The sequence below is a fragment of the Uloborus diversus genome, chromosome 8, assembly GCF_026930045.1.
Source record: "Uloborus diversus isolate 005 chromosome 8, Udiv.v.3.1, whole genome shotgun sequence".
NCBI lineage: Eukaryota > Metazoa > Arthropoda > Arachnida > Araneae > Uloboridae > Uloborus > Uloborus diversus.
The window spans coordinates 106,967,263-107,111,441 of NC_072738.1; the positions used below are offsets into that span (position 1 = coordinate 106,967,263).

The 144,179-nt window shown below is 33.2% G+C and overlaps 2 protein-coding genes and 1 long non-coding RNA gene across 3 annotated transcripts; 2 read left to right on the forward strand and 1 right to left on the reverse strand.

Moving 5' to 3' along the window:
- Window positions 1-5,236: 5,236 nt before the first annotated feature.
- LOC129228138 (uncharacterized) lies at window positions 5,237-13,615 on the forward strand. The gene is made up of 3 exons (XR_008580892.1): window positions 5,237-5,315; window positions 9,248-9,300; window positions 13,516-13,615. It is a non-coding gene; the product is annotated as an uncharacterized LOC129228138 (long non-coding RNA).
- Window positions 13,616-24,758: 11,143 nt separating this feature from the next.
- On the forward strand, window positions 24,759-66,378 carry LOC129228529 (smoothened homolog). Its single transcript, XM_054863209.1, has 13 exons — window positions 24,759-24,872; window positions 26,889-27,119; window positions 29,296-29,505; window positions 34,107-34,279; window positions 34,893-35,106; window positions 43,159-43,282; window positions 44,582-44,662; window positions 45,356-45,464; window positions 49,272-49,466; window positions 53,617-53,756; window positions 60,969-61,109; window positions 63,136-63,353; window positions 63,387-66,378. Exons 1-13 carry the CDS (start codon window positions 24,759-24,761, stop codon window positions 64,560-64,562), a joined length of 3,126 nt encoding a protein of 1,041 aa, XP_054719184.1. The 3' UTR covers window positions 64,563-66,378.
- A 5,492-nt stretch (window positions 66,379-71,870) lies between these two features.
- On the reverse strand, window positions 71,871-78,377 carry LOC129227746 (m7GpppX diphosphatase-like). Its single transcript, XM_054862351.1, has 4 exons — window positions 78,004-78,377; window positions 76,286-76,431; window positions 74,413-74,637; window positions 71,871-73,389 (listed from the first exon to the last, which is right to left on the reverse strand). Exons 1-4 carry the CDS (start codon window positions 78,356-78,358, stop codon window positions 73,117-73,119), a joined length of 999 nt encoding a protein of 332 aa, XP_054718326.1. The 5' UTR covers window positions 78,359-78,377; the 3' UTR covers window positions 71,871-73,116.
- Between the last annotated feature and the right edge of the window lie 65,802 nt (window positions 78,378-144,179).

Here is a 144,179-nt window from a genome sequence, read left to right on the forward strand (position 1 = left end):
TCAGAGGGTGACCCCCACCCTCCCTCGTCGTTTCAAGCATTTCTTGAATATTTAGCGATTATTTATTTTGGTCAAGAAATGTCATTTTGCGTATTTCTCATACTTGTTTCACCTATATTTCGTTATGCGCCATCTTTTTGCATGAACAATAGCGATCATTTTTTCCTGTTGTAAGTAACTACATTTATGTATTTATATAAAATCAATGAATAAGTTATTTTCGTTTTTTATAGAAAAGTTTCAAGGATTTTCTATTATACAATTTTTTTAAATTTCAGAAACTTATTGTTGAATTGAAAATTTTAACTTGAACTTGTCTGTAAAGCTTCATAAAAGATTATACAATCAAATTGTTAAATATTATGTGTGCAAACATCAGATCAAGTAGTATATGTATTCAATTATTAACTTGGTGTATATATTGAGTTTGTTTATTGAAGCTGCGTTTTAAGAACCTCGCTCTTTTCATGGCTATTTCTTTTTTCAGCAAAATTTATGTCACTGTTATAGCTTTTATGAAAAATACAAACTTTTCTATTCATAAATTTTAAATAAGTATAAAAATATTCCTATTATGATTTAATATTGTAATTTATCTGTTACTTTTTTTGTTTAATTTGAAGTCTGAAAAATGTCTACGTGCAATTTTTCCACTTTAATTGCGTAATTTGTTGACGGTTTCATAGTTTTATTCTTATTATTTTTTTTTTTTTGAATGATTAAACAACATAATTTAATGTTTTTTAACTATGTTTAGTGTACCTAAATCCATACATTATTACAATATTACTGAAATCTTAGTTATATGTTCAATTAAAAAAAAATCAATTGGTTACTAAACAGTCTCTTTGTTTTTCTTCCTTTTTTCTTTTTCTTTCTTTCTTTTCTTTTTCTTTCTTTCTTTTCTTTTTTTTTTTTTTTTTTGCTGTTGTTCTTTCTCTTTTATCATACAGCAGCCAAAATAGGAGATGCATAACTACACCCTTACAGATTGTACGTAGTACGATCCAAAAGTTCGGAGACAAGCTGTATAAAACCTTACTCAGAACAGTTCACACTACCGAAGCACATCCACCTTCAAAAGGTCACCTTGAGGGACTATGTACTTCTGCCAGTGTTCATATAACTTTTGGAAACACTCCTGGAAGCCATTTTCGCTACCTTCTATGATGCAGCTTTATCTTCTCCTGACGGAAGAAAGCGGCGCACATGCAAATGTTTTTTTGCTGGGAACAGGTAAAAGTCACACGGAGCTAAGTCCGGCGAAACGTTATGTCATTTGTTTGTCATATCAGAGTATTGACCAATCGAACCGTGCATCCTCAACATGAAAGTCGCCTTCTTCCCCACGATGAAGTTAAAGCAGCAGCGCAAGAGGCCTTACAGGAGGTTGCGAAAAATGTCTTCCAGGAGTGCTTCTAAAAGCTATACGAACGTTGGCAGAAGTGCCTAGTCGTTCAAGGTGACTATTTTGTAGATAGAAGTGCTTCGGTAATGTGAACTATTCAGGGTAAGGTTTTATACAACTTGCCCTCGAACTTTTAAATCACACTACGTACGTCTGAGTTTTCAACTTACTGTTTCATAACGTTTTTGAGTGACGCAAGTTTACGCGCATGAAGACATCACAAAAGAATTTGCGATAATTAACTGAGGAGGCGTTCAAAATGGATATTTCGGTCATCTATATGTTCTTAGGTACATATGCATGTACAGATGTGCCGAAAAAAATTGTGAAGTTTAAATTGGGTGATCGTAAAATAGAAATTTAGGTCAAAATCTGATTTTTTTTTTGTGATCACTGTTCCTTATTCGTAGAAAGGAAGAAAAGTGAAATGAATCAATGATCCTTTAAAATCCCTGACAATCTTATCAATTTATTTCTGTTTTATTTATTTATTTATTTATTTATTTTTTTTGCCATCGGCCAACGGCATCAGCCATCGGCCATCGGCAATCGGCCGTTTGGAGGAAAACAATCGGCCATCGGCCATCTTTGAACAATCGGCCAACAATCGGCATCGGCCCATCGGCCAAAAAATGCCATCGGTCGAGCCCTACATTTTATAATAAATTAAACAGAAATCAAATCGACTGATCCTGCAACGGACACTGACTCCATCCCGTCTTTGATGATCCCTTTATTGAAAACTAGTGATACCCCCACGGCTTCGCCCGCAATAGAAAAATCAAAAGGTCTTTTGGTTCGCCTGTATATTTACAAATAATGTATAGTGAATTTTCTCGCCAGTTGGCTTGTACCGACATTACGGTTCTACGTTATGATAATTTCGTATCTCGCCAATTGGCTTGTGCCCATGTTACGGTTCCACGTTACGATAATTTCGTAATTTATGATACTTTTTTTCTTAAAATTGGAATAAAAAAAGAACCACATCGAATTTTCGAAAAATCGCTTCGAGGTGCACACCCCCATGCTACATACTAACTTTGTGCCAAATTTCATGAAAATCGGCCGAACGGTTTAAGCGCTATGCGCGTCACAGACATCCTACGGACATCCTACAGACATCCAGACATCCAGACATCCTCCGGACAGAGAGACTTTCTGCTTTACTAGTGGCACCCGCACGGCTTCGCCCGTAATAGAAAAATTAAAGGTCTTTTGGTTCGCTTGTATATTTACAAATAATATATGGTGAATTTTCTCGCCAATTGGCTTGTACCGACGTTACAGTTCCACGTTATGATAATTTCGTATCTCGCCAATTGGCTTGTGCCCATGTTACGGTTCCACGTTATGATAATTTCGTAATTTATGATAGTTTTTTTTCTTAAAATTGGAATAAAAAAAGAACCACATCGAATTTTCGAAAAATCGCTTCGAGGTGCACACCCCCATGCTACATACTAACTTTGTGCCAAATTTCATGAAAATCGGCCGAACGGTTTATTAGGCGCTATGCTCGTCACAGACATCCTACAGACATCCTACATACATCCAGACATCCAGACATCCTCCGGACAGAGAGACTTTCTGCTTTATTATTAGTAAAGATTATTAGTAAAGAAGAGACACGGCTAATAAATTTTGAAATAAGTACGTCAAAAAGGTATTATTTATACATGTATTTCTTGTTGAATAAGTTTAAATATTTTTTTCCTTCAAAAAATTAAAAATTTCATGTTCTAAAAAAAATTAATGAAATAAACTTCTGGAAGAAAAAATCCCCCCCCCCCCCCCCCAAATTTTGATGGCGCAACTTGCGCCATTATTCCCTCCCCCCACCTGTTGGCACCCATTCGTCCTAGTCCCAGAGTTTGAAACAGGGAACTTGGGATATGTTTCCATCGGATTTGGGTTCATCAGCTTTTTTTTAACTTTGCAGAAAAAGACAACCATGTTTTGTCACCAGAAAGCTTCATTGTTTTTGTAATAGGTAATCCTTTTCTGAAAAAATGCGGCTTTCTTCAGTACAGTTTCCGTTTAGTACGAGAGGCTAATTTTCGGGTCCCCTCGTATAACGAGGCATCTCGCGAACACGAAACTAAAATTTTACATTTCTTGCTCGACCCAATCCAAAACACTGATTTAAATTAATTAACTATTTACAGCACATTTACAAATAAATTCAGTACGAACAAAAAGGAATCAGTCTAAAAATCCCAACAGAAAGAAATAATAATTTAGAGACTTCACAGAAGTCTCTAAAAATCACAGAAGAAATATTTACACACTCAAATGTTTTATAAATTGAAGCGATGCCTGCAGCTGCAGAAATAGTTTGGCAATAACTCTCGTCGATTAAATTTATTGCATAAAAAGCGATCGGGCGGCGGACACTTCTTTGTTCCTTTTTATTTCAATGGCGGCTGATGATAGCGCCGTAGAAAAACTGTCTCAAGCAAAGCTATATGTAAATGGAAAAATGACATGAAATGCCACGAAAAAAAAGGAATTAAAAAATTAATTACTTTTTCTTATGAATTCACCAAATTCCAAGCCACGCTTACTCTTTTGAACACTAGGTGGCAGGGCTGCACGGGGTCACTCAAAACTTCCGGCGGAAGTCTTATTTGTATTGCTTTTTACGACGAATTGCTCTGTTTACGTATCTGTAATTTGATTGAATTTTTAAAATTAATCATGAATTTCAAAGGCGCAAAATTTTCGTAAAAAGAGGGGATGTTGTTCTGCTTTCGGGTACAGCATGAGGACAGGAGCAAATAAGATGTCAGAAATAAAGATGTTCAAATTTCTAAAGGTCTTGATCGTCGAATCAAAGCCAATGCTTTAAATCGAAAGGATTAAATCTTAATGAATATTAAGTAGTAAACACACTTTGTGCGAGGTATTTACGAGCTGGAAACATTCACCTTAATTTCATCAGCTTTGTATTTTTACTGTAATGTGTGAAGATCTATATTGATCTATATTAAATTGATTATTAGAAAAACTCAACATGAACAATTTTTTATTTGCTTCCTGCAAAGCTGAAAGTTTCCAGTGTTTTGACGGGTTTCAAACAGTTTGATTTGTGTGATTAAAATAAAGAACCACTATTCATTACCTCATGAGAAGAAAACTTCCCATAGCTCGAACTATCAATAACTCGAACCATTTAGCCCGTCTCTTGGGACTTCGAGTTATTGACGGTACTTTAATATTAGGCGCTCTAATTGTAAACAAATTTAGATATTCGACAATCGGTAAACAAACACATTAATTAAAGTTATAGTATAGTATCATAGTACAGCTATTGGTATTACATTCAAAGCAATTTTAACGCAGGAGAAAGCACTCGGAGATTAAATTTAAATTTTGTTATCTTTCAATTTTTTTTTATGCCTATATCAATCTTGCTACAGAAGCAAGTTGATTAAACAAAAAAAAAAAAAGTGATGAACAAATATGTAATAAAATATATTAATTATCAAACCTGAAAATTAGGTAGCAACTGTAATAAGTGTGTGTGAACTGAAAAGCTACAACAGGAGAATTGATTGAATATGACATCAAAACTCCCTGTCATAGCCATTCTGTGTGAACACAGTGCAGAAAAGCTCCCAGATAGCATGCTCACTTGCGGCAAGTTTGATTTTTTCTTGATATTATCTTGTTGTGTCAAACTTGACGTGACTCGTTAGCGGCAGACTTTCAGCAAGTTGGGCGCCACCACCGTAAACTACTCTTGCAAACGCTTGTTTGATGAACACTTGTTTCAATCACGACACCCAGCGCATGCGCGGTAGTACATAGTCTACGGTTCGGCGCCAAACACGGAGAAGCAAACGAAGCAGGGAGCCATGATGGATTGACGAAGTAAGCTGCACGTTGGAACAGCAGAGAAAAGGTATTTATCAGTTTAATATTTATTCAAATGCAATTTTCTTTAAATTGTAATTCAGAAGAATGCACTGGTGTTTATATTTTTTCACTATCACGATTCGCGTCAAAGCATTTCTTTGTAGCGTAGCACATGTTTCAAACTCAATGTTAAGCTTTTTAAACTTGAGGTTTATGAATAATTTTGAATATATGCATACAGGATGGATTAAATACAGTTGGTAACAATTTTTATTTGAAAGATTTTATCAAACCGTATGTTTTAATTCGATCGACTGTCGATGTCTTAAAATAAAGTTTAAACTCGATCCCAAATATACTGTAGTCGGTTTTTTTTTTACGTTGTGTTGGCATTGAATCCTTTCTTTAATTTAATAGTTCATGCAAATACTTCATGCAAATAAAATGAAAATCATTCCTAAAACAAAAGCTAATCAATAAGTATAGTTAATGGGAAACTTTGTTTATCTGCAATTTTGCATAACTGATAACTTAACATCTGACCATCTGAGAATGTTCTCTTACATTAAAATTGAGTGGAATGATAATATTTCAAAGTAACAGTTTGAATTTTTTCGTACTATAGTGATTTACTACATAGTCGATTCCAGTCAAGAAAAAAATACCTCTGAAAATCAGCATATGATAATACAAACTATTTTCCAAAATTGATACTCAAATTGTAATGTTTTGTTGTTAGTCGAAAATTATTTTTGGTGTTATTAAATCATAAAGTTCTTGTAATTAACATTTGAAATATTAATTGGGAACTCCTAATATTCTGTGCAGTATTTATTTAATTGATATTCACTCATTTGTATTTTTAATATTTTTCTCAATTAGTCAAGTGAATGCGGGGCAAAGTGAAATAACTCATTTTGTTTGCTTATTCAATCATTTACCAAATCACTTACGCATTCATTAATTAACTAATTTTTCCTTAATTTAATCATTCACTTATTAATTCACTCTTTCACTTATTTTCTTATGCATTCACTTTCTATTTTATTCACTCATTTATTTTCTTTGTATCAATTAATAAATTTATTTATTAGTTTATTGTTTCATTATCTTTTCATTTAGTGAATTATTATTTATTTGATCATTATTTTGTTCGAAAAAATTTCACAATCAAATGGAAAATATTTCATTTTTCACTTTGTCCCATGAAAAAAAAAAAAAAAAACGTGAAAAAAACTTCTACTTTTTCTCGAAGGCTAAATTTTACTGCCAATAATAAAAAATAATGTTTTCACGCAAGTTTTATTTTATGTGTAATGTTATTTCTCTATATATTGTAATATTCAAAACAAACTTCCTATTTGTTCATTTTGAAAAAGCTCAGTCATCTTAACCATTTCGCTTTGCCCCACAGTCCCCTACTATTTATTATAACTTTTATTTTATATGTTTTATATTGAAACAGTTCTTGAATCAGGTGTAATTTTTGTCTGATTAATGCTATACGACAAATTCAAATATTTTTATTATTATAAAATTTAAAAAAACTGGGCATTTAAAATTTTTTATTCTGACATGTTTTTTTTTTTTTTTTTACATACGTGCCCAGCAGGGCATGTTAAAATTTTAAAGAATTTTGTAGCCCTGACCTATTATTGTATATTTAAATTTGTTAAAACGCTACTTTAACTTTTACTCTTGTTAAACATATTTTAAGTGCCGTAGAGTCTCGAAAATCAGATGTAGTTGGGATTACAACGTAGCAAAATATTTCATTTTTCAGATGTTAATGAAAATCATTTCATTCTAACAAAAAATGTAACTAGAAACATTAAGCACCTCAAGTAGAGCAGAACCCAGAACTTTTAAGACTCTTTTGTATTTTGAATATTCGGTTTGTCTGCGGAATAGGCAGTGTACTGAATACCAACTGAATATTCAGTGTATCACTAAAGCGTTAGGTTTGCTTCAATCTATATATTAAATAAAATTCATAATTTTGTTAATTTGTTGCGAATTGTATTCCTCTTTCGTCTTTTCTTGAATACCTGGTAAAATTATCCATTTTACCACCCTGGCAGTGCCGACGAGAGGCCATGTCAGCTTAGTCGGAAACTAGCGACCCGTCCTTTGAAGGGGCCCGGCTTGGAATCGCAGTAGACAAATTTAACAAGCTAAATGGGGGCACGGGGCCCGGCGATAAAACCGACAAGTGGCTTGCCTTAGCTCACGGCTGCCTTGCACCCTGGATCAATCGTACCTTTATTTTGTAAAAACTTCTAGACAGAATAACTACGAATATACTATTTGTTCTTCTCATTGAAGGAATATTTTACATCAAATTAAAATGCAGTAAATTAAATGTATGATCTTTTGTGAAATATTGATTATAAGCATTTCAAATGAATGTGTTTTCTTTACCAGCCTTCAATCCCAATTTTCAAAATATTGGTGTATATTTCATTCAGTATAAATTTTGCACGAAGTAAAATACTACTGCCATTATTGTTATCAGGGACCCTCTCAGTTTTCTGATAGGGACTTCAAATTTTATCGACTGGTGAAATATGGTTATTCACACTTGGGGGGGGGGGGGAGAGAGACTTGTGAACATGGCATGTTTATCTTGAAAAAATCTCAAATAATAGCAGTCCCAGTACTCATTCTCTTTTACAAATATTTGCAACAATGAGATTTATGTTTCTCGGGTCGAAACTTCTTCCTTTGAGCAGCTGTTTTACGTAATTTCACCGTTTTCTTTTACTTGTGAAAACATATTTTAAATTGCTTAGTCAAACTTCATTATTGCAAATCGTTATATTGTTCTTTAAAATATGATGCATGTCCTGCATTTTTTAATCATGTTCATATGTGTCCCAGGCCTGTTTATATGTTCTCCCCAAAAAGGGCACATGTAAGCAATTAAACACATTTTTTTAAAAGTTCATGACACAAAGAAAAGGCTACCTATTTAATTTTGGAGATATTTTGGTGTTGCGAAATTGATATTTCTTTTTGAAAAATAAAGAAATGTAAAAAATTGTTCCTATGTGTCTCTTTCCCCCCTACAACCAATGAAAAGGAATATTTGGATATTTAAAAACTTGCAATTTAATCTCCAGATTTGCCAAATCATCAGCTAAAATTTGCTGAATATGGGATTTTGACTAATACCTCCTTTCGGGGCATTCTGATTTTTATAAATGTATGTAGTTTTCTTGTGGCAAAACTTCTAGTAAGATGCAGTAAACAGATAATGACATACTTATGTGTTCACTTTTTAATTGTTTTGCTTTTGTTCTTGCTTTTGAAATCAAGTATTAATTCTACTTTTTCCTCCTTTTTTCGAAAATATTCTACTTTTTGACACTGAAAATGTTCTATGAGCTCTGTAAATTTCATGCCATTTTTCTAGACATGCTTGTTGCACAGCATGATTTACATTTGCACTGATTATTGTTAACTATTTTGAGAAGCTGTTTTAAAGAAATGGTTTAAAATTTAAAAACATTTCTTTGAGATTTCTATACCAAAAAAAAAAAAAAGGAAAAACATAACTTTTGTGTTTAACACAAGGCTTGAAATATACCTGTGCAGAATGATTATTCTGATAATTATTGTAGGATTTTTTACCTTTATCGAAACAAAGTTTGCTCGAATAATTTCTTTTTTGCCTGTGGATTGCCAGATGATTTCATATGTTTTATATCGCTATATTTCGGAATTCAAATTAAATTGAATATATAGCTTAACTGTAACTTAGTTTAGCTTTTAGCAATAACTTGTTTTTATTGTTCAAAAGATATTAGCTCCATTAATAATATTTGTCTCCAATTTTAAAACTAGTTATATTTCCATAAAATAATTTTAGTTGACAATTTCAAAATAGTATTCTTGTTTGTTGACTTTGCTTTGAGCTCTTGTTAAATGTATTAGCAAATATAGCATGTCCTGTTTATTCTTATGTTTTTTTTATAGCTGCTTGTCAAAGGGTGTATAAGGATATATGGCAGCTGGCATCAAGAAATAATGTGAGTTTTTGAGTACAACATTTTTATTTTTATTAATAAACTTCATAAATAGGATTTTTTAAAGCTGGGTTGTCAGGTTTTTGACTAGTAACAGTCTTTCACAGTGTAAACTCTTGCACCTCTAGTCAAAAATGTTTACCATATCTTAGTAACCGCAACCTATCATATTTCCCAAGTTTTATTGAATGGCTTTATATCAAGTATTCAGCAGCAGAATAATTACTTCCCTTCTTATTTGCTTCAAGGTAAATATTCATTTTCAATTTACTTTTAGGGGTCAAATAGGTGTGCATAGATAATACTTAAATGTATTTAATGTTTGGCAAAAAACACTTAGAGGTAAAAATGATTGTTTTTTTTAAAGTAAGTGCATTAATTATAAATATTTTTAAGTTAATTGGACTGACTAGATAGTAAATAATTGTGAAAATAACATTAATAAAGAATATCATGCACTTGTATATGAGGTTAGCTCTTTTTGAAAATCTTATATATACATTGCATTTAGCATGTAAGCTAAATTAATGCATTTCGGCTATAGCAAATACATATGCTAGCTTGAATTATTTAAGAAAAGGGGGGGAACACAAAAATTTTTGAGTATGCATTGAAAATCAGATTTTAAACTTGTCATTTCATTTTACTTCCTATCAAGTTTAGACCAACCAATTACCCATTTAAAATTTCAGCAGGATTTATGACAGCTATTGCAAGTTTTTAATTTGAATGTTTTTTTAGTAAGCTTTTGTTCGCAAGCAAATTTGAACGATTGGAGTTTTTTAGTTTAAACCGGTATTGTATTTCCGTCATATTTACAAACCTAAGCTTGTTTGGAAGTAATAAATCCTTCAATTTGTGTGGGGAATGTTACAAGTAGGTCTTGACAAGTCAGGATTTTTGCTTTGAAGAAAACTTGCCAAATTAATTTTTTTTTTACTATTTATGGGGAATGTGAAGGCTGGATTATGCTATTAAACTATCATTTCTAAATTTTACTTAAAACAAAGTATGTCTGCAAAACTCCGTAGCTCTGCAAAAAAAGTTATTTTGCTCCGCATTTCACAGTCGGGCGTTCAAAAGCATAAGGCATGACATAGTGCTTAAAACTATCTTACAGGGTTCATACTCTATTTGGATGAAAAAATTCCATGACTTTTCCAAGACTTTTTCATGACTTCAATGAAAATTTTCATGACCTCGTTATACGAAGAGAATAGCACTGTTATTTAATCTCAAACTTGGTAATATTTGGAAATGAGCATTAGCAAAACGTCTGTATGAATGCCACAGTCTCATTGAAGCACTTACTTGTAATGGAAAAAATATAAGTGCACTTTTAAAACACTAAACTATTCTTATTTGTCTTCATCATATAAATTTAAGTAAAGTAAAAATGCAGTGAAGCGAATATGATGATGCTTAAATGTCTGATATTTTTTTTTTAAACAAGCAGAATGATATTGATTGGGACAAAGGTTGAATGAGTCATCACTAAGTTTCAATAAATTTGCTTCAAAAAATACCTTTTAGTGTCAACAGTGCCTTTAATCATCCACGTAACTTGACAGTATTTTGGTTCTTTGAAGGAAAGCCACATAGTTTAGTTCTTTATGTTTCTAAAGCAGATCTTTTTTGAAAAAACTATTCAGTAATGAATCAATCTTCTGATTCAAAAGTATATTTGTTTTGTTTACAAATTTGCATATTTTCAAATGCATATAAATTAATAGGTTCAGAAATTCCAGAACACGTTTAATTCTCACCATTGAACGTAGCAGTGGGTCGCGTGGATTAGTTTTGCGTGCCGTATGTTGGGCATTACTGTTTTAGAGCATTAGAATTCCTCTTTTTCTGTATTCTATCGCCTGACTTAAGATCTTTATTTTCTAAAACATTCAATAAATTAAGATAAACTCTGATAAATTTAATAATAAAGTCCTTACGAGTGATGGAATCGAATTCGCATACAATTGAATTGCTTTTTTTGAGTGGGCGTGGCAAAACTAAGAATGTGAAATTTTACTACCACAGAATATGGAACATAAGAAGTGTTGAAAATAACAGAAAATTCAAAATAAGTGATGTCCAGGCAGTAAAATCACATCGCAAAAAATGGCAAGCGGCTGCGACAGAAGTGGATGCAATGAGATTTCAAAATTCTATTTAGCTACTGTTCCTTTCTCTTTGTCCAGGAAATTTTTCCATGACTTGAAATAAATTTCCATGACTTTCAATGAAAATTTCAATTTTCCATGACTTTTCCAGGTCTGAAATTCTGTTATTTTTTTTTCCATGACTTTCCAGGATTTCCATGACCCGTACGAACCCTGATCTTATTAAGTAAAAAATAATTATTTTTATGCAAGTGTTTAAAATGATTATTATAGCTCAAAAATAATTTTAAATAAGTGTTTTTGAGATTTAAAGTTAGTTTTTTGTTGAATTTTATGCAAAATACCGAGCTGCTCCTAAAATTCACCACAGATCAGGGTTGAGTTTTGAACTGTCTAAAACTGGTTTCGGACAGAACAGGCGGTTTTTACCGTCCAAAAATACACTTTTCTATCAAAGTATGCTAAAGCTAAAAGTGTAATCAAATCAACTGATATTTACTGCAATATTAATCATTCATAAATAATAATAAGTTTTAATTAATGAGTATTTGTATTTTCTCTGAAAGGTTCATTAATAAATATTTTACCTAAACAAATTTCCCATAACTCTATTATGCAAAAACTTTTTTAGTAACAGTTGGTAGAGTTATGAAAAGAAATTCACTGCACTACCAAGACAACTAGTTTCAGTTCCATTTATAACTCAGAAAAATGTTATTAAATGTAATTTTTTGGTGGGAAAAAAAAGAATATTTTTTTAATGGTTTTTGCATTCAAGTTTTACATGATATTTTAACATTTTTTTTAACGATAGATTAAAGAGTAATAAATTGACATTTACTAAAATTTTAAAACTTGTGCATTTTTTTAAATTCATATTTTAATATAATATACATTCTGTAACTATTTATTGCATTTCAATCAATTATTAAACTATATTTTGAACACTTTCTTTTGCACACGTGCATAAATGCCAAAAAGTTTGGTTACTATTATAAAAAAAAAAAAAACAAAAAAAAAAAAATGCGTACAATTTGGAATGTTTAATGATGAATTCAACTTCTATGTAACTAGATTAGAATTAGCTGTATCATTCAGTTACATATATTCTTATACTTGAATGTTCACCATTGAATGAATATTCAATATAAAACATAACTTTGATGCATTTTGTTCTGTTTTTGATATTTTCTCACAAAATAGTTTTTTAAAAAAATGTAGTTTTGGACAGGACGGTAAAAACCGTGGTTTTTACTGTTGTGTCCAAAATCTTGCCAATCCTGCTACAGATGCTTGTCAAATTGTTTCTCCAAGGTTGGCAACCCTAACCCTAGAAGGTGCTGCTGTACAGTATGACTTTTAAAAAAAATCAATGTTAGTCCACTTAGAACGTTATCTTTAAAGTCATTTTATTCAAAACTTGCATATGTCCTTTTACATCCCTTCGCTTCTCACTGCTTCATATGATGTACTTCTAAAAGAAGCTTCGCACTGTTTATATTTACTATCATCTGAAAAAATATATTTTGGTACTGGGATTTCAAACTATTCATATTAGCTGAGACTTGTTCATTCTATTTGAAGGCTTAATCTGCTTTGCGCCCAGAGTTTGGGGATCTGTAAATAAGTTCCTGATCTTGTAAAAATGATCGCTTATGTTAATGCCACAGGACCATTATGTTTTAACGGGTCTAGTTTGCATTTCAGTGCTGGCGGTTATTTTTGCATTAAATAGTTTTGAGAATACAAGGCTAATTTTTCTTTTAAAACATGTTTCAAAAGTGAAAACGTCTCCAAAAGTAATAAAACTTACCAGCAAAGATTCTTCTTCATTTTTAATAGAAGTAAAAAACAAATTGTGTGGTAACAAAAGCTCTCCATTGAAAAAAGATTTGAAAATAAATGCAAATATAACATTAAAAATATATTTCTCTTTAAGTTAACATTAGCAATTGGTGGTTTTCAAATAGCCCCTTTAATGCGAGTAGGGTTCATAACTGGGGAACTATAGTTTATGCCTGACTTTAAGACTACTGTTAGCAGAATTCTTTAATGAAAGTAAAACTTATAATTTTTCTACAATGCTTTTTTTTTATTTTAGGACACAAAGACATGAAGAAAAGTGAAGAATCGATGTATTATAATACTGTAAATACTGTTGGACAATTTGTTTGTAATTATTGTTAATAAACAGTCTGTATTGATTTATTATAAGTGTCTTTTTAAATTTATTTTGTGTTTGCTGAAAATAGGGTTACCACAAAACTGAAAAGTCTCCGTAGAGTAAAAGTTTCTTTAATTGATGCTTGTGCCATATATTTATATCATAGAAAAAAAAAGTCCAAAAAATAATTTACTAGTAATTTATTCTCCGTATAATTTAGTTTGAATTGTACATTTTAACAAGTATATTTTATTAAAATAATAGCAAAAATTAACATTTCTGGAGAAGTCTACTGTATCAATTCAATGTTATTCAGTACAAATTGTACAATTTGACCTATACCTTACTTCCTGTGCTCAAATTTGTTGGAAGGTCGCTATGAGACCGTGAACTAAATGCCAGTTCAATATCCAAAAGCAAATTAATTTATTTAATAATAATATAATGTTACTTTGAATTTGGGATTTGTTTTGTGTTCATCTGCTTGATTATGCCAGTTCAATATCCAAAAACAAATGAATTTATTTAATAATAATATAATGTTACGTTGAATTTGGGATTTGTTTTGTGTTCATCTGCTTGATAATCAACTGTTCTTCATAAAATTAGATGAATGTATGGTCACACATTAGCAAACTTTTTACTCCAGAATTAGATCCTACATAGTAAATAAAGCAAAAAAAAAAAAGTCTTCAAATTTACTTGCAAATTGGGTTTAAATTTACATTCACCTGTATATAATTAACATTGTATTTACAGCATTCGATGAATGCATGAGAATTTTTATTAAAGAAAGCTAGTACAGTGAAACCTGTATAAGTTGACCACCTGTGGTGCATTACTTTAGTTGTCAATTTACAAAGGTAGATTTATATGATAAGGGCCAATTCCGTGCCTGAAAAAAGTGATCAACTTAGACAGGTGGTTAACTTCACAGGTTTTACTGTATCACATTGTGTAAATTGGGATATAAATTTTGAAAAGGTTTTAATCCTTTATTAAAAAACAAGTGAGAATTTGTTTAGGGAAAAACTTTTATAAAATTAGCAGCGTTATAATTTTTGCAAATTTTCTGAAAAAATTTTGTTGTATCAAATTTTCGTGAATGAGATCGAAGGTACTGTTAACTTATTGCAAACTATTATAAACTTCTCTAGGATGCATAACATAAATATTCATTGTTTAATTTAATTATATTTTTATAGTGTAAAATATTTTTCTACAGTTATTGCTAAAACTAAAATAATTGTTTGCTAGAAATACTACTAATTTTGAGACCTGATTTTTTTCAAAGGAGTGTAGTATTATAAATTCAAATTTTTAATACAATAAAGTTTGTTTGATTACAAATATTTCTGCAATGAATACAATAAAAGTATGTTCTAGTTTGCAGTGGGTTCACAATACTTTTTGTTAAAAATGGCTATACTTATTCATTAATTTGTGGAAAATTTGGTACAACAAACTTTTCTATTAGTTTGCAGAAAATTTTCAGAATTTGATGCAATTAAGAAAATTTTCAATGAACCTGCAACAGTTTGATATGACTTACAGGACAAACTTGCTGCAAGTTCAGTTCGTGGGGACTACAAGGCTTGCATCAGACTTGCAGACTTGTCGCATCCATTTTGATGCAAGTTTGCAGAATTGCAAAGCAAGTTTGCTGCAAGCAAAAAAATGCTATGCAAATTTGATATGAACTGGTAGCAAATTTGATATGACAAAGCTCAGTTTGAAGCAAACTTGTCACAGCAAAGCTTCAGTTGCTTTGAACTTGCAGCAAGTTTGATACCACAAAAATGACTTTCCTACTGGTTTGCAACGAACTTGCAGCAAACTTGATAAGACTTGCAGGACAAACTTGCTGCAAGTTCACTTCGTGGGGAAAGCAAGACTTGCATAAGCTTGCATCTCGTTTGCATCTGACTTGCAGACTTGTCTCATCCAATTTGATGCAAGTTTGCAGAATTGCAAAGCAAATTTGTTGCAAGTTTGCTGCAAGCAAAAAATGCTATCTGGGCTTCCATCTTTGAAAAAATAGCTTCAACTTAAGAATAGGAATTACAATTCACAACGTAGTACTTGCAATCCAGTAGATTTGTGATTCTTGAAAGCAGACTTTGTATCAACTTTATTTATGTTTAGGAGGTATTCATAAATGCTTATCATTGAAATCGCGGTAATGATCGACAAACGAAGACTCTTTTTTTTTTTTCTCTCTTATTTCTGTATTTAAAGGATCAGGAAAATCAGATCCGTTGATCGACAATTTTTGAGAATAGCAAAGCCTATTATACTCATTTCATGCATTAAAATACGCAAAAGACATGATTCTACCTAGAACTGAAAGAAAACAAAATTGCCTGAACACTGTAAGCATCAATCGTTAGCAATAGATTCGCCATCCATCTACTAAAGAATCGGTAAGGTCACAGCCATTGAAAGATAATTTTTAACAATAACTAAGTTTGTCTTTCTTGTTTAATACATTGAAATACGCAGAAGACATTATTCTGCTTTTTAAAGAAGCACAACAAAATCGCTTTCGCTATGAACACCTATCTCTAGCAATGGAGATTGGCGCTTAACCGGAAATAAGACTCGCTACTTCCGATATACGTCAGTGGTTTATTTGTTTATTTAGGATATTTGGTGAATTCGTTGGGTTTCGTTCTTTCTTTTTTTTCAAGCAATCATTTTCACTACTCAAATGCAATGAACCTTATAACGATTACAAAATATTGTCGCAGATGAAGGGGGGGGGGAGCCGGATCATGACCCTCATACCTCCAACCGCCCCCCTCAATAATGCCCCAAAAAATTGAATAAAAAAAATTTATATTTTCTTATTTTTTTGATCAAGTTTTTAATTTTTTCGAGCAAACATTCAAATACTGTCGCGGGTTTGGGAGTGGGGGGGGGGGGGGGGTTGTTCATGCCCCCGCCCTTGTGTCCGCCACTGTGGGCACACCTGCTTATAGGACTAACCAGGACCAGCCCAGCTAGACGTTACATTTTGTAAAAATGTAAAACGACGTTGCTGGTCGTTACATTTGTATTTATAATCTGAACTCTGCTGTGCCTTTTTTTTCGATATAATGCTCATAGTATTAGTGAGTTTTGTTTAAATGTGCGTAGAATTTTAAATTTTTTAGAAATATTTCCCAAAACAAACAAAAAGTAAAATGCTCCGAAATGAGACAGAGCTTTCTCTAAAAAACCGTAAATCAAGGCTGCGTTCGACAAACTCTACTGGTCTAGCGATGCCTACCGTACACTAACCGCAGTGCTGTATGGTCAACCGGTTACTTCACCGGTTACCGTCTTAAGCTGTTGATTGGTTAATTGGAACACATAATCATTAGCTATCACTTGATTGACCAACCGGTTGCTACCGGTTGAGGTCGTCAAACGTCAGCCTAGAGTCCCTCTTGGGGTTTGCGACGCGAAAAAAATAGATTTTATTTCCAAAAAGACATAGGATTTAAAAACCTGTCCATTGAATGAGTATAATAACGATAAATGATGTTTCGAAATTTGATAATCATTGCAGCACCATAAAAAATTAGATGATTTAAAAACTTCTTCCATTATCTCTCCTCCCATCTTTGCTCTTCAAATGTTGATTGGCGGCTTTGACAAAATTAGTTGTAACTGTTACTTCTTCTTCCGTTAATTCATTTTTTTTTGTTATTGTTTTATTTTGTTGCTATTTAGTTTTTCATGCGAAGACATTCAGTTGTTTTTCCAGCAATGTATTTCATGCCCGATTTATTTTCGCTGTGATAACCAAGCATTCAGCTGTTAAATGAATATGTATAAACATTTTTATGTTAATTTTTCGGTAGTTCACTGAAACGCAACATTTATAGCCTGTATTGAAAGAATACAGGAATTTGTTTTACATTACGCTTCCATGTTAAAACTTTATGAAACAAAATGTTTTTGACAAAAGTTAAAATGTCTATACTTTTCTCCTCTGCGTAGCAAATCCGGGATTTCGATCAAAAGCATGTTTGCACGTTGCTTCTTACTTTTATGTATGCCGATATTGTAGGTAATTTTAATTCGATTATTGTTCTACTAAATTTGCAAGTTTTAAACATTTGTTATACATATATATATCAGGGGTGCCCATCTCCCCAATTGCGATGGCGCACCCCATTCAATTGTTAGTCAACACACAACCCAAGAACAAATTCGCCCCAAAATTGAGATCAAAATCCTCCACCCTCTAAAAGTTTCAATGGCACACTTTGCGCCATATCCCCCCCCCCCCCCCATAGGTTCCTGGGTAATCAATTCTTACATTAATGTATTTTTTATGGGCATTTTGCCGCTTCCATTTTTTTAAATTCCCTCGTTCCAGGGTAGCTAAGAGTTGCGGCCAGTTGTGGTTTTGACTGCGGATAAAACCGGCTTGGATAAAATCTGGTTTGTCCAGTTTTGGACGTGGATATAGGAAATAATAACTTTTAAAATCAAAGTTAATGAGTACATTTTTAAAAGAAATGTGAACCATCAATCCCATAATCAATCACTATTCATTATTTAAGTTTACAGTTCATTTTACACCCTATGCAAGTAATAAATGACGGCATGTTTAGTCACATAATTGTAGAATTATGTGATGTATTTTAAAAAATATGTTTCAAACAGTGTAAATAGCACAATATACATGTTTCATTAGCTTTATGCACTCAAAATGAATTTCAAATTTAATCAAAGTATATTACTTATTTTTTAATGCATTGAATACATGTTACAAGTTTTCTGAAGGATCTATTAGTTTATACTGTAGGCTGTTTAGTATTCCTAATAAACGAATGTCCTTTATTTCCATTGTGAATAATATTTAATAATTAAGAAAAGTTGCATTCAATCAATAAATCAGTTATAAAAATCATTTCAATTATGATAAATACACATATACGATTTCTCTTAATCATGCTTTAAAAATAAAATCTGCAATAAAAATAATAATGTATTCATAATAATAAATTATGCATACAAAATGTATGTGTACATAACACGTATTAAGGTGCTTTTATACAATAGTTTCTTTCAGCTCTATGGTGGCTAAATCCAGTTTTGGCCGGTTTTAAGCATTTTTTGCCAGTGGCATGGCCAAAATGGGTTTTGTCCGGCCTAAACTACAACCCTTCCTCGTTCACTCTTTTTTTTTTTTTAAACTAAAAAATGTCTAACTGATTGAATGATTTCTAAAATCCAAACTTTACTATAACTAGTGTTTGCCCATTGGTCGAAATTCGATTGTAATCAACTGAAAAATTTCTAATATTTTGTTTCTACTCTTTCTTATACATTTGTTCATTGCACATCTAGGAGTGAACATTTTTATATTTACCTGCACAATATCACAACTAAACTGTAATAATTTATTCCAATTTTACTTTTTGTATATTGTTCTCAAAATGAATGAAAGGGGACATTTCGATAATTGGGAACAGCATTACAAATCAGTAAGAAATCCTATGGGTCCTTCGGACCAGTAAACAAGAATATATACTGGTCTGCAGGTAACATCACTGGTACGATTTAAACTTAACACGAAACAAATAAGCAAAAAGTGAATTATTTTTCTACTGATGAGAAATGAATGAATGATGAGAGAATGATGAATATCCTTATATATTATTTCTGTAGCCTGTTTTTGGTTTCTACGCCTGATTTTCCTCAATTCTTGATCGATTTCTTTGATTTACACCTTATTTTAAAGCTTATCGTGCAGGCTACTGACGAAAAATAGACCCACGGTCTAAAAATTGTTTTTTCGGGCAAAAAAAAACCTGTTTTAAAGAACCAGAATGAGGTTTTCGGTTAAATTTATAACTTTAACTTAAACTGTTACCGACAGAGCTGAATAGCTTGATCGGCAGAGCCTTCGACTGATAACCAGGAGAATGCGTGTTCGGGTCCACGTCCGGACAATCTGCATCAAAAAATTAGAAAAATATTGCGCATTACGTGAACAATGAATAACAAATATGAGGGAGTACATGAGGTAGAAACGATCTTAGCTGTTATGAAAACTTGATGCAATACGGAGCTAAATTGATACTCAATTGTAAGATTTTTTTTTTAAGCTTTGGCTCCGGAAAGAAAATTAAAGCATAATGTAAGCGAAAATATAGGTATCAGGTTTAAGATTTCAGACTACATTGGAATTGTTTTTTGTTCAGTAAAATATAATAAATCGTATGTTGAAATATAGATTTTTCTAATGAGTTTTTGACTCTTTGTACAAATAAAAAAAAATACTATCTAAATTTAAATGGTAATACATATATTTTTCTTCTTTTTGCAAAAAAAAAAAAAACAAATAGCGAATCAAATTTTTACTACATTTGAAAAGCTACGCTTAAAAAAGAACTTAGTTCAAAAATTTTTGTATTTTAACCGTGCTGTTAAATGATGAATACGTGCTGCCATCTAAGTCATAACGTTTCAAACAGCCTGCGATAACAAATGGTAAAAATTTTAAAGAATAAAAACACTTCTTGGCAAGAAAAAAAATTTAAGATTACCTGTGGGTTTTTTTTTTGGTAGAGCGTTCGGCTATAAACTGTCTGAACTTCGGGCCAGTTCGGGCTGTCCGACATAATAGCAAATTTACAGTAATATTACGCATTACATGTACTCATAACATACAACAGATAACACACGTAATAAAATAAATGCAGTGGGAATGCTATTTGGTGTTTCGACTCCTTTATGCAGGCTACAGTTATTATTCAGATAAGTTGACTGCTAATCGAAGGGTGTTCTTCCCTTTTTTTTAAGCTTTGACTCCGTCCAGACTACTGAGCATAATGTAAGCATAAAAAAAGTATTAGATATACCTCAAGGGAATCCTTTTTGTGCAGAAAAACATTTTCTTTGTATGCTGAAATGTAGATTTTTCTAATAGCAGTGTTCGAACTTTTGTACAAATGAAAAAATATTACGCCTAAATAAAACTACGAGTTTCAACCAGTAAATCTTTAATTATTTATTCGAATAAGATATAAAACGTTAAATTTATTATCAACTTCATTAGTAAGAAATCATTCTCTACTCCTCTGCTTTCGGCTGAAAAAAAAAACAAACATTTTGTCTACGTTCGAAAAATTACTTAAAAAACGGACTCAGTTCAACTGGTTTTGGTTTTGAATTTTAAGTGTTCGATTAAAAGAAAAACAAGTGCGGGCTTTTAAGCCGTACAGGTTAAAGAAGCCTGTTATGGGAAATTGTTGAATATTCAAAAATAAAAACACTTATTTTTCCAACTGAATTTATTACTTCTCTAGAATGTTTGTTTCAATCGCTACGTGAGATCTTCCTCATTCTTTAATAAAATTCCATGTTTTACGAATAATTTTAAATCGTATCATGCTGACAAATGACAAAACATAGACGCATAATCTTATTATATTTTTTCGGCGAAAAACTTTTTTACTGTGTTTTATTACGCATTCCTTCAATGAATAGCATTCGAAAAGGAAGGCACATTTGCTAGGTTTGTTGGAACCTCGTACTGTTAATCAGAATGGCGCCAGTTCGAATCCGTGCCACTAAATATCTCTTTAATGTTTCTTTTTTTTCCGTCAGATGCTCACATGGGCAGGACTGTATCTGCCACAACCTGTTTTTTCACATGCACAATTATTGCTTTTTCACGAGTCACTACTCAGTCACACTTCTTAATGATATTTATATTTGCATTGAAAATACCTACAACCAAAAGGGGAGCGATGATCAAATTATCACAACGTTGTATTTAACGAGGTTTTGTTACTGATGTCTTCAAATTACATGCCTTCTCTTGTGCGCTTACTTTTTTCCGTTTACTTTTTTCGGTTTTTCTTCATAATATTCTTTCTTTGAAATTTTTAAAGAGCGAAATTCCTTATGAAACGATTCGAAGTACAGTGCGGAGTTCCGCACGGGTCGACTAGTATACATAATGTTTCAAAATGTTAAAATCTTTTTGTTTGGCAATAAAACATTTAAATCTGGTATCTTAAACAGTCAAGTGCACAGTGAAATGTGAAAAACAATTTTTTTAGTAGCGTTTAAAGTAGGCTACCAAAAGTTGACTTTTTTTTACTCATTCTCAGTTCGTTAATCCCCCTCCCCATCCTTCTCCCCAGTATGACTATATTGAGTAAAATGTAGATGTGTATCTTAAAATAAAGCTATTTGAAAAACAAATTAATTGTAAAAAAAGTCGATCACACACACACAGAATAGTTTGGCTGATGCTAACGCTTTTGAATTTTTCTATCCCAAGTGTGGTCAAAAATAGCCAGCAGTGGTTGGTGGTCCCATGGACCATTGAATTGATTCATAGGAGAAATTCACCTTAAAACATTAATAAAAAAAAAAAACTAATTCAAAATTTGGCAAAAGGACTTCAAGGTGCTGACCTGCAGAGCTAGATAATGTAGATGCACACACGCACGCCGTGTGCGGATACATCTGCTGACGTGCAGATACATTCGCCGCGGAATTGCACATTTTCAGATAATCGTAAAAGCTCTTAAATAAAAGATAAAGATTAGATCAATTTGAAACGAAAAAGAAGTAAATACAATATCTTTACGTCTTATTTGTTTTAAATTAATATTGATATTATTTATTTAGATTGTAAAAATTATTACAAGATGTAAAAAGTACACCCGTGCGTTCGGTGGATGTATTCGCTGCACACGCATCTCGCGATAATCGTTTAAATTCTTGCTGCTTATTTCTAATTTGTTTTAAACTGATATTAATTAATTTTTAAAAATTATTAATAGATAGAATATACGCAAGCGCGTAAGGCGAATATATTCGCTGCTATGCAGATACACTCGTTGTGAGCACGCTCGTCTCGCGACAATCATTCAGGTTCTCCTTCTTAACTTCTAATTAGTTTAAATTTGTTTGTAATTGCTAATGTAATGATTAATTATTTTTTATTTAGAATGTGGACACTCCCCGCCCCCTCTCCCCCCCCTTTTTTGTACGTGGTAGACAATGATTAGCTTGCAGATACTTTTGAGTTGCATGCGCAGATACTTTATATTTTTATCCGACTCTGCTGACCTGCAGGTACGTTCGAATTTGATCCCAAGTTTCAGGTCTGTAGGTGCTATGGGGCCATCAGGCACAAACAAATATACCAACCAACTAACGCAGTCTCCTTTATATGTAAAGATTAGTAAGAATTACTGTTTTGAAATTTTATGAGAACTATCAAACCAGTTGTAATTGTTTACAAATGATAGTAGCTGCTCTTTAAAAAAAAAATCTCATTTTTCAAGTTTTGAATTAATATGCTCATTTTTCAAACCAGGAACTCTTAGTTTTGTTGATTTTAAACATTCTTCATTTATTTATTTCATTATTATTATTATTTTGTAAATTTATTATTTGTAATGAAGATAACTGTTACTTGTTTCAGGTGATGATGTGTAAAAATCTCAAGATGAAACGTAGAAAATCAAGATTGTTGTCCAAATTTTCTATTCTTTTCTAACCAAACAACTCAAGTGTAAAAGAGATACAGAAGATTTCTTGTTGCTCATTTTTTTCATGTAAATACAGCTTTCTTTTTTTTTTAGTTTACAAAAACTTATTGTTATTATGAAGAATCTGTTTATGCTGTACAACTTCGATTTAACGATCGTCAAGGAACAGGAAAAAGTTATGGTTAAAATGAAGGAAATCGGTAAATTGTAGAGCATAGACATTCATTGCAGTCAAATCTGGATCAGTGATGATGTATCCTTAAATTGAGGAAATCAATAAATCAAAGTTATACTGTACCTAGACTTGTCATTTTGGGGGGGGGGGGAAGGGGGGTAGAAGGGGACAATTATCCCCCTCCCTTCCCTGGCTTTGAGAAATTAATATATTTCCATCTGGGTTCCCCAAACTTAAAACTTGGTCATAGGTTGTGAGAACAAACTACAAAAAACATGTTACTACATAATGTATCTTAGGAGTACACGGAGTACTTTTTTCAAAAAGTTTTTCACGAAATCTTTTTGTTTAGAAAAAATAATTTTGATGTTATTTCATACAAATACTAACCTGTTTTCAAATTCATGCATTTTTACATTTAATTCTTCTAATAATAGATGCATGTTTTAAAATTATATATAGTTCTATGAAAAGTAAAAAGTAACAAAGCAGTAGTTTGGTACAATGTTTAAATAGAGATTGAGATTAAAATGATTTTTGAAAAAGGGCTTATGTATTACATCCGAATCCTGGGTATTTGACTAAAAACTCATGTGGGCTGGTCTTTTTCAAAAATCCCCTGATTTTACTCATACGATTTTAGTTGATAAAGACTGCAACCTCGTTTATCCAGACTGAGTAGGACCAAAGGTAATATAAAGAATTGAAAATCTAGATAACCCCAGCCGTTTGGTGGCTGTTTGTAAACAATGTCACACCTAATTTTTCATCATATTTGACCCTTTCATATGAATGCTCAGTATTATCATCTGTCTATTTTTCTATAACAATTTGGTAAGTTTGATTATGTTAATGTGAGAGCTACAGAGATATTTTAATTAATTTCTATCCATGATTTGGACTCTTTAAATGTCATATGTAAAGGATTTTCTGTAAATTTTTAGCCTGGTCAATTTTTTAGTAAAATCTTGAGTGTGAGAAGCAATTTTAGGTCGGTTTAACTGATACCAGGTTCTTGATTTGAAAATTGATAACATTTAACAATGTAATGATCACATTAAGCTATGATATTATCATAGAAACGAATAGAGAAAGTCAGGACCAAGCAATTTTTATTATGATAAGGGATTCATAACATTAACCGTGAACACGTTAATCAGAGAGTACTGTATATGTTGCATATTTATTCAACATATCGTCGCCTCAGAGGAAGATATCGAAACCCAGGAATAACAGTAAGATAGCCTACTGTTGCTCTGAGGCGAGGATATATTCTACTCTTATTTATGATGATAGTTTTTAGATGTTAATTTATTTATATAATAAGCATTTTTCATTTTTAGGTTGACTGTAAGATGAGTATTTTCTTCCAAATTATTTGTAGTTTCCTTCTTTTATCAATTTCAAGAAGTTATGGAAGCATTAACAATCATAATATCAAAATGTCATCTAAACATTACAAATATTATTCTGATCCAGAAGTTTGCAGGATGGAAGCTGTTTGCCAACCTCTTCATAATGCTACTTGTTTCGGTACATCACTGCCATATGCATATACCTCTGTAGCATTAGCAGAAGATTCAGTTTCACACTTTGATGTGCAGGTGAGTAATTTTGTTTTCATATTCAAAGGTCGAATTAGAGATAGCCTGGGGCCCCTGAGCTAGTTATGTGGGCAATGCAAATGCTCAGTGGGCTGGACAATCATAAATAGCCATTTGCCTAAAGTAGTTTTAAAGTTTTAGTGCCCAAAATTTAAAAGTTTTGTGCTGTTTTGATCAATAATGTAGGTGAGTGAAATATGATTCAAAATTCTGTATAATTGTGTACAATAACACTTTTGTTATGGGTTTCAGTAATAAAGTTAACAAAAGCTTAGTGGAAAAGGAATAATCTGAATTAAAAAATCCTTTAAAAGTGTACGTTCAAATCATAAAATATGTGCAAAAACAGTCAAGGAGTAAAATAGAACATAATTATGAGTAATAATTTTATTACTAGTTTTATTATCATAATTTTAGAGGAGGACATAATTTTGGTCCTTATTGGTTATGTTCATGCGAAATTATGTTTTGGATACAGTAGAAAACCGTACCGTTATACTGCATGCAATGAGACTACTGCCTTTGTGTTTCCTATGTTTTTACTTTTTATAAATCATTCCACAATTGTCTAAAATTAATCTATATTAATAAAACAAGAATGTGTGTATGTTCCTTATACAAATCAACAGTTTACATCGGATCTGAAACAAATTTGGCAAAAAGGTACTTGGGCACCCCAGACAGAATGTAGGAAGGTTTTCAAACGCCAAAAAACCCGAACCGTTCAAATTTTAATTTTAGGGCTCGAAAATGGCATTAAAATGCTCTTTCTACCCGAAATAATTATCTGATCCGTTCAAATTTAGCGCCATTCGAAAGCCCGTGAAATATACCCCTGAAATTGAATTTATTCCTTTGAATTTCTAAAAGAACCAAAGCTGCAAAACCACAGGGAAAAAATTTAAAAGCATTATTAAGCCAAACTGAACTCTATTTTCATATCGGAAAACTATGGTGTGCACCATCTCATTTTAAAATTAGCATTCAGATGGTTGTACTTTTTTTTTCTCGGCAGTGGCTAAATAAAATTTTATTTTTGTTTCGAGATAAAAAAAATTTCTTTTGATTACTATTTGGCGATTTGTCTTTTTTTTTTTTTTTGTACTGCCAGCAGAAGATAATCAGGAAGGTTGCGTTTAATTTATTTGGAATTTTTGATTTGCCGTAAACGAAATTTAAGAATCATTACTTTGCAGGAATATATTATTTAAGCTTAATTGTTGAACAGGCATCACTTGACAAAACTTTTATTTTTGAGGTAAACCGTGCAAAACCAAGCTACGCTGCTAGTATTAAATATATGTCGATATATTTGTTTATTCAAATAAATATGCTGTATAATTCAAAAGCATATTATTCCACTTTTGCTAGCTTCATGGTTTGTATGGCAGCTCTCATTTGCCAAGACAATTCGGTATTAGTATTTATTATTATTATTATTTTTTTGAACAATCTCGAATTGCTTATTATTTTCACTTCACTGTTGAATGTCGTCTGCCCTTTGCTTTTATTCTTCTATGCTTATAATGCAGGCATCCATGTGCCTTGAAATAGAATTATTTATAAACGACCTTCTTGACTTTACACAATCCTTTTTATGCGAAAAATGTATCCAGTACATAACATGAGCATCCAGTGCATAGCATCCAGCCTCTGCCATTTATTTTAATTTTGACGCTTTGATTTCTTATTATGGTTGCTATAAAAGCCGTTAGTATAAACAAGAAACCCAACGAGAAGGGTCAAGTCGCAATTCGTGACTGTAAAAAACATAAAATGAAACTTTTTTTTTAACGATGAATATTATTATTTATTGGAAAAATCTGTTTTAAAATTTAATTTGCTAGAAAATGTTGTTGTATTTGCAATACAGATTTCTATTAGCTGCAAAACTTATTTTTTGCTTCCAAAAAGTTGGACAGTTTATAGAGTTGTGTTTTGTTGATTGGCAGTTTAAAAGTGTTCTACTGTATTTTTAAACAATAATTTCATTCACACTTTCTATTTCTTTTCCAGGATAATTTGGCACTTTGGCAAGGTTTAAAAAGTGTTCCTAGATGCTGGGCGGTAGTGCAACCATTATTATGTGCTGTTTATATGCCAAAGTGTGAAAATGGATCTGTCTACCTTCCATCACAAGAAATGTGCAACATTACAAGAGGTCCTTGTAAATCAGTGGAAATCAAGCATTCGTGGCCGTCCTTTTTAAGATGTGGAGATAAAAAGCTGTTTCCACCAAGATGCAGGGTAAAAAATACTTTTATCATAAAGATATATTATTTATAACTAGGGAGCTCCGTCATCTGCTTGCCAACCTCTGTTTACCACCTGTGGTAACTCAATGATGCCTGCAACAGGAGACGATGATTTTAGTACTTTTGCCCCAGGATATCGTCATTACATCCCAAGGGGTAAGGAGATCTGGCCGCTTGAGGTTTAGAGAGATGAGGCAGGACAAAACAGCTTTCTTTGTATGTTTTGCACCCAATGGTACCAGTACTGACATGGTAGACAGACGTTGATAGAGACATAGACCTTGAAAATCCAGAGAAGATGAGAACACATACAGACAGATGTGCACAGGTTGTAATAGTATAATTTTTTTTGAGAGGCTTTTTTTTTTCAAGGTCATATTCTACATTTAGCGTATCCACACACTTGGAAAATCAAGGAAAAACCTAGAAAGTCATGGATTTCGACCATGATCGAAAATTGTCATAGAAAATCAGGATTTTCAACAAGAAATGCTCAAAATCTTGGAAACTGACAATTGGTCATGGATTTTGGGTTCAAAAACATACATAATTATCAAATTTTACAGATAAAATGTAAAATTTGCTCATCTAAGCCATTTTTTACCCTTTTACACATCAGTCTAGAATTTTATGGATATCGAAATCTGCCTGTATCCACTTCTGTGAAACTGTGGTTTTTCTTTACTGTTTGTTTCTACCATTTTGCCATTGGTAATTCTGTGTGTGTCTGTGTGTTTTTTTTTCTTTTAAACTTTTCTTATATGTCTTGTTATGTAGTTGAGGATTAATATACTTCTAATTCGGTGATTCAAAAATTTTAACTCATTTGCATTTGAGTTGATTTTAAAGACTCATAAAAATTATCATTAATTTTCCTCCCATGTTTCAAATTAATGAAGGTTTTAGAAAATAAAATTGGTCTAAAGTATTAAGGACATTATAGGATGGCGATAGAATATAAAAATAAGGGCATTTTCATTGGTAAAGTTTTTTAAAGTTCAAAAATGTTGCAAATTACAAGAGTTCAGGAATCTTTTCAATATTTGATGCCTATTTTTGAATTTTGTCAATCATATTTGGTAAGTCAGTTATTAAGTAAGCTGATTTGATCCTTTATGTTTTATTCTGATTAGGTATGTATTTATTTATTTATTGTGAAGTTAGTTTTAGTAGTCAATGAATTATTGCTGGTCACAAATTTTTTTATAAAGCTGATAACTTTTAAAATAATTAGATTTTAGATTCTTTATTCGTTCTTAAATAAAATATTTATTTTCAAAAATTAAAGCAAAATAAATATGCATGTTCCAAATCAGAATTATATAGGTTTTTTTTTTTAAATTTCTCTTTTTTAAAAGTTATTCCCCATTAAAAAAAAAAAAATATGTTTGTTGCTGCTTTGTACTACACTTTCTCCAAATAAAATTCCCTCTTCCAAAATATGGCAAGCAGATATTTTCACTCTTTGAAGAAAAATGTAGCAATTACTTTATGCAATGCATTGTTTAATTTATTTTTAAAAGATATAGTATATGTTACATTTTTAGTTAGTTCAAGTGGCTTCTATTTTACCATAGTTTAAACAAATTATGTTATTAAAATTAGCTTTCCATAAAATTCCATGTTTTCCTTTTAGATTGCTTTTAAGGTTTTATCGTAAGCTATTTTAAAAGCAAAATGTTTTATTTTTAGTTTTTATTTTTGAAAAAAAAAAAAAAAAAAACTTTTGAAGTGATATAAATCTGTTAGTTTGATTTTTTACTTGAAAATGTTGATAGAATGACTTTCAATAAATGTTGTGAAATGCAATAAAAAACTATTTGACTGAAAATTGACTATAATTTTTAAATACCAGCTTTAAAACAAGGCATGACTTGGTTTTGAGTCATAACTCAGAATAGTCATTGCTTTGTTCTAGGTTAAAAGTGATTTTAATTAGGTCTGTATTCATGTTATTTTTTGATAAATCCACTTATGATCTACTGATTATTGTTGTAAAATCTTCATTTTTCAGTTCAATTCTTAAGTAGTTTTGGTTCAGGTTGAAAAAAATTGAGTGTCATGGTAATACAATACTAATAAATGCTAATGTTCTTTAATTTTTCTATTAAGTTTAACTTACCTACTTACTTATGCTGTTTCTAATTTGACTTTTTAATATTTTTCAGAACCCACTTCAAGAAGTAAAGTTCAACACTAGTTATAAATGCATGTTACCACTTTTGGAAACGAGTCAGCCTTCTAACTGGTACCATGAAGTTGAGGGGTGTGGAATTCAGTGCCAAAATCCCTTTTTTACTGCAGAAGAGCACAACAGCATACATCACTTGATCAGCTTAATAGCCCCAATTTGTTTGGCACTTAATGTATTAAGTGTGGTATGTTTTGGTACTAGAATATTTGCAACATGCACTCTTGTTTTTATAAGCATAAAACTTAAAAAGAGAAAGTGTTATTTTACTATTATGTTGATGGAATTTTCATATTTATCGTATTATTATTATTATGATTTTCACTCAATACATGCATGTATTTAAAATGTGTTTTTAACATTCACTTAAAATCATTTTAATTTGGTATGTGTTGCTTATAAGCTTAAGATATCAAAAATATATGCTCAGATTGGAGTGAATCAATCTCTTGTATTCCTTTTAGTGATACACATTAATTGCAGTAATCAGTATTTGAGGCTATCCATGAATGATGTCGCACTTTTTTTAAAAATCTAATTTGACCTTCCTCCTTCCTTTGTCTCAAAATGTCACACTTCCCCTTTCCCCGTTTTCCCCCTTGTCACATGTCTCGCTATACAGTGCCCGCCACTTATTAAAATCACATTTGTTCGGGGGACATTTGATTTTATAAAGCGGCTGATTTTATTAAGTAGTTTAAATAGTGTAAAAATGAATTGTGAATGTATTTCTGTTTTAAATATTCCAAAATAGTTATCATTTTAACTAAACATGAGGTATTTTTTTTTATAATTGTTTGCCCAAGGATCTTAAAATGTAGGTGTCTTGTTGTTTGCTTAGCAGAATTGGGAGAGCCAAGATTCAATATCGTTTGAGAGTTTACAAAGTGTTTTGTAACGTTCAACATATTTTCCTCTTTGTTCTAAAGTGCATCGTACATTATCAATCGCTTTTCTGGCATCTATTGAAAATGAAGAGGCAAATTTGACTCTGAGATTTCCTCATTTTCTGAAACCGATTCCTTCACTTCTTGGTGCTTCTTTAAAAAAAAATTACGGATGATGTCCAAAAGTTTGATTTTGTAAAACGGCGATAGTGATTTTATTAAAAGATAGCTTTAGCATGTTTTGGTATTGCAATGATTCTGTTCTTCCAGATTTGATTTTAAAAAGCGGCTGATTTTATAATCCAGTGATTTTATTACTGGCGGGTACTGTATTACATAAGCGTTGTGTTATAAAAATGTGCAATGTCACCTTTCTTGTTACCCCCTTCCTCCCCCTTTTTACAAACTCTCAATTTCATGGATATCCCCCTCCCCTCTCAAAGCTAGGATTTTCAATCCTAATCCCAAATCCTGCTGGATCCTGTATGATATACAGCAGGATTAATCTCATGGGATTGAGAGAAACATCCCTCAAGCATTTTTTATGCAATTGATTTCTAATTTTTGCCATTCATAAGACAAGTGTTTTTGCAAGCATCATTTGAAATTTAAATCACCTTCCTCATTTATCTGTAAGAGCAGGAAAAGCTTTGTGTCTCACATGATGAACAGTATATTTACCATATAAGAACACCAATATGAATGGAGTATACTTTTCTGGGAATGAATTCATATTCTCGTTCGAGGTTTCAGTTTTCGTATTTTTCAACAATTGAGAAAATGCGTTACATTTTCAAAAACTATGTCTAAAACCTGAAACCTAGAAAATAGCGTTTTAGAAAAAAAAATGAGAAAGTGTATTATAGCTTGGATAACATATTCAAAGAGCCAGAATGCAATGATTGAATGCTTTTGTAAGCTTAAGGAATGCACTCAAAACCTTTAATTTACTAAAAGTGCACAATATTTTTCTCTGAAGAAAGCAATGAAATACCTAGTATTATTTTTACTCTATAACCTGTAGAAATTGCCTCTGTGTCACTGTGAAGCCAATATTATAAACGGGTGTTCCCATAGGGTACACTCCATATACGAAGTATACTCTCAAATATTTTTTAGACATATGGCATATACCTTTAAGCTTCAAAAATTTTCATATTATGACATGTATATGATCGCTTGCTTATACATATTGTGCATAATGGATTACTGGGAGTATACTCTTAGAAAAATTGATATGAACATCACCGATTATAAGTGTAGGTGGTACCTTGAAAATTGCATTGGTATAGCTTAGCAATCTGCAATTTTGGGCACGATTCTGAAAAAGGCTAGAAACTGGGATGAAACACAGTTCACATGACAAATGCAGTACAGTGAAATACGTTTACACAAAAATGCTTAACATGAAAAATTGTTTAATGTAAAGTGGTATAGCATTCTGGACTGTATACTGTGCACTTATATATAAATCTTTTGATACGAAATTCTTTTATCATGAAATGGTTTTTTGGTCCCTTCAGCTTTGTGTTAAATGTTTTCCACTGAAACTGCTCAAGTTTTCAAATGCCTCTTCAAAGTGAGAGATAAAATTAGCAAAGTTATCCAAAAAGCTTGACTTGGTAAAACCAATTGACATCCATCCCCTTCTGTAATGAATCAAATGCACTGACACAATGACCAATGTAAATGAAGCAGTAAGGGAATTTTCAATGCAAGTTAAATTGTTGACCACTTTTTTGTTTCTTCATTTCCCTAAAATGATACAGTCCTACCGGTAAAGCAGTTAAGTTACCGGATCCAATTCAGCCTTGTCAGAATAAAGCCTTTCACTGCATGTTAAACGTTACCAAAGCATATTATCAAATTATCATGCCATGGCACAAGTTTCAGTGTTGCTGACGTCAGAAGCATTTCTTGATCAGTGAATTGGCTATTATATAAATGAGTCCAAAAATCTATCTTAATGGTTATCTCTTGCAATGTGAGAGAAATCCCAAATATCTGGGTTTCGTACTTGATCCTGAAATAACGTGTAACAAGCACATTGATTTGATTGTAACTAAAGCTAGAAAGAGACTCAATATACTTAAGTTCATCTCCGGTTGCGATTGGGGCGCTGACGCCAGAGCACTGAAAATAACTTATATTGCCTTAATTAGACCTATTCTTGAATATGGATATCAAATATATCATGTCGCAACAGATACAAATCTTGAAAAGCTAGAAAGGGTACAGCTGAGTGCGGCACGTTTAATTACAGGTCTAGGAAAAAGCACCCCAACCGATATTATCCTCTATGAGGCTAATTTTCAGCCGTTATGGTTAAGAAGTATTCCTAACCTTACAAAATACTTCATCAAGCTCATGAGTTACCGTGATCAACATCGTACTGCAAACTTTGTATGTGGATGGCAGCTTAACCAAAGATTGAAAAGGAATAGTCCTCTCATCAGTGCTGAGAAGTTAAACGTATTGAAACATACTGTGGAATTCAATTCTTTAAAGCCCATCGAATCCCCATTGGACCAGATGCCTGGGGTTTATTTTCATACAGAGTTATTTAGCCACACAAATAAGACAACTCAACATCCTGAATACTTAAGACAGGTTGCTTTAGAAGTGATTAATAGCATTCCTACTGAGGCTGTATTGATTTACACAGACGGCAGCAGAATTGAAGGGAACACTGGAAGTGGAGTTGTTGTTAAGTCTGGAGATGAAGAAATATCTCTTAAACGTAGAAACACTGATTACTGCTCCGTGTTTTGTTCCGAATTGATCGCCATTGACATGGCTCTGGATTATATTGCTGAGCAACGTTTCCCTAGAGAGACATGGATCCTATCAGACAACCGCAGTTCAATCCAATACTTGCAAAATTGGAGAATCATTGCAGATCAGAAGGGTATAAGAATTGTTAAAAAACTCAAGAGTCTGTCCAGTTCTCGTGACCTCCATTTACAATGGATTCCATCTCATATGAATTTGAGATATAACGATATTGCGGATGGACTGGCAAAAGAGGGCTCTACTATAACTCAAAATAGTGGGGATCCTCTGACGTACCTTGAACTATACTCCAGATGTAAGGCTGCTATAAACAGCTCTTGGAGATGTCCTCCTGAGCATCCATGGTATTTTTTCGAGGGTCCTGGTGCTTCCCTTGGATTTGAGGGTGACAGGAGAGATCAAACTGCTTTGGCTCGCCTGAGCACAGGTCATCTAAAAACCCTCAGATTTTCCCATGGTAATGGGACTTTCCCAATTTGCACCAAATGTCATACTGAAGAGGCCACTGCAGAACATCTGATTTTTTGTGCTGGTTTGGTACGCGAAGATCTACTGAAGAGACCTGCTTCTGTCTTGAAGTTGATTAAGGCGAACAACCTCATGGATCTGATCTGATTCAGAACAGAGAGATAAGCAAGAAGAAGAAGATGTATATGAGGATAATTCTGAGAAATCAAATACATGGAGGAACACAACTTCACGCGTTTCAATTTCTCATTTTAAACTCAGATGCAGATATGACTTTTGCGCTGAGTAAGGCAGTATACCCCCTGCTTATTTGCATTGGTATAGCTGATGTACCATCTTTTTTTTTTCTTTTCGCATTTCTAAATTGCTACTCAGAGCTTAAATTTTCAAAAATAGTGTGCTAATCTGCATTTCCTGAAATCTGAAGATTTTTGATTTTTCAAAATTCTATTTCTCTCCACTCTCCACCAAACCAAAAAATAGTCTCCAGACTTTATCCAGAATTTGCGATATTCTGTGTCTTGCTGTTTTTGCTCCTGGGATTGTAATTAAACTTGATAGTTTAAGAAACAAAAAATTTGTGAGAAAAAACACATTTGTAATTATAATTTGGAAATGACAATTTTTGTTTTTCCTACAGGCTACTTTTTGTATAAGTTGGAAAGCTGCCAACAAATATCCAAGCGTCATAATTTTTTACATAAATCTATGCATTACTTTTGCAACTCTTGGCTGGCTCATTCAATTTTATCCGGGAGCAAGGGAAAAAATTGTTTGTTTGCCTGATGGAACTATTCGTCTTCATGAGCCAAGGTATTGATTTTGTATTTATTTCATTTTAAGATGTATTAAGAAGTATTTCAACTGCTTTAATTGTTTGGATTGCATGGTTTCCTGTTATTATTAAAAGTCATTTACTAATTTCCAATAATGGCTATGAAAAATTAAAAGTATTTTTTGTAATCGTCATTTATTTGAGAACTTTGCAACTTGAAAACTATTAAACGATAAAATCGCCCGTCAAGTTATGACAGGTGATTGCTTCTACATTTGAACGAAGCAATTGCTTGTTTGGTGATGATTTTGATAATTGAAATTTTAACCCTAAAGTATTTTCCTGTATGTCAAACATTGCCAAAAAATATTATCAAATTAAAATTACTTACTGAATTTTTAGTGCATCAACAATGAAATAATTCTGTCACTCATACTATGGCGCAAGTTTCGTTGTTGGTGACGCCAGAGCATTACTTGATCAGTGATTTTGGTTATTATATATATGAATATTGGAAAATACCTGTAATAGAAGCTTAAATTTTCTGATAAGATTACCGTGCAAATCGTGCAGGCATTTTCTTTTTTATATAAAATTTTCATTTTTATTAAATACCAGTTCTTAATTTTCATTATGTTTCTTGTTTTTTAGCTCTTTTAGTTGGTGCACAATCACATTTTTCTTAACGTACTACTGGCTCATGGCTGCAATAGTTTGGTGTGTAATATTGACGTTAGCCTGGCATTATGTATTCAGACAATCTGGTGCACCTAAGGAGTATTTGGAGAAAAAAGCTGGCATTGCGCATATAATTGCATGGTCTATTCCTGTTGTTCTCACTGTTTGTATTATAGCATCAACAGGGGTATGTATTCTTTTTCTTGCTCAATCATTTTTAATTGTTATGTGAAAATTGTTAGTTTTGAATTGACTTTGTGAAGCAGTAAATTCCCTATTATTTGCGGAATAGGGTGTCATGGTAACCACGGATAAATGAATTCTTGGATAATCTTGCACATTAAGTGAAGACGATGCCAGTATTTGCAAATAGATCTTGAAAAGATCAATAACATTTGCCTGCATTGAAACTATAGCTAAAACAATAACAGTTGATATAAAAACTAGAAAATGATCACTCATATTTTGCAAACCAATTGCACACATACGCAAGCAAATCATGCACACAGGTTATTTTGCAACATATCAATCTGTTACACCAAATACACAAAGGGGATGGGGCAGGACTTTTCTTTCAAGGCTGGTTTAATCACTTATATGCACATAAGCAGGGGCAGATCTAAAGGGGGGGGGGGAGGGCATGACCCCTCCCAAAACCTTGTGATTGTAAGAAATTTTTTAAGAAGAAAAAAGAAGGAAATTTTATGAGAAGATAACAAAATTTAACACATGGGTTTTACTTTAAAAGAAATTTACCTCTTAATTGGGAGATAAATTATATCACTCTCCGCAAATCAGAACTATTACTGTAAATCGGGGTGACATCGCTCGGTTTTCAATTTTTGAGTCTTTTTTTTTTGTACTCGCTGCAAGAATATTTGAATAATGAACATTTTCAGTTTAAGGGAGGCAAATGGAATTGGGATCGCTTGTGCATTTCATTTTTGACTCACTTGATATATTTTTAAAAAAATGAAAAACTGGGCCGACAAAGTCAACCCACTAAAAGGGTAACCACTCATACTTTTCGTAGGAAAACGCCTTCAAATATTTTGTTGGGTAAAATCAACTTTATTAGGGGTTAATAAAACCACACTGTCTGTTAATTAAAAACATTTGTTGAACAAAGGAATGCACGAAATGAATATAAACATTGAAATGTACAGGAAAAGCTAGAAAAAAAGAAAAAAAAAACTTGTATATTGCATGTAAAAAAGGTATATTGCATGTGCAATAGGGTGGCCCTTAGCTATAGGGTATTTTTCGAAAGTTAAAATTTTATTGCTCCCAACCTCTTATCGTGTTCCAACGAATAATAAAGCAGGCTGTGTAAAATTTCTCTTCATTTGGACAATTTCTAGGGGTGCCGCAAACGACTTGAAGTTCAGCAAATCCTAGAAATCTCGTGCTTTTTTAACAATATTTAATTTTTCTTTACTAACACAACAGCTTTTAGAGGATAAATACATTTTATTATGACAAACAATTTCTACAGAACCAAAACACAGCGGGAACAAGCGAATGTTCAACATTATTTTTTCCTAAGTGAGGATTTAGTAGCAGTAGGGTATCTTTTGCGATCTTCAGCAACAATTTGTAAAACAAATTGTTTTTCATTTTCATCTTTTGTAAGAATATTGTTGTATTCCTGAATTAGTTTGACCCCTCTTTCTGCAGCATCATTCACAACAATTATTTTATCAAGTTTTTCCTTTCCACTTGTGTAACCAGGGTCATCTTTCCAAGTTGAAGGGTCTTTGTTGAGAAAATCAGAACTTACAGAAAATCGGGTGAGGAAATGTTTTGTAACAGGTGTCACAAAAGATGAAAATTCGTTGTTAATAAACTTAGAAAAATTGTTTTGATGTGGAATGTATCTCTTTTGTTGGTTTTCTGCTTCTTGCGATTCTTCATCTTTATCTGCTTCCAACATAATTTGTGCCATGTTTCTCTTAACCGAGGTTGGAACATTATCATCAAATAAGGATAGAGCCATAGTTTCAGGAGCTAAGTACCAGAGATGTTTTGAAAATTTTTTGAGAGCAACAATACTGATTTCTGTATCAATATCCTGGTAATCGATCAGTTGACGCATAAATAGGAAATCGTGATATGGAGCTTTAACTGCTTCCGGGGAGAGAAACCAAGATCGAACGTAGACTCGAGCAAGAAAAATACATATTCTTCTTAAAGAGTTCTTCTCCCTTTCAGATAAGGGAAACTGATCCTGAAATAAGTAAATATTGAGTGCATAAATGGACTTTGACATCCACCTAGCATGACTTACAGCTCCTGGCTTACGAAATGATATTCCACACTTTGGAATCCCACCAAGAAATATCATACTTAATTCCAACAGTTCTCGGTAATCATCGCGCTGTTGTTTCCGAGCTGAAAGGTGTTGATCAAGAAATTCGAGCATGGTTGCACGAATATCATGAGGTACTTCATTGCTACCAGTGGTATAATTTTTTTTGTCGAGTTTTGTCCAAGTTTCTTTAAATCTTTTGAAAAGTGGCATGTCTGGACCAGAAGTTGCACTCATTAGAGAGTCAAAACATCCCTTTAAAACTAACTCAAAAATGTGATGACGACAAGGAAGGTACAGCAGATCACGATCAAACAATTTTTCTAGATTAATACAGGCACCATTTATTCGGCCTGTGTTGCTGGCTGTTGTATCACAGCAAAGTGCTTGAATTTTATCGTTTAATCCCCACTTTTCAACTGCTTCATAAATAGCCATGGCTTGTTCTTCTCCTGATGAGGATGGGATTTCAGGAACTCCCAACATTTGCTCCTTGCCTTGGAAAGTTACTATTATTGCCAGTCTGTCAGTTTTTTCGACTCCTGCAAGTGTTGGGAGCAATTTTCCATCCCAGTGTAAGACAAGCTCTTGGCAATCATTTAAATTAAATTTTTTCTGAATTTCCGCATGTCTTTCTTCTCTAAATTTCTTTCGGAGGCGTTGAAGAGAAGTTCGATTAATGATCAGGTCTTTAGTATCAAGTCCAAATGCTTCTGCAGCAGCTACCAGTATGTAAATTCCATTTCTATCTGTGTTTTTACATCTATCAAAAACTTCAGATAGACGAGGAGTAAAAAAATGCAATGTACCTCTAGTTTCTGCGTAAGTCGTACTGTCCGTACTCTCAAGTGTGTCTATATCAGTTTCTGGTAATTGTTTATCAATGACAGAAGAAGGGCTGCTACTGTCGTCAAAACCGTCACTGCTTGGGTTGCTTGAAACTATATCATAAGATGTGTCGACTAATTGTCGTTCCATTTCTTCATAAGTTCGTTTCTTTCGGGCAACTTCTGTTCTGTTTTTCTTTGATTTCCTTTCTTCTTTTTGTGTTAATTTTAGGTCAACACCAACCATGGAGCCCGGTCTTCCTTTTTGGCGCTGAAGAATTAGAAATTTCCTATCTTCTTCAATTTTGATGTCTTCTAAAGCATTTGCATGAGCAATATCGAAGAGATCGTCCATAATTTCTTCAAAAGAATCTCTTCTCATTTTTGCTTTCCCTGAAGTTCTCGAAAAACTTTTCTGCAAATGTTTCCATTCATCATGGAGTTTGACTAACTTGTCAACGCAGTGATCCGTTCTTTTAGTGGGAATTCTTGCCTTTTGCCAAAAAACAGATACTTCTTGAATCACTAATGTTGCACTTTCTTTTTTTGTCATATTTACAACTTTTATATTGTAAAAAAAGACGCTCAAGACTTGTCTATTCGATGGTAGCTTTGCTCCAACAATTTGATTAGAAATGTTGCCAACAAGATCAATGTAGAAATCTTTTCTCAACTTGTTTAATGAGCTACCGGAAGAGGTTGATGCCATTTTGCAAGTCCGAGTTGATAACGACACGAAAGTCAGGCGCAAGTTACCAGCAGCACTCTTGGGGGCTAAGGCCCCTAGGGGCTCTATTGTGGGCAGCTGCTCCAACGCTCACCCAAGGTCGTCTCTCACCCCCGCTTGACTTTTGACCTCTGACCAAATGTGGGGTCTTCTTCGGAAGGGGATGGTGGGAAACGGTTAAGGGGGATGGGAGATATACTGGACAGAGAGAGGACTGATGTTCGCCTAAAAGATGTTTCAATTGGAACTCTTATTTTGTACAATTCATCAAATTTTCTTCTAAATAGATGTAGATCATATGTATTGTGACTCTATTTAAAACTTGGGATTAAAAAGCAGCAGTCTTTATCATATCAAAGCAGCAAACTACCGTAAAAATGAAACATGTTCTCGGCTCGACAATTGATTTGTTTCATGTATTGGAATAATAAACGATGGAATGGTAATGATGGTAATGAACAAAGACAAGGTTATACTTAGTTAGAAAATAATCAAACGAAGCACATAATAAAAATAGAGTTAATTTAAGTTTATCCAATCATTTGGGAAAAAAAATAGGATTTGATTAATAATACAAACATTATATTTACTATCATGGTCCTAATCCTGATATATATGATAATACTCAAATTATATTTTTAATTAGTTTAAAAATTACTCATAAAATTAAGTGTGACTACAAAAATAACTCAATTAAAAAGTTGACAGGGAAATTTTCATAAGATTGATGTAGAAACAATTGCAGTAGCAAGAACGCGTCATGAGTAGTGAATGGTGTCTTGGTCAAAAAGCTTTGATGCCACAAAAGACGTCAGAGGAAAAAGGGGGAAAGACATAGAAAGTCTCTGAAAAACCAGTTAGAGCAAAATAACACCTGTAAGAAGATATAGGTACGTCAAAAATGTAAATATGCGAGATGCTTTTTTTTTTAACTTGAAAAGATTTGAAAAATTCCTTTTTTGGAGAAAATTTGATAATTTCATGCTTGTTGCGGCACCCCTTAAACTTTCCCGATTGAGCTAATATTTTGAACACATCATTTTTTTGTCCATTGGAACAAAATAGGGGGTTGGGAGCTAACTTTTTCGAAAGTTGAAAAATAAGGGCCACCCTAATGTGCAAGGTAGTAGTTCAGCAGCAATAATATTAGCAAAGATTTGAGAAATACTTCCTTTGGAGCTATTCATACAGCTTTCAGGATACATTAATTTGAATCACTGAGATCAATTTCATCGTAGTTAAGGGTGTTTTTGGATGGAACGGTATGCAAGGATTCACGTTAATGATTGAAATAAGCAGATATAGACTTAGGACTTCCACTTGGCTCTTAACCTTTTACCTGCCGATGTTCCCAAATGGGAACATTTTTTTGTGAATTTTTTTAGTAACCTAATTATTTGTTTAGACTTGTCATATTTTCTGAAATGACACATAACAGTATGAATTTATTTTAAGTGTTCTTAATTTTTAAAGTACGTTTAACCTTTATCTTGAAATTAAAGTCAAATTTACTGAATTTCTGAACTTAGAATTTGTCTAAGTTTTTTTGTATCTGCTTTTAAAGAAAAAGATGTAAGAAATATTTTATTGGCGTTATTTAGTAGCCAGAGGGCATATATTTTATTTCAACTTAACAAAATGTTTCCAATTATTATTTCTTGTGAGCGTTTTTCATAAGAACCGACACGTTCCCATTTGGGAACATCGGCGTTTAGAGTATAGTATTTGAGGGGGATTTTAGTCAATCGCGGAATTTGAGTGTGATTCCTCTTTATTTCGAATATTTTGTTGTGGAAGATCTGTTCTGTGTTGAATATGCGTGCTCGGTTCTTTCATTCACGAACATACATTTTTTATCAATCAGCTGGCCCTTCACACCACTATTCTATTGTAAATATAACCTTCACACCCGCCTTCATGCATTCTCTCTATTATAAGCAAATTGCGTTTTCGGGGTTGGAATTCTTGTTTTCTACCCTACTCACTTTCTATGAATTGTATGTGTTTCACACTTTTAAAATGTATCTCGTGACTGACGGGTAGATAAAGATAAGGGCCTTTTATGAACTTTGACCAGTCTCACTTCATCATTTCATTTCATTACTCGGCTCACGTGCGTTCTGTTTCTTTTAGCGAGTCTCATACGTACCAACGATTTTGTTTTTAGACTCAGAATAATGTAGTTTTAATCTATTTAGTGTTTTTGAACTATCAATCCGTATAAACAGCAATCTAGAGATGCCTCGCAAGTTTTTAACGTTAGATGCTGCGTTAGATTATTTCCACAGCTTATTCAATAGCGAACTTGATGACGAACACAAGCATGATCTTTGTATTTTATTGCCTGATAAACACGCGAGTCTGAGTGATGAAGAACACATAAATGATGAAGCCTTAAATGAAGTTTATCCTAAAGATGTCTGCGGCCATGTTGACTTGATGCTTAGCGATGAAGATACAGGTTCAAATAGTTCAGATGATCAGCTTCACAATTCAGGATATCAAAAGGGAAACACAACCTCATGCTCGACTCCAGAAGCAAAGAAGCGGAAACAAGAAACCTATCCCAGGTGGAAAAAATATGCTAAGTTGGAAGAAAATCTTCCGGGAAAAATACTCGCAAAATTGACTGGAAAATTCCCTGAGCTTCAGGCAATGGATCTCCTGCAGTTATTTTTCAAAATACTTCCTCTGGATTATATGCAACATCTAGCTGATATCATATTAACTCTCAGTGAAGGTGTCAAGCAGACCTGAACCTAAATCACATCTTCCTGTTCTGAATTTAAAAACAGATAACCATTATCTTGTCCCCTTCACTCAGAGACGTTGTACGGTTTGTCAGAAGAACGTGCGAAAACGGGCATTGAATGTGAAACGAGACTCCGCTCATATTGCTTCCCCCAATACCATGGACAATAAGGAAGAAAAAGTGTCATTCAGAAGAGAAAAGTATAATAGTATGTAAAATAAACAAAAATATTCATATTTTTTCATCCATTTCGAAGTAATAAAGTTTCGAGATCAATCCTCCCGTTTACTTCATTCAAAACGCCAATGTTCCCAAATGGGAACATCCTGAAATTCCTATTTAAAAATTTTTTTTCGCCAAAACATGTTTAGGTTAGCTATACTGGAGGTAAATTGAGACATTTAAGCAAAAAATTAAGAGTAAAAATTGAAAATTTGAATTACGGCGTTTAAAAGGTTAATCGGGACATATTTTGACATATACTTCGTAAAAGCTCTTTTTTAAGTCAATTCAAAAATGACTTAAACCAATCTACCTCTGGAAGATTATTCTTGAACTTCACATTCTTCCAACTGGAGACAAGTAATCTTTAGCAATGATCTGTATATCCATTGATGAATGCAAATATTTAACCCATTAATATCTTGAATATTGATAAATTTAACCAACTGAATCATGTCTCATCTGACTATCCTTTGCTCCAGGCTGTACACATTTTGACTTTTAAGCCTGGCACCATAATCTAAATATGAAAATCTTCTTACTAGCCCTGAAGCCCTGCTTTGAACCCTTTACAATGAAAAAATATCTTTCTTCGGATTAGGAGACTAAAAGAGATCAGCATACCAAAGATGAATTCTTGCCAAACTCATATATCTTTCAAACCAGCATTGATAAGAATTGACGCTGATCTATCGTAGTCATCATCCTGTGCTACATTTGGAAGTTAAATTCCCATTTACGATGCTGAAGAAAAAAGTTGACTTATAATTGTGTTTTTTTACTTTCAAGTTTATATGTAAAAAAAAGCGTCTTCATTTACATTTGAAGTAATAATTTTAATGGTTTGAAATTAATCAAACTAAATTAACTATGTACTTTAAAAGAGAGAGACAGCCAACTAGAACAAAGAACACAGTTGATGCCAGTGAACACAAAAAAATTGCTCTATTAGAGCATGTGCAGTTATTGCGCTTAATACATGTTTGGAAGCAATTTCGCAATTGCCTAGGTAATTCAACTAACTATATATTCAGTATTTATTTCTCAAGAGTTTAATTTCAACCATTTGTAGTTTCAACTGAGAGATAATTATATTTTGTCATTCCATTTTCACCAGTTTGGCGAAAAATCTGGCTAAATAAAATTGAATGTCAAATGGGAAGCTAAAGATATTTGATTTAGCTGAAATTTTGTATGATAAATAGGCTTGGTAAGAGGCAACTTTTCCACATGTAGGCTTTACATATTTCTTGATTTTGTTTTTTTCCCTCCACCCTAGTGTACATTTCCTTTGAAATTGAAAGCTACAAAAGCCGAAATGTTTGTTATATGTTTAAGAATTTAATATTTAGTCATGTTTGCTTTGAATTTTACAGTTTGTGATTTAACAATTTTTCTTTCAGGTTCAAGGTGATTCCATAAGCGGGATATGTTTTGTTGGTTACAGTAATAGTAACATGAGAATAATTTTTCTTCTTGTTCCTGTTGGGCTTGCCGCACTAATTGGTTTAGTCTGTCTCTGTTCAGGTAATTAACTGGAATGTATAATAGATTGTGTAAAAATCTGTTTTAGTGCAGAAATTTCTATATTTATTGCATATTTTCTCCTAAATTTCGGATTTTTATCAAGTGTATCATAAAAGTGTTGTAAATAATGGCAGTGGTTTGTTTCCTTTTTTTACTCAGCTTGGGATGCCATGAACATTTTTAGGAGGGGGGAAAGTTGTAATTACCGGGTAAAATTTAAAGTTCTGCCAAACAAAAGATACGAGCATTCACTCATACTTACACTTAATGAGGACACAAATGGTATCATTAAAACAAAATGCAACGTTACAATCTCGTAATTTTCCAAATCATCAGACAAAATTTGCCAATTAAGGAATTTTTTTGGGAGTCGTGAACAAAAACTTTTTAATGTAGAAAAAAAAGCATCACTTATTTTAGAATTAACTTTCCTCAATCAATTTGGCGATGTAAATCTGTCTTAACGAGCTTAACACAAAGGCTTGAGTTAGGCAGTCCAAACAGATAAGTAGTGAAAACCAATTTGAAAAAAATATCAAATTAGTATATGTAAGGCGTTTTACAGATTGGCAAACATTTTAATGTAAATGCGAGAACATTGCAAAAGGTGAATAAAATGTTAGGTTGAGTTGTAACTTTTTATCAGATATGTGTGTTTTATTTCTGCTTGGCTCATCTCTAGTGTATATATTTTTTATAATCTTCATTGTGTTTCCAGTTCATTTATAGAGAAATATATTTATAATATTTGTTCATATTACCATATTAAAAATATTTGGCTTGCATTGAACTTATTGTGTACATAAAAATGTAAATAAAGCTAAATATTTTTAGGGTTACGGTGTTGGTGCAAAAGCAATAGATAAAATCATCCTTAACCATAATTTAATTCCAAATGTAAATTTTAATGGATCCAAGTTCTTCATGTATTACATTGATAACAACATACCTGTGTAACAATATAAATGTTTAGTTCTTAATTTTGGCTGGTTTTCATCAAAAATGCAAACAAAAATTGGTTACACACTTTCCCCTATCTCTTTTTTCTAACTTCAAGATATATGTTCAAAGGAGTATCGATGGAGTTCAAAAAAGAAAATTATGTATATATATATATTACTGTTTAGAGCAATTTGTAGCTGTTGTTTTGGAGACCGTTTTATTTTATTTTTTCAAAAATATTTTGTGTTATAAATAATTCTGACATTCTTTTGCTGCTATTCATCGACTTTTATTTGTTTCAAATTTTGGTGTATTCACAAAATTAAAAAAAAAAAAAAAATGTTGCATCCATTTCAGTTCTTTATACTCTGATAAAGCTGAAAATGAATGGATCAAAAGCGCAAGTCAAACGGATACAACCAATAATCATAAAGATAGGTGAGTTCTTAAATAAGATATACTTTTGAAATTTATAAAGAATGATAATTTTTCTTTTAAAGCATAAAATAATAATCTGTACTTTTCCTTTATAGGTACGTCACTTTTATTATTGACTTGATAACTTTCTACCTTGGCAAAAACTGAAAATTAATGTTTATATCGCCGCCATGTCTGCTTCTCTATTTTCTAAATAACTTAAATATTTTTTATAAATATTAATAGAACTTATGAATGTTTCATAATGTCTATCATCTATTCATTTATCATTTGGCAGATTAACATTTTTATGGGGCTTTTATTGTTGTTTCATTTAATTGATGGATTATTTTGATCAAACTTTTCATGTTATGTAAGAGCTTATTTTTCTTTTTTTTTTGAATTGGCAAATTATTTACATTTTGTTGGTAAGTTTTTTTATATGAAAAGTTATTCTTGTTAATAGAACTTTTAGTCTTGTTTAATGACTTATTTTTCTTTAAATTTCATTAAAAATGCAAAATAATGTAGTTTCTATGTAACTTTCAGTAAATATGGCAGTAATTAATAAAACAAAAAATATTTTCCAAAATTTCAATTGCGCCAAGTGAAGTGTACCTATAACAGAAAAGTCCCATAAAATATTTAAAATTGCTTTTAGTTTTTGAAAAATGCTAGATTTTACTTACAATTTATTTCCACTATTTTTTATAGGCATTTTTACTGTATTTATGGTGCTTTTTATTGTTGGAACCTTTGTTTTTCATCTTTACGAGTTTTTCAATCAAAAGGAGTGGGATGACAGTCTCAGAGAATATATTGTGTGAGTATAAATTATTTAGAATATAAAGACAGTAAAACCTCTCTAATGCGGCTCTAACGGGACAAATATTTTTGTCTGCAATAGAGGGGTGTTCGCCGTACAGGGGTTTAATAATGTTATCTGCTTTGGAATGGGGAAATTAAAGATTGTCTGCATAAGAGGGGTGTCCGTTAGGAAGGGTTTTACTGTACTAAATGTGTTGTATGTTTTACTTTCTTGGTTTTTCAAAAAATAAATATCTTCATGTATTAAAAAAAGTAAAGTGAAAGAAGTTAGTTTGTGGCGGGCCTGCGTCCACGAGACCCCATAGCACCTACAGCCTTGAAATTTCGTATAAACTACTTCAAGCCCCGGGGGTGTGCACCTGGGGTTTTATTTTTTAAGTAATTAAATTTTATGTAAGTAATTTTTTTACGCTAAAATTTCACAGGAACGAATGACAGATTTCTCACACCCCTTTACATTTGATGTCATTCAAAAAAGATTTTTTTTTTCTGCATGAAATAAAGCTTTTTCCAACTTTCTCAATTAATTAGAACAGCAGATATGAAGGTTTCTATTTTAGGGAAACGTCCTAGGCTAAACCTGATTCAAGCCCTGAGCTGAAGAACAAAACATATTACTAGGAACCGCAAATTTGAAACAGACTTTTTAAACGTACAAAATTGACGTTTTGCAATGCTCAATGGTCTATTAGCACCTATATCTGTCAAGTTGCTACACGTTAGTTTGGAACCAGAGAGAGGGATGCTCTTCAAAGCGCTTTTCTTTAATATCTTGGTTGTGTATATTTCTATCAAGTTCTTTTTGTCTTTGAGTGGGAGTGGGATTAACGGCGTAGTCGGGGGGGGGGGGGGGGAGAGATTTATACTCTTGTAGACTCGCCTGTCTTCTGCTGAGTATTCTAGTTTAGTTGGGAGTCTTCATAATGCTTTACAAGCATATTTGCTGTTTCTTTGTTTGTTCTAGCATTTGAACCGTTGGCGGTGATGACGTTTGATTGCAGACTGTCCTGTGGTTGTGCTGTTGGCATTGTTTAGAACTTTTATCAAGTTCTAATACTAGGACGTTCATTTTCTTGGGTAGTTTTTCTGCTAAGTTCACTCCATTTCTTTTGTTTCCTGTCAGAAAGGCTTTTTCTACTCTGACTAGCTTTGATGAGTTGACATCTTAACTGCTCACGTTTGTTGTTCTGGAGCCCTTTACAAAGTTTATTGAAATATATCTCCAAAGCTATTTAAATCTATCTCTAATATAATATTTATGTTAAATATCTGTATTATATTAAAAGATCTCAAACTTATCAGCATTTGAAAGAATCTTCTGAACATGTTCTGTTTTTGGTTTTACTAAAAAGTTGTCAAACTCTTTTGTGCTCTTATAGTTTTCATTTCTCTATCTTTCTTCTTATTTCTTCTTTTGTTCCTATACAAATCTTGATAACTTTTTAAATCATGAACTTATTTACTCACGAAAAAAATCTGTAGTGCATTTTTTTCTAATTAGAAAATAAACAGGGCGGAGTGTACAATTTATAGATATTTTACTCTCTCTAGTTCCTAAATTCAAAATTTTTGGAAGTAATTTCTAGTGGTTTTTAAAAGAAAAATTAGCGTAATTGATATTGAAACACTTTCCTCTATAATTTAGTAATATTTTGCTTATTTGCACAAGTTATTTATTCAGTCCACCTATTTTCTAATTTCTTCACTACTAACTGAGTCTCCCGGCCTTTCCCGCTGTAGATTAAAAATAAAAATTATGCCAAGTAAGGCGTGTCCAACAATCTAGCTTAAATAAATTAAAAAAAAAGAAAAGATTATAAAATTTCCTGTCAGAGTAATGACAACAATCCCTAAAAATCCCTATTTAAATTTGGACATTAGTCACTAAAAATGCCCGTTCAAATGAGAACACTTAGTGATTAAAGTTAACACTCCCCTAAATATTCCAATACCTAGATGAATAAAGAGAAATTTTGCTGAAAGGGTCATTTAAATAAAGGCAAGAGCCCCACAATATTGTCAGCAAACCCTATAAATCCTTATTAGATGCGGGAGAACAGTCCTCAAAAAGCCCTAATAGAATCTCCACATTAGTCCGTAAAAAATCCTTGACTAAGGACAGCAGTCCTTAAAAATCCCCAACAGTTCTGAAAATTTCCTATTATAATGGGGACAATAGTTCTCTTAACTCTCTATTAGAAACAGAAAAACAATCCCTAAATTTCCCTATTATGATAAGGACATCAGTTTCTAAAAGTCCCTGTTAGAATAAGGGTTACAGTTTTCAAATACCATCAACAATCTCTTTAAAAATATCTAAATAAGGAAAATAGTTCCAAAAACTCCTTTTAGAATGAGAAAAAAAATATTCAAATATCAACATTCTCTCTTTTAATCATCTTCAGATTTGGAACAATTGCTTCAAAAAATTTCCCTTTTAAAAAGTCTCCATTAGTCTCTTAAATAACATCTCAGCATCAACCATTCTTAAGCAATGTTGACTGAAAATCTAAAGTATCAATTAGATTAAAGTGAATAGTAAAAGTCTTTATAAATATTGCTGAGATCTTTATCTTTTGCCGGTAGTGCAAAAAATTAATAAATTGTGGAAAAATAGCCAAAAGGGGAAAATATTAATTACCCGGATTGCAAAAAAAAAGAATCAAAGCAAAAGAAAGAATTTTACTTGTTCACATTTGAGAAAAAAATAGCAACAAATCTTTCTTCTCAATGATTTTTTTGATGCTAATTAAAACTGAGCTCTTTCAGGCAATAAATTTCCGGTTTGAAATTGATTTTCTCTGACTTAAAAATGCTTATAACTAATTTTCTGGTCAATTTTGATGCTAGGAGTTTTTAAATCTGCAGGAAGAAAATCTTCTCAGAGAAATGTTTTACAGGCTTTGGAACGAGACTAAAATCGAGACTATACTTTATTTCAGGTAGAAAGAACCATTTAATGCTATTTTTGGATCGTAAAACTAAAATTCCTACAATGCGGTTAGTTTTTCTTGATGAAAGTTACCCAATCTTCTATTCTTCACCCCCTTCTATTCTTCAATGTGTATGCAAAATTTTATGATGATGGGTTGAGTAGTTACGGCTTGAAAATATATTTACTGACGCCCTAACAACGAACAAACTAACTCACTTTCGCATTTGTAATACAGTAAAACCTGTAAAGTTGGCCACTCTTGTAAGTTGACCGCTTGTCTAAGTTGACCACTATTTTCAAGCACAGAATCAGATCTATATCATATAATTCAACCTTTATAAGTTGACACCTGTTTAAATTGACCACTTAAGTAGTGGTCAACTTATATAGGTTTCACTGTATTAGTAAGGATTTTATTCACTCATTTTTTTTTTTGATTTAATAATTATTTTATTTTTCACTCATTCTTTTGTTAACTCATTCTTTTGATCAAAAATATATTTAATTATTCAAATAGGAAGTGTTTCATTGGAAAAATATTTTATTTTTTCCTTTGCCACATAATAATAATAAAAAAAAAAATTGAAAAATTTCCCTTTTTCTTTCTAAAGGTTTACTGCCAAAAAATGATAAAAAATGTTTCAATGTAATGTTCAATTATTATTGTTCTTTCTTTACATAATGTAATTTTCCAAACAAAATTCAAATAATTTCATTTTGAAAAAGGTAATTTATCTTTATTATTTCACTTTGCCTCACATTCCATTTCCATTTTTCTCTCTCTCTTGTATCATTTATTTATTTATTTGAATTTTGGAAACATATTTCTGGGAAATTATTTTATGCTAAGTTGTGTGTCATTTACAGATGTCTGGCCATGAACTCTGCACAAACACTTTCAATTATGGGTGAGTCGGCAAGCATGAAGTGTGAGCTGAAAAGCAGGCCCAATATTGTATGGATTCGTCTCCACATGATGTGTTTTTTTGGTTTTGGAGGCTTAATGACAGTTTTTGTCTGGACAAAACAATCTTACGAATACTGGAAGCAGTTTAGGAATAGGTAAACTTTGTTTTTACCATGTAACATATAATGCATGTGTACATACTTGTGTATAAGTGCAGAAATTTCATTCAAAAAATGACATTAAAAATTCTGAGATCAACTTATATGCAAGCCAAAATTTCTGAAAATTTTCTCCAAGCAATTCTTGGGGAAAAAAACACTCAAAAACGTCGACACTTCCGTGATTTTCGGCCTCCTCTTTTAACAAAGGTTAAAAGCATAAATGCTTATATATTCTGCTATACTTTTACACTGTCTAATTATGAAACGAAGATTGAATGATTACAGTAAAAGACCGACCATGTGAAAAGGGTCAGAAATGGCATATCTGCAAATTTTTCCACTTGTTGATTGCATTGAAGTGAACGCTCATTTAAAAAAAAGAATAATGCAAAATGGCTGCAGTAAATTTTAATTGGCATTGAATCAAAGTGTAAGCATCAACTTATAAATTATAATCATGAAAACGAACGCTTAACAAAAATCACGATAACAGAAATGGAAACGTTTTGTTCAAAAGTGAAATAGGGAGGAGTGTAAGAATGTTCATTACATTTCATTTTCCTCCTTTTTGAAGGTTTATTTTCAAAAATCACAGCAGAACATTCTCGAGTTTTTTCTCTCCAGAAAGTTGGGGCTTGACTCATACGCGAGAGAGTTTTCGATTTTTCTTTACTTTCCTCCTAAAAGAACAGGGACCAACCTGTTTGTGAGTATGTACAGTATTTCTTGATTTAAAGAAGATTGATTCTGCAATTCCTGAGAAATTTAAGCAACCTTATGCATTTTCTATACAGTTGAACCGTGTGTTTTCTTTTTAAGAGAAATATTTTTTTCAGTCATCGATAAATGCTAGGTTTCAAATTTGAAAATCAGATTTAGGTTGAATAGTTAAAGTTGTGTGATTAGTTTGGAATTTATTATTACAGGCTAGTGATGTAAAATACCCGGGTATTTATTTTTAGGGGTAAATACCCAGGGTATATACCCGGGTAAATACCCAAAATGGGTATTTACCCGGTTATTTATTTCAAAAATTTATATTCAACTAAAATACTTTTCTGTATGTATTCCACTATGTATATATATGAACAACCATATACAAAACAATAAATTTTTTGCTCAAAAGTTGTATTTTGATCACATATTTAAAGAACAATTGTGTGAAACAATTTAACAATCTAATATGATATCCACATTAGATGTGTTGGATATGCCTAATCAATGTTGATAGCCAAATTTCAGATATAAAAAGCCATTCTACAAAAAATAAAATGCTTAACTGGTTGCAAAAAAAGCAAACATCAATTTTTTAAGGTCCTTGTCTTTTATAACCCAGTAATATGTCCCTGCATGACATCAAAATGTCACGAAATGTTGCTCAATTTATTATTACTGTTTATTTTCCTATAACTTTTGCAGAAATTTCCTCCAAACCTAGTTCAAGTGTTCAGACGTATTCTGCATATATATAATGGCAAGTAACAAAAAAGGAATTAAACATTTAAGAAAGGGGGAGGAATAAAATGAATTATAAACAAAGCCAAAGAAAAAGAAAAACTGCTTTGAGATTGAACTCATCAGCATTGGAAATCTCAAAGTTTTTTCGTACCAGAACTACAACGCAACACAAATGGATAGTTAGGCAAATGCACTACAAATCCAAAAAATGCATATTTGAAGCGGCAGCCAAATTTTGAAAAAATAAAAATGGGGAGAGAATGTAATGCATATGTATACAAATGCCTGGGGTGGAAATAATCATTTAACCACCGGCAAAAACAAATTCAGGAAAACTATATCAAAATTCTCTTTTAAATTTTCCTGTCATCCTATTTAAGTTTTAGAATAGTTCATTTTAAATTCTGACAGTTTTGATTTTTTTGATAAGATTTTACTAAGCCTTTAATTAGAAAAAAATTATAATATATAAATTTTTATATTTTTAATCTTTCATTTTACGGTTTATGCAGGGTCGAAGTAGTCCTATATATCCTATATTTCCTATATTTTCAAAAAAACATCAAAATCGTCCTATATTTCCTATATTTTTCAAAAATGTCCTATATTTCCTATATTCCCGTTTTTTACCCAATATATCTTTTAAAAGGAACAGTAAATAAACTTTCTGACATTGGATTTTTCGTTGAAAATATGTGCCCAAACAAATTTCAAATTAAAAAACTCAACTGACTAAATCCTACGACAGGCATCTTCACTCATTGGCTACAGCAATGTGACGTCTCTCTATAGTGGATGGAGTTTTGAGAGCTAAATCTGAAGTTGGTTTTAGAATTTTGTGTTTGGGGGGGGGGGGGCAACAGTCATTTGTTTTGTTTTCCATCATGGTTTTCGTTCATGTATTGGTATATTTTGTGTTCAGTGCATTTTCTGATCGGAATGTTCTAATCTTCTTTTTGCAATCTTTTTTTTTTTTGTGGAATGTTAGTTCCTTATGATGTTAAAACGTAGTTTGTGGTAATAAGTGGAATTATAATGGCGAAATTGCATCGCTCAACTAAATTTCGTGTGGAATGGTTGAATCAGGAGGACATTAATTATACAAATTTTGGTGCATAGTGCACTAAAGGAAAAGATGATTTTACCGCTTTTTGCCGTTTTTGCAACTGTTCAGTGCCCATAAGCAATAGTGGATTTTCGCAGTTGAGGCTGCATGCTGAAACATTTAAGCATAAAAAAAAAACTCTGAAAAACGTCAGAAGGATCCTTCTCAAGCTCTGTTTGTTCTTAATACAAGTGGTAAAGTGTTCAGTTTAGATATAAAATCAAAGAGCAGTGGAATTAGTACTTGGGTCATAAGTGGGAAAGAAAAAATAAAATTTATCTTTGTTCGAATTTTGTTTAGTTATTAAGTCTTTTAAGTACACTGTTTTTTCAAAAATATTTCTTTCAACTGCAGGAAAGTTATTTCAGATGTAAGCTATAATTTTTTTGAAATTTTTTTAAAACGAAATCATTGATAAGAATAACTAAATAATATATGATATGTATTTCTTTTTTCATAGCAAAATTATTCATATAATGTGTAATATATTTGTCCTATATTTTTTGTGAAAAATGTCCTATATGTGACAAGTCGGTCACTTCTACCCCTGTTTATGTTTTAAAAAGAAATTCATCACCTTTTGATACCACCTATTTTTTTTTTTTTTGCAAAATGCACAACTACAACTACTAAGGGATTTATTTACCCTGCTTTCGGATAAATACCCAAAAAAATATTTACCTTCCCACCCTACATCACTAATTGTGTGTATTAAAAATAGTTTGAATCATGAAGTACTGGGCAGCAAGTGCAAATGAGCAAGGCAACGAAAACAATATTTTGATTTATTTTTGCTTATTAATGTGAAAACTGTTTCTATATTTGCCACGTTATCACCTAAACAGCAATAAAATAAATAAATAATATCATGGTGTCTCAATAACTTCTCAGTTTATTCTTCCAAACGTCCCTCCTTCTTCTTTTTTTTTTTTTTTTTTCATTTTGGATATGACTAACCTAGATTATGATTTTGAAATGCTTGAGTTCATCATTGAATTGCTTATACGTCTCCAAATATGACACTGAAAAGAAAGATTCTTTGCACACGATATGTTTCTTTCATAATTTCATCAAGTCTTTCAATAAAAAATATTATAAACTGTATAATACATATGTATGTTTCAGTTTTACCAATTATTTCATATTTAGATTTTAAAAAAATATTCCATTCACTTTTTGCATTTTTTTTGTAAAATACCCAGTTTTTGGGTATTTACCCAGGCCTTGGGTAAATACCCAAGAAATATTTACCTACCCACTGGGTATTTACCCGATCCACATCACTATTACAGGCAGACCTCAATATAATATCACCAGTCTGGGATTCAAAAATGTGCCCTTATGAGCAGGATGATCTTATTGCCAATTAATACTTATTTGCCAATGAATAGTACAGTAAACTCTTGATTACTGTGCAGATTACTGCAGACACATGTTTCGGGATTTCAAGGCATTCCCTTTTTAATGCAATGCAGTATGAGCTTTAGGATGAAAAGTCATCTGAGAAAATGTATTACAGTTTTCATGTCGAACTGGTTCTTGCATATTTTTATGTTTACTGATACATTATGTATTTTTCAGGCTTTGTGCACCTGCTGAAAAGACTACCTTTAAGGTGAAGCGACACCAGATAGTAGCAAAAGCATATAATACAAGAAGGGAAGCATTCAACCAAGGGCATCTTTCCTTCAGCCTTAATAGCACACATGAAGATCCTATTGGTAAATTTGACTTCATTAATGTATCACCAGCATTGACAAGATGGCATGCTATTGTACAAGGGCAAATTAAATATAAACCAGATTTTTTATTTTTATTGCACAACCTATAAAATATACATAAGGGATCTTTTTTCAACATATTGTCTAGGGCACAATCAAGGACATTTTTTGGCCAACGGGTCGATGCCAGTTGTTCAAAGACGGCCGATGGCCAATGATTTCTTCTTTCAAATGAATGATAGAATTGCATAACTTAAGACCATCAAAAAGTAGGTTTCAAACATTTTTTAAGAATAAAAAAGTATTCAGTGTGTTGTAGAAACCTATGACAAGCCATTTTTAAAAAAACTAAATGGATAAACAAGTATGACAGCTCCGAAACTCCCCTCCCCAACATCATTAAAGTTCTTCTAAAAGTACATTTCAAGAGAGTTTTAAAAAATGACTGGTGACCTCCCCCCCCCCCTCCTCTTCTCTAACATCTTCAAAAACCGTCTTAAAATTGTGTTTTGAAACATTTTGAAAAACTGCTGCAGGAGAAACATTGTACCCTCTCCTTCCTTTAACATTACTAAAATATCCAACAACCTTGTTTTTAAAACTTCTTTGAAAAACTCCTGTGAAGGAAGAGCCCTATTAATACTACCAAGGAGAGAGAGCCTCTGAAACTGTTTTTAGAACTTTAATTTTAGAAAATTGCTGAAGAGAAGTTTCTGAACTCCACCTTTTTTTCTTTTGCAACTAAACCTGGGGCCTACAACTGCGTTTTAAAGACTTCAGTTTCAAAAGATATTCTGAGGATGGGCACCCCCTGAAGCTCCTCTGCCACCTACATCACTAAAGATCCTTTTAAACTTCTTTTTGAGACTTCAGTTTTTAATAATTTCAGTGGTCCTTTAACCCTCCTCCCCCTAAATAGTGTTTATCATTGAAATGAAAAATGATAAAATAAGCTTTGTGCTACAATGTAAATTAAATTGAAAAAACAATGTAAATAAAACACAAATTATCAAGAAAATACAGCAAATAGCTATTTCAAGGCTACAATGGAGTATCTTCATTAGTGCAAAAAGCTCATGACACAGCCAGAAAGTTGTGAGAGAACTGACGTCAACCATGTGGACACCCATATTTATACCAAATTTGCCATGAGAGAGCGTACGAACTGGCCAAGGAGGGCTGCAACCACAACCTATCCTTCCTCTTCATCGTTCACCTATCTTGAACATCAGTTCAGAATAAATACTGAAATATTGGATGAGTGGAGGATTCCTCCCTGCCATCACTGGTACACAAGTAAAAAGCAGGCTCTTTCTTGACCATCAATTGTGACAGAGCTTCTAGAACTGCAATCTCAAGTCTAGCGAGCGGCCACATAAAGGGTCTCTCATTTTTCAAGGGCAATAAAATCTACGAGGTCCGCACTAAATGTAAAACCGAGCAGGCCTCTCCTAAACATATCCTCGATTTTCTCAGGGTCAACGGTCTGAACCTCGTCTGACTTTGTCAGACTACTGGAGGATAAGCAACTACTACATCAACAACCAAATTTGCCAACCAATAGGAACTCACGGCACAAGACGAGAAACAACCAACCAATCAGCAAGCAACAGGTCAACCCCGAGGAGTGCAGCAGAGGGGAGACTACCAATCAGAACCTTGAAACAAAGAGAGTGGGAGAAAACAAACAACCCAAATAAGCAAATTATGAAAATTGCTTCCAAATATCAGGAAAAAATGGAGTGCTGGAAAAATCATTGACTAGAGAATGAGAATTATTCCAACTATTGTAAGCTTCCCAAAAATCAGGTTAATAGACCAAGGAACATTTAAAAATAATTTTGGCTGATGAAAAATCAAAACAGTGGCCAGAAGTCCAACAATGCTGAGGGATGGAAAAACAAGCATGTTCTTTATGTTTAGCATAATTTTCATGCTTTTTCAGGCAGCACTTGAGCGCATGTTTAGTCTGACCAACATAACCATGCAGGAGATACTGTAAATACCACAGTCGCTATGGCAATCAATGGAATGCTTCAAGTTTGTAAACTAAATCTTATTCACAAGAGAAAAAGCAGTATCAAAAGCACACTTCTTCAAACCTTTGCTACTTGATGACGTACTTTCAGAAAAAAAAGGCAAAACAATAGTATTGACAGCTTTGGAAGCAGAAACCATGCCAAAATGAGAGGGCTTAATTAGCTTATTATAAATCGAATCAACAATGCTAGGAGAGTAATCACAATCAAAAGCCAAAGCTTTAAGATAAGAGAAAAAAGTTCTCTTTCTTTTTTTTAGACATTTTTATTACTAAAAGTAATGTTGAATTTATGACTTTGGTGTTTCATAAGCCTTTTGCTGTTACACTTCCTCCTCACAAATGCTCTTCTCATTCCCCAAACCAAAAGTTGGCCTCATTTAAGGCTTTTGTGTTCTGCGCTTTGAATATCTGTTCTTCCAATTCTTTTAACGCTGAGCTCTCTTATCTTAAAGCTGTGTCTTTTGATCTTGGTTACTTACTCTCTTGGCATTATTGATTCAATTTATAATAAGCTAATTAAACCCTCTTGTTCCGGCATGGTTTCTACTTTCAAATCTTCCAATATATTGTTTTGCCTTACTATCCAAAAGTCACTCATCAAGCAGCAAAGGTTTTGAAGAAGTTTGGTTTTGATGCTGCTTTTTTTTCTGTAAATAAGATTAAGTTTACAAACTTGAAGCATCCCATTGATTGCTATAGCAGCGGAGGTATTTATGGTATCTCCTGCAAGTATGGGCTTGATTAGGTTGGTCAGCCTAAACATGGTCTCAAGCACCATCTGAAAGAGCATGAAAATTATGTTAAGCATAAAGAATATGCTTGTTCTTCCGTCTCTCAGCATTGTTGGACTTCTGGCCACTGTTTTGATTTTTCAACTGCCGAAATTATTTGTAAATATTCTTCGGTCTATGACCTTGATTTTTGGGAAGCTTACTATATTTGGAGAAATTCTCATTCTCTATTAAGCGATTTTTCCAGCACTCCATTTTTTCTCTATTTGGAAGTAATTTTTTATAATTTTCTTCTTTGGGTTATTTGTTTTTTCCCACTCTCTTTGTTTCAAGGCTTCTGATTGGTTGTCTCCTCACTACTGCTCGCCTTGGGGTAAACGCATTGCTTGCTGATTGGTTGTTTGTCGTCTTATGTTGTGAATTCCTAATGGTTGGGCCATTTGGTATAAATACTGGTGTCCATGTGGTTGGCGTCAGTTTTCTCCCGACTTTCTGGTTGTGTGGTGAGCTTTTTGCACTGATGAAAAGGCTCCATTGTAGCCTTGAAATAGCTATTTGCTGTGTTTTATTGATAATTTGTGCTTTATTTACGTTGTTTTTTCAATTTAATCAATATTGATCGTTGCCTAAAATTACGATTTTGGAATTTTAATACAAAAAAAAAAAAAAAAACTCTATCCCTTCTCCCAAAGATGGCTTGAAATTGTGCTTCAAAGATGAACTGAATATTAAATAATAATAATAATAATACAGCCGGACCCTGCTATAACGAACCCCTTTTGGAATTTTAATACGAAAAAAAACTCTATCCCTTCTCCCAAAGATGGCTTGAAATTGTGTTTCAAAGATGAACTGAATATTAAATAATAATAATAATAATACAGCCGGACCCTGCTATAACGAACCCCTTCAAATGGTTTGAACTGCGGTCTTATGCCGTTAATGCATTTTCAGAGGCTTGTAATGATCTTCAAATGCTAGAGAATTGGTTACAGCAGTCCAAAAATTTCTAAAATTTCAAGCTTTTCATTATTTAGTGAAAAAAAATGAGGGAAGACATATCATTCATAAACGAACTTGAAAGTGAATTTACTTCAAACAAATTTTATTTGATAGATTTTTTTGACTTTAAACCTATACAAAAGAGATTTTATGGTTTTATGAGCTTTGGTATTTTCTAAACAATTCAAAACCCTTTGACATTAATAACTTGACTGGACTTCTGATATTGACTAAGAAACAGAAGATATTTGTCCTGGACCTTCAATTTCTGTTCCAAAGGCTGTCAATGTATATACTGCCATGTTATTTTTTTGCAACTGAAACTGCAGATCAAAATATTGCAGATTTGTGTGCAATAGTTGAGTAAAAAATTGGCAAAATGCATTTTAAACCCAAAAGCATGCAACCAGAAATAATTTCTTTCTTCCATGCTACAGATATTTTTTTAAAAAGGTAAATTTTTACAGTAACCTTATTATTGAGTACAATATGATTCATACATTTCTCTTCATTGCTCTAATTACTAATAGAAACATTGTGCAGTTGAGACGTTCATTATAGAAGTATCTAAGCGAATTTAGACTTTTTTTTGTTGAAAAATCTGATGTAGCAAACCTTCTGTAAAAGCGATCCTTCAAGTTGATCAGTTGAGGGTTTGTTATAACAGGATTTGACTGTAGAAATAAACTTAATGTTCAAACAAAACTTTCACTTTTGAATATCTCTACAAATAGTATTCTCTACAGCACAAAGACCAGTTCTATATATACTATAGCACAACAGCTGTTAAACCATGTGCAGAGCTACTTTCAGTAGTATAATGTATGTGAATATACTTACTGAGTGTGTTACATAAATATATAATTGGCTTCAAAGAATAAAAGCATGTGTGTATTTGAAACTTTCCCTGATATTCAATAGTATTAGAATTTCCTTATAATTAAATCCCATGATTTCCTGCTTTAGTCGTTCCCTTTAAAAACTGTGGAGAAATAATTTTTAAAAATAGTTTATACCAATGTAATAAGGAGTGAAGTTAAACATAGAATTTAAGGATTCATACTTTTTTTTTACCTCCCACCACTCCAACTCCCCCTCCCCTGCTGTTATCTTACAGGATTATAGCATGCAACCATTTTTTAAGGCACCAAGCAACAAAGTAAAAAATAGAGATTTCAGTTAAAAAGCAAGTCTTTTTTTTTAATGCCTTATTAGTGAGAAACAACAAAATCAAGACTTTTTAAGGATTTTAATCACCATACAAACCCTTAATTCATCATTTCTCACATTATTTTTACTAATGAGCTTTCATTGCAGTTAAAGTCTTTAATTAAGGGTCAGATTATGTATCAGAATATGTGAGTATTTATTTCTTCCATGTATTAACAGGGTTAAGCTAAAATCAGGGCATAAAATTGTTAAAATTCTTATCAAAGTGCGCATTTTATACGGATCTGACATGTGAAAATTTTGGTTGCGATCCAAAACTGGACATGGTCCGAAATCCAAAACTAAGTCTCATTGCTACTAGATTTCAATCTCTCTGCTGTACTGACTTTTAATTGTGATTTAAAAAACTTCCAATGTTGACAGCTATGCTATATCATGATTTAAAAAACTTCCAATGTTGATAGCTATGCTATATCATCATGATATGCCTATAACACAATGTACGACTTTTTATTAAAAATCAGAAATGATTTTTTAAGTGTATGATTAATGCAACTTAAAATATCTACGGAACTATTGATCATAGTCAAAATTTATATCAATTAATAGGTAACTTTATTTCGCTCTTTAAGGGGTTAGTTTCAAACGACAATTAGTTTTTTAAGTAAAATTATTGAGTTTAGGTGCGGCAGCAATGGAGTAAAGCTTTCTCACATGCTACATTGCAAATTTTATTGTTGGTGATATCAGACTCAAGACTATTATATTCATTATAATGTTTGCAAAATGATAAATGAAAACAACATTTTGAACCAGAAAATCAATGTGCTTTTACACCAATTTTTTTGTTTTTCATTCCACCTGCCCTTCATTTAACATGTAATAATGATAACACAGAATTTCATTTCCTAATAGTCTGTTTTGTCTCATTGCTATTTTCATTTACATTTTTTTGAAAATCATTTCTTCCATAAATTCACATGTGCTCTCAAATATTATTAAATAATTCTTTATGATTATACAATGTGAATTTATTTTCTGTTAGAACATTCTTTTCACTTTGCTTTCTTCACTAGTCTGTTTTTCTTTGCTAATAAAATATTTCATATGAATTTAGGCGGGACTTCTTTTGAATACATTCTGTGATATTATCAGTGTCTAATGTATTGTTGTTGAACTCATGTCCAAGCTTCATAATATCTGATGACACAGTATCCATTTAAAGTCCACAACAAAAATCAGTAATGCAGTGAAGAGAGAAAACATTTTCATTTCACGGTTTAAAAATTCTTTTCACTCAATATTTCGAAGTGAAATCCTGCCAACACTTACAGTAGTAATGCAATCACTACTACTTTAAATTTATCATATAACCACACTATAGCAGAGTAAGCACTAGCTGCAGATGATCTAATAAAGGTGTTCCCGTAGTTTTACATTTTAAAATTATTAATCATGATTTAAAAACTTTTCAAGTTCAATAATTTATTTTTTTTATTTCCAATTGCAAAGTTTACAAGACCATTACAGACGATGAATAAAACAAAAGAAAAAAGAACAACAAAAAACTCAGAGAACAAATACAAAAATAAACAAACAGCTGCAGTAAAAAGTCTGTGAAACCAAATGGCTCCTCGCCTCTCAGTAGCGGTCTACTTGAGTTCGCTGTCTTAACGCCGGGAAATAGGGGAGGTGATCCCTATCCAAAATATATCCCAGATTGCAGAGAGGGCTAGAAATGATATTGAAACGATGTAGGCGTTTGGGTAGGCAATCATGTCCCATGGCCAGCCTGAACTTGGTCACCATTCCATATCTGTGTTTATTTGATAGGAGAGGGAGTTTGTCCCTCCATGATTTTGATGAAGTTCTAGTGGCAAGACTGCTCCAAAACTCCTCCGAAATCTTGCTTTTAATCATTCGTTTAATAGTTCCAAAAGGTTCTTCTGGTCTAGCAATTTGCTGGATCATGGTACCCTTTTTTGCCAGAGAGTCGGCGACCTCATTTCCTCCAACGCCACAGTGTGCTGGGATCCACTGCAAGACTATGTCCTTAGTTCAATAATTAATTTTTTTTTTAAATAAAATATTCTCATTAACTTAACCCCCTTGCCATTGGGACAGTCCCAGAATTACATGTTGAATGGACGATATATCTCGTCAAGAACTGCAAGGTGGTTAACGTGTATCAATTATTGTTCATTCTTTCTTGCAATATATGTATATCTTGAGAGAAAAATAAAGCTTTTAAAACTACTTCAACTTTAGGGATGAATCTGGATGTCAACAGTGTTACTTCTAGAGACATATCATCCTCTTGGGCTGCTGCCTTGCCACACTTTATAATGCGTAGAAATGCTATTACTGACTTTTCGTCATTTGTACCAATGCATTGCTCTTCTGTATCAGGTAAGATTTTAATTCTTACCTTAATTAAATTATTTATCCAGACTCTGTTTAAAATATATTTCTAATATCTGTGGAGCATAGTAATATTGCAGAGTGAGTTTGCTGAGTATGAGATTGCTATTCGCTGTGATTAATTTCAACATGGGGGATTTAAATGCTTATACGCACTGTAAGGGGCAGTTGAAAAGTTAAACTTTCAATGAAAAATTCCAGTTTCACTGTGCATGAAAGTTCAGCTATTTGGTTCAAAAACCGACTTAATATGCAGGGCAATATTTCAAAAAAGGATTTCCCGAACATCTCTTAAAACCCTGGACAGTTTCCCATTCATACACTTTTAACTGAAGATGAAATAAATTAAAACTGACGCATTCTGATATAACTTTATATTATCTGACCCTTTAATTTAAGATTTAAAATTTTAATGGCTTTTTCTTTTCTTGTAAAATCAGTTTTCTTTAAACTTGCATTTCAATTTGTCAAATACATTTTAAATGCATGCATCACTTTTCAGTTTTTACATACCTTATATTCTCCTCATATAAGTCTACTTCCCTATTTTTAAACAGAAAATCAGGAAAAAATCAAAAACCCACACATAAGTAGAGCCTCAACTTTCTGAAAAAAATCGGGAACATTTTGCCGCGATTTTCGAAAATAAACGTTTTAAAAAGGAAGAAAATGAAATGGAATGAACATTCGTAGGATCGTAAACAAGTGCTTTTTATACTTGTATAAAAAGGGTTTATTTCTGCAGATTTGCAATTTTTGCAAAGAGTTTGTTTTTGTGGTTACAATTTTTATTGCTAGTTGCTTTTATTTTGAATTATTATCAAGAAAGTTTTGCACTGTGTGTCATTATTTCTGCACAGCCATATTACATTAATTTTTTTTTTAATGAGCTCTAATTTCCACTACCCTGAAATTTGCGATCAATGCAATTCTGCACTTTCTGCATAGTCACATTTTTACTATTATTATTTGGTCTTTATTTCACTAAATTGTAGCAGAATGTATGAGGTTTTTTTTATTATTATTATTAGTGTTTTTTTAAAAGGGTTGGACTAAAATTGGGAAATTGTTTGTACATTCTTGTGTTCCTTTAGGAGAATTGTTCAGTGGAAATTTTCGGAAATTCTGCCTCTTAAATAAGTTGATCTCTCAACTTTTAATCTCATTTTTGTGCTAAAAAACTTGTACAATAAAGGTAAAGTACAATAGATGACAAAAATGAAAAAATAAATGAAAAATTTGCAGTTACTGCCCTTTACCTGTACACGGCAGTATAGGGAAATTAAAGTATCTTACAGCTTGCATTATCAAAATTAGGTTTTTTCATGTGGGATACTGAGCATGAATATTTAAACATAAAAAGCAGTAGAATATAATTATTATAAATTTTTGAATACGTAATGTTGTGCTAAAAATCTCAAATTCCCCCACGTGAAAATAAACTACGGAACCACCTCCCCCACCCAAAGTTTCTTTTCCAACCATTCCCATCTATTAATTTTACAATATATTTGAGCAAAAATAGATGCACGATTTAAAAGTAACAATGGTTAAATAAAGTTTGAGATTAAAATCATTCTAGAAAAACTCGAAAGAGCTTAACTTTTTCATCATAAACCCAGGTGGGCTGGGCTTTTTCAAAAAAAAAAAAAAAGAAAAAACCAGGGCTGTTTCAAACAGAAAAATCTGCACTATCCGACTGGCTCATCTGAAGAACTTCTCAAAACACTGGGTATTAATCTTAATCAGGACGGTAAATTTGATAGTACAACAAATGTATCAATATTTGCGCCAAATGATGAGAAAATTGCTAAAAGTTCATATTTTGTTCTGTAGCTTTATGTTTCTGTTTTTAATAATGTATCCTTTTGAAGAAGCATAACAATCGTTACTTTCAAAATGACCCAAAGAAAAAAGATTTTCACATTACTTTCACAAGAATATTAAAAGATTAAAATTATTCCTGAATAAATCTTTATATTAGAAGTTTCTCACATCATTTTACATTTTTCAGATATTAGTCGTCATATCTCAGTTGATTCCTTTAATCAACCAACTTTGGATTCCCTAAGCATGCAAATGAGTGAACAGGAATATGCACATGCTTTGAGACACCCACGACGGAAAACTCGAAAGGAGAGGGAGCGTTTTCTTCATGCAAATCGAATTGCTCCCTGGTTTCCTGGTAGTAGACGAGGTAGTGACACATCCTTGCACAGTTCTATGATGTCAGCTTCAATTGCTGCTGCTGCATTAGCAAAACAGGCAGCTCGTGGAGCTAAAGTAACTAAAGCCACCAGTACGGGTGATTTAGGTGCTGATGTGATGCTTGCTGGTTCTGTATTACCTCCTATGCTCATGCGTGGCGCTCCATATAGAAACACCATACCCAGAGAGCCGGTGAATCCGCCATTTACTCATGGTATGACTGATAACTCGCACAGATTGGGCAACCAAAATCCGTCTTCTGCTCTCGGTAGCAATAATATAAGTCGAAGATTAACACCGAATTCAGCCATTCCCAATCCTTTGATTGGAATGCCTAGACCTCCCATTTATCCTCAAAACTACAATTTTATGAACTCAATGCCATTTGGGTACCTCAGTGGTGGTGTTTATCCATCTTTCAATAATATGTTCCCGGGCTATCCTGCCCCCCAGTTTATGTATCATTCTTACAATTCGATGCCATATACACCTTTTGGAGACTTTCAGAATACTGATCCTCTTTTGAGTCAGTATCAGGATCCTTTATTACCTATGGAACCTAGAGATGATAGTGCTAGTGAAACTCCCTTTTTCCCCATTATCATGTCCGAAAGTGAATATACTGACACTGGGTTCCGATCGTATGATGAATCACATATGTTTCCTACACAGCGAATCATTCCTGAGCAAGTTACTAACAACCCTGTTCAGTCTGAAGTGCATCAACCAAAGTCGGGACTGGAACCGCAAGAATGTGCCAAAACACAATTTCTCAAAAGGATGGGTTCTTTTAACTCTAAACCTCTCACAGCAAAATCGCCTCATCCTCCTTCTGGGAAAAATTCACCGCCTCATAGCGAGGTTCCACCACCATCTCCAGCTCAGTCTACCAAGAGCTTAAACGAAGATGAATTAGATGATGTGTTTGAAGAAGATTCTCAAAACGATAATAATGTTTCTACTGTTTCGGCACCTCAAACTTCTGAGACAGAGACTCTCTTGGGAAAGCTAAAATCAAAATTCAAGCGTGCTACTTCACGAAATTCGCAAGTTCAAGAAATGCTGGAATTGGCAGACAAACCATGTGGTTTGTCGGTTGAACAAGTGCCTAGTGTAGATATGAAAAATCGTCCTGCATCTCGTAGAAACACACCTAATGAAAAACTTTTACAATCATCAGAAGGAACTAGTTTGATTGCAACTAATGAAACAGGGGAAAATGTATCGAGATGACAGGTATGAGGCAGTGAGAAGCAAAAGGATGTAAGTGGATTTTTATAAGTTTTGAGTAAAAGATATGCTAAGTTTTAACTATAGGTAAGCTTTCAGTGAAAAGTTTTTCTTAATCGTGTTGGACAACAGCACCTGCCAAAGGATTATTATTAGCATCTCTAGCCTCAAAACAGGAGAGAGAGAGTTTATCCTACTATTTGCACTAGTTATCTCCAAATTTTTAATTTCGTCACTTACACCCCTTTGCTTTGAAGTGCATCATATTCGAATTTTACTCTGCATGATCTGAATTTGATTAGCATTTGACTGGTTTCAGAAAAGTAAAATAATTTATTATTTATCTCCTTTCAAGAATCTCATATTGAATGTATAAACTTATTTCATTATGTTCCCTTGTGACATCAATTTTATTTCTAAATAATTAGTATTTTATTAAAAAACTATTTGACTTGGCAATTACAGGACTTTTAGCAGGCCCATTATTTGGGCGATCAGAGGGTCGATTGCCCCCCCCCCCTTCTCTTCCTCCTAAAGTTTGAAACATAATAAATTATGCATTTTTTATGTATTTTGTTTTTTTCCCTATAAATTGTATTGAATGCAAATCCTTTGCCCCCCACCCCTTTATTGGAAAATTTCACATGACCGGCCTGGTTTTTAGATGGTGGCAAAAATTCCTTTTCCCCTTTTTAGTCCCAAAAGGTTTGTCTTTCATGAACAAATAGAATTTTTAAAGTTTTATCTATTCATCTTGTTCTTCTATAAGTGAATCTCATTCTTATAACATTACGCATTTGTTCCCCCTATCATTATGCATACATTTGTACATAATGCAATTTTTACAATAGCTCATTGCTCATTCTTTTACATGTACTTAAGCAGAGGTGCCAAACTGTCTGTCATAAGGATAGACTTAATATATTGACAATAAGTTATAGCGATAAAATATTTTTAAAGTAATGTTTAACAATGTAAAAATAATGCATAAAAAGTGCTGCACTCATTATGCATACTCCCACAAAAAGATCAATCAATGAGAAGTTTTGTCTTTTCACATTACTTAAAAGCTCATATTGTCAAGTATGCATTGGCAAAAGCTATTTTAAAAATCCTGCAGTGTGAAAATTTGTTCAGAAAGAAGGCACTACAACAAGATAGTCAATAGTCAGGTAGTCATTAGCACAGGTACTATTCTGAAAATCACTCTGCGATTGACCTGTTAGTCACACCTTTTAAATATTTAACATTCAAATATTAGTTAATTCTAATGCATGAAACTATATCAAAAAGACTTAATTTCTACATTTCATGGAATTTACCACTATAAATTTCATGACAGCTAAATATGTTACACTGCAGTTGATCAATACTCATGCCAGTATATGAAAATTATAGTCTATTTTTGTAACTAAATGTTTTTTAAAAAACTTTTTAAAGAAATATATGCAAATTTTGGACACGTATTAAAAATTAGCTATGCCTCTAAAGTGACCAAGACTGTTATTTATGCCAATATGTGGTAAATATTTTTTCATATAGTGAACATTTTGAGATGTTCTGTAATAAATATGAAATCTATCAAATTGTGCCTTATATTTCAAAATGGAACAATCATACTTCATTATTTTGTTACATACATCTTGCATTTCTCTTTTAGTGCTGCTTTCTAAAATGCAATGCATTATGAAATTTATTACAGTACTTATGTTGTGTATTATATACAATTGTTCTTATACACGTTTGAAAATGACAATTGTGTGCCATAATTTATTTTTTGTACTGCTATTCTGTAACAATAAAGTTGGCAAAGTATTGTTTTCCCAATTTTTGTTTTTAACTAAAACAATGAAAACTAATAGATTCAATAAACACATTCTGAAATAATCCATCCTCACATTTAAATTAAATTTTTATGTTTTTTCTTTAAATCTATTTTATGGATAAAAATAAAATTGCTTGAAACAGACGGTCAAATTCAAAAGTTCATTGTTCTCGTTGCTTTAAAAAATGTCATTAACTCGCAAAGGAGAAGATGCTTTCTGAAACTCCTTGAAAACTAGGACTCCAGGTCACTTGAAAACTCTTTAATTTGCTCCAAGAGTGTCTATTTTTATTCTTGGATTTCTTTTTGAACAGTGACGAATTGCTTATTACGCTCACTTGACTGTTCCTTTGATTTTTCAGAGTACCAGGAGAATAAGTCTTGCTTGTTGTTTTCAATGTTTATTTACAGAGACTAATATTCGTCAGTATGGTTACAGAGTGTTGCGTTCATTTATGACAACTCAAGCAGGTTTTACATTAAAAATTGTTTTGTTTAAAATCATGGTCTTTTTTAGGAGGTAAGGGGGGAAGACACCTATATTGGTGAACTGTAAAAGCAAAACTTCATCTAAATATAAAATTGCTATCGCAATTCGGGATTGCGAAAAACATAACTTGAATTCAAGTTGTCAAAATTCAAATGAATGCCAGGGGCCGAGTGCTGAATGTTTTTTTTTTTTTTTTTTGTGTGTGTGTGTGATTAGCAATTTCTGTTATAAAATTTCTGGCTAGTACCTTCATTTTTGTGTAAACCAACTGAAATAAATACTGTTTAATAAATTGGTAGCAATGAATTATTTGAGGGAGTTTTGAGCTGAAATGCAACAGTGTTGTTTGGTTTTAACTGAGTGGTTTTTTTTTAAATAGTGTTTTGAAAAACTTAATCGTTTTTCCCAAAATGTTTTAATAAATTTTACATATTATTGCAAAGAGTAAAATCTAGTTGGTGCAAAGTAACTAGCAAATCTTTATAGATAAATTAGATTTAAAAAATTTAGAAATTTATATTTTCTGAGGTAATACAAGTTTGCTTAGTAGTTTTTCTTTTGTTTTTTCTTTTTTTAAATCAATGCAGCTTTCTTATTACGCACATAAATATACAAGGCAAACCTTCTAAGCTTTTCTAAAATTACATGGAGAAAAAATCCAAATAGCTCTTTTTTATTTATTTAATTATCATTATTTTTTAGTCTTTTAAATTTCAAAAAAGTCTAAAAAGCATATTTCAACCAAAACTTCATTTACTACCTAATTTGCTTAGTTAAGATTTATTGAGGTAGATTATATACCATTAAATAAGCGATGCATAGTATATGTAAATTATAACGCTTGAATATTTAAAGGACAAAAGAAAAAAAAACTACCAAAGACACTTAGAGTAGACATAAAATTGTGCTTATACCTGCACACTTTTTGCATCCCTGACGGACGATGCAGTCAGAGCAAGAAAAGAAAATATGTAAAATTATGAAAACAGAAAATATTCATGTAACTCAGTACTCTTATAAAAAAATTTTAATGCCAAATCCTTTCTAACACCTTTCAAAAAACTTTTTTCCCCACCAATATAATAAAAGAAGTCTCATGTATGAATGGTGGAAGAATAAAAAAACATTAATTTTTGACACTCTTCATTATGAAAATATGTTAGAGTATTTTCATACTGAGGCTCTTAATGATTTTTTTTCTCCTTTGGATAAAAAAAAATGTATTCCTAAATGCATTAAAGCAAGAAAAATAATATCTACAATGAAAAACATAATAATTTTCTTAAAACCTGCTTGTCCTGCTTCTATAATTGTTGTCACTGGTACATTAGGTAAATAAATTACATGATTTGAACTTTTTTTAAAAATCTTTAAACAAAATTTGCGTTGATCTTTTGATTTTCAAAGTTCTGTAATGTACATCAGACTTGTGACCTTAATTTAATTAATTACGAAGAAATTAAGTACAGATATAAATATTAAACATTCCTTAACAATTAACTGATAAAATCTTCAGGACTTTCCTAAAATAAAATTGTTTTTCTAACAAATAGGGTTTGAACCAAATAAACCCGGTTTAAACCAAAAAACCTGGTTTGAACAAAAAAACAAAAAACTTTACCAACCCTGAAATGCAGTAAACAAATATGGGTTAGTTATACACTGCTCGACATTGAAAATGCAACACCAAGATGGAGTGTTCAGAAAGTTATGCAAATTTTAGAGTAGACGTACATCACTGAGTTATGTAAATGATGTGAAATGCACAGCTCTCCGAAACACATGAAGTAAGATATAAGGGAAGGAACTTGCAGAATGGGCAGTATTCCTGTCGTTATTTCTGACTGGAGAATTATCGAAGAAATTTTGTTTTTGTCTTGGAGGTTACGTGTAACACGAGAGAATGCCAGGCCGCCATCAACGAAGGCACTTTCAGCAGATAGACGATTTTACCAGGGGTATGGTGATTGGACTGAGAAGAGGTTCGTCCGTACGTCAAATTGCAGCTGTTACCCACATGGATGCGAGCACGGTGCATCGGCTGTGCCGAAGATGGTTGGAACAACGAAATGTGGCAAGATTGAGGGGTGCAGGGGCAGCCAGAGTGACGTCAGAACGCGTGGATCGACAAGCTGTAGAAGACCCACAAGTCACTTGTTCCTCGATTCTGCAGCAGGTGCAAGATACCCTGAATGTTCCCGTGTCAACCAGAACCATTTCCCATCGTTTGGTTGCACGTGGTCTGCAATCACTGCATCTGCTAAAACCCTACTGACCCTACAACATAGACAGCAACGTTTAGTATGGTGCCGGACTAGAGCGACGTGGATGACAGAATGGCGAAATGTCGTGTTCTCAGATGAATCCCGCTTCCGTTTATCCAGTGATAGTCGCAGCATACCTGTGTGGCGTCGACGTGGGGACAGATCTAATCCGGCAGTAACTGTGGAACGTCCCACCGCACGACAACGTGGCATAATGGTTTGCAGCGCAATTGTGTACAATTCTATATCACCTCTAGTTCATATTCAGGGCACTATGACGGCCCAACAATACTTGGATAATGTGCTGCGGCTGGTGGCAATCCCTTACCTTTCAAGGGCTACCTAATGCAATTTTTCAGCAGGATAACGCCCGACCACACTGTTACCGTCTCGTAACACATTTTTCTACTTTGTGAGCCAAATTGTCTTGAAAGGGAATGGAAAGACATCGCTCTGAACGCCATCCGCGCCTTTATTGATTCTATGCCTAGACGCCTTTCTTCGTGTATCGCTGTCCGCTGCGGTCCTACATCCTACTGAGCCGACGCCGTTCTCGCTCTGTATTCTGCCAATCATTTTGAAATTAAGATCATTTATTATTCCTTGCTGTCTCTGTCTTCTTTCCAAATTTCATCACTTTCTGACCACTCCTTCTTGGTGTTGCATTTTCAATGTCGAGCAGTGTATGACGGTTTTTAGTAGATGTGTTTAGTAGACTACTTTTAAGACAAATAATTGTTGCTTGTCTAAAGAACTTGGTTCCATTCAACGTTACATTTAATTTATTTTTCGATAATTTAAAAAAGACAATATTAATATTTAATACAAGTTTTAAAATTAAAAATACAAGGTTTTATATGCAGTAGTAGAATTTAGAAAGTTGCATGAGGTATTTATAAATGCAATGGTTAATCATTTTACTCCTTGAGATTTTCCTTGTTAAAGTTTGCAGGCATGGAAAATTAGTGCTTTTTAGTGTTCAGTTCAATTTTTTTTCATTATTACACTATTGTGTGGTTTTTTAGTTAGAAACAAAATATTCATATTTTGTTAGTAGTACTGAATAAAACTGTTATCTTTTTATCATAGAATTTTCGGTTTTAGTGTGATAAATGCGATACGTAAATTTACGAAATCATTTACATGTTGCTTTTACAACATTACAGAAACTGGACACTGTTTTCTCACATTCATGAAAACAGGACTTTAGTTTTAAAAAAATGATTTAGTTTTGACAAAATTATTAGAAAAAATGTCAGAACTTTCACAGGATTCTGTCGCAAAAGTCTGGACACCCTTGCTTTATTTAACTGAGACTTGTGACTTAGCTAATCAAACTTCTCACTTTAGAGAAACTATCCTTTTCATCTCATAAAGTAGCCAAAAGCTTTATTCATGTGTAAAAGAATATTTAGAAATTTGATGGAGCAATAAGAGAATGCAAACGGATTTTTTTTTTTTTTTGCCATTTGTAGCAATTTTTCCTAGTACAGTTGGACATCGATATAAAGTCACTTTCTTAAAGTCCCGACTCATTGAAGAGGGATTCTGTGTTATGGATTATCGGATATATGGTCTGGTCTCAAATATTGCCATTGTTTATATGCTCATTTCGTCTGACTTTCTTCGAGTGATTTCAATGCCTCACTGATTCAGTTCTACGAATTTTTCGTAGTTTATGATCTTTTATTGACAAAATGCCATCTGTCCGACAAATGTAAGGAAAACTTTTCCACGAAATCCTTTATCCCCTCAAATTCTAGGAACAAGGTATCTAGAGAAACTGGAATGCTGTAGTGTGTAGGAGGGATCATTCACCCCCCTTAACACAGGTAAAAAGAGAGTGTTGTTTCCCATTGCTACTTACTGTTGGTCCTTATTCATGCTTTGTGGATTGAGGGTGACAGCTTTTGGATAAGGGTCAATGTCAATAGAGAGGGTTTTTAGCAAATGCATATAAATTTCAAAGGCAGATCCTCCTTAGTGTCACGTGTTCATTGTAAGCACATGTCCATTTTTGACCAGCAAATCACTAGAAATTATCTCATTTCACCGTTTTTTTTATTAATTTCTGAATTAAAATGTTAACAGTTTCCTAATTTCTAACTAATTGCCTTAATTTTAATTGACTCAATTAAAACATCACAACTTAATCAAGTGATATAGTTTTGAAAACATTACATTTTAGAATTTGTTTGATAAAAGTATATGAAACGGTTAAGGTCACATTCTCGAAGTTCTGATGGGTGACCTTATATCGAGGTTCGACTGTACTTGCATCATAGTAAGTGTTCTTTGCTGCAGCATTAGTAACTTTACATCATACGTCATTTATTAGATGTAATAACTCAAAGAAGATTTTGATTGTCTAGTGTCTACTGAAACTTTACAACATTGATGAGTACATCTGAATAAAGAAAATAATTAAAACTTTTTCATAATTTGAGTCTTAAACTGTCAAATGTGCATGTTAGAAATAATTATCAAAAAAAAAAAAAAAAAAAAAGAATCATGTTCTAGAGATTTTAAAAAAAGAAAAAATCATGCAAATTGAAAATAGATACTGAAAGTGGTAAAAACATAATTTATAGATGATGAAAAGCAGTCAGACAACCATCTTATCCCCTTACAAATGATTTTTATTAAAAAAACAATACATGACCAAGAGTACAAAACAACTGTTTAGTTTGGTGATGAGTGTCTAGTTATTGTAATCTTTTTTTTTTTTTTTTTTGAATAAAACCATGTTACCTATCCAATATGCAACATTATCTAAAAAATGAAAAAAAAAAAAAAAAACTCATATCTTTTTGTAATGTTTCATATAGTTTTATGCTGTTAAATAATGACTATTTAAGACAAGAAAATATTTTCTACGTTCAATGAAATTTTGGCACCAAAAAAATTTTTTGTTTTGATCTAATATTAAATTGTTTGCATATAACTAGACACTCGAGCATCTTCGAAGAAAACTCCCTTATCCATAATGCACATTTTAATGCATTCACCAGGAGCAGGGAATGATCTATTTTTCTGAAAAAACAATGTTTGAAATTTCTTCAAAAAAGTATCACAATATTAATACTACCATGTAAAAAATTGATGACTTTTACGTGTTTAATAAGTCACTTGGTCCACGTTCAAAAAATGCCCTTACAAATGAGAATGTTTTCAAAAAATTAAATTTGTCATTCCAAAAGTAGCAGAAGCAAATGAAATGTATGCATGTACATTTACAAAAGGATTAAATAACTAACTTTACAAATGTTAACAAAAGGGCTGGAAAAATGGAAATCTATGCAACACTGACAAAATCCAGTATATTTGGATACCACTGTAACATAACTAGCCATTTTAGTAGAAAAGATGAAAACATGAACTGAAAAACAGGGCGTGATTAAGATATTTGGGGCCGCAGGCCTAACTTTTGCGAGTTCCTCCGTAGTCAAACCTTTTTATACACAAGTACTCTGGGGGTACTATGGTGCTCAACCACTTGCTCCAAATATTTGTTGGGTTGCAGAGCATCCCACACCTTAAGTAAGCAGAAGAAAACAAAAATAATGACTAATTGAACTTTGCAGAAATGCTGAAGAAAGCTTTATATTGAAAAACATAGTGGATGCATGCAAGGGCAGATCCAACTTCCGGTTTTGGAGGGGGTCATTATCAGAAGGGGGGGGGGGTGCAAGTTCTGAGCTGAAATAGGGGGGCCTGGGGCTAATTTTGTGGAAAAAGTCCGCAAAATGGCAGTATTTGGTCGTTTAAGGGGGGGGGGGATCATGAGGCACCTCTCTGGATGGGCACCTGGATGACCATACAGTAATGGAGTACTACACCTGTATTGCTGTTAAAAATAATATTTTTTTAAATTATCAAAACCATAGCCAGAAAACTAAAAGATATTAATCGCAAAATTTGATCCAAGTTGTAGAGCAATAAAAGTTCATGATACTGCAAATATAAGATTTACAGATGTTATTCACTGATCAAAGAATTTTCTTTAAGTTTGCGGAAAAGGGCATCTGTAGGCTTCAAAGAACATATCAGACTGGCTTTCTGATAGTACGATGGGCATAATTCAATGTTCTGAATCACAGTATCCAGTAAGTGGGCTTTTTCAAATTGACTTCCAGGTGTAGATTTATGTAAAGATGTGAAATGAACATGAAGATGATAATATGATGGCTGATAGTGAAGATACACTCGAAGCTGCTCTGGAGGAATATTGAACTTTTTGAAAATGACATCCTGAAAAATAAGATAATAAGGTAAATGGTAACAAAATAGTTTCATTAAAAAGATAAATTTAAAACAGTTTTAATTACAGTATTCTGACTGTAATGAACTAACTACATGTTCAATACTGTAAAAAAATCTTAAGACAGCAAATTAATAGACTTATCTTATATGCTAACACAAAACATGAAAAACATCTGAAACCTTAGTAAGTTACACAGAAACAAATATATATTTTCAACATTAAAACACATTAACAAATTTTTGTTAGGCAAGTGCAATAGTTTTACCTATCCAAAGTAACCACAATTTGTAAAGATACATAAAATCTGGAATTTTAACTACATTTAATACTGTTAAATCGGCAAATTTACCTGAAAAGCATTTTTACCAAGGTGGTTTTAACTCCCTCCAACTACTTTTGGCAATGTAGGAGGAGCTTTTACTTCACACATTTTACTTTACCAATCACGTCACAAGTTTGGATTATGGGAATAAGAAAATTAAGGACATTACAGGCGTTTTCATGGAAAAAAAAGGAATTTTCAAGATTTTTCAGGTCATATATGCAGTTTCCACTAGCGCAGCCAGAAATACCTCCTGGAGGGGTTTTTTTTGATCAAAACTGCCTTCTAGAGGGGTTTTTGGATGAAAAATACCTACTGAAGGGGATTTTTTGATCAAAAATACTTTTGAAGCGGGTTTTTTTTTTTGTGACTGTATTAGAATTTGCATTTATGTTAAAACCAATTGTTGGGGTGGGAGGGGGGGGGGGTATCTCCTCCCTTTGCTGCCCCAATGGCACTTTTTACCTATCAAAATAATTTCCTAGGCAGTTAAAACATCAATCTTAGAATTCATTCTATTATGCTAGACAGATTTTAAATCTTCACTTAGCAGATCATCGAATCACAAAGAAAGCTGGAAAATAACAAACAATTCGAAACAATTCCTTTGCGGTGCTGGTTATGTTACAATTTTCTTCTTCTTCAGAAGAAGGGGGAAAAGAAAAAAAAAAAAAAACATATTACTTACCAAACATTTGGATTTAATGTTGTTTAATAAAGGCAGATGGTGAGAGGTAAGGTCTCGTAGTGATTTAATGTTTCTTGCATGACATATTGCAATCAGATATATGAAGTTCTTTTCAGATTCATCCCATTTTAGATCAGGAAGAAGAACGAAGCCTATTTCAGGATCTGGATCTTCATAAACTATTCGTTCGACTTCACTTTTGTGCTCAAGTATATTGTACACCCACTATATGTTGAAAAGAAAAAATATGTGTAGTTAGTGCTATAAAAGTCTGTTTTATTGAACAAATATCAAGGAAAACCATTGATTTTTTTATGTTAAAATTTTTTTTTGATAACAAAGCAAATCAAGTATTGGCATTCTAGCTTGCTTTTTGACTGTTGACTAGTTTAAATGTAAGTATAAACTACTAAATAATACTATACACTAGTATAACGATAGTACATTAAAATTGACAATATGTGACAAACTAAGGTTTTTAACTAACCCCCTGCCCCCATTGCGGTGTCCCTGGCAAGAGTAGATTTAAGTTAAGTTTCCTTATTGCTCAGTTATAATTGTGTTTGAGGGGAAATATCGATTCTGTGCATAATTGATAAGATTAGACTTACAAAAAGTCAGGGAAGTTCTGAAATTGATGGATCACAAATTGTAAAAAACCTGGAAATCAGTGTTTTGTCCAGAGCACAGACTTCTTCAAAACATATTGATAAAAAGGTACCTGGTGTCATTATATCAAGCATGGGTGCCCATATGCAAAATTTTAAAGGAAGGCTCAGATATTTTCCCTGTGGTTTAGCAGGATATTTTCCTTATATTAACCAATTTCAGTGCAGATTAGAGTTATGAAATTCAACATTTTCAATGACTCTTTCATTGATGGGTGGAGAAGATTTTTTTTTTTAATTTTTGCGAAGAAAAAAGTACTAAAAGCAAGGAAACTCTAATTTCTAAGGGAGGGGGGGGGGGGCTTGAGCCCCCATTCCTTCCCCCCACATGGGTGCCCATATCAACTCAAGTTAAACATTAGAAACAAAATTCATGGAAACACATCTAAAATTAATGAATACAAAAGATAGATTTTTTCCCCCAAGAACTTTGAAGTTTAAAATAGAGAAAAAATAACTGTTGCTTCATCGTTATAATGAGTTTTGATGGTTTTTATTTGAAACATTTGAATTAAAAACTGACAGCACAAAAAAGCTGAGGACTGATTATACTTCCAATTTACTTACACACTATATTAAACGTACAAAATAAAGTAAAGGATACGCAAAGTACACCGCCAGCTCAGTTATTCCATCCGAGGAATGCAGTTTCATGCTTTTTAGCACTCATCAGCCCGGAATAGGAAGTACCTGAGCTAGAGGCGAAAATCCTCTTAAAGGAGCCAAGAGAGCCAAACAAACTGGTAGCTAATGTAGAATAGCACACCAGATTAGTAACTGCAGCAATGGTGCAGTTTACCTAGAAGATTGATGGCAAAGCAAGGTATTTTGCATTAAGTTACCGCCCTAAGCCAGGGGTAAGGCAATAAATACACCGGCAGCTCAGTTACTGCATCCAAGGACTGCTGATGAACTACACAATTGCTGCAATCACTTATCTGGTGTGCTAATTCTACATTAGGTATCAGTTTGTTTGGCTCCCTTAAGAGGATTTTCACCTCCAGCTCAGGTACTTCCTATTCCGGGCTGATGAGTGCTAAAAAGCATGAAACTGCAGTCCTTGGATGGAATAACTGAGCTGGTGGTATATTTTATGTATTTCTGCCTTAGTCCTGGCTTAGGGTGGTAACATAATGCAAAAACAAAGCATCTTTGGATGAACCAATTATTTTACATTTTTTGATTTAAAAACCTTTGGTACTTACTTTGTTTGAAAATGTCTGAGATTCTAAAAAAGGCAAAACTATTGTTTTATAGACCTCAGCTGTTTCACAGAAAAGTAATCTAGGTTGATACTGATACTTCTCAATATGCTTCGAAGTTGCAGGGTAAATTATAGTAGCTTTAACATCTGAAACAAAAAACAGCATACACAATAACGAAATCATATTATAATTTAACCCTTTTCAGAAAACTAGATGAATAATTTTAAGTAAACAAAACCTATCAGAGACAAATTTAGTTCTTTTCTAATATGAATCTGCGGGAGATGTAAAATTTTTATATTATTAGGAATGGAAAATGCTGATTGAATCGGTCATTTTAAAGAAAAACTTACTACTGAGTAGGCTTGCAAGATTTCTGAAATATTCAACCGGGACAATGGAATCCCCCCTCCATCAGGGTAGCGAGTATTCAAAGGGGTACACATCCCCAATTGGTTTTTAGAATGTTTTAAATGGTCTCGACACTATGAATAAATGGTTACTAATTATGAGCCTAAACCAGGAGTTATAAATAGTACATGATGCAAGCATACACAGATACATTTAAACACTTTATTTCCTGCATGCCAATATTTTTAAGTTACATTAGTAAGAAGAAAAACTAAGACAAGACTAACATAAGTCTTATAATCGCTACTTTACAGGAGATAGAAAAAACATTTGTCTGTCTCATGAAAAGGATAGAAAGCTCACCCTTTTAGAATAAATAATTAGAGTTTTCTTTTAAGAATTGCATTTGCATGGCTAGATTGGAACTAGGATTCTATACAATGTAGTGATAAACAGAAAATTGCAATTTTTGGACTTATGTCAGTATGGCTCTGAAGTAGAGAAATGACAAAGTTTTTATTATGAATAATCCTTCAGAGCTGATTATTTTTAAACATTTTTGGTCATCTGTTATCAAATTTATCTTTTTCGGAAAAATGAAGTAAACCGGCCGGGACACCGGGATTTTGTCTGCAAACCACGACATCTGGCAAGCCTACTACTGAGTTACATTTACAATACAACTGCAGTGCAGAAAAAAACATCAAAATTTCGTGCATGTAAATAAATATGGCTTGTTTAAGGTCACTATAAAACACTTAGCACATAATGAAGAGGAAATTTTGATTATTATTATTTATAATACAACCACAGTGTATGGCAAGGGCAAGCTTAAAGAAAATTTCGGCAAAGCAATTGAAAAAGATTTTTTTTTCTTAAAGTCCATTATTCAGGAGATATGGAACAGCATATAAATTAAAGGACTGGGACCCGAAGAGATGTCTAGAGACGCTATTTGGGATCCATCAAAGGAGGTTTTGGACAAATAGCAACTCTGCATAGAGAAGTCACCACACATGATACGAACATTGCTGGTAAAAAGTATTTTCATCCTAACTTTTAAAAATTGGAAAAATTAATTTTGTATTGCTCCAAACTAGTAGATTAAAAGTGCTTCTCTTTCTGGCAGATTGCAGTTACTATGATGGAACTGAAATGGTGTTAAAATACTGAATTAAGATAAAACGAGAGAATTAAATCTCTCCAGGGGGGGGGGGGGGGGCAGCAAAAATATTCAACATGCAGCTTGAATCCGCTGCACCTCTTAATGTTCAAACGATTTCAATGGCACGAATTGAACTTTTTAGACTTTTAAAACTATGATTTATAACATTTAATTATAAATTCAAACCATCAAGTAATACTACCTCCTTTATCAACTGGTGGATAGCATGCGTAATCAATAGCATTCGAGTCTGATGAGCAATTTGCTTTCAAATTCAGAGCCAAATCAGCATTATTTAGCAATTTTTCAATCGTTTCTTTCGCAAGAGGTAATTTTTCAAGTAAAACCACAGCACATTTCTCATCTAATAGACATTCAAAAAATACTGATTTCGAATATTTATTGTCAGATAAAATTTGTTGCAAACTGAAGCTCTCAAACGAATTTAAACGAAAGTGGGCACTTAAGTCTTCAGCTGTGGTATTCTTCTCATTTTCGTCAGTTAATTTTACTTTTTTACTAGCGCTACAACTTGGAGCGTCAACATCCGAAGACATTTTACAACAAAAACATATATTATAAACAATAAACAACAACAAAAACAAAACCGGGCTACAATACAAAGTATGTGTTGCCATTTACGCAGGTTTTAAATAACGTTCAATTGATAGAGCAGGGCCTTAGTGGAGAGCCATCATGCAGTTTTCTTGTTCGTTTTTTTTTCAGTAGGCAAAATACATCCGACGAAACATACATTGAAAGCAGAGTCCCTACGTAAAAGTCACTTATAAAACACAAAACGATTTAGAGCTTGTCGTCAGTCGTCAGCACCCCATATAGCACGAATCGCCAATCATGGGCGGAGTTATACTTTTGTCTCTAGGGGGGCTAAGCCCCACGGCCTTCATTTGGGGAATCAGGGGGAGCTAATTATCCCCCCTCCCTCAGATTTCATGACATATTGAACATACATTTGTTTATGTATTTTGTTGTTCTTTTCCAGTGATATGAATAGACTATGTGCCCATTACCGTCCCCCTCACCACCCTCCCCGTGGAGACTTTTGAAATAACATGCCTGCAAAGAACCCAGACAAAAAATAGCGCTAAAACTAAAAGATGAAACAAATGTGTGTGTGGCAATTTAGGTACGACGATTAAAACTTGTAAACATTGAAACTGCTGCCGTTGCCCATCTTCCCTCAAGTTTTATATCAAGGTTTTTTACAAAAAGAAAAATCGGTTCAACTTATACAAAGTAAACATAATTTTAATACAAAAATTTTATATGCAATTTATTGATTTAAACTAAAGGAAGGATATTTTTAGTGAAATCAAAGGAAGGATGAAGGGCGTGTTAGATCCATTGATACTCTTTGTAAATTTTTCAAAATTGAAGTCTTAAAAATGTATTTATAATCAATCTTTGGAGGTGTTAGGAGAGGAGGAGTCGGTGTGCATAGGGGGAGGGGTATTCAGGAAAATTTCAAAAGTTACATCAGAAATCACATTTTCAGGCAATGTTAGGCGAAAAACTAATTTTTCAGAATTGAAGTCAATTTTAAGCTTTATGACATGACTTAAGGGAGTTAGGGGTTTCTCCTGATTTTTTTCCGTAAAAGCAATAGTTCTAAAATACTTAACTTAAAGCTGTGAGCTATCATTGAGGAGATTTTATGCTAGTTGGAATGGAGTGGGAGGTAGTAATGCAACGAATGGTGATTTGGCTGAAATATTCGGTATTCGGCCGCCAAATAGTCCATAATTTTAATTTTTTTGAAAAGAAACACACAAGTTGTACAGGTTAAAGCAGTTTTGTATGATTTATATTTAAATATGCATTTTAAAAGATTAAAAGCAAGAATGTGGAGCAAATTTTTAAAAATTTGGTACTATTAGTTTGAACTTTGAAATTATTTGACCATTCACCGCCGAAAAATTCCCAAAAAGTGGAAGATATTTTCTCAGTATTTTTTACAGATCAGAGTTCTATATTTAAGCTTAAAACTAGAAATCATTTTCTATTATTGGCATTATTTCATATAACTTTTCAATTGAATAAGAAAACGAATTTAAATAAACTGAAATGATTCAACATGGAATTGCATCTCATTAATTTCTATTCTCATACACATGTACCAAAATTAACGGTTACAAGCAAAATTTCTCTGTTAGAACATTTAATTTCTGAAGTTATCATAGTAGAAAAAATAATATTATTTGAAGATAAATCTGCAGACACCATTGGTGCATATGTCACGAAAAGTCCCCGTAGAAAAAATTTGGAGATACAGTTTTTAACGATTAAAAACCATGAGCAATATATTACATTGCAAATGTTTTTGATACCATCAGATTCAAATTGCTCTTCAATAAATTCATACGAAAGTCACAACAGTAATGTAAAACAATAAGCACAAAATTATTTGTTGTGATAGTTCAACGAAATTGCAAACCAGCTACAAAGTGAAGCCTGGGCAGAAACCTCTGCTCGAAGTAAAATGGGAGAAATCGACTATTATCTTTCTTACAATCGTTATTAGAGAGAGCAAAATGATCTTTAAATAAATGTAAACATAAATTATAAATGAAGCGGTGAGAATAAATTCCCTAACCTATTCCAATCGGCCCTTTCAGAACCAGGCGGTCACTACGAACACCGAATATAATGAACACTTATCCTAAAATCTGGAAATTTTCATAAAGAAAAAAAAAGATAGAAAAAGACCTATCCACTGAAAGATGTTCAACATTTTTTTTTCCTGCATCAAAAACTGTTTCTACAGAAAAAACTTTGCTCCATGAGCTACATAACTGTTAACATTGCATAGAATTATTTTGAAAATGTCATATTTCTAAAATTATAATGGTAATTTTTGTGTTATAAACTGTCATAATTAAAAAGGAAAAGAAAAAGATTGATTTAAAAAAAATAATAAATAAATTTTTATACACACATTTTACTGTGAGAGAGAAAAAAACTTGCCTTTGCCTCATGTATGATGTATGGTTGTATTGTATCTACTGAAATTCTTAATGAATTACGATTATTTTCCAAAGATAAAATAAATATTAACCTTCTTAATTAGAGAGGAAAAAAAATCGGACTTTAACCGAAAATGATACAGACACTTTTAACTGTGCTTCATGAGTTAATATTGACAATTTTTCCAAATCGAAAACCTTAAAAGAAAATATTTAGTAAAACTCTAGATTAGTAGTCGCCAGTCGCCAACATGCGGCCATTTCATTGAAAATGGCTACCAAAAAATCAAATCTTAGTCGCCAGGAGTGGCAACCATGTGTTTCTTTATTTGTTAGAAAATCATCTTGTGTATCGTGCTAGGACAGCACGCTTCATTCCTGAGACGTTCAGCAGGTTAGTCAGCTCCAAATTAAGTTGCCAAGGTGGAGTCAACTTTCTTAAGGATATTTATTTTTTCGCGCTGAATATATTTAAAAAAAAAGGCTACTAAAAGTCAAAAGTGGCAAGTAGCTACCATTTTTTGTGACTTAGGTAGCCATTGGCTACTATTCAGCATTCCTAGACTGGAGCTTTTTAAGGAATGGATCATGATCAGAGATAGGAGAGTTCAAGAGCTCTCCCCAGAATTTTTTGGAATTTGAGGCTCTAAAAACACAATTCTAAAGCTATCTTTGGGAATGCTGAGGAAAGGAGTGGTAGATTCGAAACTCTGAAAGGACTAATCCTGATGACACATGTAAAAGTTCTCCATGGTAATGTTAAAAAAAGTGATTTTTAGTCATCTTACTCTCTTTGGAAATGCTGAGAGAGTATTATTTTTTGAAAAAAAAAAAAAAAAGAAATGATTTGTAGAAAGGAGCTTTCAAACCTTGTTTGTACCTTTTCAGTTAGGGGGTCTAATGAGCTGTCAAGGGGGCTTAGTCCCCTTTAGTCACCCCTTGACTCCGCCCATATCGCCAATCGCCATGGGTTACTATTTTGGGGCAGGGAGAGCAGCGAAACTGTATGATTTTCGGCTTACTACAGTGGCTGAGTGGTCTACTGCAGTGGACCTTTTTTTATTTTTACGTAGTCATTAGTAGCAAAAAGTATTTTGTTTCATTGGTTTAAAGTTGTTTTCTTTGAGAATTTTCTAATAAATTCAAAAATTTCATTATTGTTTTTATCTCATTTCGAGTGATAAAACTACATCAGCATCTGCTAAAACAAAGAAGCTGACACCACAGGAATATAAACTGGCTCTTTGCTCTAAAAGTTTGGTCAAGAAGTCGATTTCTTGACCAAATGGACTGGTACTGCCATTACTTGAGATTTTTTCGAGATTTTTTGTTTGACGTTATCCTAGTAAAACATACCATGTTCACATGTGCCCCTCTTTCCCCTACCAGAATACGAATACGGATTTCCAATAGAAAAAGCTCAAAGGTTTGATTGATGCCTTAAAATATATATGCACAATGAGACTTCTTTTCTTTTATTTATTATGATCAATAATTATAATTGCCTAACCATTATTTTCGAAATATTTTACTCTTATCTCTTCTTTAACCATTAAACGAAAAGTTTCGACGGGTAAATCACAACACATTTGTTAGCATATAAAATCATGACAGACGATATGACCATGTCTGTCTTTCCTAAAAATACAAAACAATCTAATGAGCTTTTGTAAAAGTTTAATTATTTTATTTGCAGAAGCACAAGTATTGATAGGAAAAAAAAAGATATAATGTTTGAATGAGTTCCATTTAGAAGAAAACCGAAAATAACTTTGAAAATTCCATTTTCTTTGTTGTCGAGGTATCGTCGAAACATTCGTGTACGAGAATTCTAAGGATTAATTAAATGGCAGACAACGGCACCGACAACTTTAATTTTCATTATGAGATAAGAATTCCGTTGATGTCTTTATTTCGTTTGAGTATTGTTTGGGAGGTGTTTTTATAATTGTAATTAATTTAATATGTATTAATGATATAACAATAGCAATGATCAGTGACGATGTTTTTCTGTCTGAATTTAATGAAAGGAAATTTGTTTTAAAGAAATGTAGTGGAAGAAAAATTCTTTTCACAGAAGTGGTCTCAGAAGTTTCTTAAACATTCTCTCTCTCTCTCTCTCTCTCTCTCTCTCTCTCTCTCTCTCTATATATATATATATATATATATATATATATATATATATATATATATATATATATATATATATATATATATATATATATATATATATATATATATATATATATATATATATGTAAGAACCGCCGCTTGGTTCTTATTACAAATCTTGATTTTCGCAAGTTGCAGTATTGTGCCGTGATAATCTACCACGTAGGAAGAGGACAAAGCTACATTCACAACATCTTTATTTTTATATAGAATATACCAGAAGGAACTTCTATTAACTTACCAACTTGTTTAGTTGTACTACGATTTTTATATAGGGAATATCATTAAAAGATTACAAATAATTATCCCTCGACCATGTCATCTCACGTGATCTATAAAGGAGGAGCAAATTGCAATAACGAAATATTATTGGGCTTTGCACCGCAGACAGAGACTGGCTTAAGTCTGGAGGGAAAAATAGTGTCTGGTAGGTATTTTAAGGGAAATTTCATCTGAGCCTAGAACATAACCATATATGGTATGAGAAGCATTTAAGTGTGTAATAAATAATGTCTGTGACTCATACGCGCTGACATATCAGTGAAGAGAACTTAATATGGAAAAGGCCTAGTAAAGGATTTTTCATATTACATATATATATATATATATTATATATACACTGCTCAAAACAATTAAAGGATATTGTAAATCTTTGTACAAAAAATATATTAGCAAAATTTTTTTTACATAGAATCGAAGAAGGGAGGTACAAATGCAAATTTTTCTTAATTTCAAAAATCCCATTATGCAAATTTTGAGTTTGACGTCGAAGACGACGTTTTAGTGGCGGCGAATGAGATTTCGCTCTTAACTTATTGTAAGACAAAGCAAAAAAGAAAGATCGATAGTAAGTAAGCGCGTTCAGTTAGCGCGTTGTTTCGATGAATGCGATGTCTCAACGAGCTCATTTAACTGAATCGGAAGCTTCTAAAGTGGTTGGCAGGTTAGAGGGGAGCCAAACACAAGCCAAGTCAGCAGAAGCTATTGGAGTTTTGCAAAGTGTTATTTCTACGATATGGAAACGTTTTTAAGAGACTGGAAATGCTAACCGAAGATCAGGGCAAGGTCGCAGACGGTAAACAACGCTGAATGAAGACCGTTACTTAGCTTTAACAGCTCGAAGGTCCCGAAGTATGAATGCCACTCCACTACAACGACAACTTCACTCGGGTACTGGCACCACAATTTTGACACAAAGTGTCCGAAATCGCCTTCACGCTGTAAGTCTGTATGCTCGTCGGCCAATGGTATGTGTCACATTAGCTGCGAGACACCGTCGCGTTACAGGGAGTGAGTAACAGAGCATGTGAATTGTAGAAGAAATGAATGGAGCAATATTCTTTTTTCTGACGAGTCCCGTTCTTTTCTTTATCCTGATAATGGCGCATTTTCATCTCGAGGGACCGTAGCACTAGAAACAATCCAGTGTTCCTGCCCGAAAGTGTCAAATTTGGTGGTGGTGGTGCGTTGGTGCATGCTGGCATCTCCATTGATGGACGCACCGATCTGCATGTCATTCCGAATGGAACTTTGACCGGTCGTCAAAGTAGGGCTGAGATCCCGAGAGCTATTGTAGTCCCTTACCCTGCAGCAATTGGAGGTGACTTCATGTTAATGGACGACAATTGCAGATCACATCGTTCTAATTTGATGAATGATTTTCTTTTGGCGGAAAGAATCATACGAATGGAATGACCAGCGTGTTCTCCAGATATGAATCCAGTAGAGCATGAGGGACATTCTAGGCAACGAGTTTCTGGACGCCTCCACAAACTCTCCAAGATTTTTAAAGAGCTCTTCAGGAGGAGTATTTCAGAATACCCCAGCCCCTCATTAATAGCCTCATTAATTTCATGCCTCAGAGGTGTTTTACATTGCTGGTCGTCCGAGGCTACCATACCCCGTACTAGAAGCGATTTTCTTTTAAGGAAACCCCAATTTTTATTCGCTTTTCTCCTACGCACAAAGTGCGTTTCTTCCCTGTTGTACCCAAAAGTTAAAAAAAAAAAGTATTTTTTTCTGCCACGCAAATGTAATTTTTGTATCATGTAGTTTACTACGTCTGTCAATAATGTATCAATCATCCAAAAGTTCTCCAGGTACAAAATCAACCCAAAACCGTAATATCCTTTAATTGTTTTGAGCAGTGTATATACAGGGTGTCCCAAAACAACAGCATAGACTCTGCACAGCTAGATTCCTCGTTAGGAGAATACATAAAAACTGCGTATAAATGCGTTCCTGCACAATCCATAAATTACGAGAAAAAAACAAAAAAAAAAAAAAAAAGTATGACGTCACTTCCGGTGCAAGGAAAAACTCTTTATTGAACATATTAACGGCAGCACACGCCCATTACGTATAACAGCAAACACGTGTAATGATGTCTTAAACATTATTGTCTGGAAAGATATGCAAATAATGTTGCTGATATGTCCAATAAAGTGTTTTTTCCAAGCACTGGCAGTGACGACATACTTTGTTTTTCGTATTTTTCTCGCAAACTATGGATCGTACAGGAACGCTTCTTTAGAGAGTTCTTATGTACTCCCAACGAGGAATTTAGCTATACAGAGTTTATGCGGTCGTTTTGAGAAACCCTGTATATCTGAACACTACAAGGGATGCTCCGAAAAGCGAATTGGCCGATTACCGATTAATTGACAGCCGATTAATTACAATAATAATGATTTTTTATGCTACATTTGGGGATGACAGAAGAGGCAGACAGAAGAACGGAAGGGCAGAAATTCTCAATGTGCCGAATGGAACGCCGAATTTGGCCGATTTATAAAATGCGGGTATAAATACTAAAGTATACATTTAATGAAAAAGGGCATTCGGGCACTTCAAAATTGCAATTATTTAGCCATATTTGCCGAATACGGACATTTTTGGGAGGTCAGAGAGACCTCCCGTTACCTCCAATCGCGGTGCCCCTGATTAAGAAGAGCGATATCTTTTGAATAGCAGCACAGTCTCAGAAACCGTGGGATAAAAAACAGGTCCATCGCATTAATATTGTATTAATATTTCACTAATATTGAACTTCAAACCTACATTTTTCTGTTAATTTTTTGCGATTTATTAAGCGTCGTAAAAGTGTCCAAACTCAAATTACAGTATAAAAACAACTAATTATGTTTTGGTGCATAAAAACTATTTTATATAAAACACGATATTTTAATAAACTGTAAAATTACACTGTTAAAAAAATCCGAAATGCTACTGAGTATTTCCATGTAACGTTTCGGGATTTCAATGGTTTTTATCCACTTCCTGGAAAAATCAAGTATCATTTTCAAAAATTTTCCTGAATGGCTAAACGTTGCATGAATGCAGGCTTCTCACTGTTGTGAAAATAATTTTAACTCCCAGTTTAAAGATTAACTGAGCGTATTTATAAATTGTATCGGCTTCAGACCGATTAGGCCATCCGGACTGAGTAAGCTCCCAGAGGGAGCGATACGTTCTTGGACTTCGTAGGCTTGCGAGAATTTCAGGCAGTTAAAGCTCTTAATACTGACCTGCAATTCTGCCTTAGCCTGGCCAGGTTTGCAATACTGTTTTTGGAACTTCCATGATAAATCAGGAAGGCACAGTCATAGAAAAAAAAAAACGAAACACTCGTTCGTATTCGCAGACTATTTACACCAGAGACACGTGTAAGGTGTTATTTTTTCAGGAATAATGTGTGCTACATATATATGGTTGATAAATTGTTGCTAAGGGGTCGTCTTCACATTAAAACGAGCATCAACTTCAAAATTTTCAACGGGAACCCCCCTTTTTTATCACATATTTGTAATTAGCATCCATTTTTAACTTTGTATGCAAAATTTTGTTAAATTTGATCCAGCCGTTACTTCAGAATCGAGTTTTGAAAAATCCCTCTCGTAATGTTAAAATGTATTTTGATATTTTTACACATAACACATAAACTAGACTAGGAACGGTAAAGATTGTTTTTTTTTTATATTAAAATATGAATCGGCCCAATACTAAAAACATCATTTACAACAGCTAAAATGTAAATTTAGATTTTTTTATGAATTATGATAATATTTTTTGAAATAAATATGATCTGAAACCATATTAAATTTTAATAGAAAATCAATCTAGATGAGCTTTCATGTGGGAATCCAAAATTTGAGCTCAAAATATTCAGTAGTTTTCGCGCTATGCTTAAAAATTCATTTTTTCCCATTTTAGGGGACCGTATACCTGTTTAAAACAGAAATTATGAAAGTAAGTTTCTTCGCAAAAAAAGAACAAAATTGTTCAACAAAATAAGCAAACCAATTATAACGTGGGTTTTCTACATTAGAATTACGTCTATGAATTTTTTTATCGTATAAATTTATTCGTTGTCTCTGCAGAAGAACAACACAATCTTGCAATCGTCAGTTTCTTGTGGACATCGTTTAAACGTCAATATGTAAATAATGCGAAACACTATTTCATTGCCTAATAAAAGAATATTTTACAGAACGTTGTAAATTAAAAGCTACACGTAAAATACTACTGTTTTTTTTCTTTTTTTTTTTCTGCGTTGACCAATGCCTTTTGTAAAAAAAAAAATAATTCTGAAAAAAAAAATTAGCATACACAACTCTTTCACAGAAACCTACAATAAAACCTCATTGTCTTGCTTGTCGTGTTGCAATAGGTAGTGTAGAATGGCTAATCTCAATCATAATTTGCTAAAAGGTAAAATTATTGCAATGTCTAAATCGGCAAAAAGCACTCGAAAAATAGCCGACAGCGTGAAATTTCTCCTTTAACCGTATCCATATGGGTCAGTAAATAATATTTGCCCTTAGATCAGTTTGCTGATTTCTACGAATTATTATTATTATTATTATTTTTTTTTTTTTGGAAAGTGTTCGAATTCTTTTCAATGTGTTAAGATCTAGGAGAGGCCATGTCAGTCGCCAGAGTGGCAGTGGTGAGCCGCATGCTTTGAGCCCAAATTCTGCACACAAAGTAGGTGTTGTGGCTGATTGTGAACTTTTTTTTTTTTTTGACTTCGTCAAAGATTTAACAAAACATTAATTTGGGGGTAAGATTAATTAGAGTTTCTGTCTATTTTTAATTGTAATTTAAATACTCTTTTTCTATTTACTTTCTCTGTCATTGTCCGTGCATTTCACATCTTTCTCGCAAGCAAAAGATAAATTTTCAAAATATTTTCTGCTTTTTTATATAACATGGAAAAAGAAAGAAAGTTATAATAAAAAAATTGTAATCAACTACTGGGTGCCTATCTTATTAGATGCATGTATTTCAGAAACGAATTTCTGAATATTTGGCTCTCTGATCTTTCACTTTAAGCAAAGAACGGGCCACATGGCCCAGCGTCGCGGAGCTGAATGTTTCCTATGCACTACAGGTTCGGTTACCCCATCCGAAGACTGTCTGATTCTTCCTATTCATGGGGATGTGATAGTCCAGAAGTGGAAATAACCAAGCAAGGAAGCAGATGTCACGTCATTGAGGCTGATGGTGGATACAAAAAATTTATCTCACCATCTAGAGGCCGTAAATAATACAACAGAGAAATTTACATTACCCACCAGTTTGTTCGCACTCTCAGCTTGAATGACATGACTTCTGCCTCGACCGCGATCAGTTCCGAACCCCGACTCTCAAGTCCACTACAGGGACGAAGTTGAGGTCCCTGGATGGACTAGCCCGGTTGAAGCAATGCTGCGCGTAGTTTTACGATAGGTGCGACAGCTTATTGCCTGATACTATGGAAAATGTTCGCATGCAAATATATGGTACGCAAAACGAAGTCAAATAACGCTAAGCTTTGTTTGCAAGTGCAAAGTTGCAAAATCTGAGAGAAGACAAGAAGTCTGATTTCGGTTCACCTTGATTTAAGCTAAAGCAACTTTCGAATTTTAGTTACGGGTGGGATCCATCTCGAATCTCGTTGCTACAAACAGCATTGGGAAATTACTTACCTAAATTGCTTTTAAGAGACATTACATGTTTAACCAAAACCGCCGATTCTGTTATGCTTTTTTAATAATACCACGCATTGTGATCTTTCGCATCCACCTGGTGCCACCAGGTGTTTGACCTCGCATCGAGTCTGGGGGGGGGGGGCGTCAGAGTATGGCAGTATAAAAAAGGGAGTGTTTATGACAGGGTCCAGTATTGTATGTTTGTGTCGAGGGACACATCACGATCTAAGACGGCCCTAGTCTTTCACATATGAGCATCGAGATCAGTTTCATAAAACAGAGCAATTAAGTTACTTATTATGACTGCAGAAGAGAACATACTAGCCAAGCAGTGTTATCATTACGGAAATAATCAATCAAGTTCCGGGCATTATAAGAATACTTAAATAAACAATTACAATCAAAATTTTCCCCAAAAATATTGTTTAGCTAATACTGTATCAATTTGTTCACCATTAAAGCGCAGAAGTGTTCTTATTTGTTAAATTTTGTTTAAATAGAACATATTTAGTTGTTAAGAATAATTTTCTCATATTTAAGTGACATCCCAATCGTTGGGTAAAATTTAATATCTATGAGACTTATGGGGCCGCTACATCTCCTAATGCCAGGGCCGATTTTTCCAACCAATCCGCCACTGCGCATCAAATTTGGATTTAAAACGAATTGCCGTTTTTTTGATTAAAATGAAGCCGCTAGAACAACTACTGTGTTTGTCCACTGTGTTAATTTAAATAGCCAAACGTTCCCAAACAGAGTTCGAGTATGAAATGTTTGCGTATTAACGGGTATTTATATTTTCCTGTTTCTGTTTTATTTTTTAGATTGACATTTGGTTCATTTTATGTATTGAAAGCAAATTTTCACGGAATAAAAGGGCCTTGCTTCGCTCGAGTCACCAATCTGTTTAATGCTGCGTTTTCCCACGTTGGGCGGTATATTTTTTATATTTTTGTATACGATGTACCAAACTGCTTTCGATGTTCTTCGAAATTAAAAACGCGAATTCCATTTTACATCATAAGACCTTCTATTCATTTCAAAATAAACCAGTAACATAGGCGCAATACATTTATCAAACATATTTACAGGTTTATCTAGGTATAAGGTTCAATACTTACATTTCTGTGAGGCTAATGACTGAATGATTAAGTAAGCAATCCGATAGGTTCATATTATGAAAAGTCAAAAAATTCCATTATTTTCAATAAGTCATTATTTTATTTATTACACAATGATCTATACGAGGGGCCCGCCAGTCCCCATTCATCTTTCTAAGGTTAATCCAGACAGAAAAAAATCAGTAAATATTTTACTGTTTTTCAAAAAAAAAAAAAAAAGTTTTCGACCCTAAATCGCCTTGGCGCAACATTATCGGCCAAAAAGTATCGAATTACCAAAGAAAAAAAAATGAATTGAAATGGATAATCTTGATCTTTTCTAAGTTTACATTCCTACATTCCGCTACTTGATTAGTCGTGACCTTGAAAGTAGCATTTTAAATGTGGTGACGGTCCCTAAATCGTTTTTCGTTAATAACTTCTGTTCTACTGCACGGAATGCAATGAAATTTCGTACCCAGGCTGCGTTTTGCTGTCTAAACATAATTATGTAGCAAAAAATGGGGGTTCCTATTTGAAAATCAAGACTTAGTGCTAATTTTACTTTGTATATGGTCCTTTATCAAAATTTTACCTACGTAGTTTTAAAGAAGACTTAAAACCATGTTGGATGACACCTTTCTTTTCTTTCTAGCATGTATAATGGCCGAATAATTAAAAGTGTTTCGTTTTTTTTTCTATGACTGTACCAAGCAATTATATTATACTACCTAAATTCAAAATAATAGAATATCAGAACTGTTCGAACAAAACTCGTCCCTGAGTCGGAAAAAATGAACGCATGCAAATTAAAAAGACTAAAACTCATTATTTATGAATGGGTAAATCAATTTAAACAACTTTTCAGATACAATTTTATTAATTTTTGGATCATTAACACATTGGAAAAATTGATAGATTTTTTATATGGGTAAAAAAATTAATTTATAATCTATTCATTCAATGTGAGTTTTAAAAAAGTAGCGAAAATATTTGCATACCTGTTACCCTATAGTTTGTCACAAGTATGGAGCTTGGCGCTCGGATAATTTTCGTTCTTTTAAAAGCCTTTTACTGCTCAAAATGGTCGTCAAGGTGATAAATAGGAAAAAAACGAAGTTACATATTGTATCGTTTCTTAAAATTAGAAAAAAACTATCCAACTCAATTCAAATGAGCGTTCTACAAGATACGGTATGTAAGATTTTAAAGGAATATAGAAGGGCTGACAAACCAGAAAGTAACCGAAGTAAACGAGGTAGAAAAATTGTAACAAGTGGCAGAGATGAACTCAAATTACAATTAATCGTTCAAAATAATCGTTGAAAAATGCTTCTAACGTAAATAAGTGTTGAAAAGAATCTATAGTTATCGCGTCCACGAAAACTATACACTTGGATGGTTGCATAAACTGCAGTTTTAATTGCAGATCTTCGAAGTAAGACCAAAGATAAACATGAAACAGAAACGCGCACGACCCTCCTGGAGCAAAGAGAAGCTCAAACAGGGGCAACAAGGTTGGAAAACGATTATATTCAGTGATGAATCTTTTTTTGAAATATTTGTAAGCAAAAAAAGTTGTTCAGGTTTGACGTTTAAAAAGAAAAGCGTATGAGAAATCTTGCGTGAGACGTTCTCTCCACTTCGAAGAATTCCTTCTTGGTCTGTGGGTGCATGATGGCTGCTGGAATTGGGAAGTTATGTATATCGTGTAAAATGAAACAATGCGTGACTTCCGCTGTTTATCTATAACTAGGGGGCTATCGCCCCCTGCTCGCTATCGCTCGCCAACCCCCGGAACTGCTTACGCAGTTCCCTGTGGATCGCTTCGCGATCCATGCTCGCTTCGCTCGCTCGCTGTATGCCAATACATTAGCCTAGCTAAAATTTTCCGTAAAAATTAAAGTTGGTAATTGCAATTAGGTCACCATCCATTTAACCAATATGAAAATTACGTTCATAATGTTAATTTGTCTGCTTTAGCCAGATTTTCGACAGTTTAACTTTGCTGTATGTAAGATGACTGCCTTGGCAATGTGCACAACTTTACCATTATAGATACAAAAGTGTCTGTCATTGCTTTGGAGAGATTGCACTTCTACCTGTTGGTCCGCGGAAGGTATTTTATTTCCCTTCTACCACCCATTGGAAAACCAATGAAGGCATTCCCCTATCCGCCACCTGGGGACGCGCCCTCTAGGGGTTACAGGCTCCCCCGAGGGATGTATTTACATTATTTACACTCTTATATATTTACATATTTACACTCTTATATATTCTAATCTGAGAAAACTTCCTCATATACACAATTAAAAATGTCCCGTTTGGGAGCCACAACTGACACTGCTTCAAAAGATCTTGTTCTTGATAATGCCACATAGAGCTGGCCATGACTAAAAACAGGCTCAGAGAGCACCAAACATATTTTCTCAAACGTTTGTCTTTCTTGTTGTTATTCTGAATCCTTGCCACGTCACGAACAAAAAATGGTTTAACTAAAAACGCGAAAACTCGCCAAGGCTACTTTGCTTGCACAATACTAAAACTACTATAACCCTAAACAAATTTGGCGAAACCTTTCAGCTGAGAATAAAAGGAATAAAGTAAATTCTTTCTCGGTTATTCATTTTGAACTGAACTGTCGTACTGAAGCAGAGAATAGACGACGCTCAAAGCGCCTACGCGTTCAAAACAACATTGCCGATGAACATGATTGTGGAGCAATGTGTGAAGAATGCGAATTTTGTGGTGCTCTTTATTGGCAGAAAGAGCGTAATACTGCAAATAAATATACTAAATGTTGCCATGACGGAAAGGTGAGGTTACCGGCATTGTGTGACGCACCTGATCTGTTGAAGGAACTGCTGACTGAAAATTCCCCAGCCGCTAAAAATTATCGGCAGCGAATCAGAGAATACAACTCTGGAAATGGCTCGTCTTAAATTGGATTCAAGAACGGTTTCCTGCCTTCTTTGAGCTTTTCTTTGCTGATTAAGGTTGAAATAGGCCACAGCCCGACTCAAACTCATCTCAAAAAAAAAAAAAAAGTTCGTTGAGTATTCTGTGATTCAAGATTTCAAAACAACGTAGAAGTTTGTTTACATGATTTATCGGCGAAGTGTTGCCAACAGAGGTTTAGAAATTCACCCCTTCATTTGCCGGCACGTAAGAGAATTATATATATAGATACTGCATGATACTTCATCTGAGGCAGAGCAGTTACACATTTAGTGATACTTTTATCTTTCAGTAAGATTCTATTCCTATTCCGTGTCACATCTCTAAATGAACTCGGAGGTTTTAAACACAAAGGGGATTTTCGGTATTAAACTAGTCAAGCATTTCTAACAATATCAATAGAAGAATTTGTGGTACCGTCAAATTTAAATAAAGCAGTTCAAGACCTGGTGCCCGCGAACAAAATTGAGCTCGTTGTAGCATTGACGAGGATATGGAAACTGTCAGAAACGATAAATGGAAAAAGGTGGTAGAATCCGTGTGAGAAAGGATTAAAGCATTGAATCCAGCAAAAAATGACGCATTCTAGTATTGATATTGTTTATTTTGAAAGTGTTTTTTCCCCCTTTAATTTGAATATTCTAATTTTTTGACTCAATGTTAATCTTCATCACTATAAACTTTTGGATTATTCTTTCTAAGATTATTTTTAATTGAGTATATTTGAAATGAAATGCACACTTTAAGGTCTAAGAAAGGTGGCACGTTCATTTAAATGTCTAATTTGCACTTATATTTGGTTAAAATAAACTTTTTTCCAAAAAGTGGGAAGTATTCTATTATTTTGAATTTGAGTTATACCTACCTAAGATTACTCTAAAGTTCTTTCAGAAACACGACTGGCTTTAAACGGGAAGATTCCTGAATTTTTCAGGATAATTTCAGGAAGGTTACTGAATTTTAGCGGAAAACGTTCCTGGCTTTTTTCAAGATATGTTACTGGCGGAAATTGGACACATCAGCTGCCCATTATTTTCCAGGAACGTTTCTGAATCGGTTTTAGTGTTAGGATAGCCTTTTTAAAATTTGATCATTAAGAAAGTTGAGAGGAAGAGGGGGGGGGGGGTACAGAACTCTTTCTGTATTCGGAAAGGGGGCTCAGATATATGAAGTGTAGAAACTATTGCCATTAAAACTAGTGACACGTGTGATTGCTTTATTTTAACTCCTGGAGCCCCCGAGAAGTACAAAAGAGAGACTTTCAACAAGTACAGTATGAATAAGATAAATAAATACTTTTGTACAATAAAGTGAAAAAAGAAATAACAACATCAAAAGCACAAATTGCAGATTACAGAAGACACATGTTTCGTCAATACAACGAACGTCTTTTTCAATGCAAAAGAAATTTGTTTATGGATGAAAAGGAACCCAACAAAAGGAAGTCTTTTGTCGGATGTCTTTTCATTCATAAGCTAATTTAAATTGAATTGAAAAAGGCGTTCCTTGTAACCCCGAAACAAGTGTCAGTAATCTGCAATTTGTGCTTTTTGACTTTGTTATTTCTTATTTTACAGAATGAATATTTTTGCTTTTTGAAAGCGTTGTTGGTATAAAGAAAGCCATCAGTTAGCAAAACATAATGAAAAAAAAAAAAGTTTTGTAGAAAAACTACGGATAAAGTTGTTTTCCCTGCAATATATTATGTAAATGTGCCTCATTTTTCATACATAAAATGTCCCCTACGAAAAGGTCAAAAAAACGTTTTTAAACATTTTTAGATTTACCAAGATGTAGTCAAAAATTTAAGAATATTTTTTGGACTCTTTTTCTTTTACACAAAAAGAATTTTTTTTAGCAATAATGAAACTTCTTAAAACCGAAGAATGTGAATTTTGAGAACAGCAATATATCACTCTAAGCGTTTTGGAGATTTTCATTATTAAAAAAAAATCCTTTGTCAGAAAAATTTCGCATTTGAAGACGTTCATCACCTAAAGTCATTTTTCATAACGCAATACCTTCATGCTACCTTCTAGCGGCGTAAATCGAGACTTGCTCGTGACGGACATAGAGAAATGGCTGAGTTGGAACAAATCGTATAGTTCGAAATAGAATTCCATATAAGGACAAGGCACGTTCTTTGATCATAAGAATATTTTATTTCGCCGTTGAATAAAGATTTGTGGCTCTGCATACGAAAAAATGATTTACGAATAACTCCGAAAATATATTTTTTTTTGCCTGCATATGCACACAGGGGCATACCGAGGGGAGGTAACGGAAGTCACTGCGCCCTCAAAAAGAATTCTTATTTGGCAAATTTCGGTTTATTGACTGAATATTGTCGTTATTTTTTTAGCATACTTTCCCATAAAAGTAAAAGTAAAAGAAAAAGTGGGGGGGGGGGGAAGAAAATTTAAAATTTTGACATCTAGAATTCAAGTTATGCTTTTCGCTATCATGAGTGTGTGTGCGCGTGTGTGTAGGTGTTTGTGTGTATGTGTGTGTATAGGTGTGTGTGCTCAGGCGTGTGTGTGAAGAGGTGTGTGTGCTCAGGCGTGTGTGTGTGTGTGTATAGGTGTGTGTGCTCAAGCGTGTGTGTGTGTATAGGTGTGTGTGTGTGTGTGTGCATGTAGGCTGGTGTGCACTGTAAAAAGGATTCAGAAACGTTCCTGGAAAATAATAGGCAGCTGATGTGCCCAATTTCTGCCAGTAACATATCTTGGAAAAGCCAGGAATGGTTTCTGCTAAAATTCAGTAACCTTCCTGAAAATATCCTGTAAGCCTCCTGAAAAATTCATAAACCTTCCCGTTTAAAACCAATCGCGTCACTGTAACTTTAGAGTAAACTTTAGTAGGTATAATAAAACAGCTCGGCACCTTCCTGATTTGTCAAGAAAGTTCCAAAATCAGTTTTGGAAAAATGGCAAAGCTAAGACAGAAGAAAGAAGCTTGCAAGAAAGTATCGAGACTCGCATTCTCCTGCAATTTTTGCAAAACTACGCTGTCCGTTGACTTATTCGCTCCCTTTGGTAGTTTAATCAATCTGGACGCGCCGTAACCAAACTGAAGCAGATACACTTTATAAATACGCGCAGTTAATCTTTAAACTGGGAACTAAATACATTTTTCCCAACAATGAGAAATCCGCATTCGTACAACTTCTAGCAGTTCAGGAAACTTTTTGACAAAGTTACTTGATTTTTCCAGGAAGTGGATGAAAACCATTGAAATCCCGAAATGTTACACGGAAATAATCAGTAACGTTTCAGAATTTCTTTTTACAGTGTACTTTTCAGAGTTAAAAAATTATGATTGATTGAAAGATGACTTTTATAGGGAACGTTGATTTATTTTTACGAAAGTGAAATTTAAAACTCCAAATAAATGAACGTTTCTCATCTTATTTCATATGAATGGAACTTTAAATTTGAAAAGGAAAGTCGGGGCATACTACCTGTCCCGAATTTTTATGCGATATTCCACCTTTTTAGAAGTTTTTAATCAGATATATTAAAACCCAGTAATATAGCTTAATTTTACCAAAAAAAAAAAAAAAACAGATTCATAGGCCACATCCCTAGTTCCTACACTTTTGACCCCTCACTTTTTTGGTGCACCAGCCGCCTATGCGTTTACACACATACTGTAAAACAATTCCGAAACGTTACTGATTATTTCCGTGAAACATTTCGGGATTTCAATGGTTTTCATCCACTTCCTGAAAAAATCAAGTAACTTTATCAAAAAGTTTCCTGAATTGCTAGAAGTTGTACGAATGCGGATTTCTCATTGTTGGGAAAAATGTATTTAGCTCCCAGTTTAAAGATTAACTGAGCGTATTTATAAAGTGTATCTGCTTCGATTTGGTTACGGTGCGTCCAAACTGATTAAGCTACCAATGGGAGCGAATAAGTCAACGGACAGCGTAGTTTTGCGAGAGTTGCAGGAGAATGAAATTCTTAATACTTTCTTGCAATTCTGTCTTAGCTTTTGCCAATTTTCCAATACTGATTTTGGAACTTTCTTGACAAATCAGGAAGGTGCCGAGCTATTTTATTATACCTACCAAAGTTTACTCTAAAGTTACAGTGGCACGACTGGCTTTAAACGGGAAGGTTTCTGAATTTTTCAGGAGGCCTCCAGAATATCTTCAGGAAGGTTACTGAATTTTAGCAGAAAACATTCCTGGCTTTTTCAAGATATGTTACTGGCAGAAATTGGGCACATCAGCTGCCTATTATTTTTCAGGAACGTTTCTGAATCGTTTTTAGCACGAAAATTCTAAGAACTTCAAATTAACACTAAAGTAACTTCCAAACAGTAACTTAAGAAATATTGGAACACATTGATCTGTGGTACATTTCAGTGTTGTCAGTTTAGTTTGTAAATTAAAGAGTAAAAAAAACATTATAATCTAACCAGTAGAATTGAGCCTTCTACTGATCCTTTTGCGATGTTAAATATGCTACAAAATGTATAAGGATTTGCAAGGTTAATAACCCACACGGCTTAAATATACTCTAAAAGACTGTAAGTGTAACTAAGAGAAACATGAAAGGTAGGTAAGTCAAACGTAGGCAAAGTTCTTAAGGTTGGTCACCCCCAAAAAGTAGAATTTTTTTACATGCTTCCGTGATAGCGACCTTCTTTATCTTTATCTTTACTAATAATAAAGCTGAATGTTTGGATCTCTGTCCGGATATCTAGATGTTTGTGACGCGCATAGCGCCTAGACCGTTCTGCCGATTTTCATGAAATTTGGCACAGAATTAGTTTATAGTATGCAGGATATGCACCTCGAAGCGATTTTTTGAAGATTCGATTTTGTTCTTTTTCTATTCCAATTTTAAGATTATTTTACCGAGCAATTATTATAACGTGGATGAGCGCAAATTACTATAATGCGGACGAGCAAATTATCATAACGTGGAACATGGGCAAGCAAATGAACATAGCAAATTGGTGAGAAATTCACCATTCATTATTTATAAATATACAAGCCAATCAAATGACCTCTTAATTTTCTACTACGGGCAAAGCCGTACGGTTACTGCCAGTAAGAAATAAAATGTGTAAAATAATGTAGCAAGGTAATTTTCTGTGCTATATTATTTTTTGACATCACTCACCGTTCTGCTATCATTTAAAAAAATCATATTAAGGGAAGCCATGGCAGATTAGGTTCAATAAAAATATTATTGTACTTTTTCCTTAGTAATTTTCTTGTAATTGATTTTTTTCTTTTAATTGAACATTGTAATTCTCTTTTAGAAATAGAAAAAGCTTACCAGTATTTTTTGTTGGTTACATTTGAAAAGTGATTTCAACACATGGGCCATCTTTAGAACGCTATGTTCTAAAAAGGATCAACAAGCTACAATTTTGAAATTGTATTTAAAAAATAGTTACATTTTATGTTACAGAAAAAGTTGCACTCTTTATGTGTTATAGATAAGTGTAAAATTGAACCTAAAAACATTTATCCAAATTCCAAATGAACCAAACCAGAAAGTAATTAAAAATCAACAAAGCTTAACTTTAGTGACCTAATGCTCATTTAGCTTATGCAGTTTTGTTTGCAAACTTGTCCCAAATAACGTTCGGTTTGTTTATCGTATGCTTCCTAATGTTTGAAACTTTCACCTTGATTAGAATGTGTAAGCAACTTTCACGCATTAAAAGCACTTTTAAATTTACGAATGGCAACAGTAGAATTGCTGCTACTTTTTTTTATCAAGGAAACTTTTAAATCATTTATAATATGCAATCATCAAATTAAAGATTGTTTTTTTTTCTCGATAATGTCAAATTCTTTCACGTAACTTTTACGTAAAAGTAAGTTAGTTTCTCCATTTTTCCAATTGATCGTGCTAAAAAGTTTTGTTTTCGAAATTTATTTTTATTTATTTACATTTTTTCCAACTTTTTTTCAGACATTTTTCTTTTTCTAAGCAAAGTGAATGCAAAAGAAATCAATTCAATTTCCCTAATGGATTAGTTGAAAAATGAGTTCTTTTGGCTTGAATGATCATGTGACCTCAAAACAGCTTCTTAAATAATTTATTGATTAAATAATCATTTCTACAATGCTTACATTGATTTCGTTGAAGTAGAAAATGATATATTTATAGTGGTAATACTAGCTGCGTTAACCAACGTAATCTCGAAAATAACAAGTGATTCATGTTCAGCAATCAGAATTAAACAAAAGAAAAAAAAAAAGCGTAAAATCTCTCGTCAACGTGCATAAAGGAGCAATTTCATGATTAAAAATGTAACACTTTGGATATTTCTAAAATTCCAAAAATTTAGTAGACGTAAACATTCCATTTCTAGAATGTTCTGGTAAAACCCGCCCAAAAGGGATTTTTTTCCCGCCTAGAGGGGCGAAAAACCCTCTATGGGAATTCCTGAGCATCAAAGAACCTTTGTGCCACATTTGGCAAAGATCTGACGTAAGCTGTGGATTTGTATAGGGTACCCTCTCCATGTGAATTCCTGAGCATCAAAGGACCTCTGTGCCAAGTTTGGCGAAGATCTGACGTAAACTGCAGATTTGAATAATTAACACACAATTAATTATTGTGTGTTAAACTGTTGTGTTGTGTGCTGTTGTGTGCGGAAAATTAAAAAGTCATTTGGTTCACCTGTATATTAACATAAAATGGATGATGAATTTATTTCTCGCCAATGTGCTATGTCAATTTGCTCGCCCATGTTATGGTAGTTTGCACATCCACGTATGCTAATTTGCTCGTTCACGTTATGGTAATTTGCTCGTCCACATTATGGTAATTTGCTCGTCGATGTTTTGATAACTTGTTTGGTAAAATATTCCTAAAATTGGAATAGAAAAAGAACAAAATCGATTTTTTGAAAAATCGCTTCGAGGTGCACACCTCCATGCTACAAACTAATTTTGTGTCAAATTTCATGAAAATCGTCCAAACGGTCTAGGCGCTATGCGCGTCACAGAGATCCAGACATCTAGACATCCAGACAGAGATTCAGACTTTCAACTTTATTATTATAGTAAAGAAAGATTATTTAAAAAAAAAATCATATTAAGGGAAGCCATGACAGCTTAGGTTTAATAAAAAATTTATCGTATTTTTTACTTGGCAATTTTCTTGTAATTAAATTTTTTCTTTTAATTGAACATTGTAATTCACTTTTAGAAATAAAAACAGCTTACCAATGTTTTTTGTTGTTCACATTTGAAAAGTGATTTCAACACATGGGCCATCTTTAGAACGCTATGTCCTTCGCTTGAACTCCTGTAGATAGCATTCATTGTTGACTACTTTTTCGTTTTTTCATTCCCCTGAAACTGCAGTTTTACCAGTAAAACAGTTAAGTTATCGGATCCAGTTCAGCCTTGTCACAATAAAGCCTTTCCCTGCATGTTAAACATTACCCAAACATCTTATCAAATTATCATGCCTTGGTTCGAGTTTCATTGTTGATGACGTCAGGAGCGTTACACGATCATTGGCTATTACATATATGAGGATGTGATGTTATTTAAGGCGGACTGTTTTGATAAACAGACGTCATTTAAAACGAAATATTTATTATTCTCTAAACTCACTTGATTGTAAATAAGCTACAACAGAGATTTTAATAACGATTTTGGAATGTTTTTCGCTTTTAATTGTTCATAAAAATTTAAAACTTCAAACCAAGGACATTATTTTATAAATCAAAAACTTATTTACAAGTTAAAACTTTGTCGATAAAGTTCATGCATATTTAAATGATTGAACTAACCTGCAGAGACTTTCAGAGGAAAATAAAACTAGCAAGCAAATGTATTAACTTAAAATTTGTTTCTCGTTGTTCCTCTGGTAAAACATTAACAACCGATAATTGGAATGCAGAACACATCTGCTCCATCTAATTGAAATTCAGACTACTATCCAGGAGTATTAAGTTAGAGAGCGAGTGGCAGGTAAATATTCTTAAGAATGCTTACTAAAGTTGTTTGAAATTGATGCTGCTGTCCCTAGAAATGTTTTTCTCATTCATTCCAATACATTAGTTTGTCATATCTGAGTTTAAATATTCTGGAGCATTGTTCGGAGCGACAATACTTTTCAAAAGTCATACAATAAAAACCGTTTATTTTGTCTGGAGAAATATGATTTTCTTTGCTTTTTGTAATAATTTTTAAACATGAAAGTTGTTTTTTGAGCAATCACATTGCTTACTGTTCTCACTTGACGGTTTTGGTGTTTCTATGATTTTATTTTTCCCCCGTCTCCCTCTGCAGCATCACCGTCGACCGGCCCCTCCTGATGCTGCTCCTTCAGCGAAAACCGTCTCCAGGTTGCGACCATATCCTACACACACACACACACACACACACACACATTCGCATACATAAACACACCTACACATACACCTACACACATACACCTACACACACATACCCACACAATAATGCCTGCACACAGACACAAACACACACGCATACACACCTACACACACACATACCCACACACTCATGCTTTGCACACAGACACAAACACACACGCACTCGTGATTGCGAAAAACATACTTTGAATTCCAGATGTCAAAATACAAGTTATTATTTTTTTCTTTTTTTTAACTCCACACTGTTTCTATGATCTCCCATGTGTTGTTGTTTCCGTGTGCCAGTTAGGCTGGCAATTTGGCGTGCGCTGCTTCACTTTTCCAACTGTACCATAATTTGGCGTGAAGTCCGATTTCTCTACAGTGCACACCTGCCATAAGAACCCGTTTTTAGGGTAAGCAACCATTCACAGCATAACAACACATTCATACAAAGAATGGACAAGGACAGGAGAGAGAAAGTACGTTTATGTGTAGACACAATTATGTGGACAATAATCTGACACATTCCTGACAAACACATGCTGTTTAATTACAACACGATTATGTTTTAGTAAACATATTTTTACTTTTATGTATAGTCACAATTCTCTGGACAGTAATTTGACACAGTCCTGAAAAACACCTGTTTATTTACAAGATGATTATGTTTTGGTAACTATATTAGTACGTTTATGTGTAGTCACAATTCTCTGGACAATAATGTGACACAGTCCTGACAATCGTATATTGCTTATTTTCAACGCGACGTAGACGTAAAAAATGTGTTTTGGTAAACATATTTTTACGTTTATGTGTAGTCACAATGGGGTCATTCCCAAAATTTTAAAAGTATTTTTTTCTGAAAGAGTATGCTTAAAAACATAGGATCTGACCATTTTTTAAACAATTTGTTTAGGTTTAATATTAAAAAAAAATTACTTAAATTGGTGCGCTTTCATTGTTTACGCTTCTGCCTATGACATCACAAATGATGAAATGGCTTTCCGTGTTGCCATTCACAGTGCAAAATATTTAATTCGCATCTTTACTCACGTGTATTGGCAACGATATGGTTGATGGGAAGCGTAGAGCGCAATATTTAATTCGCTTTTTGATTATCATAACGTGGAAACGCGGTAGAAAGATTTGCCAAAGTGCATCATTTGTGACGTCATCAAGACCACGCCTTGTTTGAAAAATCAGACATTTAAAAAAATTAATTAAAAATAACTGTTGGGAAAATAAAAGTATTTTCTGGGTCCACGTTAGTTTTTTTTTTTTTCGCTTCTGCTATCCATTTCAGTGACTAAAAGTAGTACTTTTGTCTAAATAAAACAACCCCATTCTCTGGACAATATTATGACACAGTCCTGACAAACACATGCTGTTTATTTACAACACGACGTAAATGTAAAAAAGTGTTTGTAAACATATTTTTACGTCTCTGTGTCACAATTCTCTGGACAATAATGTGACAAGGTCCTGACAAACAAATGCTGTTAATTCACAACACAAAAACAAAATTATATATGTGTTTCAGAAAACACGATTCCAAGGAACATTATCGAAGTAGAAACAAACTGTAACAACAAAAGTAAAAATAGTACGCTGTAAAGACGATTCAAAAACTTTCTTGGAAAATAACGGGCAATCTTTCTGCCAGTAACAAGTATGAAAAAAAACAAAAAAGCTCTCAGCTTAAAAGTCAGTAACCTTTATGAAATTGCCTGGAATCTTTCTGAAGAATTCATAAAGTTTCCCAAAATATCCAATTATGCTTCTGGAATAAATAAGGAAACAGAAAACGTAGATATGTTTACAGTAAAAGCTTGGCACCTTCCTGATTTACCGGACCTTCAGGGATCTGATTTACCTGGGAAGCTCCCGAAGCAAATGTGACTGAAGCTAAGACAGAATTGTAAAAAAATACCAAACAGCATACTTGTCTGCAATTCCGTTCCAAGCTACAGTATCCAGAGACTGCAGTTTGCCCTTATTTGGAGCTCAGTCAATGTGGGAGGACTACAACTGAGCTCAAAACAAAACACCTCATAAAGAAGCGAATATATTTTCACACTGGTAGCAAAAATTATTTTTGCTACAGTGAGAATTGTGCATTTACGCATTTGTAACATTTCAAGAATCGTTTTTGCAAAGATACTTGATTTTCACAGGAAACTAATGGAAATCCGTGGAATCTTGGAACGTTTCCGGGGAATAGTCTATGGCATTTCGGAATTAACTGTGCGGTTTAGAATATTATGAAAACAAGTCGATAAGTTATAAAAGTTCCGGTCCAACCATGGTTCACTCTTCTTTAAACCATGAGCGTAAAACAGTACCTAGCCTTGTTTGAAAATAGCCAATCTAACTTAACAGACTCTCGATCGCACTCCATGTGACTTCTTTCTGAGGGGTTAGACGAATGAAGAGGCTATCACACTTTACCAACAGATTAAAACGAAGTGGAAGAACGTCTTCGTCATATTTTCACCACCGAACCATAGAAGTTCTTGAGAAAGTCAGTCAAAACAATCTTGAATCGGTTGCAAACATTGATATGCATAATGCAGAGTTTCCATCCATTCAGATTTCTACCGAGACGCAGTATTTGTTTCTTTCCAATGGACTACACACTGTAAAAAAATTCCGAAACGTTCCTGGTGTAACGTTTTGGGATTTCAATGGTTTTTATCCACTTCCTGGAAATATCAAGTATCATTGTCAAAAAGTTTTCTGAATTGCTACAAGTTGTCCAAATGCAGACTTCTAGCTGTTGTAAAAAATATTTTTAGCTCCCAGTTTAAAGATTAACTGAGAGTATTTATAAGGTGTATCGGCTTCCATTAGCGGCTCGTCCATGCTGATTAAACTGCCAAAGGGAGCAAATAAGTATGGACTACGTAGCTTTGCAAGAGTTGCAATCAAGCGAGATGCTTAATACTTGCAATTCTGGCTTAGCTGCGGCCGTTTTCGCAATACTGCTTTTGCAACTGTTTTGATTAATCAGGAAGGTGAAAAGCTGTTATATTATCACTAACCTGAGATTTCTCTGAAGTTCCGGAGACCGACTGGCTTAAAGTGGGAAGATTTCTGAATTTTTCATTCAGGAAAACATTCCTGATTTTTGCGAGATATGTTACTGGCAGAAATTGGGCACATCAGCTGTCTATTATTTTCCAGGAACGTTTCTGAATCGTTTTTACAGTGCACGTTAGAATTATTAGCATACGTACTTTAAAATAGAGTTACTCCTCACGAAATTAAAAACACTATAAGACGTAAATTAATTTTTCATGAACATTAAAATTGTTCTTAAAGAAAGTTAAAAAGGTGCTCTAAAACTGATGTGAAGAAATTCCCTCTATAAACAACTTTTTTCTGAAGTTTCCATTCAGTCCTACGTTTAAGTTGAAGGGCAGTAGAGCCTTGTTTATCCGGCCCCTATACATCCGGATATACGGTTTATCCAGATCAAATGTGTTAAGGTTAAAAAAATATATAATTCACTTAATTAATTATTTTAAATCATCGTAGCAAGAACGGAACTGTAAATGTACCAAGTCTTTATCTTTGTTTTGATTAAATGTAAAACTCCTGTACTAAACTAACAAACAACATGTCGCACTTTTGAACAGAGTTTTGGAGTCGGAGTCGAGAGTCAAAGGTTTAAAATGTCAAGAGTCAGAATCGGTCATTTTATCCCGAAGTCTGCAACTCTGAGTGTGCTTGGGGAGTCAGAGTCGGACTGATTTTAGCTTAAAGGAGTCGGAGCGGGGCGGATCCAGAGGTTTTTGTAAGAGGAGTCAAATTTCATTGGATGAAAAACTAAATATAATTTAAACCATCTTCAAAATATAGGATATCAGTTATTACATTTTAAGATATTCTAGTGAATTAACGGTACATAAAGGGTGTCCCAAAATTAACGCAAGATTTGAATTTGCCGCCATTTTTGCAATAAATGGTTGGCAACCCTGAAAAAAGAACAATTTGACAGCTGAGAGTTTAGGGTAATCAAAAATGGAGCGTTATACGATACAATAACGCGCTTTCATTATTGAACAATTGTTTCAAAAATAATGGAAGTTGAGGCTGGTCAAACAGTTACTGTTATTGGCGCTCGGTATCGCAACACGGTAATGCACGGGTGGTTGTGGGCTTGTTGACATAGACCTTTGAATTCAAATAACCCCATAAGAAGAAATTTAAAAATGTTAAATCACACGATCTAGGGTGCCAATTCTGATGACCGAAATGAGAGAGTACGCGACTAGGAAATGCCTTATGCAGTAATTGAAATGTTTCACTCTCTCTAGCTGTATGGTACAATAACACCCCATTTTTACTAACCCTAAACTCTCAACTGTCAAATTGTTCTTTTTTCATGGCTGCCAACAATTTAAGGAAAAAATGGTGGCAAATTCAAATCTTGCGTTAATTTTGGGACACCCTTTATATTCAAATAAAAAAATATGCAAAACATTGCAGGCACGCATTTTGGAACTCTTTTACAATGCAAAAATATGGGAACTTAAGAAGAGCATGCATTTCACAGCAAGTTTTGCTGTTTTTTTTGTACCCTTCAATTTTTTTAAATCAAATTTGAGTATAACCTTTTCCTGGTGTTGTTCCATTTTGAAAATTGAGTTTCTTCATATTTTCTTCAATTAGGTCTACAAGATCAATCACCAAGGTCAATCACCCCTAAGCATCTAGTTTCTACAAAACCTACAAACTCCTTGGGTTTGTTCAAATTCATGTCCCAGCTGCATTTATTACCTATACAGTCAAACCTCGTTATCGCGACACCCGGATTTCACGACACTTTGGATGTCACGTCACTTATTATACGTATAATATAATAAGCAAACCCTTGTTGAAAGTATTTCAGAGTTGAAAAAAAAGGGGAAAAAATATGAAGTATTTTTTCTTTTTATAATTTTAGTTTTATCCAGCAATAACTCAAATTTATGTTCGCTAAATTTAACTAAAAACATCAAAACCAATAATTTCTTTATTAAATCTATAATTTTATTATAAACAAATGTTTAATTATGAATTTTAAAACTATTCCGTTTATGACGTCGCTCCGGCTATGACGACACTTTGTTGACAGTTCCAAAGGTGACGTGATAACTAGGTTCAACTGTACTAGTTTTTCAGAACTAAAATTTGACGTTCAACACTAATAATGATAAGTTAAGAAAAACATAATACTGTGTGTTTTCATCATATGGGGGCCAGTTGACCCTTTGACTCTCCCCTGAATCCGCTCTTGAGTCGGAGTTAGAGGCTCTAAAATTCCCGGAGGTAGAGTTCCGGAGTTGCTCTTTTTCCTCCCACTCCGCAGCTCTGCATTTTAAGCGTCACCTCGACAATTCTACAGCAGAACAGTAAATGATATTTGCTAGAAACAATGCTAAGTAATTTTGTTGCTAAGCAATGTTTTTTGCTGTTACGTCTACTAATTAATGATGTTTAGCTTTTTACCCGGATTATCCGGATTTTCGTTTATCAGAATCGCTTTCGGTCGCAGTTAGTCCAGATAAACGAAGTAGTACCATCTTTGGTTGTACTGTAGGGGAATGTGGGGCAAAGTGAAATAGTTCAGATAACTTAATTTTTTCAAAGTGAACAAATTGGAAATTTATTTTGAAAATTACAGTACATAAGGAAAGAACAATGTGTTTCATAACAAAACTTACATTGAAACATTGTTTTTCATTTTTGACTGTAAATTTGTGCTTTCAAAAAAAAAAAAAAAAAAAAAGGAAAATCTTCATTTTAATTTTTTTTGGGGCAAAATGAAAAATGAAATATTTTTCGAATGAAATATTTTCCATTCGATTGTAAAAAATATTTTTAAACAAATGAATGAGTAAATCAAAGGATAGTTGAAAAAATGAAAAGACAATGATACAATAAAATAATAAATAAATAAAGTAATTAATTAATATATGAGGAAAAATAAATAAGTGAATAAAAGAGTGAATGAGTAAGAGCAAATGAGTGAATTACTAAGTGAATTATTCGATAAAGGAATATAAATAAATTAGTTAATAAATGAATGCGTAAATGATTTAGTAAATGATTGAATGAGTAAACAAAATTAAGACTAATTGTGAGAAATGTTAAAAATACAGTTAAGCTTAGTATTAACTAAATAAATACTGCACCGAGTATTAGAAGGTCCCAATTAATATTTAAAATGTTAAAAACAAGAACTTAATCATTTGTTAATATAAAAAATAATTTTTGACTTAAAACAAAATATTACAATTTGAGTATCAATTTTAAAAATTTCTTGTATTATCATATGCTTTGATCTTCTGAGGTAATCCATTCCAGACGGAAAAAAGTTACATGTGCTGCTATATAGTTGAAATATTACCTGATAGGTGGCGCTAAAAGCAGAGAAAATATTTCACTTTGTTCCACATTCCCCTACTGCTAATACTTAAGACATTTTCAGGATAATGTTATCATAAAACTTATTTATTTAATTTACGAACAATAAAAAATGTTAAAACACTTACTGCGATCACCTGTGTTGACTTTTAACTTGATTTGCGTCATCAATCAACACGACTAATGTATTTCTTTATTAATTTTCTATCGCTTAGATAAAAAGAAATAATTAACCCATTAGCTAAAACAATACAAATAGCTTTATTAACTTTAATTTGTTTACGAAACCAGTCTCCTACTCGAACTAATTACTTATTGGTTTCATTTCGTGGGAATGTTTAGGTGACGAGAAGAGATAAAAAAATGAGAATTTCGCTTCTGGTCGTAGTTTTCTTTTTGAATATCAGTATTGTTATTTGTTTGTGTGAAGCTCTGATAATAAAAGAAAACAGGAAACGCATTTTATTTACCCATTAGTTTCATTACCTTTGAGTACATACTCTTTTGATTCATCCATCTAAGGAAACTATTTTATATTTCTTTATTATTCGTCTTTCGATGATATCCGCAAACATTCCACCATTTTCAATGCGTACACAAAGTCATTGCTCTGGATATAAATGAAAAATATTTGTTCTGTATAAAACCCTTAATTACTTTGCATTTCATTAATTAATTTAAAAGTACATCACATTCCTTTTTTTCAGATAATGAAAAATACAATCATGTTAGTAAAGCATTTTAATTATTTTCATTGAAACATCTAACAATGTTATCTGAACAAAAAACTGTTTCGCTCAGAAGGTTCACAGAGCTTTAATGAAAAGACGGCAAGATTTGTACTGTTGAAAATATTTTACATATTGTTGGAACACTATTTTGATTTTCAAAAACAAAAGATCTCATCGCTGGTAGGCTGCAGTTACTTATAACAATGGTTGCCTCCAAGTAGATAAAATAGTTTTATGTGTTCTTTAACTCCTTAATAGAAGATCTGCCTCGTTTTTTATTTTAAAAACAATATTTTTTTAATTTTAAAATCGAGAAAATTAAAAAAAATTTCTGGATCTTTGATTAGCTGCTAAATGAAAAAAAACCACAAAAAAGTTAAAACTTTCATCTTTACTAATAATAAAGCTGAAAGTCTGCATGTCTGGATCTCTGGATGTCTGCTACGCGCATAGCGGCACAAAATTAGTTCGTAGCATAGAGGTGAGCACATCGAAGCGATTTTTCTACAGTTCGACTTTGTTCTTTTTCGATTCCAATTTTAAGAACATTTTATAGAGAAAATTATCATAACATGGACGAGTAAATTACCATAACACGGACGAGCAAATTACCATAACGTGAACGAGAAAATTAACATAACATGGGCGAGCATATTAACACAGCAAATTGGCGAGAAACTCATCATCCATTATTTGTAAATATGCAGGCGAACCAAATGATCTTTTAATTTTCTACTACGGGCAAAGTCGTGCGGGTGCCACTAGTTTGGAATATTTAGATGTATCATCCATCTACTTTTCTGAATATAGTCACCGTTCTAGTTGAAACATTGAGAAAGTTGTCGGGGTAGCATCAACTTTCCCAACCCCCGTCATAGAATGCAACATAGAGCCAATTCTCTACGTTGGTCTGAGCCACGGCTCGACTCAAAAATTTCCACCATAGATGTAGTATTAACTAGATACACAACGAGAAACCGGTTCTATGGCCAATTGAATAGACGGACAAGCGTCCGAAAAGCGCAAGCGCGCAACCAACTTTTGCGGAGGATACAATCAACGTTGACTGCAACCACTGGAGATCAGTGGTTGCTGTTGCATTCTGGGTAGGCTACGCGTTTGCCCGTCTAATTTAATTTTCGCTAGTACAATGGCAGCACGGAGTTATCTACACTGTAAGAAAAATCTGAAACGTTACTGGTTATTCCCGTGGAACATTTCGCGATATCACAGAATTTCGATCGTTTCCCGGTAAAATCAAGTATTTTCGAAAAAAGTTTCCTGAATTGCTACAGGTTTCACTAATGCAGACTTTTCACTGTTGTGGAAAATATTTAAGCAACCAGTTTAAAGATTGAATGAACGTGTTTATTAAGAGTATCGGCTTAAGCTCGGCTACGGTCCGTCCGGATAGACTGAACTCCCAGTGAGAGCGAATAAATCACTGGATAGCTGCAGCTTTGCAGGCAAGGGATGTGCTAGGATCTTACTTGAAATTCTCGTATTGTGTTTGAACTAATGCTCTTGAGCAATCAGAAAAGTTCTAATCATTTACAATAAACCTAATTATTTTTTCCAGAAAGTTTCCGAGACATGACTGACTTTAACAGGGGAGGTTTCCCAATTCCTCAGAAAGTTTCAAGGTTTATTTCAGAGAGGTTACTGGCTTTTAGCGGTAAACGTTCCTGGTTTTTCCAAGATATACTACTGGCAGAAACTGGGCACATCAGCTGCCTATTATTTTCCAGGAACGTTTCGGAATCATTTTTACAGTGTAGTTATACTAAATCTATATGGTTTCCATGTCCATCGCACTTCCAATTTTTCTTGCCCTTTTGAATGATCAATTAACATTATAAATATAATATCTGTCACGGTGATTTCATAATTAATTGTGTTAACCAATTATTATGAAAAATTACTAACGGATATAATTGATGTATTAATCATATCTATGCCTCAGAGTCAGACTGACGTAAGTCCAAAAATTGCGATTTTCTGTTTATTAGTGCATCGTATGAAGAATCCTATTCTGCATTGAGTCATGTGAACGCTATTCTAAAAGAAAAAAATATAATTAATTACCTACACTGCAAAAACGATTCGGAAACGTTACTGGAAAATAATAGGTAGCTGATATGCCCAATTTTTGCCAGCAACATATCTCGCAAAAAAACAGGAACTTTTTTCCGCTAAAATTCAGTAACCTTCCTAAAAAAAACAAAAATCTTCCCTTTTAAAGCCAGTCATGTCTCTGGAACATCATACACTGTAAACAAATTCCAAAACGTTATTGATTATTTCCGTGTTACGTTTCGGGATTTCAATGGTTTTCATCCACTTCCTGGAAAAATCAAGTAACTTCGTCAAAAAGTTTCCTGAATTGCTAAAAGTTGTACGAATGCGTATTTCTTATTGTTGTGAAAAATATATTTAGCTCCCAGTTTAAAGATTAACTGAGCGTATTTATAAAGTGTATCTGCTTCAGTTAGGTTACATCAAGTCTAGACTTATTAAGCTTCCAAAGGGAGCGAATAAGTCAACGGACAGCGTAGCTTTGCAAGAATTGCAGGAGAGTGAGATTCTTGATACTTTTTTGCAATTCTATCTTAGCTTTTGCCATTAAAAAAAAAAGGAACTTTCTAGAGAAATCAGGAAGGTGCCGAGCTATTTTATTATACCTACCAAAATTTACCCTAAAGTTACAGAAACACGACTGGCTTTAAACGGGAAGGTTTCTGCATTTTCAGGAGGTTTCCAGGATATCTTCAGGAAGGTTACTGAATTTTAGCAGAAAACATTCCTCGCTTTTTCAAGATATGTTACTGGCAGGAATTGGGCACATTAGCTGCCTATTATTTTCCGGGAACGTTTCTGAATCGTTTTTACAGTGTTTTAATCTTAGGTAGGGATATTATAACAGCTTGGGACCTTCCTCATTTAACCAGACAGTTCCAAAAGTAGTATTGAATACATGGCTAAAGTTAAGCCAGAAATGCAAGTAAGTATCAAGCATCTCACTTGATTGCAATTCTTGTTAAGCTACGCATTCCAAACTTATTCGTTCCCATTGGGAGTTGAATCAGCATGGATAAGCCGTTGCCGAGTGGAAGTCGATACACCTTATAAATACTCTCAGTTAATCTTTAAACTGGGAGGTAAAAAAAAAATACAACAGAGATAAATCTGCATTCGGACAGATTGTAGAAATTCAGGAGACTTTTTGACAATGATAATTGATATTTTCACGAAGTGGATAAACACCATTAATATCCTCGAACGTTATACGGAAATACTCAGTAACGTTTCGGAATTTTTTTAATGCAAAAGAGCGTGCGTCCAATCTTTTGCACATGCGCCAAACAAAAGTTTTTCTTCTCTTCTCTAAAGTTGCGATTTTGTGGCTTGCGTTGTTCTGGCTCTCAGGTGCAGATATTAACCGTAACATTCATACCTAATTTTCAGTTTATTTATATGAAAAGTGACAAAATATTTCAAAAAAGTGAAGCTTTAAGGAAAACTGAAAAGCAGTTCCACATACATTATAGATTATAGAAAATATGCTGCCCCTCAGAAATTTCATGCCCAGGCCACGAACCATGGGTTGCCGTGAGATAATCTGCGCCTATGATAAACTTTGTCCATCGAATCGCATTTTCGTAAGAGCAAAACGATGGATATCAAAAAAGTCAATGGGTTTGTTTCCTTCAGTCAAAAGTACTATACTTTTAGTCACTAAAATTGATAAAATGAGGAAAAAAAAAAAAAAAAAACCATGGACTCAGAAAATATATTTTCAAAACAGTTATTTTTAAACTAATTGTTTAAAATGTCCGATTTTTCAAACAAGGTGTGATCTTTATGACGTCCCAAATGATGTACTTTGGCGGATTCCACTGGTGTGCTAAATGTTTACGCTTGCAGTCTACCGCATTTTCTAACTAATGCTAAGCTAAAAACATTTTGTTCTGAAAATCTTTCTAAACATAATCAGAGGAAAAGAACAATAGTAATTTTAAATTGCTGTGAATATAAATAATTTACAATTAATAATCATATCAAAAAATCAAAAAATCAAAAAAAAAAAAGTTTGAAATATTTATTCGTATGGGATTAACTTCACTTTAAATCAATAATTTAATCTCTAATTATTGTCAATGATAAGATTGGAGGCTGTCTGTAAATAATGTCACATTTTTTTCCCCCAACAAACTTGAATCCCCCTCCCAAATGAATTTTTCGGCCTCCCTTCATATTGTTTACCATATGTCCCTACATATATTTGACACTCTATCAAAAAATCTCGGGTCCCCTTCAGACTCGGATCCGGGCCAAAAGGCGTCCCTCATCCCCCTGTGCATGCTCTTGTTCAGAATCTGTTTAAAAATAAATTCGGTGCTGATGTTTAATGTTGTTTGTTTTTATATAAAGCAAGCTATTTTATATATGCAGATTGTTAAAGTTCTTTTTAGTTGTTAGAGGTAATTTTTTTTTGAATAACTTTAAAATAGTCAGTTTCTCCTCAACAAAATTATATCAACAAAGTTTGTTTGAAGCATTTTTGCCGGTTGCATCGGGATCTATATTGGATTCAAAATTTTCCGTGTGTGCTAATGTATTCATAAGAAGGTAGTTTCGGAATATATATAGGTTTTAACTTTCCTCTTATATGCTAATGTAAAAGATATAGAAGAAAGAAATTTCAATCGAATTTTTACGCTGTGTGTTATAGTCAGAAACTCATTTTTGTGCTGGGCTGTATTTATCATACTGTTACGAATCCGTTACACTTCAGAAATTCTTTGAACGATGACACAGTTCTTGTGAAGACAGGAAATTTATTAACAAATGTGTACTGTACAAGTGGGTCGTTAACAATTGCTAAAATATGCATATAAATTACGCAACTGTTAATAAGCACCGTAAACGCAATGGTAGGCACATATTTTCATCCAATTACGCAAAAATACTACATTGTAAAAACAATTCAGAAGCGTTCGCGGAAAATAACGGGCAACGGATGTGTGCTTAATTTCTGCTAGTAACATATCTTGCAAAAAACAGGAACATTTTCCCCTAAATGTCACCTTTCTGAAGAATTTGGAACTCTCCCGCGTTAAAGTCAGTCATATCTCAGAAACCTTCAAGAAAAATTAGGTAGGCTTGATACAGTTGATTAGAACCTTCCAGAATATCAAGAAAGCACAAAAGCATTAATGCAGCCATGCATGACCAAAGCTGAGACAGAATTGTGAGTAAGATTCTATCATCTCAATCGCCTAGTAATCCTTGCCTTGCAAAGCTGTAGCTATCCAGTGGCTCATTCGCTCTCATTGGAAGCTTAGTCAATCTGGACGGGTCGTTAACAAACTGAAGCCGATACATTTAAAAAACTAAAAGTAATTTTAACAACAGCGAAAAGTCAGCATTCGTGCAATTCAGGAAATGTTTAAGCAAAGATACTTGATTTTATGGGAGAAAAGATGAAAACCTGTAATATCCCGAAACTTTCCACTTAACTAATCAGGAATGTTTCGTTTTTTTTTTAGTGTAAGTCAAAATCACAGCACCAAAAATTATATCAACTTGGTGATAGCTCGTAAATTTCTAGCCGATCCCAGAAACATAATGATAAAATAGTTCATAGCAGGCCAAGTCAACGTACAGGTAAAGTTTCAAGACCTAAAGTAACTTTGAGAGAAAACTGATGAAATAAATGCCAAATTCAGCCAGATTACAACAAATTAAGCATATATAAACACATAAAATAATTACTTTATTTACAAAACTTGTAACAATATGCTTTTAATCAGGGCTGTCATTAGAATTCTTCGCAGAGCTCAAGATCTGGCCCATAAAATTCCCAAAATGTGGAGAAGAAAACCGAAGTTCATGTAACTAGTAATTCTTAAAATTCAATCACTTTTTTGCAATTGCTATCATTGTATTTGGTCGATTATTCATTTTTAAAACAATGAAGTAAAATAATACGTTAATAAATACAGTCGAACTCGCTTGTAACGAGCGCAAAGGGACCGTGATATTTTCTCGTTAATACCGAGTACTCGTAAAAAACGGGTTCTTGAAAACAAAATCATAAAAATTTACTAATGCTTGATTTGTTATTTTTATACTTCTATGTACACTGTAAAAAAATTCAGAAACGTTACTGAGTATTTCCGTGTAACGTTTCGGGATTTCTATAGTTTTTATCCACTTCCTGGAAAAATCAAGTATCATCGTCAAAAAGTTTCCTGAATCGCTACAAGTCGTACTAATGCAGACTTCTCACTCTTGTAAAAAAAATGTGTTTACCTCCCAGTTTAAAGATTAACTGAGCGCATTTATAAAGTGTATGGGCATGAATTCGATTGTGGCCCGTCAAGACTGATAAGGCGTCCAAAGGGCGCAAATTGGTCTATGGACTACGTAGCTTTGCAAGATTTGCAGGCGAGTAAAATTCTTGATATTTACTTGCAATTCTTTCTTAGCTTTGGCCGTGTTTGCAATACTTTTTGGGAATTCTTCTGAAATATTCTTCTGAATATTTTTCAGTAAGGTTACTGAATTTCAGCGGAAAACGTTCCTAGTTTTTGTAAAATATGTTACCGAAAGAAATTGGGCACATCAGCTGTCCATTATTTTTCAGGAACGTTTCTGAATCGTTTTTACAGTGCAGTACCAAAGAAGTTGGAGGAAAAAAAAAAGAGCCGTGTCATCACTTGTTCTCAGAATTTATGTCTTATTTCTAACTTTTGGTTAAACTCAAAATATTCATGGACTTTTTTTAAAAAAATAGAATAATCCTTTCTTAGGAGGAAATAAAACAAATTTTATGAATTACAAAAAATATTACTCGCTTTAAGCGGGGTTTGCACGTCTGAAGCGAGTTATTTCCCCATAGACTTAACATTGTACCAACGCCAACCAAATCTTTTTGACTTGCTCGCTATGCGAGTTCTCGTTAATACAGGGCTCGTTAAAAGCGAGTTCGAGTGTACTAAATTTCATCTTTCAATAATCCTTTCTTTACCACGCAGTTTCTTTTAAAAATGGGGTACGAATTGTCTGACAATACCAAAAAAAAAATTTTTTTTTTTGAATGTTTTGACTCTATACAATTATGCAGATATGAAGGGAAAAATTTGAAGAGGGAGAGGGGAAGGGAGGGGATAACAAGAAGTGTGACATCACGCAATTTTTATAAAAATATGTTTGAGAAATTGCGTCACGTGTGACAATGGAGGAGAGGGGGAGGGGATACGTTGAAGTGTGATATTTTGTAACGAAGAGAGGTGGGGTGGGAGGTCAAAGTGTTGAAAATAAAGTGTGACATCATTTTTGGACATTAAAAACCGAATTGCTGTTTGTAAAAGTAGGCTCGTTTAATTCTGCGAGCATTTTTTGTTTAACTTTGAGAGATTTCTGTCAGTTTCAGGTTTTTAATAATGTGCAAACAACATTACTTTTTCTAAATATTGATACGTTTCGAAGCATGGTAATTTACTTTTGCTAGTTTCCAAGGAACACAAATTTCGTGTAACAGCATGTATGTAAATTAGAGGCTGAGAAAAATTAAATGTTGTTTTAATATAATCCAGAAATTGCTTTTACTTTTCTGCGGGGATCTTAATATCGTCCAAAACTGGCAGATTAAGGGAAAGAAAGAAAAAGTCAAAAGCAAAACAGAGTTGGTGCCTCATTTTATTAAATAATTTTGACATAAAACTATTTTCCAGATCTTTCCAAGCTCCTAACTTGCACTATTAGTATACTTGGTTTAGGAAGAGGAACAGAATTTTATTTTTTTTAAAATCCTTAAGCATATAACTAAAATTTCAGAGTTGTAATATCTTATTGTTTAGCTGGGTGCAGTTTAAAATGAAAACACTGCTTGTATTGGTAAGAAATGAAAGTAACCCCCTAGTTATTAGTATAACCCGATTTTATTTTGTACTAGTGGTACCCGCACGGCTTTGCCCGTAATAGAAAAATTAAAAGGTCTTTTGGTTCGCCTGTATATTTACAAATAATGTATGGTGAATTTTCTCGCCAATTGGCTTGTGCCCATGTTACGGTTTCACGTTATGATAATTTCGTAATTTACTCGTCCATCTTATGATATTTTTGTTCTTAAAACTGGAATACAAAAAGAACCATATCGAATTTTCGAAAAATCGCTTCGAGGTGCACACCCCCATGCTACAAACTAACTTTGTGCCAAATTTCATAAAAATCGGCCGAACGGTCTAGGCGCTATACGCGTCACAGAGATCCAGACATCCTACAGACATCCTCCAGACAGAGAGACTTTCAGCTTTATTATTAGTAAAGATTTATTTATTAGTTTTTTTCAATTGAAAGATTTGTATTTCGCTTTCAATGACTGTTAAGGTTCTTGCATGCGGTATTTGAAGCCTTTAAAAAGCCTTAGTGAATTTAATAGGGCTGCCAAATGCTTCATGAAAAAGTAGTGAAAAAAATGAGATGAGCTGATAAGGGAGTTTACATTTTTACCATGCTGTAATCTTTTTTTTTTCTTTTACTGAAAATTACACGATCTCAATGGAAATCAATCTGTTTTCCTTTTTTGTAAACATTAAATTATTATTTTGAACTTTCCTGGTCTTAACGCATCTTAACCAGGGCTGCGAAGTCGGAGTCAGAGGTGTGGAATCGGGGTTGGATTGGTTTAGGGGTGAAGAAATCGGAGTTAAGAGGTTTTAAATTCCAAGAGTTGGAGTCGGTCGTTTTGTCCGCAACTCCGCTTATTAAGATAAGAGTCTGAGTCGGATTCATTTTGGTGTAAAAGAGTCGGAGTCGAAGACTCTAAATCTACAGGAGTCAGAGATGCAGTCGGTCACTTTCCCTCTGACTCCGCAGCCCCGGTAAAAACACGTTTGACAAAATTTTTGAGGAGTAGTTTGATTATCCATGCGTAAAACGCGCCCATAAACATGATGAAAATACCCAGCCTGTTCGGTACCAGAAGTTCATGTTTATTAATTGAGCCCACTCAAATTGAACAGAAATTGCATTTTAATTGCTTTCTGTAACTCGAACTGACATGATCAAACCAAAAAAAAAAAAAAAAAGAAAGAAAAAAAAACCCAATGATCGGCAATGAATTTTGGCCAAGGGAAAAACCTGTCACATGACACTGAAGAAAATGACTGGAATTGCTATGGGTAACTAGAACTGATATAATGATACCAAAAACATCCAGTGATTGGCAATGAATTCTATCATGGAGAAGGGAAAAACCATCACATGACACCAAAGAAAATGACTGGAATAGCTATGAGTTGCACAAACTGACATAATGAAACCAAAAACAGCCAATTATCGACAGTGGATTCTGGTCAAGAGAATTGGAACACCTGTCATATGACACCAAAGAAAATGACTGGAATTGCTATGAGTAGCTCGAACTGACATGATGAAACCAAAAACAGTCATTGATCGGCAATGGATTCTGGTCAAGAGAAAAGGAAAACCTATCCACGACATGGAAGAAAATGACTGGAATCGCTTTGCGTAGCTCAAACTGACACCATGAAACCAAAAACAGCCAAAGATCGGCAATGAATTCTATCATGGAGAAGGTAAAACCCTATCATATAATACCAAGAAAATGACTGGAATTGCTCTGAGTAGTTCGAATTGACATAATGAAACCAAAAACAGCCAATGATCGACAATGAATTCTTGTCAAGAGAATGGGAAAACCTGTCACATGACAACAAAGAAAATGACTGGAATTGCTTTGCGCAGCTCGAACTGACACAATGAAACCAAAAACAGCAAATGATCGGCAATAAATTCTATCATGGAGAAGGGAAAATCAATCACATGACACCAAAGAAAATGACTGGAATTGCTTTGAGTAGCTCAAACTGACATAATGAAACCAAAAATAATGACAGTGATTGGCAATGAATTCTGATCAAAAGAATGAGAAAACTTGTCACATGACGCTAAAGAAAATGACTGGAGCTACTCTCGCATGATTCTAAAGTGGAACACTCTTTTTACTGAAATTTTTCTTCCGAGTTCAATCTGAAGCAGGAGAGAAAAACACATGAAATTAAGAGAGAAGTGATGCATACGGAAAAAGAAAGAGGGATAAACCCAAAACAGAAATTGTAATTTTGTTAAAATGATAGGATAGCTTGATAACATCGAAACTTATTTCTAACTTATTGAGTAACAGCCAATGATCGACAATGGATTCTGGTCAAGAGAATTGGAAAACCTGTCACATGACACCAAAGAAAATGACTGGAATTGCTATGAGTAGCTCGAACTGACATAATGAAACCAAAAACAGCCATTGGACACGGAAGAAAATGACTGGAATTGCTTTGCGTAGCTCGAACTTACACAATGAAACCAAAAACAGCCAATGATCGTCAATGAATTCTATCATGGAGAAGATAAAACCCAATTATATGACACCAAAGAAAATGACTGTAATTGCTATGAGTAGCTCGAATTGACATAATGAAACCAAAAACAGCCAATGATCGACAATGGATTCTGGTCAAGAGAATGGGAAAACCTGTTACATGAAACCGAAGAAAATGACTGGAATTGCTTTGCATAGCTCAAACTGACACAATAAAACCAAAAATAGCCAATGATCGGCAATAAAATCTATCACGGAGAAGGGAAAAACCAATCACATGACACCAAAGAAAATGACTGGAAATGCTTTCAGTGGCTCAAACTGACATAATGAAACCAAAAATATGCCAATGATTGGAAATGAATTCTGGTCAAGAGAATGAGAAAATTTGTCACATGACGTTGAAGAAAATGACTGGAACTACTCTCGCGGATTCTAAAATGGAACATTCTTTTTACTGGAATTTTTCTTCCGAGTCCATTTGAAACAGGAGAGAAAAACACATGAAGTTAAGAGAAAAGAGATGTATACCGAAAAAGAAAGAGGAATAAACACAAAACAGAATTGTAATTTTGTTAAAACGATAGGATAGCTTGCTAACATCAAAACTTATTTCTAACTTATTGAATATCAAAATTAGTTAATAAATCCGTAAAGCAATTAGATATCTCAATTGACGCTAATAGATTTCTATTTTTCTTTCCTGCCTGTCATTTCAGTAAGGAATTTCTCTTTTAATGATTTTCTGAAAGATCAAATTATAATATCAAAATGTAGTATAATTATTTTGTCACGATTCCAGAAAATAAATCTTTTTTAATGTATCATAAAAATTCAATACATGCAAATTGTGAATCCCTTGAAATAATAAATTCCCCCAAAATAAACTAATTATCTTTAGAAACTTAACACGTACCCATATTTTATCGATCTATCCAACTAATTTATATTTTCCCTTCCAATCATTAGGTTAAAAATTTGACAGTAGCTAATCAGCAACTTTTCTCCTTTGTAATAAGAAACATAAATTAATTTTATTATATTTCATTAATTTTATTTATTTTTTCAAAAGAAATTTCGTTTGCTGAAGATCGAAGCAAAGTGTCCGGAAAAAAAAGCTAGATTAATTTTTTTGTTAATCTGAGTCATTTACATTACAAATTGTATGAGAAAATTAAATTAACTATAGATAAAATAGCCCATTAAGTGATTTTTTTTTTATCTTCAGAAGAAAATGTAGGAACCAGTAGAAGAGTAGGAATTTGGGGAGTGGAAAAAACAATATTCCTTTGCCCATAAGCATTTTGTTTTCTATAATTTATTTCCGTTTTTCCTTTTTTTAATGTCTTTACCTGGGATTTCATTGGAATGTTTCACAAAATTCAAGATCTAAGCAAAAAAAAAAAAAAAAAAAAAAAGAAAAAAAAAAGAAAAAGAAGACAATGAAATGAATAATGGGGTGTTTCCTTCAGTCAAAATTACTACTTTTAGTCTTTAGTTACTAAAATTAATAGAGGGGAAAAAAAACATGGATCCAGAAAAAACTTTTATTTTCCCCAACAGTAATTTTTTATTTCATTTTTTTAAACGTCCTATTTTGTAAATAAGGCGTGATCTTTAAGACGTCCAAAGTGATGTACTTTGGAGCGCAACTCCAAGGTCACGCCTAATGTTTACGCTTTGCTGTCAACCGTGTTGCCAGCTTATGATAATTTGCGCTGTGCGCTAATGGCATTTCATCACTTGTGATGTCATGTGCAGAAGCGTAAGAAATAAATTAAAATAATTGTTAAAAAAATATTAAACTTGGTCAAATTATTAAAAAAATGGATAAGTCCTATGTTTTTAAGCATGCTCTTTCAGAAAAAAATACTTTTAAAATTTCGGAAACGATCCCATTCTTAAAAATTTATTCACTCTCTCATAATTCGCAATTCGAGAAAACTATAGGAGGCGCTACAGTCTCTGGCTAATGGTGGCTGAAAGAGGTAAAACAAACAACTTATCACCTGCTTTTAAGCTTAGTGAGTGACTAATTTCTTAGTGTTTATGGGTGTTGTTTTTTCTGGTTACATAGCACCAAAAACTGTCTGAAGCCTTTTTTTTTTTTACCACAAAGGAAGAACGCAGAATGCTTTAACTCTTTTGGTAACGTGCTCAAATTCTATAATTTCAAATTGCTACTCTAAAAAGAATGGTGTAAAATCGTCTGCTGAAACAAATAGTCTTATTTACGTCTTGATACAATTATAGATAGTTCTAAGAATTGACATCTAGGTTGTTTTCTTTTTCAAAAATATTTTTATACATGTATAGTCACAACAAGTGAATGAAAGAAGCCTCCATTCTTAATTGCTAAGCTAAAAAAATTATATTCAAGCCAAAATATTACATTTTGTGCTTAAAAATCCTCATTCGAATACAGTTTCTAAAATGCCTGTTGGATAGAGAATAACAGTCTCTAAAAATTCTCATTCGAATACAGTCTCTAAAATGCCTGTTGGATAGAGAATAACAGTCTCTAAAATTCCCCATCAGAAAGAAGACAACAGTCTCTAAGTATCGTCAACGGTCCTGTAAATAATACCAATCAGAGTAAGGAAGTTTCTAAAAACTTCCATTTGAATGAAGACAATCGTTGAAAAATATATTAATACATTGCTTTGAACAAATTTCTTACTCAATTTAAATCAGAAATTACTAAGCTTTTGCACAAGATGCCAGATTGATTCATGTAATTGATAAGTATTTCATATACAGAAAACTTACAAAATCTTAAATAATATTACTAGAAAACCTCGAAGCAGTAAGAAGGGTAAACTTTTATTTTTTGAAAACGTTAAGTTAAAATATTTTTCCAACAAGAAGGGTAAGGGTGAAGGAAAATGAATTAAGTAGACCGCCTGCGGCCCGCTTGCTGAACCACATTGGCGTGCAACAAGAGTAAGCCAAAGAAAATATACGGCTTATTATTTCGAATGCATTAAATCTATAGAAATACAACTGTCAAAGTTTTAAATTTAAATGAAAGTCTAGGATTTAACAAAACTAAGCTCAAACTTTATTCGTTAACTCCTTTTCTTTTCCGTCTTTGCTATTTTCTTAAGTCTGTTTACGAAGAAAATCTGTGTCAAAGAGATTTTATTGTCTTATGTTTGTGCTCTAGCCCGGAATCGTAGTTATTGGATTTTACGCACTTCAAAGGCGTGATATATTTGACGACATGTCAGGTTTTACGTTGCGTAAACGCCACTTAGATTAACTGAACGATTATTTATCTTTCTTAACTATTAACTGAATACCAATCGCAAAGTTCTAGTACTTTCATTCTTAGTTAAGTCTTCCATTCTGATGTATATGAGCGCGTTTTAATTTCTTGTGGTTTATCACTTTATTTATTGCTTTTGTCTCAACTTTATATCCAATAAACAATATTTTTCGTCATTTAAACTATAATATGTTCTAGTTAAAAGTGAAATCAAGTTAATCTAAGCACAGAAGCGAATATATATATGTTACGGCCAAAGCCCGAAATTCGGCCAGTTCGCGAACTGGCCGGCCAATTCGCGAATTGGCCAAGACGTTTGGCCAAAGCCCGAAATACTCGGAATTAATATTGTATTTTCTACTTTGGCTGGCCATTTCGCGAAGTGGCCGGGAATCCTTGGCCAAAGCCCGAAATGATTACGAAAGATTTTAGATAAACAGGTAGACGACACACCTGTCGCTTCCAATGGGACGGCGCGGCGTGCGAGTAGTAGAAACTAGAAAAAAGGATGCTCCAGGGCCGCCGAGAGCCAAATCGAGTCCCTTGTCAATTTCGTCACCAAGCCCGCCTCCCACTATAAAACCAGTCAAATTTATACTACTTTGATCCCGAGTCGGGTCTCTCTCTAGTTTCCGACTAGGCGGATATGATGCTCTCTCGTTTGGCTTTTGGAGGGTGCTACCACGTCCCTGTGAAGGTGTGCTAATAGATATTCAAAACTTCGACCTCGTTTTTCTTGCCTTTAATTCTTCGACTGAGTTATGAGTATGTATTTCTCGTATTTACACTTCTATATGTAAATACTTTCAATTGAAATTATATGCGATCGCTAATAAGGTGTCATTCAAGTATTGTGTAAGCATTTGTTGGTCAATTTGTACCCCGTCCCCTCCCTCGACTTGTGAGAAAAAATAATCATACGCTATACCCCCGTCCTCTTTTGCTCACATAAGATTTTATGACATATTGTACGTCACAGGATGCTCTTTTTCTACGTTTTTTATGTTGCACTGTAACTGCTTCATTATTTAATGCTTACCTAAGAATTTTTGTGACCCCCACTCCTCTTATCAGAGAAAACAAACCCTTAGTCTCCCCTTTCTGCTTACATAATACTTGACCTGTCCTCGCTGAGGTTAAACCTAAGGCCGTGTTTCTCAACCTTTCAATGTTTGTGACACAAATTTTAAACATAATTTTCATTCCGACACCAAACCTAATGACAAGTAAGGAATTTAGTGTGTGCTCCCTTCCCCAGAATTCTATTTAGAATTGGTTCTTTTTAAACTCCCTCTTAAACCCGAATTCGTACAAAACCAGATCTCAGAGAAAATCTCCAAGTCAAAATGAATCATGACTAAAACATTAGCTATAAAGTAAGTAGGGATGAAATTCCAAATATATAGTAACTGAATCGTCGGCAACACATGTTTTGGAAATGACTTATTGCACGAACAATATAGACTTGTTTCCATTTAGAAATTAAATCGTCATGTTTGATATTTTCTTGAAATATGCTTTGTTGGAAGAAGAAAGTTTGAGATTTGAGAAGCTACAAGTGTGTTTATTTTTTCCCTTCTGCTTTCATTTGTGTAGAATTGACAATTAAAAAACAAGATAGCAAAGAGGGGAAACTTAGCATGTTTTGCGCCAAGTCCGTGCGATTAGTTTGTACTCACTGGCTATTCACACCGTTGCGTTGGTGCGATAGGCCATTTCGAAAATTATGAGAGTAATTTTATTAATTACAAGCTATACTCGCATGACGATGCCCGTGCTAAGAATTTAAAGGAAGGTACGAATAAACGAAAATCCTCCCCCCTCCCATCTCTGATTCAAAATAATCATTTTTTTTATACCAAAATGCGTACTCTTTGAGAAAACCTACTAAAAAAACAGCAGTTTAAAATATTTTGCTATATGAAAAAGACATTTAATTACATAAACAGTTGTTTTAAAATGCAAAATAATGAAAAAATTCTGTAGTTTTTTATCTTCAAACTCGACAAGTAACCACGCTACCGTAACCCAATCTATTTGCGAGCGAAGCGAACTCCAAACGATTAGCGATACAACCTTTCTTACGAAAGTGTTTTAAACGATAATCCCGCTCTCTCGCCTTCTTCGCAGCGAAGGTAATTAAAAACACATTGTATCTAAAACAAAAGGAAAATCTCGCTCCTCTGTCCCCCGTAGAAAAAAAAAAGAATTTAGCTCAAATACCTACTCAACGCAAATTATATTAATGATCATTCCGCGTCTTCAAGAAGAAAAAAATTTGAATTAAAATCCAGATTGCAAATACAGTAAAACGAAGAGAAAACCAACTAAAATACACGCAATCAATTTAACCTTAAATAAATGCAGTAAAACGTGCGTGAAAACGTTTGGAAAAAAAGAAAGAGTTAAAACAAATACTGTGACAATAAGAACAACCTTTCCTAAATGTTTTTTTTTTTTAAAAGAAAATATGCTAAATTTTCTAGATTGCTTTCTCTTACGAAATATTGTTTCATAAAAATTCGGACTGTTTCATTAAGAGTAAATTAAAATAAGTATAATGACATTTATTTATAAAATATTGATAAGGGCATGTTGTAGAGGAATTTCGACAAAAACGTGCATTAAGGAAATGTCTTTAAATAATAGATAATAACAATAAAAGTATTTTCGTCTTAATGAGCCCTTATTATAAAGGTATTCCAAAATAAAAAAAAGCGACATTTCTTGGTACAATGTGATCTAGGATCTTTAAAATTAGGTCTACGGAGCAGAAAAAGACTGTCGATGGTCCTTAATTCAATTTACCTTTGCATTCGCACACTTTACACAACGCATTTATTTAAGATATAATTCGCTCATTTGAAGGGCGCAAATGTACTTCTTTAATCTATCACGTTAATACATCATGTACTGTCACTGAATAATATGTATTATGGCTTTAATATAAATACAGAATAACACGAGATCGTATTTTTATATATTATGAGCTCATTTTTAACACAGAAATATCAATTATATTTGAACTCGTTTCTGAAAGAAGTGTATATCATAAAAAAATAACAGTATGCAGAAGTACTAATTTTAAAATGCTGCATTTTTAACAGTGTAATACAATCTCCTCTTGATTTTCCTATTCGTACTTTGGCTGATCGTCCATAGCCACTTCTCGAATTGGCCGGCCAAAGCCCGAAATGAAAGAAATTTCGGACTTTGGCCGGTAAGTTTTCAGCAATGTTGGCCAGTTCGCGAATTGGCTGGCCAATCCGCGAACTAGCCGATTTCAGGCTTTGGCCGTAACATATATAAGATTTAAAATACATAATTGACTACCGAACCAAATTGTATACTATATGTCAATATCAATGTTATTGAATAAAAGATTACATGCAATATACTGACAGTACGGTTGTCCCATCCGGAGATTTCTGTTTCGCCCTTTGCATGGACTCATCAGTTCGGAATAGGGAATAACCGAAGTGGAGACATGTGTCATTTGCTATAGGACATGCTATAGTCACATGCTAGAGGAGCAGCATCGTGAGGCCGGCCGACGCGACGGGTGGTGCTGGCAGAGGGTGGCGCCGCGCCGGTGGGAAAAATGATAGCACGCCAAAAACAGTCAAATGAAAGCAATAAGCAATCGTGATTGCTCAAAAAAAAAAAAAAAAAAAAAAAAAAAAAAAAAAACAGGAATATTTTCACTAACATTCAGTACCTTCCCTGAAACCATCCCGGAACTTTTCTAAAGAATTCAGAACTCCCCCTGATTACAGCCCCCAGTCACGTCTTTGGAACCTTCAAAGAAAACTTCGGTAGATTTAAAATAAAGCTCTCAAAGCGGAACTGCAAGTTAGTACCAAAACCTGACCCGCCTGCAATGGTTAGAAAGCTACGGAATCCAGGGGCTTATTCGCTCCCATTGGGATTTTACGGCTTAGTTAATCTGGAAGGACTGTAAACGAACAGAGGCAGATACACTTAATAAGTACCTCCAGTTAATCTTTAAACTGGAAAGCTAAAACCTTTTTTTTCTAAACATTGAGAAATCTGAATTAGTGCAATTTGTAGCAATTCAGGAAATATTTTTTGACAAAGATACTTGATTTTCACAGGAATTGGCTGAAAACCCGTGAAACCACGAAATATTCCATGAAAATTAACAGGTTTCGGAAATTTTTCTGTAGTGTACTCTTGGTTTAAGTCTGCAAAGGAAAAACATTACTTGAGCAGACATTGGTGACAAAAATGCTATGCCAATGAATTAAATTCTCTATTTCCCAATTATCGAAATCTTCCCCTTTTTTTCAAATGCAGAATTTTGTAGTAACGATTACATGATCGGTTTTACGTTAGATATAAAGAATTCATACACTTTAAAAACGATTCAGAAACGTTTCTGGAAAATAATAAGCAGCTGATGTGCCCAACTTTTGCCAGTAACATATCTTGCAAAAAACAAGAACGTTTTTTTTCTAAAAGTCGGTAACCTCTCCGAAAAATTTAGCCGGTTTAATGTTATTGATTAAAACCTTCCTGATTTACCAAGGAAGCTCCAGACGCATTAGAACGACCATGGCCAATCTTAGAGAGAATTGCAGGTACGAACCAAGCATATCCCTTGCCGGCAACTGCTTGCAGCTATCCAGTGACATATTCCTTTCACTGGGAGCTTAGTCAATCTAGCCGGGCCGTAAACGAACGTAAGCCGATATACTTATAAGCACGCTCTTTCAATCTTTAAACTGGTAGCTAAAAATATTTTTCACAACAGTGAAAAGTCTGCATTCGCGCCTTTTGTAGCAATTCAGGAAACGTTTTTGCGAAGATACTTGACATTACAAGGAAATACAGTAAAGTCTCGAAAATCCGAGTTAATTGGGGCTCATGTCAGCTCGAATTACTGAAAACTCGGATTATCAGGAAAATTCTTCCAGATTGAAAATTGACACTATTCAGACGACATAGGAGGGACACGTTTTACTTCCTTATGCAAAGAAAAAGAAGTATTTTCTTCACGAAAAATTTATTGCTCAAATTTCAACATAAATTAACGCTTTAATTGCGTCTAAACGAATTATGATTTCAGTTTTTCACGATATCAGTGCGTATTTATGTGCGCAGTTTTAAGCAACAAAAACATGCATTTTGACTGCGCCCGATACCATTTCGACGAGTTTTCTGTATCTATCAGAGTGCGTATGTACGAGATGTATCTTGCATAACACAAAAACGGTTAGTTGTGAAAAATTTCCTTTTTGAAATTCATGTGGCGTCGAGTTGTGCACCTACTTTTTTTTTATTGCAACCAGATACTACAAAAGGGATGCTAACACGTTCTTTGTCGAAAACCAATGTCAATTTTGCGTATCAAGTTATTATCTCCAAGGCATCTTTGAATACATATCTTGTAGTCGTAATACATATCTTTTTGTCGAATATTTCGGGTCTCTTTGGGAGTTGTTGAAACACACTTCTCAATGTCTTTTCCTTATTTCCTGTTGGAAGTTAATCAGTTTTACTGAAGCGAAATTTATATTTTCAGATTTTAATAAAAATAATGTTTGAGCTACTAAAAATGAAATTTAAACTATGAATGAAGCAACTCGGATTCAGCGGAACCTCGAACTTTCGAGACTCGGATTTTTGAGACTGTACTGTAGGTGAAAACCTGTGAAATCTCGACTTAATCCACGGAAATAACCAGTAACGTTTCGGAATTTCTTTACAGTGTGAGATAGATATAGAAGAAAGTTTTGTGATGACCACAACATACTAGTTTAGAGAGATAAATATTGATTAAAAAGCTATTGGGTTATTACTTCACAGCATTTTCAGTTAAGATTTTAAAAAAACCCAACCAAAAAGACAATTTCTTTAAAAAAAAAGCTTTTTTTCTTCAGACGGAAATGTTTTTGGTGGTTACTTCGAAATTGACTAACACACCAACAAATCTTTTAAGAAAAAGGATTATTGGATTATTCGTATAGTATTTTAAGTGTACCAAACAAAAGTATTTACATTTATCAGTTAATGGTTTGCAAAGTTTCTGGCGAGTTCAAGCAAAGCCATCGCAAGTGACGCGCGTAATGTAAGAAAAGATTAAATCTGAGAGCCATTTGGAAAATTGACTCTTCTGGGCAACCATTTATGTAAATTACTTGATATATGAAGCTTGTTTAAATCCCTGAAATAACTTTCCGTTCAGGAAGCGACTGAAAAGTTTAGCTTCACTTTCTGCATCTGTTGATGCTGGTTAGGACGTACGATAAATTATAAATTGGTATGAATACGAATGGTTTTATTCTTTCTGCTCGACAGTTTAGAAAATTAACGATTCATGAAATTACCGATAAAACACAAATGTTTAACACTGAGAAATATTGAGTTGTGTGATGTTCATTTGCTAGGGGGACCGTCCATAAATTAAATGCTTAGAAACAATGGATTGTTGAGTGTCATAATTTCAAATTTGAAGATAACTAATACAAATGGCAGAAGAAACTGTAATCTGCTCCGAGCGAAGATTTGGCACTAGTAGCTTAGGTTGTGTGTTCTATGTAACAATCTATATAAATAAAACAAATAATATATATGTGTGTATATTTATATGTGTGTATATATGTATGTTCCCCATACAAATCCAGTTTACATAGGATCTGGACCAAATTTGGCAGGGAGGTACTTGGGCCCCCGAGGAGGAACGTAGGGGGTTTTCGAATGCCAAAAAAAGTACCGAACCGTTCGAATTTTAATTTTGGGACCCGAAAATGGCATTAAATGGCTCTTTCTACCCGAGTCACAACCGAGCCACTCGAAAGCCCGCGAAAAACACCTATTGAGTTCTTTCATTTCCTTCGAATCCCCCCCCCCAAAAAAAATGGGCTAAAATCAACGGGAAAAAATTAAAAAGCACAGCTAAGCCTGATGGAACAGAAATTTTAAATCTGAAAATCATCGTTTGCGCGATCTCATTTTAAATTAGCGTTCAGAAGATTTGCCCCCTTTTTTTTCTCGGTTGTGACTAAATAAAATTTTGTTTTGAGGTAAAAACTTCCCCTTTTGATTATTATTTCGCCACTTCTTTCTTTTTTTCGTAAAGAATTTTAGTTGTATTTATGGAGGGTTGCGTTTAATTTTTTCGGGAACTTTGATTTGCCGTTTTTTTTCTTTAAGAAAGATTATTTTGAATGGAAATTTTATAGTATTTTTTTTTCTCCAATTGAAGCCTGATTGTTGAACATGCGTCACTTCACAAAGCTTTTACTTTCGAGCTCGAACATGCAAAGTCGGGCAATGCAGCTAGTGTACCAGTAAAACTTTTCAATGAAAGGGTTTGAACCTTGGACGCGTTTAAGTCAAAATTTTAAAAGAAAAAAAAATTTTAGATCTAAATTTAAAGTATTTCGTTTTGAAATTTAGTCGAGGTGAAACGTTTTGAAACTTAAATTACATTTACCTGCTATATCCCCGGCAGCGAAAATTGCGTGACTCTGTGGCGTGCACTCGCAGGCTGCACATTACTTCTTAGTTGGGGGAGAAAAAAGTCTAACAATTTTTAAAGAAAATTTTTTTTTGAGTTTCTGCGAACGAAGATTGGTTCCTTCTTTTCTGTGATGTAACACATAGGTAGCCTGTACTTACAGTTTTTAAGTTTTACATCTTATTTTAAAATATTTCTCGGAGGCGATTTAGATTACATGATTTAAACTAATGTCGGATTATCCCGTTGACTATTTTTGAATTTTCTTCGTGGATTGCTGAAGGAAAGTCTGCTGCCTGGGTTCAAAATGAACACACACACACACACACACACACACACACACACACACACATATATATATATATATATATATATATATATATATATATATATATATATATATATATATATATATATATATATATATATATATATGTATATATGTATATATATATATAGCACGATTTATACACTTCTCTTTAATACACTTTTGTCATTTATACGATTTTTAAATTGGTCACTGCCTGCAGAGTCCAATGCATATTAACGTATACCTATTATACTTTTTTTCTTTTTTAATTTCTACTCTTGTTTCATGCAGTCTCTTCAAAAACGTATAAACGGCGCTTCACACACACACACACACACACACACATATATATATATATATATATATAAAGGTATTCACTTTAGTTTCCCATAAATCACTGTAAAAAATTCTAAAAAAGGTCATTGATTAGTTTTCAGTAAAAACCAAGCATTTTAGCAAAATAGTTTCCTGAATCGCTTCAAGTGTCCTGAATACCGACTGACAAACACTTGTAGCGACCAGTCGTAGTCGTGTGAAAATGCATTCATGTTCTTTATTGCTTCGTTCTCTATAACGGCCCTTCCGGATTGACAGAGACTCAAGCAAGGGCGAAACTCAGCCTTTGGATATTGTAGTTTTGCAGGACTTGCAAACAAATTATCTGTTCGGCTTTTGCTTGCAATTTCGTCTTAGCTTCGAAAATTTGCCTCAGGAGATTTCCTGGTAAATCAGAAAGGTGCAAAGCTGTTGATTTAAACAAATCTAAGATCTGTACTGAAGGTTTCTGATATATTTCACAACCATGATTGGTTTTTATTGTTAAAGTTTCTGAATTCTTCAGAAAGATTTCGGATTAATGTTAGGAAGGTTACTAACTTTTAAATTTAATTTGAAATATAATTAATACATTAAAATGTACGAAATAAAAAGTTTTTATTTACATGAGTTTTCAGTCGAAACAAGCGTTGGAACATAAAATTGCACCAGATTTGTAATATATAAAAATGAATGTATGTCGGTGTGTGTATGTTCCTTATACAAATCCAGTTAACGTCGGATTTGGCCATTTTGACACAGAGGTCCTTTGATGCTCTGGAATTCACATAAGGGGGTATTTGGAATTTAAAAAATGCGGACAGGTCTAAATTTAAATTTTATCATAAAATTGCTCTTTTTTAAACGTTGACACATACTTTTACACTATTTTGTTCTCTATTACTTAAGCCTTATTGATGATAAAGCGTCGCGTAACACAATGCTTTCATTTTTTTTATTTTCGAGAAATACCGTGCAACTTCGGGTGACTCCGCTAGCATTTTATACGTAAATGAGGAAAATATATTAGCTACTTTATGTAAATCCGAATCTTTTAAGACTAATATACATTCGTGAAAGCATAATATTTTTGAAAACCTTTTATCAGAAATCCAACCATATCAATGCACGTTTTCCTGTGAAAGCAAAGCTCAGTGTCTCGAGTTTAGTTGTCTTTTTATTTGTTCAGTCGAATTTATTGCGAACAAGACGTTTTTCTTAACTAAGCAGCATTTCTTTAGCAAATGTTTTGTCTTTTTAAGAGAATGTAAATTTGGAGAGCTTTTTGTCTTCCCAAGAGAACGGAAAAACGGCATATTTCGAAGAAGTTCTAGTACACTTGCGAATGATTTCAATAAAATAAAATAGTCTAAGAGCCTTTTGAAGTATAAGTGTATACTAAAGTTTTGAATATCTCCAGTTCGATAGTCTGATTTCTAAATTTTAACTTATCTCTCTTTAAGAGATCTGTTTTTAGCGGCATGTAATATTTTCTAATGATTGTGTAGTATTTTTTCTTATAGATTCTTAATAAGTGTAACTTATAAAAACGCATAGTTATGGAATTCTTCTTTATATAAAAGAACTTTGAATAACCGAAGTAATCGGGACCAGACCCCTTTCGGTGGAAAGGAATGGTGCTTTTCCTGCTCAATCAATAATCAAATAAAGATGAAATGTTATGGAAAATGGTTTAATTAAACTTAGTATGAACAAATTTGCGAAATCGCAGTGTTGATGAGCTCAGGAGCCTCGAACTAGGAAAACACACAGAGGAATAATGCAAAAAGGTAATATAGATATCTATTGGAAGAGAATATTGGAACGTTTTTTGACGCAAAAATTACTTGTTCTCGTACCCCCGTTATCGATATATAAGGTTATAAAGCCAGCCAAATTCTGATTAAAGTGCCAAATTTAAAGACTTGGCGAGAAATTGAATGTCAATGTGATTTCACCTTCTGCATGTTGCACTATATCCATCAACGCAGTGTGTGAAAAATGTCTTGCATTGTTGTTGTTGTCTTGTGTCAGCTAGGACGGCAATTTCGGGTGCGCCACTTCATTTTCTCCAACTGTACCGTAATTCGGTGTGAAGTTTGACCTTCACAGTACACAAATGCCATAAGGACCCGTTTATAGGGTAGGCAACCGTTCACAGTACAACAACACATTCGCACAAAGAAAGGAAAAGGACAGGAGAGAGAAAGTACATCCATGTTTGAGCCGGGATTCAAACGCGGGACCCGACCACTAGACAAGGCAGCAGACATGTCTTCCATTACTCACCGAAATTCGCTACATTTGGCGACTTTCCTCAAAACTTCAACAGATTTTAAGACATCATATTTCGATACCTGGGATACGAGAGCAAAGAATTTATGCGTCCAAGAACACATTATTTTACTATAGTATTTAAATTGTAACTTATTGAATTATTTTTCATGATTTCAAATTTGTATGTATTCCTGGTTAGCATCTAGAGCTGCGAAATGTAATACAAGTTTGTTCTGTCCCTGGGTTAAAGATGCTTTTCAAAACTTTTTTTTTCTCAAAATTAATTTTGTTGTGCATATTTTATACATGTTCTTCTTTTTCTCTTATGGGAGGGGCATTTTTATTTTATTCTTACTCTAATGAGTCTTTTAATGAAGCTTTTCTACGGGAGGTGAACTGGGTTTTCATTTTATTCTAATCATATAACGCGTATTTTAATTCAGTTCTTCCTAGCAGACAATTTATCTCTTCGCAAACCAGTTAAGATTGTGAAGAAATCTTTGGGGATTGATGAGCATCAGCGAGCGGGGCGCGGAGCCTCTAGTTGTTTTTAAAAATGCAAATTATTGGCAGAAAAATAAATTAAATATTAAAATAGTATTGATGCAAAAAAAAAAAAATATTTTTACAAACATTTTTGTATGTTTTTTAATTAAGATCTGCTTTTTAAAAATATGCTTACATATTAAATAATTGAATCTCCAGCAAATCATAAACAATATATGCGTTAATTCAAGTAATTAAATGAAAAGTCATCGTGAATTTATGGGCCTCAAGACATAAAATTTCCAGCACCCGATGATGACAAGGAGAATATGATACTGCACTAAGGTTGAAGTAAACAAGCTCTAATACCCACGGCTAGAGTGATAAATGCCCATCCAGCTTTATAAAGGTCTTCATATGCGACTATTTGTCTTTATTATAGCGATGAATGCCCAAGGACAGTGTTTCCATAAAAGTCAAAATTATTTATAGAAAAGAAGACATTTACAAACATTAAACCCATCATACTATTTTTTCATAAATAAATTGGTAAACAAAAACAACTTTGTTAATGACGGTCAATAGTTTTGTATTTATTCAGATAAGCTTTTAAGCACACATGAAAATTTAGCAAGAAATATCTGGAAAAAAAATAAATAAATAAATTCTCATTTTAAAATTATTAGGGTCTGGTGGGGTAAATTGGTCATGAAATTCAGGTTTTTCAACTTAGGTGGATATTAAATACAAACATTTCTTCGAAAACTTCAAATTTTTTGTTGTTATTTTACATTACATTTATAAAGAATAATGCATTGAATTTTAGGAGGAAAAAATTTATTTAAATTGCATTGTGACATTTTCTTTTTTACATGTGGTTAGAAATGGGGTGGGGATAAGTGGTCATAGTTAAAAAATAGATGTAACACCATCATAAACAACCACCATTTTATTAATGCTCAAGACACTCAGTAATTTTAAAGAAACTGAATTAATTAAGAGCCATTGTCTGTAAGAATCAGGCAGTTTACGGCATTTGTGATTGTTGACATTTTTAATTTTTCTTATTTTCACATATGTTATTCCTTATCAGGAAAGTAATGTTTGTGCAAAATATGAGCTTTGTCTGCCTCACCGTTTTTGGGAAATTAAAGTTTTAAATTTAAGGGGGCGTGGAACATTTTTGCGTGTTTTTCAAATTTGCAGATTTTAAAGTTCTTGTTGCTTTAAGCGCCCCTACAATGATTTGGATTTTTAAATTATCTACTATTGTATGGTCTTCCTAGATACTATTACAGCTGTCAAATCGGTGTCACTACGAGGGGCACGAACTCCGTTTAAAAATGACCGAAAATGAATTTTTTTACTACATTCAATGCCAATTTTCTCAAAGCGCCTTCATGATGACACCAACGTGTTTACATAAATTCTTAGCTACACTTGCATACATCAAAAATATGGAATAAAATTGGTGTCACTATAAGGGCGCCAGAAGATATTGGAACTTTTATGTCATAAATTTCACAAAAATGCAAATGTTTAAAACCTAACTACTACTCTCGCCCTCATAGCAGAGATCTAAAACTTATTAAGTTTGATAACCAACATGTTCGTCCAACATATGAACTAAAAAAAACGGTGTCACTCCTATTACTTTCGAAAATATAATCATTCGAAATTAGTATGTTATGGAGTTAGTTAAAAAAAGACTTTTCTAATTCGAATGGCTTTTTGCACGATTTGTTTTAAACTTTAATATAAAATTACAGTAGTGACACCTAAAATAATATGTTTCTAATGCTTTTTATAAAAAAGCTTTATAAAAAGCATCAGAAACACAGTAAATCGATAAAGGTACAGATGAACGTATTGTGTAATGTGCATCATAGGCTAAAATAGTCGTACTAATATTCATATTTTTCAACCCTACTAATTTTTTATCTGTTATTTATTTTAAAAATGCAACTATTTATAACATAATATCTTAAATAGTTATAAACATAATGTATTATGTAGCCAGCATTCAGAATCTGAAACATAATTTGAGGATGACGTAGGCTAAAAAAAAGAAAACATAAAAAATCAAATCACCCAGTTTCAGAAAGACGGTCAACTCTTATTGATATCTGGTAATTTTGTAGCATTAAAGCTTGGGAAAACATGGTATCCCGAAGAAATAGTAGAAGTTGACCATTTGCAAGTAAAGGTCAAATGCATGGCAAGAAAGATTGGAATAAATAAATTTATTTCACCGGAAAAAAGGCGAGTATTGGTATGATAATCTAAACATATTATGCACAATAGATCCACCTGTACCTATATCAAAACGAGCATTTTCTATTCAAGATAAAGACGCTCTTACTGCCCAAATCTCTTTATGTTAAACGTTAATTCTTTTTAATAAATTAAAAATAAATATTGCCAAAAACACTATCTGGGTGTGATAAGATTAAATTAACAAAATACATAAATAAACAAATAAAATAAATTAAAAAAAAAATACTAAATGAAAAAAATACACCACAACATACTAGCTTCGAATGATTATATTTCCAAAAGTAGTAGGAGTGACACTAATTTTATTAGTGCAAATGTTAGACAAACATGTTGGTTAATTAGTTTCAGATCTCTGCTATGAGGGGGCTAGTTGTATTCAGATAAGCAAATGGTCAACTTCTACTGCTTCTCCGGGATACCATGTTTTCCCAAGCTTTAGTGCTAAAAAATTACCAGATATCAATAAGAGATGACCATCTTTCTGAAACTGGGTGATTTGATTTTTTTATGTTTTCTTTGTTTTAATCTACGTTATCCTCAAATTATGTTTCAGATTCTGAATGCTCGCTATATAATATATTATGTTTATAACTATTTAAGACATTATGTTGTAAATGGTTGCATTTTTTATATAAATAAAAGATAAAAAAATTAGTAAGGTTGAAAAAATATCAATATTAGTACGACTATTTTAGCTCATAATGCACATTACATGCACAATACGTCCATCTGTACCTATATCAATTTACTGTGTTTCTAATGCTTTTTATAAAGCTTTTTTTTATAAAAAGCATTAGAGACATATTATTTTCGGTGTCACTACTGTAATTTTATATTAAAGTTTAAAACAAACCGTGCAAAAAGCCATTCGAATTAGAAAAGTCTTTTTTCAAATAATTCCATAACGTATTAATTTCGAATGATTATATTTTCGAAAGTAATAGGAATGACACCGTTTTTTTTAGTTCATATGTTAGACGAACATGTTGGTTATCAAACTTAATTAGTTTTAGATCTCTGCTATGAGGGCGAGAGTAGTAGTTGGGTTTTAAACATTTGCATTTTTTTGTGAAATTTATCACATAAAAGTTCCAACATCTTTTGGTGCCCTTATAGTGACACCAATTTTATTCCATATTTTTGATGTATGCAAGTGTAGCTAAGAATTTATGTAAAAACGTTGGTGTCATCATGAAGGCGCTTTGAGAAAATTGGCATTGAATGTAGTAAAAAAATTCATTTTCGGTCATTTTTAAACGGAGTTTGTGGCTGTCGCCCTCGTAGTGACAGCGATTTGACAGCTGTAATAGTATCTAAGAAGTCCATATAATAGTATAGAATTTAAAAATCCATGTCATTATAGGGGCGCTTAAAGCAACAAGAACTATAAAATCTGCAAATTTGAAAAACACGCAAAAATGTGCCACGCCCCCTAAATTAAAACATTTAATTTGCCAAAAACGGTAAGGCAGACAAAGCTCATATTTTGCACAAACATTACATTCATGATAAGGAACAATATTTGCAAAAATAAAGAAAATTAAAAATGTCAACAATCACAACCTGCCTCATCCTTACAGACAATGGCTTTTAAAACAATTATACACTTGTGATGGTCAACTTTGGTCAAAAATTGGTTCAATAAGAATTTTAATCATATTTGAAATCTGGATTTCACCAATACCATCAGCGAGGGTGTGAAAATGAGAAATACTTTATTTCTTTAATTGATGATATCAACTGGAATAGTGTCTAAATTACTTAAATTATATAATTACTAGAAGTTATTGAACCCAAAGAGATTACAGATTTTTTTTACCTTAAAAAAAAAAAAAAGCTTTATCTAATAATTATTCTAGTTCTAAGCGTCTATTTTTTATTGACATTTAACAAAAATGTTTTTGAAACATAAACTAGTTTAATAGAATAAATTGAAAGCTGTGGTTTCAGAAAAGTTAAAAATTTGTCAAATATTATAGGAATACAATCTTGCACTAATTCAATTTTTATATTGTATATTTAAGCTCAGTTGTATTTAATTCTGTTTACCTAAAAACAGTAAATATTTAGTAAAATGAGTATTTAACTGATAAGGTTAAATGATTTTAGATGCAGGACATATATTAAGTCTAACCTAAGAACACTTTTACCCATTTTATTTGAGTTGTTCTAAAAGACCACATAAAATGATTCCAGCTTAGCTGTTAATGCAGACGTGAATTGAGAAGTGTGGAAAGCTCCTTGCACAACAAATCTGATGTAAATTCTTATATTTAAACAGGTGCTGATATTAAAAAAAAAATCATTAGCAAATGAAATGAACTTTTTTTACAAAGTAAAGTTTTGCCACTATTAAAAATTTGAATTAAAAACTCAATTCTACTTTTTACTTCAGTTCCTGTATTTATTTCAATGATGGCCTTTTATTTGATGTATAACCACTTTACCCTACTCAACGCTTTACCCCATCTGACCCTATTTTTCAAAATTTAGTTTTTCGAGTACTGTTTGTTTTGTGCATTGCAATCATGATGGTTACTTAGTACTTATTTTTTTATATTCAACTACTAAATTAGCTGTATTTTTTCTTCAGCAGTGTAATTGACTTGTGTGTAATTTCAATTTGGGGTAATATTTTTTTTTTTGCCCAAAGAGTCAAAAACTGTCATTAGAAGATCTACATTTTAGTATACGATTTTTTATCTGAACAAAAATTATTCCGTTGTAGTCTGAAATCTTAAACCTGATTCATATATTTTCACTTACATCATGCTTTATTTTTCTGAATGGAGCCAAAGCTTTAAAAACAAAACAAAAATCTTATAATTATGAATCAATTGAGCTACAGGTTGCGCAGGGTGGCGACAGGAACTGTGAAAAAAAGTTCCCTGACTTTTCCCTGATTAAGTTCACCAAATTTCCCTGATTTACGTTACCAAGGATAATGGTTTTCTTTCTTTGCTATACTTGAAATCCATTGTATGTTTGTACAAAATGCAGTATTTTAAACGTTTTAAGTTGTGTAATGTTGTTGAATTAAAGATATCTAGTAAAAAAATGCTACTTTTTTATAAAATGGTTAAAAAAAATATATCAAGTCAATTTTTTGGGGAAAAAAACCCTACAAAACAGTATATTAAATTTTTCTCCATGGAAAGATTATAGAAAAATAAAAAAGTAATTGAAATTATTTTGAACTAAATTTTCAAGCAGTATAATAATTGTTGCAAGAATAACTAGTAACAGTGAAAGAATAGAAGTAATGTAGTTATTCTTATATAACTAATTGACATATTTATGCAAAACAGATGAAACCATTTGACATCCATTCATAAAGAGCTTTTCTCTAATCAAGAACATAGGTTTTAATGAATGAGTACAGCATTTTAACAGTAAACAAATAAAAATATTTACTTAAGTAAACACAAGTTAACTCTATTTCAAATGATTTCAGTATGTATCGAAAAAAAATTCTTAGATTGCTTTTGTAACAAACAACTTTGAAATGCAAAAAAAAAAAAAAAAAAAAAAAAAAAAAAAAAAACGATTAGTTAATTTTAAAATATATAAAAGAAGAATACAACTTGGTTATAAAATAAAAGGATCACTTAAGTCTGAAGAAAGAAAATCTTTATAATCTGCGGTGACAACAAATAGTATAACGGAAAAAAACAAAGTTTTTTTTATTGAAAGTTCAATTTTAGCAATTAAATTAAAAACGTGAAGAAGTAATAACTTTTAAGCTTTTATCAGTATTAATTCAAAAACCAAAGATTTCTTCTTGAAATCGTGATTACAGTACGCTAATTACTTCGAGACAATGGAATAAAGACAAAGGAGCTAAGGCCTTTCTTCCTCTTTGCCTGTATGGTTGTTTATTTTACGTAGCATTGAAAGCGTGAAAGGAAATTTCACCCTAGGTAAAATAAACAACCTAACAGACACAGAAGCAATCTTAGGAAGTTCATCCTGTGGTTTAATAAGTAAGATTCAATACTTTGACGTTGAGGTAAAAAGATGCACAAATATGCGGCGGTGTATAATCGCACCTCATTAATTTTACTTTTTTTTTGAACACATAATTGGCGGAAAATGTGTAGGGAATTAGAGTACTTAATTTTGCAAAGCAAAAAAAAAAATTTTTCTTCATAAAAATCAATTTTTTCTGATTTTTTGTAATTTTTTCAAAATTCCCTGATATTTCCCTGACTTTTCCCTGATTGATAAAGTTCCCTGACTTTTCCCTGATCTGTCGCCACCCTGTTGCATCAACTTTTCGTAATAGCAAGGAGCGTTCCAATCTCATTTATTTTACTCTCTCATTTGTGTTATTTATTGTTTATAAGTGTCCATGTGCTGCATGATATTTGTCTACATTTTCGATGAAGATCATACGGAACGGGGCCCGAACACTCGTTCTTCTGGTTTACCAGTCGAATGCTCTGCCAATCGAGCTATTCTGCTCTGCCGATCACGGAGCAAGTTAAACTTATAAATTTAAGCAAAAACCTCAATCCGGTGATTTAAAACAGGTTTTTTTTTGACAGAAAAAATAATTTTTAAACTTTGGGTCTTTTTTTCGTCAGTAGCCTAAATGATAAGCTTTAAAATGAGAAGTAAATCAAAGACATTGATTAAGAATTGAGGAAGATCTCGCGTAGAAACAAAAAACAGGCTACAGAAATAATATATAAGGATAGATTGGATAAAATCCGTTTCATCTATTTCTACTAGAACAGACCTCAGACGGTCATCAGAAATAAAATAACGCGAGACAAAAGACTGCCCTAAAATCCCCTGTAACAGGACAGGTCGACTTATCCGGCATTTTGATTCCAACGCAGTCTTGGATCCAACCCTGTTTCCAGTATTTATAAATACTTTATAACATTTGCTGGTTGCAATGTTGAAAAACAATTGGTGTTCAGTTGAGTAAAATGTCACTTAAGATCGATCAAGAAAGATAGCTTAATTCATAAATTCAACAAAAATATTTCGGGAAATGTGTACTGTAATGAAAGTCACCTCCACACCTAATTTGTTTTCTAACTTGTATTAATTAAATTTTTTTTATTTACAGAAAAAAAATAATCAAACATCAATCAGGCAACTCAGCTAAAGTTTGGACACGATTTTTCTGCAACGACGCTTTTTTTATAAAACTAATTTAGTGCCCCTGCAAATTCGGAACCAAAATGTCGGATAAGTCAGTTCCTCTAATATAGCTGCCTTAGATAGCCTGAGTGAGACACGGGCATTTGCAAAGTTGCCGGTTACATTCGGTTACTTTACGTTTGTTGATTACTGCGTCAAGTGGCTGATAACTTGAAATCTTTTTTTTTTTAATCAAATACTATTGTAATCTACTATTGTAAGTCAAATACTATTGTACAATTGAAACTAATCTGACGTGGAAATTTCAAAATATTTTTTTAGTTAATTGATAATTGAAACATTAAAATTAAAATTAAAAGCTTTTCGAAAATTAGCGAACCGAAAGTGAAAGAAAAAGAAAGGACAAAATTATTTCATTATTTTGCAACTACCAGAGTTTGACAACAAGGTAGTATTCCTTTATCTGCCTCTCTAAAGAACACCGCCAAATGGTATTCTTAAACATTCTATTCCATTCTATTCCCCTTCTGAACCATGCAAACAACAACAATTACTGAAACTAAAAATTCTGAATCGGATATCTTGAAAGAAAGAATAAATGGTACCAATTTCTTCGTAAAGTTACACTGAAGAATGGAACTCGGGGAAACTTTGCTTCATATCTCATAGCGGTAAGTACAGAAAACTCATCAAGTTTCCGAGCAAACTTCTGGATTTGGAAGATCGAAAATGAATGAGAACATAAATATTCAAGACAGCAAGAACTTCGTCCCAATTTTTAATCGAACCTACTTTCGAGTATGCCTATAACGATTTGGTAACGTTTGCTATCACGTATCACATTACTTATCACGGTTTCACGTTATCCCATACGTTACTTTTCGTCGCCGGAAAGGTCGTTATGTTTGTCTTTACTAATAATAAAGCTCAAAGTTTGTCCCTGTGTCTGGATATCTGGATCTCTCTCTGTCAGGATCTCTGTGACACGCATAGCGCCTAGACCGTTGGGCCGATTTTTATGAAATTTCGCACTAAATTATTTTGTAGCATGGGGGTGTGTACCTCGAAGCGATTTTTCGAAAATTCTGTTTTGTTCTTTTTCTATTTAAATTTTAAGAACATTTTACCGAGCAAATTATCATAACATGGACGAGTAAATTATCATAAATGGGCGAGCAAATTAGCATAACGTGGACGAGCAAATTACTATAGCATGTTGGCGAGAAAATTAACATAGCAAATTGGCGAGAAATTCATCATCCATTATTTGAAATATACAAGCGAACCAAATGACCTTTTAATTTTCTACCACGGGCAAAGCCGTGCGGGTACCACTAGTTTTGAAATAAAACCGAATCTTCACAAACAAGTATTTGTTATCACTCATCGTGTGTTTTTAGGGGTTCATTTCAGTAAATTCGAACTGTCAAAGCATTTCAGGAACATTGGCGCTGTTTTAAAAACTTTTTTTACTAAACATGACACCAAAAAGTTTGACGATTTTTTTTCCTTATTTTTCTTCCTTTTCATTTGCACTATGCCTAATTTAATGAAAAACAAAAAGTGGTAAATTTATGTTCCCGTGTTCCAATGATAAGATGATTTTTAAAAAAGCTAAACTAAAACTGAAAATAAACCACCACGTAAATGAAAGAGGCCATTAATTTTAGTTAAAACTTCATTTAAAGACCTAAATAATAATAATAAAAGATACTAAAAGCTCCATTAATTATTATCTCACCAAGTGACTAAGTTTCTGTTAACCAACCCAACCGCGTAAATTTAGTTTATTTTTGAAATGTTTCTATCTTATTCTTAATTGCGGAATATGTGATTTGAATTCGTCAGAAACAGATTAGAGCTAATTGGCAGTTAAAAAAAGTTTTATTTCTTTTTCTCTCTAATACAGTTTGTTGTTGTTTGGTAAGGTTTCAGAATACATTACAATTAAGCAATATACTCGCTGTTGTAAAACTTCACGTTTTAAACTCGTAAATATCATGAAAGCAGAGACAGAAGCGAATATCGGCTTGCATGTATCTTCCTTTAAATTTTACCACATGCATAGCCGTGGCGGGAATTGCTAGTATGATATAACACGATAAAAATAAAATATGAAAAAGAGGAAATAAATTAAAAATAAACTGCAGTAAAACAGAAAAAAATTAAATTAATAAATTATCACTTATAAAAAAATTAATATTAAAATTTGAAATCTTCTTCTCAGCGCTACACATACTCCTTTTAATTTACAGCAAAATTATTGCTGGTTCAATTAAAATGTTAATCTTTATGCCAAAAATGATAAAATTACGCTAAGCTAAAAAAATAGGAATTAAAGTTGTTGACTATTCACAGTAAAATAATTCCAAAACGTTACTGAATATTTCCGTGTAACCTTTCAGGATTTCAATGGTTTTTATCCGCTTCTTGGGAAAAATCAAGTATTATTGTAAAAAGGTTTCCTGAATTGCTACAAATTGCACGAATGTCGACTTCTCACTGTTGTGAAAAATATTTTTAGCGACCGATTTAAAGGCTGACTGAGTGTGTTTATAAAGTGCATCGGCATCAGTTCGGTTACGGAACGGCCATGCTGATTAAGCTCCCAAAGGGAGCAAATAGCTATGGACGACGTTGCTTTGCAAGAATTGCAGGTGAGTACAATTCTCGATACTTGCTTGCAATTCTGGCTTGGCTTTGGCTATGTTTGCAATACTGCTTATGGAACATTCTTAACAAATCAGGAAGGTTCCAAGCTATTATAGTATACCTAACTAAGTTTGCTCTAAAGTTCCAGAAACACGGCTGGCTTCAAACGGGAAGATTTCTTAATTTTTCAGGAAGCTTCCGGGATAATTTTAGGAATGTTACTGAATTTCAGCGGTCCGGGATAATTTTAGGAATGTTACTGAATTTCAGCGAAAAACGTTCCTGGTTTTTGTAAGGTATCTTACTGGCAGAAATTGGGCACATCAGCTGCCCATTATTTTCCAGGAACGTTTCTGAATCGTTTTTACAGAGTTGTTTCGGAAATACAAAGAACCTCCCTTCCAAAGAACTGACTTAAAGAATGAAAAGACATGCGACAAATGCTAAACCCAACTTTTTTCAAATGTTTTCGAAGTGAAACTTTTTATGCGAGGGCTTTGAAATTTTGATCTGCAACTTTTTATGCGATGGAAATGACGTAGTTGTTTAGAATATATAGTTGAGAAACACGCAGTTGTAGAGAAATAATAGTTATTATCAAGTAAAAATACTTCCGCTTTCTAGTTATTACCAAAACAATAAAAGATAATAGTAATTATAAAGATAAATTTGTTAATTAATTTTAGAACAAATTTCAGTTATTTTCCTACGTCAGGCGCAGAAATAATGGGAGCGTGGCGTTAGAGAAGACGTGTAGGTAAGTGATAGTTAAAAATGTGAAAAAAAAAGGAAAAAGTTTTACTTCTGTCGAATGTCTACGACGCACATTTTTTTTTTTCTAATTCACAAACTAATATCTTTGCATCCGAACATGTGTCTGAAATACGTTAGCCATTTTTGCCATTTTCATTTTGTTATTGCATAGTATTGAATTTTGTGTGGGGGAAAAAAATAAGCTATTATTCTTTACAAAAAAACGTACTAATACATGAAGTGTAGAAAAACATCATTTGATCCGCTCGCTATATTTTTTAAGGTCTTATTTTTATTTTTAAAAGCTTACGTCTAAGTCGCAAGGAATGAATTCCACCGTGA

Bases quoted from the DNA above. Each gene is read 5' to 3' on its own strand.
- LOC129228529 (XM_054863209.1), top strand. From the start codon at position 24,759: ATGGAAGCTGTTTGCCAACCTCTTCATAATGCTACTTGTTTCGGTACA. The intron at 27,120-29,295 runs GTAAAAAATACT...AATATTTTTCAG, and splicing joins TGTTTCCACCAAGATGCAGG to AACCCACTTCAAGAAGTAAA. The intron at 43,283-44,581 runs GTAATTAACTGG...CATCCATTTCAG, and splicing joins TTTAGTCTGTCTCTGTTCAG to TTCTTTATACTCTGATAAAG.
- LOC129227746 (XM_054862351.1), bottom strand. From the start codon at position 78,358: ATGTCTTCGGATGTTGACGCTCCAAGTTGTAGCGCTAGTAAAAAAGTA. The intron at 76,432-78,003 runs GTAGTATTACTT...TTTTTGTTTCAG, and splicing joins TCCACCAGTTGATAAAGGAG to ATGTTAAAGCTACTATAATT. The intron at 73,390-74,412 runs GTAAGTAATATG...CTTATTTTTCAG, and splicing joins ACATTAAATCCAAATGTTTG to GATGTCATTTTCAAAAAGTT.